The sequence below is a fragment of the Oncorhynchus mykiss genome, chromosome 21 (assembly GCF_013265735.2).
Source record: "Oncorhynchus mykiss isolate Arlee chromosome 21, USDA_OmykA_1.1, whole genome shotgun sequence".
NCBI lineage: Eukaryota > Metazoa > Chordata > Actinopteri > Salmoniformes > Salmonidae > Oncorhynchus > Oncorhynchus mykiss.
The window spans coordinates 50,076,237-50,201,469 of record NC_048585.1 but is presented as its reverse complement, the minus strand read 5'-3'; the positions used below and the strand labels follow the sequence as shown (position 1 = coordinate 50,201,469).

The following is a 125,233-nucleotide window of genomic DNA, read 5'->3' as shown; positions in this document are numbered from 1 at the left end:
CACCACATGATACCCCTTGACACCACATCATACCCCTTGACACCACATAATTTCCTAGTAAATAACAGGTAAGTACCGGTGCTGTAAAATACAATGCTCCCATAACGTGTGGAGTATGTTCTTCCCCAAGCCCTCCCTCTGCGTCAGTGGGCAGGTTGCTCTTGTACTTGTCCAGCACCGCAACCAGACCACTCAGAGCCAAGATAGAGAGATTCCCTGCACCATCGGACTGCCCCTGTTGCCACGAAGACACAGGTGTAGCACCGGATGACCATGACAACCGTAGCAGGACTGATCGCCCTCGTCAACCATACAGCTTGGCTATGGGCCAGTGCTCTTCCATCGTGTTGTATTAACCCACCTGGTTCAACTAATCAAGGGTTTGAAGGATGGCATTCGCCCAGTCTAGAATAGTCCCACTGTTTGGTTGAGACCAAATGTATAAACAATAGACAAACAACTGGTGAAATCACAAAGCATAATTGTAACGTTAATATCATTGCAAAAAGTTACATTGTGAATGCAAACATCTGAAACACAGTTTGAAATTCAATGGCAATGTCAATTACACAATGGCAGTGCCAAGGAGACAAACGGGGGACAGACTCACTTTGCCACAGATTTGACAACATCGGTCAGCTGTGTAGAGGGAGAGAGAGAGCAAGGGGATAGAGGGAGAGAGAGAGGGAGGGGATAGAGGGAGAGAGAGAGGGAGGGGATAGATGGAAGGGATAAAGGAAGAGAGAGGGAGGGGATAGAGGGAGGGGAGAGAGAGGGAATAGAGGGAGTAGATAATAGAGGGAGAGAGGGAGTGAGAGGAAGGGGATATAGGGAGATAAAGGGAGAGAAGGAGAGAGAGGGAGGGGATAGACGGAGAGAGAGGGATGGGATAGAGGGAGGGAGGGGATAGCGGGAGAGATGGAGGGAGGGGATAGAGGGAGAGAGAGAGGGGATATAGGGAGAAAAGAGGGGGCAGAAGACAAGGAGGATAGAGGAGGATAATTTAGAGTCTATTGCTGGATGGAGGGGGGGATGGGGGGACATTTCATCTCCTCATGCCTGATTTATGATCACACACACACACACACACACACACACACACACACACACACACACACACACACACACACACACACACACACACACACACACACTGTCTCTTTTCATCAGAGCACAGAACATCACTCACATGGCTGGGTGAAATGGCGGATGTCTGCCCCAGTGAGAGCATCCACTAACCCCGATGTTCCTGCTGGAATGTGTGTGTGTGTGTGTGTGTGTGTGTATGCATATACAGTGTATATGCACACATATCGTATAGGAATGAGCGTGTGTGTGTGTGTGCCCACACACATTCACATGCACACAGTAGATGGATGTGTTGCTTGGCACATGATGCACAGAGCCTTCCTGTCTCTACCATGCGCTGTGTCTTGGCCAGCCAGTCATTCAATCACCAGTCTAGAGAGCTTAGACAGTGGATCATCTGGGCTTGAGTTAAAGGGTGGGGCTCTACACCATGGGGTGAGGAGTGCAGGCCAGGGTTAGTACAGTGTGTGTGTCCCTGTGTGTCCATGTGCCCTGGTCAAAAATAGTGCACTATATAAGTTATCAGTTATCTTTCTGGAAGAATCTGCGCTGCACATTTTCCTCATATCACAGTGCCAGCCATAAATATTAAAAAAGTGGTCCTGGGTGACTCAGTTGGTAGCGTGTGGTGCTTGCAATGTCAGGATCGTGGGTTCAAGTCCCACCCATACGGAAAATGTATGCAAGCATTAATGTAAGTTGCTCTGGGTGAAACTGTATGCAACAACTATACAAACTATTGTCAATCTTGTAGTGTGATTCAGTGACAGAAACAAGTTTTTTTTATTTTTTTTATTTCACCTTTATTTAACCAGGTAGGCTAGTTGAGAACAAGTTCTCATTTGCAACTGCGACCTGGCCAAGATAAAGCATAGCAGTATGAGCAGACAACACAGAGTTACACATGGAGTAAACAATTAACAAGTCAATAACACAGTAGAAAAAAAAGGGGGAGTCTATATACAATGTGTGCAAAAGGCATGAGGAGGTAGGCGAATAATTACAATTTTGCAGATTAACACTGGAGTGATAAATGATCAGATGGTCATGTACAGGTAGAGATATTGGTGTGCAAAAGAGCAGAAAAATAAATAAATAAAAACAGTATGGGGATGAGGTAGGTGAAAATGGGTGGGCTATTTACCAATAGACTATGTACAGCTGCAGCGATCGGTTAGCTGCTCAGATAGCTGATGTTTGAAGTTGGTGAGGGAGATAAAAGTCTCCAACTTCAGCGATTTTTGCAATTCGTTCCAGTCACGTAAATATATTTTGACCAGGTATTTGTGTTTTCCCCAGCAGTAAAGGGCAGAGTAATCTATGTTAAGAGCTGAGATGTTTTTGATTATAGGGACAGGGATGAAATGACAAGGCTTTATGGTGGAGGCCACAGAGGAAGTGATTCAGAAAATGACCATCTCCACAAAGGTCAAGTCAGCCCCTGTTCTTCTGTAGTTTTAAATAGGTCACAGTCTGCTGCAGGGACCAATGAAATGTGCTCTGTTGGAAGATGGGCTACATTATAGTGGAATATAATGGCATGTTTAAAGACAGGTGTGTGTGTGTGTGTGGTTTCATGTGTGCTGTTCTTCTTTAGTTATCTCATTATATTACAGCTCAATGGGGAATACTGTAGGTATTATGGTCACTTGCTCCTAATCTTTCCCTGGATGGTTGTGTGTGTGTGTGTGTGTGTGTGTGTGTGTGTGTGTGTGTGTGTGTGTGTGTGTGTGTGTGTGTGTGTGTGTGTGTGTGTGTGTGTGTGTGTGTGTGTGTGTGTGTGTGTGTGTGTGTGTGTGCGTGTGTGTGTACCAGAGCCAGGCACAGTGTTGTTGGTACTGCAGCTCTGGACTCCCGTTCTGCTGCATCTCCAGCTCCGCCCGACTACCCTAATGAACACGGTCATAGCAACTATGACCACACAGCAACCACATACACACAACAAGCATAACCGCACAGCAAACATAGAATTAGGAATTAGAATGCAAGAATGGACATGAACCTTCTTATGATGGGATAAAGGCCAGCCATTTGGGTCAGGGGGTTGGTCAACCATGGTTTGCCAATGCTGTGATAAAATATTGTGTAAAATAATGAATTTGAAGAATTTATCTGCACTGTATGTTTTGTAGTTAGCTAGCCATGCAGTTTTAGAGGAATGGGTGGTAGGTAGACTAGCGGTTAAGAGCATAGGGCCAGTATCCTCGAGCTAACTAGGTGAAAAATATGCCGATGTGCCCTTGAGCAAGGCACTCAACCCTAATTGCTCCTGTAAGTCACCCTGGATAAGTGTGTCTGCTAAATGACTCAAATGTAAATAATTATATTTGCATGTGTAAAAGATGTCATGCTGTTTGCTTAGCAAGTACCACAATCGGCCGATACCCTGCGAGCACGTGACTCCTCCTCTGAGGCATCTCACCAGGTGGTGCCATGTGAAAAGAACATCTAGCTATTCACTGGCTCAAGAGGGGACACTTCGGGCTGGGGAGTAAGTATCACACATCCCCACGTGCTCCACATGTACACGTTAGATGTATGCATGTGATATGCCATACTGCCAGTATGTCAATCACAGGAGGTTGGTGGCACCTTAATTGGGGAGGACGGGCTCGTGGTAATGGCTGGAGCGGAATGGTACACCAAACACGGGGTTTCCGTGTGTCTGATACTATTCCATTCGCTCCGTTCCAGCCACTTATTATGAGCCGTCCTCCTTTCAGCAGCCTCCACTTATGCCAACATTCCATTCAAACAATGCAGTCAAGCCACAGCAGTACACTGGTTGAAATCAGTGGATGATGGGATTTAGACAAGTTGTAAATGCAACAAGTACTGATATTGTATCACATGATAGCACTCTCAGCTTTCCACAAAAACAAACATTTAGAAATGTATAGTCAGTTTACATGTATTATAGAAACTATTTATACAGAAGATTGATATAAAACATGTATAAACTGCTATATGACAATATTTTAGAATGACAATAATTCTATTACACAATTTCTGATATATATCACATGCCTTACTTTTATTTTCCTACATATGTAAAATCAGGATTATGCCTCTACTGCCATTCATTCCAATTAGACTGGTATAGATTTCTCTCTGACCAATATGGCTACCATTTTCACCCCATCCTGGAACGTTTAGGGTTGATGACATAGCCCCTCTAGTAATTTAATAGGATCTGTATGAGAGCAACATGATCGCAAATCAACCGTACTCATACTGCAACCATGACCATAAACTGAACAGCAAACTCAGATAAACAGAAAGACATGCAAGCATTCATACGACACACACACACACACACACACATCTGTAGGATGGCGTGATTAGCTCGCCTCCTGACCCCTCGCCAGGCCGGTGATAGGAGACGGGCACGATGCCACTCTGAAGGCTGAATGGTCAGGAGACTGACAGTCTATGTGCATACATCAACATGTGTTTCAGCACAGTATGTGTACAAATGAACAGAAACATGCGACGTAGGTCGTCCATCTTTGAACATGTTCATATGAACATAACTGAACATGTTCCAAAGATCGAAGATCATCCCACACAAAAACACTCTTTGGTGTAGAGTTTTTATGGAAGGCGTTTTGCCTGGCAGGTGGAAGCCTGTATGTACACAAACTCATTAAGAAAATAAACTCTCATATAGAAAACACTTGGGATGAATGGACTGCTAAAATAAACCGTGTGTGGAGCATGTTGAGGATGCCTTAGACTGTTACTGTAGCGTACAACCAACTGTCAATTTGAAACATGGCTGTTGTGTGCATCACAGGTGGTCACCAGATGAAACCTCTGGAAGTGTGTACAGATGTAGGATCTACATTTGAACACCCTGTTGCAGGATAACTTTCCTGCAGTGCAGGACATTTAAAACCTGTGGTGTGCTTGAGATTTAAAAAGGATTATGAAGTTTGTCATTTCTACTTTGAAAATTCAGACTTGATGTCCCCTTACAAAAATGTATCAACCCCTACAAACATGTCCCTTAATTACAATCCACGGAATAATTATATTCCTGTTGCTGCAGGATTATTTTCCTGCTGTAGCAAACTGGCTCAAATTAAGATAATACATCTGAAGAAATGAAGAAATGGTCAGGTTACTTTCCTCAAGAGAACCAAATATCTCAGGCATGGACATGACAGACAGCCACTGATGATTGCAGAGGGATGGAAAGAAAGAGAGACAAGAGACAAATACAAACTGAAAAAGTAAGGGCAGCAGAAAAAGAAGAAAGATTGAATGTGAGTAGACAGAGAGAGCATGAGCGAAGGAAAGAGAGAAGAAATATGAGCTGGATGGGGAAAAATTGAAAGGTGTCTACACAGAGAGAGAGAGAGAGAGGGACAGAGCTCACATCGTGAAAGATAGTGGCTAACACAGCGTTCCCCAAACTCGGTCCTGGGGACCCCAAGGCATGCACATTTTTTGCCCTAGCACTACACAGGTGATTCAAATACTCAGATGGTTATTTGAATCAGATGTGTAGCGCTAGGGCAAAAAAACTAAACGTGAGGGCCTCCTGGGTGGCGCAGTGGTTAAGGGCGCTGTACTGCAGCGCCAGCTGTGCCACCAGAGGCTCTGGGTTCGCACCCAGGCTCTGTCGTAACCGGCCGCGACCGGTTGGTCTAGCGTCGTCTGGGTTGGCTGGTAGGGATATCCTTGTCTCATCGCGTACCAGCGACTCCTGTGGCAGGCCGGGCGCAGTGCACGCTAACCAAGGTTGCCCAGTGCACGGTGTTTCCTCCGACACATTGGTGCGGCTGGCCGGGTTGGATGCGCGCTGTTGGGTTGTGTATCGGAGGACGCATGACTTTAAACCTGAAGTTGTAGCGATGAGACAAGACAGTAGCTACTAAAAACAATTGGATACCATGAAAACGGGTAAAAAAAAAAATGTAAACAAGGACCGAGTTTGGAAAACCATGGGCTAACATCTGCTGGTAGCTCCTCCCCCTGCTGAGGAGGAAGCAGTTGATTGGTTGTCGGTCTGGACAGGCAGGTCATAGGAGAGAAGGAGGCCGGCTGGAACATACAAACATTAATCACATAAACCTTAATTTACAGAAAACCTAGCTAACCTGGTCAAATAAATATTCATTTGAGAAATGTTACCTTTATTTTCATGAACAGTATACTAAATGCATAGTAAATCATGCAGTCAATAATAGTTTATTTTGCATACATTTAACTGACTCAACTGATTCACAATCCTTATATTTCAATTCAGGTGACTTCATTGAGATCTTATCGAACCTCTCTCTTTGCGGGTGTACGTGTGTTCCTTCCTACCTGCCAGGCTTGAGACCAGGCTGTTTGTTTTTTTCATAGGTTTTCAGCATGAAGCCTGGGATCCCCGCTACGGTTTTCCCCTGGTCTGACCGGAGGCTGCCCCCTGTCAGGGCAGAGCGGTACCCCCTGCGGAGCACCTGGCCCATTCACCAGGTATGTCAGGATGAGCTCAAGTGCGCGAGCTGGAAGCCTCAATCAAATACTATTTACACTCAGGCCTATATAATGGATGTCATAATGGATGTCCCCAGCCAGTGTAAAACCAGGGAAGAGTGTTCACAGTTTCACACGCAATGGGAGACTATGGTGTAAACAAACACACTTTATTTTAATGAGGCAGAGAAGGGAAGAGATGGGAAAGAGTGGCCGGGGGCATATGTGGACAAAGCAAGTCGGCAGAAGGACATTGAGTGTTGGTTTACTTTTCAGAATTCCTTATTGTTTAATATAAATGACACGCTTCATTAAATTACATTGGAGCAGGCAACTGGAGATGGGGTAGAATTTGGCAAAAGCGTCTGTCTCGAAGGATCGGGACGAATTTCTGATTTATTTGAGTCAACTGCTCTGTGGTGTTGCGTTTCAGTACAGAGACCGTCCTTGGTGAGTATTGCTGAATAGTTTCACACAGAATACTTTAAATACCGTATTGAATCGAGTTCCCGAAACCCCGAAAGTTGGCACGGTGCTCGATACTGCCGCTGTAGCGTGTATTACAGGACTGACATCAGCTATCTTACTTCAGCTATACAGGTTGCCTAGCGGTTAGTGCGTTGGGCCAGTAACTGAAAGGTCACCAGTTCAAATATCCGAGCCGACAAGATAAAACATCTGTCGATGTGCCATTGAGCAAGGCACTTAACCCTAATTTGCTCCAGGGGTGCTGTAATACTTTGGCTGACCCAGTAAAACAACACATTTCATGGCACCTACCAGGTGTATTTTTAGTTATTTTTTTTCATCTTTCCTTTTTCATTATATGACTTTATCTGCTTATTGACTTGTTTTTAAACTTGAAAGGAGAAAGAACCAAGGTAGTAAGAGATGTGGGATATATTGGACAGGTACAGGTACTACCAGATACTTCTACCTGGTAGGACTCAGAGGGATGTTAGGCCAAGGAGACCCAGACTTGTTCCACGCTGTGCTCTACTCGCTGCCAAGCCTTGGGACCCACAAGGTACTTCGTCGTATGTTAGGCCAAGAAGACAAAACAGCATAGCAAGACTCGATGGGCAAAATATTTGACATGTTCTTTTGGCTAAATTCCTATCTATCGAGACTTGGAAGGAAGCAGAACGTCAACACTATAACGTTGCTGGATGGTTGAATGTGTTGTCTCACTTGCTTGGGGAGGTGAAGGAGTGTGTGTGCTGCCTCTGGGAACTCTGAAGTCTTGTAGGCTACCTTAGAGCCCTGGAACACACACAAATGTGTCAATGTTGTGTGTCTGTAACATGAGTGTAGTGAAAAAACTGTGTATGAAAAATGTATGCTGATTTCTCTGGTTTCACCAACCTTGTTGAGAGCAAAGCCCCGGAGAAAGCTAACCACCTGTCTTTGAGTTTCTGTAGGGTGACAAACCAATGAGTATGGTTACATGCACACAATAATGCGATTACTGTGCATAGTCAGTTCGATTAAAAGGTTTACAAGCTTTGCAAGAAGAACGATTCCCCTAATAACCCTTTTTACATGGACACATCTGACATCAGATTACCTGATGGCACTCTGATAAATGCCAAAAAATTGCCAATCAAAATAAACGTTCCACCACAGCGAACATACTATTTTTGGGAAGCATATTTGATTCTGATTTCGGGAAATATAAAGTTTGTATGTGAGGCCTACATTGACTACGCTACACTCAGTTGTTCCGAACTCACTTCCCTTTGTATTAAGAGGGAGGCTCTCGGCTGGTGCTAGCATATGCCCAGATCAAATACACCGCTGGAACACCGATTAAGGTGTTTACATGTCCTAAAAATTCAAAAGACAGCTCAGAAAACCAGGTGTTTTAATCGGTGTATGCTTACTTCAATTTTCACTTTACTCCGATTAAGATAAGCAGACGCATGCATAATCTGCCTACTGCAATAATCCGTTTAATATCAAATTATTAATGTGCATGAAAAAGTCTTGATCTGAGGTTCGGGTGTCAAATGCACTACATTCATAAGAAACCATTTTGACCATTTAGAGTGGTACTGTACCTCATACTCTGAGGAGACAGTGGAGGGTTTAGGGAGAACACTAAGGAGACAGTGGAGGGTTTAGGGAGAACACTAAGGAGACAGTGGAGGGTTTAGGGAGAACACTAAGGAGACAGTGGAGGGTTTAGGGAGAACACTGAGGGTACAGTGGAGGGTTTAGGGAGAACACTAAGGAGACAGTGGAGGGTTTAGGGTGAACACTGAAGAGACAGTGGAGGGTTTAGGGAGAACACTGAGGGTACAGTGGATGGTTTAGGGAGAACACTGAGGAGACAGTGGAGGGTTTAGGGAGAACACTGAGGGTACAGTGGAGGGTTTAGGGAGAACACTGAGGATACAGTGGAGGGTTTAGGGTGAACACTGAAGAGACAGTGGAGGGTTTAGGGAGAACACTGAGTGGAGGGTTTAGGGAGAACACAGAGGGGACAGTGGAGGGAACACACAACTGACACAGCCACACACACGTCAGAGGAGAATACCACACACACAAACACACCCACACACACACACACACACACACACACACACACACACACACACACACACACACACACACACACACACACACACACACACACACACACACACACACACACACACACGCACACACACACACACACACACACACGACAACCATGACACTTTTCAAAGACACTCATGCATGAATTAGTATACATGAAAGCAGGCTCTCTTGGCAGGCTTTGCATCTTATTCAATGAAAGACAATGATGCAAACCTGAGTAATCTATTCCTCAGCACGTTTACACACTCAAACTCAGTCTCTCTTTCACACACACTCACATTTTTCTTTACCTCGCATTATGTTTTTACACTTTAGCATTTGTGCTAAACTGATAATGGAGCCAAATTGAGTGTTTGATCAGAATATATGTCAATTGACCACAGTACTAACATGTCATTTCCAGCATGAGACATTCAAAACCCCATCATTTCTTTAGCTGGAGGTCTTCTATAAAACTGAGGGCTGTCTTTTGACGTACTAGTTATATCAGATAAAAGTATGTCATTTCCCACTGCGTTGAGGATATCCCCCTGTGTCTGGGGATACGACGAAGTACCTTGTGGGTCCCAAGGTTTGGCAGCGAGTACAGCACAGCGTGGAACAAGTCTGGGTCTCACTCCTTCCCCAGCTTAAACAACAGAATAGGAAGGAGGGATGGGACCTGCAGAGGGAGAGGGGGGGGGGGGGCAGACAGAGAGAGAGAGACACAGAGAGAGAGAGAGATAGAGAGAGAGAGAGAGAGAGAGAGAGAGAGAGAGAGAAAGAGAGAGAGAGAGAGAGAGAGAGAGAGAGAGAGAGAGAGGGAGAGGGAGAGGGAGAGAGAGAGAGAGAGAGAGAAAGCAAAAGAGAGAAAGATGGGAAAGAGGAAGAGAAAGAACGTGAGTGAGACAGACATACAGACAGGAGGGCATGCCAACCTGAAATACTTTTTTATTGTATGGGGGAGAGAGGGAGTAAATGGGGGGTAACATTTCTACTTTCTTGCCGAGGTCTTCGCACATCATTACGGGCCGCACTAAGCTGCACACTGTCACACCCGATCCATCTGGCCCGCCGCCCCCGCACAGGGAAAGGAAGTGGCGAAGGAATCGTCAGGCTTTGAACTTCGAAAGTTGTGTTCCAGCACTGGTGTAACCCCGCCCCCCCCCCCCCCCCCTCTCTCTCTCTCTCTCTCTCTCTCAAGGAGCTCCCTGTTCTTTCCTTTCTGAGTTACTCTCTTTCTGTTTTCCTGTCTCTCACTCTTTCTCTCTCTCAAGGAGCTTCTTAATCCTTACTTCCTTTCTATCTCACTCACTCACTTTTTGTCTCTCTCACCCTTCTCCCTCCCTCTCTCTCTGTTTCTCTCTCCCACTCTCTCTCTCATTCCTCCCTTCAAACCTATCACAGACAGACAGACAGACAGACAGACAGACAGACAGACAGACAGACAGACAGACAGACAGACAGACAGACAGACAGACAGACAGACAGACAGACAGGCAGGCAGGCAGACAGGCAGGCAGACAGGCAGGCAGACAGACAGAGAGTTGTACTATAGCAGAGTCTTTCCCTGGAGGCTCTTGCCATTCCAAGACTCCTAACTAAGCTCTCTCTCTCTCCCTCCCACAAATCCTGACAGACGTGTAGGGCCTTGGGGGCAGAACAGACAACCCAAGCCAAATTAGTGTCAGTTCTAGTGGAGGTATCATCCTCCCATGCCAAGACAAGAGAATATGGAAAGGAAACTAAAGGAAAATGAAGCCGTTTGTCATAGAACACAAACAGGATTTACAACTTGAACTTGTATAACTGCTTTTGTTTCATATCCTTCAATAATATATACAGTACCAGTCAAAAGTTTGGACACAACATATATTTTATATTTTACATTCTTCAAAGTAGCCACCCTTTGCCTTGATGACAGCTTTGAAGATTCTTGGCATTCTCTCAACCAGCTTTGTGAGGAATGCTTTTCCAACAGTCTTGAAGTTCCCACATTTGCTAAGCACTTGTTGGCTGCTTTTTCTTTACTCCAACTCATCCCAAACCATCTCAATTGTGATGAGGTCGGGTGATTATTGAGGCCAGGTCCTCTGATGCAGCACTCCATCACTCTCCTTCTTGGTCAAATAGCCCAGATGGGATGGTGTATCACTGCAGAATGCTGGGATATCTATTGCTGGTTAAGTGCTTTGAATTATAAATAAATCACTGACAGTGTCACCAGCAAAGCACCCCCACACCATCACACCTCCTACTCCATGCTTCATGGTGGGAACTACACATGTGGACATCATCCATTCACCTACTCTGCGTCTCACACAGACACGATGGTTGGAACCAAAAATCTAAAATCTGGACTCATCAGACCATAGGACAGATTTCCACCGGTTTAATTTCCATTGATAATGTTTCTTGGTCCAAGCAAGTCTCTTCTTCTTATTGATGTCCTTTAGTAGTGGTTTCTTTGCAGCAATTTGACCATGAAGGCCTTATTCACAATTGGCCATTATATGGACTTGGTCTTTTACCAAACAGGGCTATCTTCTGTATACCCCCTACCTTGTCACAACACAACTGATTGGCTCAAATGCATTAAGAAGGAAAGAAATTCCACAAATTAACTTTTAACAAGGCACACCTGTTAACTGAAATGCATTCCAGGTGACTATCTCATGACGCCAATTGAAAGAATGCCAAGAATGTGCAAAGCTGTCATCAAGGCAAAGGGTGGCTACTTTGAAGAATCTCAAATCTAAAAATGTTTAACACTTTTTTGATTACCACATGATTCCATATGTGCTATTTCATAGTTTTGATGTCTTCACTATTATTCTACAATGTAGAACAATCCTGGAATGAGTAGGTGTGTCCAAACCATTGACTGGTACTATATATATCAAATAATACAATCAGGACAAATGAGGTAATGCACACATGTCCAACATACAGCCATACAGTAACGTGCAGGGCTGCCAAACAGCAGTCCCTAGGGTCAAATGTGGCCAGACAGAAACTGTGGCCAGATAGAATGTACACAACTCAAAAAGCAATGAGCTATGCCAAACTGGCGGCGGCGAGTTACAAAAATACGCTGCACATATTTGCGTGTTTTTGCTACGTTGAACGTGGAACGTCCTTGCCTTCTTGTGTTGCGTACGTAAGGTATATATTAGGCTTAATACCAACCTCTGGAATGGGATTGCTCAGTGGTTCTCTCCTAAAATCATATAACCCCTCCTACCCCCAACAGCTGTTCTAACCTCTGAACTGAGACAGTGCAGGATTAACTCCTTGAGTTATGTGTAACCCTCACCCCTCCCTGTGCCCCCCATTAACAGGGTTGTAACCTCTGACCACTCCCCATGGATCGCAGGGCTCCTTCTTTTGAACCATTCATGATTTGACCAATTAACATGGTCTTATGGACACCATGGTGTGATGAAGAATACCCCTTACCACTTAGCACAAATTGGATGTATTGGATTGATAGTATTCTGCATTACTCTCAGTGTGCCTACCATTCTTCACTTTCATCACTACTACAATACATGTTTTTATGTCATGTCTCCACCTAACTCTGTTGGCCCCTGGTTTGGGAGAAGTTTTGTTAAATTGGTTTCATCTGCGCTAGTGAGGAAGCCATGGAGTAGATCACGTTTTTCCGAGCTCCTGCTGAAATTGCATTTATCTAAAACTTTCTTTGCACTTTGACCCAAAAATAACTAGGAAACACAGCCTTTGAATGACGTGCTTTACTTTGTTCAACTTTTATTTTTGTTTTAATGCTTAAATGGCACATAACCTGCAAAAGTTTAAATTCAGCGGAGTCACTGGCAAAAGAGAAAACACTAGGCCCAAGACGAAGAGCTCGAGTTCTTCAACAAGTGGGAGCAGCGGCTCCTCCCCTCGGGGCTCAGTGAAAAAATGAACACCGAGGATGAACATTTAATCTATGCTCAAGTCGGAACTCAAGGAGGCACTCAGTGAGGACTTTAATTTTATTAAGTCGGAGTTACAAGCAGTCAAGAATAAACTTGCAAAGCATACAGCAATAGTTCGTACTGAACTGGATACAGTTAAGAAAAGTGTCTCCGACATGGAACAATCAGTCAGCATGCTCGGACGACACGACTACGCTACATACCACGGTTAAGAAGCTTGAAACTGATGTGGCTAACCTTAAGGAACAATGCATACATTTACAAGGTCATATGCGAAGATCCAATATCAGGATCATGGGGGGTAGCAGAGGACCCGGGCTCAAGTTCCACTTCATCAGTCTCAAAGTTAATGAAGGAAGCCCTTCAATTTGGATAAAGACATCCTTGTAGACCGCTCACATCGGGGCTCTCAAGCAAGAAAGCCAGGCAGAAAATCTTGCGTCATTGTGGCTAAACTACACTGCTATCAAGATTGTATTGATGTTTTTCGTGGTGCCAGAGAATTTGGCCCACTTCGATGCAATGGAGCATCCATCTCTATTTCCCAGACGATGTCCCCAGCGTTGCTCGTGACCGTGCTGCTTTCAATGATGTCAAGAGTCTGCTCTGTGGAAGAACAAATGTTCGGTATGGTGTAGCCTTTCCTGCACGGCGTCCGTATAATATACAACGGCACCGAGAAAAGTTCCAAGACATAAGGCAATGACCTTCGTAAAGGCGAACATTCTACTGAGGTCGGACGAAGCAAATGGCTGAATGTTCACCTGGACGAATGTGTCTACCACTGCAGACTCAGTCTCTCTTTTGTAGATACGGTATAGCTTTGCCAGTGGCATCAGTTGATATTGTTATTATTAAGTAATGTTAGTGCCTTAGTTCTGGTGAGTCATTCTCCTTTTGTTTTAATGTTTTATTTCATTACCATGAAGCTGCTCATTTCTATTTATGGACGGTACCAGTATCCAGGGTAGATAAAGCACGGTTCTATTATTAGGTTTCATCATTTCTTTAAAGACGTTGCCGCTAATTTAGTGGTATTTGGAGCAAAGGGAGGCTATGGAACATGGCGTTTTCAAAATAGAAGCCACTTCCTGTTTTGATTTTCCTCAGGGTTTCGCCTGCAATATCAGTTCTGTTATACTCACAGACAATATTTTGACCGTTTTGGAAACTTTAGAGTGTTTTCTATCCAATACTAATAATAATATGCATATATTAGCAACTGAGACTGAGGAGCTGGCCGTTTACAATGGGCACCTTTTCATCCAAGCTACTCAATACTGCCCCTGCAGCCATAAAAAGTTAATTAAAAATCATCATTCTTTTTTCAACATCAGACGTCTTTATAATATACTTTATAATCCCTCTTCATCTGACACTCCAGATATATTGTTATTACTTGATGCTGTGAAGACATTTGATCAGGTGGAATGGGATTATCCATTTTATACTCTCAAACAATTTGGATTCGGTCCCAATTTTATGTACTTGATCAAAGTCCTTTACTTCTCCCCTATGGCTGCAGTGCGCACAAATAACCTTTCATCCTATTTCCAGCTTCAACGTGGGACAAGACAGGGTTGTCCTCTATCCCCTAAGCTGTTGGCCATCGCAATTTAGCCTTTAGCCATTCAATACATAATAACACCACTATCAAAGGTATTCGAAGAGGGGCTTAGAGCAGAAAGTTTCACTCTATGCGGATAACATGCTATTATATATGTCTGACCCTTTAACTTCCAGAGATCCAGGTTCTACTAAAGACAGTTGGTAAATATCCAGGTATAAGGATAATCTACAAAAAAAGGTAATTGATGCTTATCAACCTTTCTGCCATGCAAATTTATTTTTGTCATATTCCCTTCAGAATGACTCCACAGAAATTGAAATATTTGGGAATTTGGATCACACACAATTTCAAAGATCTCTATAAAGCCAATTTCCCTCCCTTGATACTCTGTCTGAAACAGGATATTGAATGCTGGGATTTACTTTCTATTTCCTTGGGCAGAATAATTAACACTATTATTAAAATGAATGTATTACGTAATGTTTGATACTTATTTCAATGCATTCCAATCTTTCTGACAATTTTTTTTAAAAATCTACACAGAAGCCATAAACTGATATCTGATTTTATCTGGAACAAGAAAAACCCTTGGATACGTAAGAGCGTATTGCAGAGATCTCATACCCAGGGTGGTCTAGCACTTCTGAACTTTCGATATTATTACTGGGAAGCTAATATATTAATCATTCTATATTGGATGACAGAAATCCCTGATGTTATAGGTCCGAAATTGTTGACCTTGGAGATATCATCCTGCGGCCCCACCTCATTAGCTGCCTTACTCTGTTCAAAACTTGCATTAGTTGAGCCTGTTTCCAAATGCACAAAAAACAACAACTGTGAAACATTCTCCAAAAACCTGGAAACAGTTCAGGTGATTGTTTGGTCTCAGTGAATTTTCAACTTCTGCCCCATTATCAAAGAACCATACATTCTCTCCATCATTATTAGACCGGGCGTTTCATATCTGGTGTGGAAAAAGGATCTCCTCACTGAATGACTTGTGCATTGATATGGATTTTGCATCTTTTGAACAGTTAGTACAAAAGTTCAATATTCCTAGATCCCATGTCTTTAGACACCTGTAATTGTGTAGTTTTGTATCTTCATACTCTAGCCACTTCCCATCACTCCCACCTACCTCCCTTCTAGATTCTATTTTTAAAGTGAACCCTTTAAAATGGGCTCCTAAGTGGCGCAGTGGTCTAAGGCACTGCATCTCAGAGCAAGAGGTGTCACTACAGTCCCTGGTTTGAATCCAGGCTCTATCACATCCGGCCTCCGTGTCTGGGAGTCCCATAGGGCGGCATACAATTGGCCCAGTGTCGTCCAGGTTTGGCCGGGGTAGGCTGTCATTGTAAATAAAAATGTGTTCTTAACTGACTTGCCTAGTTAAATAAAGGTTACATTTTTAAAAATCTAAGGGGGCATAAATTTGATCTATGCGTTATTAAACTTGCACAACCTGGATTCCCTGAACTCTCTTAAGAGCCAATGGGAAGAGGATTTAGGTGAGCAACTTTCAGACAAAGCGTGGCAGAGTGTGCTTCAGAGAATACATTCTTCATCTATATGTCTAAGACATGCTGTAATTCAATTTAAAGTAGTTCATTAGCTGCATTGTTCAAAGGCTAAATCATCCCAGATTAGACCATAAATAGATCCCACTTGTGACCGATGTAAGCAGGTTCCTGATACTTTATTACATGTTTTGGACATGCCTGAAATGGACAGATATCTGGATATCAATTTGAGACGTCTTCTAAGATACTGGAGAGACCTACAGAACCTTCTGGCTTTATTGCATTATCCAGAGGGGCACCACAGGAGGCCCGTCTAAACAGATCCATGGGCAACATGCCGGTACTTACTACTCTTCTAGCTAGACGTCTTATACTATTCAAGTGGAAGGATCAGTTTCCTCCTACTTTTAACCATTGGATGAAGGAAGTTATGCAACATCTCAAGCTAGAGAAAATACGCTACTCCGTTAGGGGATCTGCAATTTTATAATACCTGGCAACCTTTCCTATCCTTTGTAGAAGACATGGACCCAGCTAACTCCATAAACCAACCCAAATTAGAATGTGGATCATTATTTTTACTCTTTTAACATTTTGTTTTATAGTATCTTTGTAATTTTTAAAATTATTTGATTATATTACTCACTGTATATCATGCCTGCTTTAAATCTGGTTTTGGGGTGGTGCTCTGTTAGAGCATAGGGGGTTGGGGTGGGTTTGATTTGATTTGGTAGGGGATCAGTGTGTGTTCTGTTAGAGCATGGGGGGGTTGGGGTGGGTTTGATTTGGTAGGGAATCAGTGTGTGTTCTGCCGTCTACCTATTCTGTCTGTTATCTGTGGAATCATAAAAAAATGCCAAATAAAAAAACCTCTGGTTTCATCCCAGAATGTTGGCATTAGAGGCTGTGGACTTACGTTTAGTGCTCTGTGAAAGTGCTATTTTCAGTTAATTATATTTTGGGGGAATCCTCTTAAACGCACCAATGGAAGTGTGCCAGGGTGCCAAATTCATAATATGAAGGCAGGAATGTTCGTGCCAGAGCAAAGAGGTTAAAAGCACTCCTCTGCTCCTTCTCTTCACCTTTCTTTCTTTCTTCCTTCCTCCGTTCCTTCCTGCCTTTCTAATTTCCTTCCTTCAGGGGTAGAAGAAGGAGAAAAGGGGTCTTTCTCTGAGCCCTCGGCTCCATGAGAGCGCCGGCTCTGCCACTGCTACGCCTAAATTAACATAACGCACATATCGCTCCCTGTTCGCCTGGACCTTGCCCTGTTGCCTAGCAACCCAAACATCTGCATGGCTGATCGTGGGGGGGTTAGAGGACAGTGAGAGGGGGGGACATTTTCTCTCCTTTTAGAGGTAATGGCCACCTGTTTTCTCCAACACGATAATCAACCATCTGATCCTTCCTTCACTTGTAGCACTTCAGTGCCTGAAGATACTACTAGTTAGCATTGTAGTGACAAGACTGAGACTTGAATACAGGGACATGAATACTGTAGGTACTAGCCTAGTGCGTTTATGTTTCTGGCTTGTAAAATCTTGTGTTTGCAGCACCCTGGTTTCAGCATGCTGCAGCAGCCACGGTGGTGTCGTGATTTAGCCTCAAAGTTACTGAGAGATATGGGGGTCAGAGGGTCAGGGGGTGTTCAGTCTACGAGCCAATGGTGTAAAAATAAATTCATCTGCCCATAAAAACTGTATATGGGGAAACAAAACACAGCATGTACAAACACAAACACAGGCTATAATGACACAAACACACTATACTGTACTCACACATGCACACACACACACACACACACACACACACACACACACACACACACACACACACACACACACACACACACACACACACACATACACATTGCTACAAGGAAATGGAAATACAATGGATATAAAAGGTATCAATAACCTACTGGTCCCTGTTAACTAGCAGAACCACAGGTATCAATAACCTAGTTGAACTTGTTATTTTTGTTGAACAGTCAAATTCAATAACTGTGGTTCCAATATGCAGTTTCCAGTAGCTACCTGTGCAGGGTCTGCCTGGGGGGGGATAAAGGGGATAAAGATACACTATATATGCAAAAGTATGTGGACACCCCTTCAAATTAGAGGATTCTGATATTTCAGCCACACCTATTGCTGACAGGTGCATCAAATCGAGTACACAGCCATGCAATCTCATTAGACAAACATTGTCAAAAGAATGGCCTTCCTGAAGAGCTCAGTGACTTTCAACATGGCACTGTGTGACAACCCTCCCACTCGGTCTGCCAAATTCTTTCTCTTTGCACTTGTTTTCCTTAATAGGATGTCGGTGGGAGAAGCTGGGAGGGTCATCAGTGGAATGGGACACACCTGGATTTAGGTGTGTCCCGGGGATAAACACACCTTTCCCCCCCATAGTCTGAGGAGACTCTCTCAATGCAGAAATACTGTTGTTTTTGGTTGCGGTATTTTGGGGGTTCTTTGTGTTAATTTGTGTTGGCACCTCTCAACACCCCTCATTATCACCATCTATGCACGCATCCACTTACATACACTACTGACTACACACATGCCATTGTTACTTGGATATAGTTTACTTTATTAAATAAATCTGTTTATTATTTCTTTATTTCTGCGTTGTCTCCCTCTTTGTTACGGGCTACGAGCCGGTTCATAACACACTGTCATAGGATGCCACCTATCCAACAAGTCAAAGCAAATTTCTGCCCCGCTAGATCTGCCCCGGTCAACTGTAAGTGCTGTTACTGTGAAGTGGAAACTTCTAGTAGCAACAATGGCTAAGGCGCGAAGTGATAGGCCACACAAGGCCACTGAACAGGACCACCGAGTGCTGAAGCGCGTAACGCATAAAACTGCCTCTGGAAGCAACGTCAGCACAATAACTGCTCGTCAGGAGCTTCATGAAATGGGGTTCCATGGCCGAGGAGCCGCACAAAACCCTAAGATCACCATGCGCAGTGCCAAGTGTTGAGTGGTGTAAAGCTCGCCGCTACTAGACTCTGGAGCAGTGGAAACGCGTTCTCTGGAGATGATGCATCACGCTTCACCATCTGGCAGTCCGACGGACTAATCTGGGTTTGGTGGATGCCAGGAGAATGCTTCCTGGCCCAATTCATAGTGCCAACTGTAAAGTTTGGTGGATGATAAATAATGGTCTGGGTCTGTTTTTCATGGTTCGGGCAAGGCCCCTTAGTTCCAGTGAAGGGAAATCTTAACATTACAGCATAAAATGACATTCTAGACGTTTCTATGTCCAACTTTGTGGCAACAGTTTGTGGAATGCCCTTTCCTGTTTCAGCATGACAATACCCCCCGTGCACAAAGCAATGTCCATACAGAAGTGGTTAGTCGAGATCGGTGGGAAGAACTTGAGTGGCCTGCACAGAGCCCTGACCTCAACCCCATCGAACACCTTTGGGATGAATTGGAACGCCGACTGAGAGCCAGGCCTAATCGCCCAACATTAGTCCCCGACCTCACTAATGCTCTTGTGGCTGAATGGAAGCAAGTCCCCACAGCAATGTTCCAACATCTAGTGGAAAGCCTTCCCAGAAGAGTGGAGGCTGTTATATTAGCAAAGGGGCAATGGTGGAAAAAGTACTCAATTGTCATACTTGAGTAAAAGTAAAGATAACTTAACAGAAAATAACTCCTTTAAAAGTGTTTCACCTAGTAAAATACTACTTGAGTAAAAGTCTAAAATAATTTGTTTTTAAGTATACTTAAGTATCAAAAGTAAAAGTATAAATAATTTCAAATTCCTTATATTACAGTTTTTCTCAATTGCTAAACCACAATTTCTGAAACCTTGCTCCATTTCCTGATTTCCTTAAAGGTAAAAAAATAAAATAAAATAAAAAACATTAAACACAAAACCTCATCTTCAAGCACTATTTACAGTACATAACCTCTGACTCCGCTTGCAAAATGAAACATTCGCCTCAAAACAGTTTTACCTGTGTTCAAAATCAAACACTGCTCTCAAATCATAAACAATGTGATCAAAATGATATACACTCTCAAGCAGTCAGTAAACAATACACCGAAAAATAGAAAACACATTGTTCAAAACATACTATTCTCAGGGAGAAGTACATTTTTACTAAAAAAAAATATTCATATTTTTCCTTCATTGTCTTTTGATGAACGAAAACAGGTTCTATCATAGTAGCTCAAAATTGATCAGAAATTACTACTCTGCTTTGCTCTTTGCAATTTAGTTTTCTGTTCTTCCTCCTCCTTGTACCCCTATTTTTACAGTACTGTACCCTGCATCTCACAAACTTGTCCTTGTGATACTTTAATTATTGTTCTTTGTTGATATGAACCTGCAACCAGTCAAAATCTATTGAGCAGTCAGTACTGTTAATAAATGGAAAGCACAATGTTCAGGGCCATACAATTTGTCCATTGTACAGTATACAGTCTACAATGCACTGGACTACAGTATCCATTCTCAGACTTTCTCCTTCCACCTTCAACAACCTGTTTGCTCTCTGAACTGGCTTATATTGGTTGTGTTGCATCATTTGAAACAGGTTAAATCAATTTTGAGTGGTTGTGTTCAATCAATGACATGTCTTCTCTATTTGTATTTGATTGTTGCCACTTGTGTTTACCAGTATGGATGACATGTGCATTAGAGTGCAGAATGTGTTTTGAGAATGAGAATGTGTTTAGAGTTTTGCTGAAAAGTCTAAGTGAAATCTGCAAATTGTGTTTTACCATGTGAAATGGTTTGAGGTATTGACAACAGACTGCATAATTAGCTAAATGAGTCCAGGCAACTGAGAACTTTGTTCAGCCAATGGGTTTTAGTGTTTTAGCAATTGAGAAAAACTGTAAAACCACTACATGATTGGTGGGTCTCCCTCGGGATGGTTGAGCTAACGTAGGCTAATGCGATTAGCATGATATTGGCAGAAAGCTTAAATTCTTGTTAATCTAACTGCACTGTCTAATTTACTGTAGCTATTGCAGTGAATTAATACCATGCTATTGTTTGAGGAGAGTGCACAGTTATGAACTTGAAAAGTTATTAGTAAACCAATTAGGCACTTTTGGGCAGTCTTGATACAAAATGTTGAACAGAAATGCAATGGTTCATTGGTTCAGTCTTAAACTGTGCAGATACACTGCTGCCATCTAGTGGCCAAAATATAAACAGTGCTTGGGCTGGAATAATACATTATGGCCTTTCTCTTGCATTTCAAAAATACCAAACAACACATGTTTTTTTCTTTGTATTATCTTCTACCAGAGCTAATGTGTTCTATTCTCCTACATTCACTTCACATTTCCACAGATTTCAAAGTGTTTCCTTTCAAATGTAATCAAGAATATGCATATCCTTGCTTCAGATCCTGAGCTACCGGAAGTTAGATTTGGGTATGTCATTTTAGACGAAAATTGAAAAAATAGGGTCCGATCAAGCAAACCAGATGATGGCACATTTATTTGAGATGTTTTTAAATGTATAGATAGCAAAACAAAGCATTTTTGTTCCGTGAGTTCGCCAGATCAGAGGCAATAGGGATGACCAGGGATGTTCTCTTGATAAGCGCATGAATTGGACCATTTTCCTGTCAAAATGTAACAAGTACTTTTGGGTGTCAGGGAAAATGTATGGAGTAAAAAGTACAGTACAGCTACCCAAAATAACGACTTAAGTAGTACTTAAGTATTTTTACTTAAGAGAGAGAGAGGTGAGTGAAAGAGAGAGTGAGAGAGGATTGAAAGAGAAACAGAGAGGTGAGTGAAAGACAGAGAGAGAGAGAGAGAGAGGTGAGTGAAAGACAGAGAGAGAGAGGTGAGTGAAAGAGTGAGTGAGAGAGGTGAGTGAAAGAGAGAGTGGTGAGTGAAAGACAGAGAGGGGTGAGGGAAAGAGAGAGTGAGAAAGGTGATTGAAAGAGAGAGAGGTGAGTGAAAGAGAGAGAGAGCTGAGTGAAATACAGAGAGAGAGATGAGTGAAAGACAGAGAGAGAGAGGTGAATAAAAACAGAGAAAGGTGAGTGAAAGAGAGAGAGAGAGAGGTGAGTGAAAGACAGACAGAGAGAGGTGAGTGAAATACAGAGAAAGGTGAGTGAAATACAGAGAGAGAGAGAGAGAGAGAGAGAGAGGTGAGTGAAATACAGAGAGAGGTGAGTGAAATACAGAGAGAGAGAGAGAGGTGAGTGAGAGAGAGAGAGTGGTGTGTGGTAGAAGTAATTGTAGATAAGAGACAGGGACAAAGCGAGGTAACAGTGTGTGTAAGGAGAGGAGGCTGAGAGAGTGATATAGCATTGGGTCATTACCCAGTGTGAGAAGCCCTGTCTGCTGGGACAGATCAGAGCCAAACCCACTGTCATCTCCTCTACCGGGAACTCCTAGAGACACACACAGAGTCAGACGCACGCACGCACACACACACACACACACACACACACACACACACACACACACACACACACACACACACACACACACACACACACACACACACACACACACACACACACACACACACACACACACACACACACACACACACACACACACACACACACACACACACACACACACACACACACACACACTTTAGAGGAAGTGGGACTACAAACAGATCCTTAAGGGGTCTTGACAATGCAGGGATCGTAAGCGCACTGAGCTCAAAAGATTCCATCTCAGTCTCTGACAACAAGAGGAATCTTTGGAGCTGTGTGCGCTCCCCATCCAATGCTTTGAAGAGATTAGGATCACACAGGGAGTCGGATCTGGATACACTGGCAGGGCAATGTAGACAGAACCTTAACAAAACTCCCACAGCTGCAGGCAGAAAAACAAGCTAAAGAGCTGCTGTGCTTTGCGTCTGTCTGTGCGGAAACGGTTTGCTGGGGGTTCTTCATTTTATACCGAGAGTCAGCAGTATGACATGACCATAAACAGCGGTGCAACATCGAAAAGCAAGAGGCTGATCTCATTAGAACTCACACAAACTGTTTTCTGATCTGCGCATATGAAGGAGAGGAGGTGGGTTAAGACTAGTGAGATGCAGCCCTGGTCTACTTCGTCTTGTGTGACTGGCACACCTCTGTATGGGCTGGGAGAAGCTGGTGCAGTAGTTGGAGTAGCAGTCTGCAGTCCCCGCTGAACTGACAGGCACGCAGCAGCTGAAGGGCCAGATGGGCCCTCTGAGTACTCCAGCCATCCCTCAGGGAACCCTCCAGGGCCGGGCTCAGGGCCGGGCTCAGGACCTCCACGAAAAGCCCCGCAGCTCCAACACTACATTCACACAGTCCACCTAGAGATAAAGACATAACACAGGTTGCGTCAATGGTCCCACCATACCTGCTATATGTTTTGTCTTTCACCTATTTTGCCATGTACTGTGTTGTGCCGTGCTACATTATGCTCACAGGTCCATGTCTACACTGTAAGGGGTGTGTTGCCTCAAAATAATAAAAAGGAAATCAATCTTGTCTCACTTGCATGTAAGGTACCAGCTCATAGAGACAGCAAACCATTCTGTGGCGTACCACAGGGCTCTGTCCCAGGTCCTCTTCCTTTTCCTGGTCTTCTTTCTTTTCTTGGTTCTGGTTCTGGGTGTGGTCCTCTTGCTGGAGGGGCCCTGAGGAGGCTGTGTGTGAGCAGGGTTTACTCAGGCAGCCGCTGGAGCTCACAGTACAGGTAGAGCAGGAAGGGAGCCAATATGGTCACGTGCGCAGGCTCACCCCTGCAAGCACGCACGCACACACACACACACACACACACACACACACACACACACACACACACACACACACACACACACACACACACACACACACACACAAACTGACAGGAGAATTCAATGTTAAACACACACCTGCACATCCATGTCGTAAAATGTAACTTTAAAGCATATTTCAAGTAGATAATATCATGCCTCCAAGAAAAACAAACATCACACAGGTTAGCCAGCTGACAGTCATGAGTTATGGAGGACGCTCCAGCTGTACAACCAGATTACTTTGAAATGTTAGAAGGGAGAGCAGTCTGGCCTCTCTTCTAGTTGGTTCCTGTGGAGGTTTTATCGGCCACTCAAGGCCCCTGGCCCAGGTCTGGCCAAGGCCGGAAACCCTTTAGCTAACCTGTCAGCGGCCCACTGGATGAAGTCATCAATCTCCAGCAGCAGAACGGGCCAGCAGTCGGGCGGTTTTCCAGCACGGTGATGTGTGGATGGGGGCTGCTCCTGTAACACATTAATTTGTTAATTTGGCTATGCTTTCGGTTACCAGCAGGTACGCAATCTCTATGGATATGTGAAGATGAGTTACGTTTGCTCGCATGCTGTAAATAACCAGTAAACTATTCCCTATATATCGCACTACTTTTGAATACAGCACTATGGGCCCTGTTCATAAGTAGTGCACTAAATCAGGAACAGGGTGACATTTGGGACTGTCTGAGTATATTATCAGCCCATATGTCTGGGCTTAGACATTTAAACAATAACTCATAATCAGTTATCTGTCCTGTTTCATCTCATTGAGGACAATGCAACACAGTCAGGATTTCAGGTTTCACATCCATGGGAAAAGTGCTGGTCTGCTAGTGTTTAGCTTGAAAGCTAATGTGACACATATGCTTTGATAAATAAAACATACATGTGGAAACAGGAAGAACCATCATCCATTGCATCCAACGAAGACATATGGATAAATGGTTTCATGTGTTCTGTTTTTCTTTAGTTATATCATTATATTACAGCACATTGGGTACTACTGTATGTATTATGGTCACTTGTTGGGCTCCTAATCTTTCCCTGGGTGGTTGTGTGGGTGTGTGTGTGTGTGTGTGTGTGTGTGTGTGTGTGTGTGTGTGTGTGTGTGTGTGTGTGTGTGTGTGTGTGTGTGTGTGTGTGTGTGTGTGGGTATGTGTGTGTGTGTGTGTGTGTGTGTGTGTGTGTGTGTGTGTGTGTGTGTGTGTGTGTGTGTGTGTGTGTGTGCGCGCGTTCATGCCTGTGTGTGTGTAAGAAAATGCTGGAATATGACGTGCTAGCAGACGCCTGGCCTTGAAGACATGTGTGTGACTGACTGAGGCTTCTGGGCTTCATCGGCTAAGAGTTTGTCAGACAGATGTTCTTCTGGATAACTTATTTTGAGGCCTAAGGTAGACTATCACTTTTGATTCTTTAAACAGTAAGCTAGGAGTTTTTTGTCATGCTGATTAGCCTTAAGAACATGCACAACCAAAGGCTTTAACGTTTCTTCGGTCTACAAATCTATGTGTAACTTGATCTGTCCAAAATGTACAGAAATTCCTCCGGGACAATGGATCCACTTCTGACCACCAAGCTTCAGAACTTTGAATGTATGTAGGTGCTAAGCCTCAAGCATAGGCTAATGGAGTTTAGGTTTTACAAGAAACCAGTTAACATAGGAAGCCTTTCTAACCAACAAAGTCCCTGTCAACGCCTACAAATGGCCTGGCTATCATTGTAACAGGATCTTGCCTTGTCTGCTGTGAGACTGGACGGCAAAACAAAGAGGCAAAAAAACATTACCAGGAAGAGCGCCAAAGCCAAATAACCCTCTCTGAGGCTAATGCCTGCCCTCGCCCCTCACCCCCGTCTTCCCCCTACCTCTCCCTGCCACCTGGGGTTTGGGGAAGGGCTGGCGTCAGGCAGACTGTACCCGGGCTAAGATCTGGCCACGGGCCCACTGGCAAACAGAGGGCCTGTGGTGTTTCCAGTCACAACAATCCACAATGATGTTCAATTAGGTCAGAAGAGGAGCTCCTGGGAAAAAAAAGAATGTCTAGTGGTTGAAGAAAAGTGGATCAACTCCAAACCCCTGGTGGAGCCGAAGCCCCAAAGAACCTTTCATGAAAAGTGATTCATGGATTACATTAACAAGGAATCCCACTCTTTAGAATCATACATCTGAATGTCAAGAGAGATTGGATATGACCTTTGAACCAACCAAAGGTTGAGGTTAAAACAACACACTTGAAGTGTGGCAAGGAGAAACTGCCTGCAGACAGACAGGCATGATCTTGACCACTGCCCCACCTCAATCATTGCACGCATCACTGCTCCCGAAACACCGGGGGAAGGAAGTCTGTCTCTCGCTCTGTTAACTGAGAGCGTGACTGACCAGCTTGCCTGCCACAGACTCTTAGGGACAAAGCGTCCCCCTTCCCTTTACCTCCCCCCTCCCTCTGCGTCCCATGGCTTAATCTGTCTGACCATCTCTCTATCCCTGTCCTCAGGTTCCCTGTGGCTTGTCTCGGCCTCCAGTTCAATGCGGCTCATCCATCAGGCCTTCTTCTTTCTCTCTAGACAGGCCAGACAGACCCACCGTTACCTGCTTTCACAGCCAGACAATGGAGGGAGCGAAACTGACAAGACTGACCTTGCCGTTGTTGAACTGCAAGTTCACTGGCAGTGGCAGAATAGAGAGCGCTGGGTTGGAGGGTAAGGGGGCGTTAAAGGGACTGTTTGCTCCAAAACCAAAGTTTGTCAGATGTTTTCAGATATCAAAGTGATCTAATGTCGAGATGAGTCTACATCCGATGGCAATGGTGGTGTAGAAAGTCTATATGAGTTATATAGCTTAAATCCTAATGAATCAAAAATGTAAGTACTGAATAGAATTAGGAAGATAGTGCTTATCTTTTCCATCCATTTGTGATTGAGGCATACAGCTGGATCTAGCCTGATGGCGTGCAACATGAACACATCTCCACATTAGACAAGTTATGAGGTCAGTAAACCTTGGACAAAAAAAACTGTCCCTTTAACTGTCCCATTAACTTTAGACTGTACGTTTAAGAACACACCTGTCTGGCAATGTGTGCTGCTTACACTGACTCCCAGATGAACCCAACAGCTTTGGGGTGAGGGAGACCCAACAGCTTTAGTGCCACACCAAGTCTGAATCGGAAATCGGTCAGATGCACGGGAGAAGCCTGTCTGGTTGCGAGGGACCAAGGAGGTTAATGGGACAGACAGACATACCCAGGACGTAATCCTGGGAGAATGCGGCCCACCTGAACCACCCTATCCCCATCCTCCTGGTCCCGCTGGGTAGTTAAGTGGCTTAGTGTCTCTGTGGCAGATTGCGCGGGGGCAGCGGCGGGCAGACAGTCAACAATGGGCACCTAGTGGGTATCCTTCATAAATCCTGCAGCATTTAAACCGGCATTTAAACGAGGCTGGTCCACCAATGACGGGCCTGCTGCGCCACCCTGGTGCCCCCAGCATATTAATCTTCTCACCAGGGAATGACAGGGAGCGAGACGGAGAGGAAAGGTAAAGAAGGGAAAGGAGGGAAAGGAGGAGGAATATAGAGAAAGGGAGGGATGGAAAGAAAGACAAGGGGATGCTGTGAGAAAATGAAAGGGAGGGAGAAATAAATAAATAAAAGGATAGGCCTAACTCAGTTTATTTTCCCACCACTCTGTGACTGATTACAGGGGCAAAGGTGTATATCAAAGACCAGGGGACGGAAATTAGGGTTCTCTCTGCAAACTCTGAGAAAAGCATCCATTTGTGTTCTGGGTATAGCTAAGAGATTTTTTTTCATCATGCCTAGTAATGACGGACCTCCAGATTCCTCTACCCCTGGTGGTTGATATCCATTCATTCTCAAAACCAGAATCCCCATGTCTGTCTTGGAGAGTTGTATGCTGGTTAGATGGCTCAAGGTGCACACCTACTTACTCTATGGCTGTATGTATCAAGCGTCTCACAGTAGGAATACTGATCTAGGATCAGTTTAGCCTTTTAGATCATATGTAATATTATCACATGGACAGGGGGACCTGATCCTAGATCAGCAGTCCTACTCTGAGACATCTTGATACATACGGCCCCAGATCACTAGTGGAGGAGTAGATGCTGGCCTTTTGTACCCCAATGACGCAATTCGACCCTACCCCCAATTCATGCTCCTTATTCCTGACACCTATGGTGACGCCTGAGGGGGTCATGATTCATGGTAAATTGCTCCACTATGAAATTAAATCAGAGCTGGGCCTTAACAGCCCATCAGAGTAGGTTGATGTTACCCAAATGAGATATTAATCACTATCAACAGGATGGGTCGGCCAGAGAACAATCCTATGGAGGGGGTCGGTATGCTAACTTACTAGCATCGCTCCGAAGGGAAAAAATTCTATACTTCACATAGGAAACCCTATTCCCTATAACAACTACTGTTGACCAGCCTTGGTTAAAAGTAGTGCACTAGGGAATAGGGTGCCATTTGGAACACAAGCATGATCTATAGTCACATAATTGCAGTATCAGTGCAGCATTTCCATGACTTCACAAAGGACTAACTCAAATATTACTACTCAGAAACAGAATTATTATGACCTCATAGTAGTATTTTCATGAAAACCCAGTAAGAAAATACTAATGTACTACATCAGTAGTATTTTCATGAAAACCCAGTAAGACTACTTACAACAAGTTATGACATAATATTTTGACTATCATGGCTACTAAATGTTATTATGACATCATGATAATATTACCACTACAGAAAGATGTTATTAAGACAAAATTGTCCATGGTAGGCCGTCATTGTAAATAAGGATTTGTTCTTAACTGACCTAGGGACAAGTGAAGTGGACTGACCTGATGGAGTAGGGACAAGTGAAGTGGACTGACCTGATGGAGTAGGGACAAGTGAAGTGGACTGACCTGATGGAGTAGGGACAAGTGAAGTGGACTGACCTGATGGAGTAGGGACAAGTGAAGTGGACTGACCTGATGGAGTAGGGACATGTAAAGTGGACTGACCTGATGGAGTAGAGACAAGTGAAGTGGACTGACCTGATGGAGTAGGGACATGTAAAGTGGACTGACCTGATGGAGTAGAGACAAGTGAAATGGACTGACCTGATGGAGTAGGGACATGTGAAGTGGACTGACCTGATGGAGTAGGGACAAGTGAAGTGGACTGACCTGATGGAGTAGGGACATGTAAAGTGGACTGACCTGATGGAGTAGAGACAAGTGAAGTGGACTGACCTGATGGAGTAGGGACATGTGAAGTGGACTGACCTGATGGAGTAGGGACAAGTGAAGTGGACTGACCTGATGGAGTAGGGACAAGTGAAGTGGACTGACCTGATGGAGTAGGGACAAGTGAAGTGGACTGACCTGATGGAGTAGGGACAAGTGAAGTGGACTGACCTGATGGAGTAGGGACATGTAAAGTGGACTGACCTGATGGAGTAGAGACAAGTGAAGTGGACTGACCTGATGGAGTAGGGACAAGTGAAGTGGACTGACCTGATGGAGTAGGGACAAGTGAAGTGGACTGACCTGATGGAGTAGGGACAAGTGAAGTGGACTGACCTGATGGAGTAGAGACAAGTGAGGTGGACTGACCTGATGGAGTAGGGACAAGTGAAAGCTTGCTCCATTGTCTCTCTTGTCCACTTGCATTTGGAGAAGCCTTCCTATCACTTTTATCAACCTCTGCACATTTCTGTCCACAATAAACAGAAGAAAAAAAGTATCAGGTCAGGGACATAACTAGCAATTTACAGAAAACCAACCTATACTTGCCCTATCCACAGGGGCTACTTGAGAAGACTCATGAGACAGTAGGCCTACTGGTAAAATGCACATGAGGAGGTACTTCAGGGGTTCTCTGGGCAGAGATAAATTCAGTTAGTGGAACAGTAACTGAAAAAGGTTGGGAACCACTTACTTACAGTATACTGTGTCGAGGACCTTCATGATATTGGTGAGTGAGAGCACATGGGGAAGAAACAGCTCCAATCTTAATTTTGAAAAACATTTCAACACTGGCCCACAGAGCACTATACAAACACTGCATCTCTGTTACGTTTTAATTTGACCCAAAAATAAACTATTTTACATTGAGGACTGACAGTCCGAGTCAGTCTGACAAACACTCAGACACATCCCTCTTCATCTGGGATGTTAAATACCAACCAGTCCCTCTCAGTCTCAACGCACGCTTCATGACTGACTCAGTAATAGAAGAACACTGTACATTTGATGTTGATGATAGACGGCGCATGCCATAATATCCGAGGCTGGAAAGGTCACAAGCTGATTGACGTTCCATTTCCTGCTGTGAAGGCCATTACCTAAGCAAGATCAATAGTCAGCAGCAGCAGCAGCCTGGGGAGTAGCAAGGACAGCGTGTCCCTTCCTCAGTGAAATGACTGTCATCACCTTGTTTACAGCGAGAATGCCCATGGTGTGTCCGAACAATGTAAAGAGACCAGGGCAAGGTGCCCAGACTCAAGTAAATGACCATCGTTAAATGTTGGTGACCATGGTGACAGACCTTAATGAAAGTGGTGTAAAAAAAGAATACAAATAAAATAAACAACAACATGTGCATCAGTGTCATACAGTGAATCATAGTAACCATAGTGATGATTCTACACGGATATGACCACTAGGCCTATACACGTGGAGTGTACTGTGTTTTCTTTTCTTCCTATAGTGAATAATATAGCATGATTTATATAAGGCTTAATAAGAGGCTTATAGGAGAGCTAGGTTGAGTTTCATAATGACTTTCAGTATAACGTGATCAGCTGCTCTACAGTATGACGTGACAATGCTGTGTAGCAGGATGTCCTTATCAGTGTTGCACCACAGAGAGATAGAGGAGGGACATGTCTGACAGTGTGGATAAGATCTGTTAAGACCTCTACAGGGTGGGGCAGGGAGGCTGTCGTAGCAAGAGAACAACATTTTAATAATTATGTGTTTTGACAGTGTGTGTGTGTGTGTGTGTGTGTGTGTGTGTGTGTGTGTGTGTGTGTGTGTGTGTCTGTAGTACCTGGTGGAGAGCAGGAGGTTGAGGATGCTGTTGAGTACGTAGTGCAGGTCGGCGTGGCCTGCTCTACCAGGAGCACCACGGCATCACAGGGCCTCTGGCCATGCCTGCTTGTAAGGGAGGGAGGGAGGGAGAGAGAATGATTAGGCCTAGAAGATAAATATTCCTGTTTTTGTGCTTTCAAATAACTTAAAACTCAAATAGAATGGAGCTCTCCTGTTGGAAACAAAAGTACACAACACAACAAAACAAAGATTATTGATTATTGTGTGGAAAACCAAACTTTCTGGCCATGTTTCAAAGATATATTTTACACTACATTTTTACTCCTAGCTCCCAGCGGACTGACATGACAACCTATGAAACAGTAGTGATGGCCAAACTCTAGCCATCTGCTGTGCCATATACAACTAACCTAATGCAGGTACCCCTAGCAGGTACTGTACCTGCATCCATTTGAAAGATGACCCCTGCAGTGTAAACTAACGCTCTGACAGATGACACTGGCCTACAGCCACTGACATAATTTTGAATGAATTTAATGCATTGTTCTCGAGACTCCTTGACCTTCCCAAATACAGAAAGATGACATGCTCCTAAGCAGTTTGCTAGTTGCTACATTGAATGCATTGCAACTTTGACCATCTCAGGTTGACTTCCCATTTTAGAAGGACAATGAGGCAGAGAGGACAGACGAGTGGAGTGGACTGACCACCAGATGGTTACTCTCAGGGCCTAACCCTGGCTGCCTGGCTGGCTGATAGCCAGAGGGAGATCTGTATGTTATCTGAACAGAGGGGGAAACAATGTAGCGACGCCCCCCCACCCACTGCACCCTACCCCACACCAGCCCCACCCGTTCCCCCTATATTAAAGTACTGATAAGTGACAGGCCGACAGTGTGCAACAGCCAATTCACAGCCTCTGACGCAGCTATAACATTCACTCCCAACGACTTAACAAAGCAGCCACAGCAGCATCCACACGACTGCAGCCCAAGCTTATGACCCGGTAAGGTCCTCATATTCAATGCTAAAAGTAGACTTCTGACAACTGTCTTCTACAAGTTGGTGTTTATGGTTGAACCTGATCATAGGCCTTTCTTTGTTAAGTGACTTTGACTTTGTGTTAAAAAGAGGATAGAATCCACCACACTGTTATTGCACTGCACAAGGTGTTCCGTTCCATAAAATTACATTTTGTTGTGAAGGGATTGAAATGTAGAACAAAATTGTGTGCGGTGTGTAGTTAAATGTGGACTACGAGACAATTAGAGGAATAAACTAACATTCATATTCTTTGAGTAGAAAACCACGTTTGTGGTTGTTGAATTAGGCCTAAGACAGATGGTGTTCAAGTATTTATGGATTGAAATGACGACATTCAAACATTCACCTTGCTAGTCTAGTCTAGCTTAGTGGCAGGCAGCCTAGTGCTAAAGAGCGTTGGGCTAGTAACTGAAATGGCACTGGCTCAAATCCTGAGCCGACTAGGTGAAAAATCTGTTGGATGTGCCCTTGAGCAAATCACTTAACCCTAATTGCTCCTGTAAGTCGATATGGATAAGAGTTTCTACTAAAATGTTAAATGTAATGTCTATGTCGAGCTTTGACCCCCAGATAGTACAAAAATCTATGTTATTTCACTTGTGCTGCATAGCACATTTTCCAAACTCAAAGAGGGATAATACTCAGCAAAACACATGTAAATGAAACTATTCCAGGGGCTTCTAGACTGCCTTTAACTTGTTCACTAACAATGTAGACAGGTCTGTACTGCTAGCTCGGCATTGCTAGTGTAAACAATGTTACATTGTTTAAATGGTCAATCCTGTGCCTTTGAAAGTGACAGTCCTGCCGCTTGTGGACAGCAGAATAATCCATGGCTTGTTGCTTGTCCTCCAAAACGATTTAGTTACTGGTTAAGGCAGGCAGAACACATAGGACATTCTCTTTACATTTTCAATGGGGTACATTTGATAGAATCACCACAAACTCTACCAACAGTGTAGCATTGACTGTATAGTGGCCTAATTTAGCTATCTGTCTAACTGCTGCGCTTCGGGTTACTAGAGACACAATAGATTTCAGTGGAGGCTGCTGAGGGGAGGAAGGCTCATAATAATGGCTGGAATGGAACGGTGTCAAACACAGGCATAATACTCCATTCCAGACATTATTATGAGCCGTCCTCCCCTCAGCAGCCTCCACAGATGTATATATACAGCGCCTTTGGAAAGTATTCACACCTGTGGACTTTTCCACATTTTGTTACATTATAGCCTTATTCTAAAATGGATTAAATAAAAAAAATCCTCAGCATTCTACACACAATACCCCATAATGACTAAGTTAAAACAGTTTTTAGAAATGTTTGCTTATGTATTAAAAAAAGAAAAAATAAGAAATATCATATTTACATAACTATTCAGACCCTTTGATATGAGACTTGAAATTGAACTCAGGTGCATCCTGTTTCCATTGCTCATCCTTGAGATGTTTGTACAACTTGATGTGAATTCAATTGATTGGACATGATTTGGAAATAAACACACCTGTCTATATAAGGTCCCACAGTTGCCGGTTCATATCGGAGCAAAAATAAGGCCATGAGGTCGAAGGAATTGTTCATAGATGTCCGAGATAGGATAGCGTTGAGGCACAGATCTGGGGAAGGGTACCAAAACATTTCTGCAGCATTGAAGGTCTCCAAGAATACAGTGGCCTCCATCATTCTCAAATGGAAGAAGTTTGGAACCACACTTCTTAGAGCTGGCCGCCTGGCCAAGCTGAGCAATCGGGGGAGAAGGGCCTTGGTCAGGTAGTCGTTCAAGAAACCGATGTTCCCTCTGATAGAGCAGTTCCTCTGTGTAGATAGGAACACCTTCCAGAAGGACAACCATCTCTGCAGCACTCCACCAATCAGGCCTTTATGGTAGAGTGGCAAGACGGAAGCCACTCCTCAGTTAAGGCACATGACAGCCCGCTTGGAGTTTGCAAAAAGGCACCGAAACACTCTTAGACCATGAGAAACAAGATTCTCTGGTCTGATGAAAGCAAGATTGAACTCTTTGGCCTGAATGCAAAGACCCACGTCTGGAGGAAACCTGGCATCATCCCTATGGTGAAACATTGTGGTGGCAGCATCGTGCTGTTGGGATATTTTTCAGCGGCAGGGACTGGGAGACAAGTCAGGATTAAGGCATAGATGAACAGAGCAATGTACAGAGAGATCCTTGATGAAAACCTGCTCCAGAGCGCTCAGGACCTCAGACTGGTGCGAAGGTTCACCTTCCAACAGGACAACGATCCTAAGCATACAGCCAAGACAACGCAGGAGTGGCTTCGGGACATGTCTCTGAATGTCTTTGAGTGGCCCAGCCAGAGCCTGGATTTGAACCCGATCGAACATCTCTGGAGACCTGAAAATAGCTGTGCAGCAACACGCCCCATCCAATTTGACAGAGCTTAGGATGATATGCAGAGAAGAATGAGATAAACTCCCCAAATACAGGTGTGCCAAGCTTGTAGCGACATACCCATGAAGACTCGAGGCTGTAATCGCTGCTAATGGTGCTTCAACAAAGTACTGAGTAAAGGGTCATTTGCGTTTTTTAAATGTTCTAAAAAAATGTTTTTGCTTCGTCATTATGGGATATTGTGTGAAGTTTGATGAGGAAAAATAACTATTTAATAGAATAAAGCTGTAACGTAACAAAATGTGGAAAAAGTCAAGGGGTCTGAAAACGTTCCGAATGTACTGTATATCTATCTATAACATCATGATGAGTTTCCTGGAACAGAGCTAAGTTCCCATATGCCAAAGATAGTCTATTATATTGACCAGATATTTAAATGACCCTTTAACAACGGAAATACATGTCCTCAAAGATGGAAGGCAGGCGTTAAGAGCTGAGATCAGGTGGGACCATTGATGGATAACTGTGTGAACAACAGGCCATAGAGCTAGGTAGAGGACTTTGTATCTGTGCCATTTACATCTGGGACAGCATGGGGCATTGAGTCTATATCCATTTTAAAGTGGTCAATTTTCTTCTTCATTGGCTGATTGCTCCCAACTCATAGGAATCCCCACCCAGTTGACTAATTTAAAATGGTGGAAGCCCCCAATTGCAATGGCCACGCTAAAATGGGTGATTTGGGTAAGTTGCCGAAATGCCTTGTGTGTCCACTTATATCAGTCCATTCATAACAACCTAACAATTATAAAACTTCTGTCCAATCAAATAAGCCTCATGTAGCAAATGAGCTATTACATTATTTATTTACCAAATTCGACACTCTCATTCACCTCCATTAGAAATAAATCCTCACCTAGTGGGCATATTTTCGTGAACAGATGTCGGGCGGAGTAAAACCTCTCGCTTCGCCTCTTCCTCTGTTGATGCTTGTAAATACAAAATATATGTAGCTGAGCTAGCTAGCTATTAAGCTACAGCTAACTTTATGACGTAGGTCACTTTCACTTTCAGCTAGGTTAATAATTTTGAGGACTTGATAACTTGCAAAGAACACGCACAGTTGTCAGTACAAACTAACAGATCATATGTGTAAATTATAATTACATTTTATGCATTTGTCAAGCTTGCTAAATTAGCTAGCTGGCCACTTTTAAATAATGTTAGCTAGATTGTAGAACTTCTGCAACATCACTGGTGCACACGAAAACATATTCCAGTTGAATTTAACACAAAACATACAGTATCTATAACTTATATAATTTTACATTACAGATTTAAACTTTCAAGCTAAAAAAGTTAAAACAATATCATAGAGATAGATCGAAGACATCTGGACATCTGACTACAACAGGGTCACCAGGAGGGATCAGCCAATGAAGATGTAAGTACCACCCAGTTGACTACAGTAAAATGATGGAAGCCCTCAATGGCGCTGCCCATGCTAAAATATATTTTTTTGGCCACCAGAGATCTCTATCATTCTCTATGACCAATATCTATATTTTCAGACTGGACCTCTGTTTCAAATCTGCCAAAAACACAGTTACGGTATGCAGTAAGGGTCAAATGGGTATGGGAAACTAATTGACAGTTCCATGCTATGTCATGAAATCTTATTTGAATAAAGAATGAAGTTAAAATTAAATAAAAAAAAGTTTCCTATATTTCTGACATTCATTATTATTGCATACATATATTTAAATGTGCATTGATTTGGATCTAGCTTTTACTGATGATGATGATGAGGAGATGGAGGAGGATGATGATGAGGAGGAGTTCAGTATGTCAAATCGGAGGATCTGTTGTCCGGATCTGTTGTCCGGACCTCTCTATGGGGGTGCCACAGGGTTCAATCCTCAGGCCGACTCTCTTTTCTGTATACATCAATGATGTTGCTCTTGCTGCTGGTGATTCTCTGATCCACCTCTACACGGACGACACCATTCTGTATACTTCTGGCCCTTCTTTGGACTCTGTGTTAACTGACCTCCAGACGAGCTTCAATGCCATACAACTCTCCTTCCGTGGCCTCCAACTGCTCTTCAATGCAAGCAAAACTAAATGCATGCTTTTCAACCAATCGCTGCCCACACCTAGCCACCGGTCCAGCATCACTACTCTAGACGGTTCTGACTTAGAATATGTGGACAATTACAAATACCTAGGTGTCTGGTTAGACTGTAAACTCTCCTTCCAGACTCACATTAAGCATCTCCAATCCAAAATTAAATCTAGAATCGGTTTCCTATTTCGCAACAAAGAATCTTTCACTCATGCTGCCATATATACCCTCGTAAAACTGACTATCCTACCGATCCTTGACTCGGCGATGTCATTTACAAAATAGCCTCAAACACTCTACTCAGCAAATTGGATGCAGTCTATCACAGTGCCATCTGTTTTGTCACCAAAGCCCCATATACTACCCACCACTGCGACCTGTATGCTCTCGTTGGCTGACCCTCGCTTCATATCCTTCGCCAAACCCACTGGCTCCAGGTCATATATAAGTCGTTGCTAGGTAAAGCCCCACCTCATCTCAGCTCACTGGTCACCATAGCATCACCCACCCGCAGCACGTGCTCCAGCAGGTATATTTCACTGGTCACCCCAAAGCCAATTCCTCCTTTGGCCACCTTTCCTTCCAGTTCTCTGCTGCCAATGACTGGAACGAACTGCAAAAATCACTGAAGCTGGAGACTCTTATCTCCCTCTCTAGCTTTAAGCACCAGCTGTCAGAGCAGCTCACAGATCACTGCACCTGTACATAGCCAATCTGTAAATAGCCCATCCAACTACCTCATCACCATATTGTTATTTTTATTTTGCTCCTTAAAAGGTGAAGTAAATAAATACAAAAGGTAAAGGTGAAGTAAATAAATACAAAATGTAACTTTTATATAAAGCAGTCACATACCAATAATATATTGCCAAACATAAGCTCTTTGATCCCAACCCTGTCACGGTCGTCCTCCTCTTCGTCTGAAGAGGAGAGGCGAGAAGGATCAGAGGACCAATATGCGGCGTGGTAAGTGTCCATGGTGAATCTTTAATAAAGAAAGACTGAACACTATGCAAAAGAGTAACGAAAACAATAAACCAAATACGACCGTGAAGCTACAAAATGAGACCTGTGCAGACACAAGCCACTAACATAGACAATCACCCACAAACAAACAGTGCAACCCAGGCTACCTAAGTATGATTCTCAATCAGAGACAACTAATGACACCTGCCTCTGATTGAGAACCATACTAGGCCGAAAACATAGAAATGCCCCAAAACATAGAAAAACAAACATAGACTGCCCACCCAACTCACGCCCTGACCATACTAAATAAATACAAAACAACGGAAATAAAGGTCAGAACGTGACAAACCCTCAGCCACTCTCAGACCATCCCACCTATCACCATAGACCACCCTCGTTTGGTTTCCATGTGCCATATATTTTTAATTGTGCTGTGATGTTTTACAAAATGTTGGAACCTTTCTAATCTTATGTTATCCAAAGATTGTGAGCTAAAGATGAAAACCTTTCCTATGAGTATTAGTATATTATTTATTGACTGACTATGGCTTTCAAATCACCCAACACTGCTATTTGTAAGGTTCATTTTAGGTGCATGTTATGATTGTTTTAACCATTCCTGAACCTGTGGCCAGAAACAAGCTACAGATGGGAAATAGCAGAATAAATGAACTATTGATTTTGTCTCTTCGCAGCAAAATCTACAGAGCTGAGATTGTTGTATGCCCCAAAATAAATGTAGGATTCTGTTGGTGGCAAGAATTGTATATGATCATTTACATTGAAAAACTCAAAATGTTGAATCAAGTGTAGTTTTTTGTATCAGTTCATAAACCATATGCCACGGAATTGGTACATCGAAAATCTCCTCCCATTTATTTGTAACCTGTGTGGCGCAGCTGTCAACATTTATTTTTTAATTGTTTTTATTTTACCCCTTTTTCTCCCCAATTTCGTGGTATCCAATTGTTTTAGTAGCTACTATCTTGTCTCATCGCTACAACTCCCGTACGGGCTCGGAGAGACGAAGGTTGAAAGTCATATGTCCTCCGATACACAACCCAACCAAGCCGCACTGCTTCTTAACACAACGCCATCCAACCCGGAAGCCAGCCGCACCAATGTGTCGGAGGAAACACCGTGCACCTGGCAACCTTGGTTAGCGCGCACTGCCCTCGGCCAGCCACAGGAGTCGCTGGTGTGCGATGAGACGAGGATTTCCCTACCGGCCAAACCCTCCCTAACCCGGACAACGCTAGGCCAATTGTGCATCGCCCCACGGTCCTCCCGGTCGCGGCCGCGGACGGTTACGACAGAGCCTGGGCGCGAACCCAGAGTCTCTGGTGGCATTACAGCGCCCTTAACCACTGCGCCACCCGGGAGGCCAGCTGTCAACATTTTTGCTCTAAACTGGTATATTTTCTATTTTTGCTAGTTCCTTTTAGCCAATTTATATCTTTAATATATGGCAGGCAAACAAGTTCCCCACTTCTCCCTTTTCCACTTGCCTCCTCCATTTTGGTGGTAATACTGCAATCAGTTGGTTCTAAATTTGGATTGAGCAGATATTCCCATACATTTTCGATAACTGCATATGTTACATAACACCTCGGTTGCTACTCATAATGTCATTAATATATATATATATATATATATATTTAAATCCATAAAGAATGTTTTTTTTAAAGGAATCAGTATATCTGAGTTTAACCATAACATTTGTTGTAATAGCTTTGTAGTAGCTTTAATATTTAATAATTTTAGGCCCCCAAACTCATATTCATTATATAAATAGGCATGTTTAATTTTGTCTGGTTTAGCATTCCACATAAAATGAAATATTTTTTGTTCATATGATTTCAAAAAATAATAATCTGAATTAGACAGTGCCATTAGTAAGCAAGTAAACTTTGATGGGACCAAATAGTTAATCAATGTGATTTTTCCATAAATAGACAAGTATTTACCTCTCCATGGTTGCAGAATCAGATCTATTTTTGATAACTTTCTATTGAAATGAATTGTGGTAAGTTCATTTATATTTTTTGAGATGTGAATACCAAGTATGTCTACTTCACCATCCACCCATTTTATTGGTTAACTACAAGGTAGTGTAAACGCTGCATTTTTTAACGATCCAATACGTAATATGGAATACTTGTAATAATTAGGTTTTAATCCAGAGAGGCTAGAAAAGTGATCAAGATCTTCATTGAGACTGTACAGGGATCCATATTGCAAACTTAAGAAAACTGGAGTCATCAGCATACATTAACACTTTTGTTTTTTTCTAACCCCTTGATGTTCTGGATGGATCTAATTTTGATAGCTAGCATTTTAAAGGCCATAATAAATATATATGGAGACAACAGACAGCCTTGTTTTACTCCTCTTAAAAGCTCAATACTTTCTGAGAAGTAACCATTATTTACATCTGGGGTTGCTGTACATAACTTTAAACCATTGTACAAGAGATTCACCAAAATTAAAGTAATCCAGGTAGGTAGATGGTAATGGAAAATATTTTGCTTCCTCTTTCAAAATATAATTTGGTGAATCATGGATAACTCATTTGTAACAAGTTCTTGTTAACAAACTATAGTTTTGGCAAGTCGGTTAGGACATCTACTTTGTGCATGACGCAAGTAATTTTTCCAACAATTGTGTACAGACAGATTATTTCACTTATAATTCACTGCATCACAATTTCAGTGGGTCAGAAGTTTACATACGCTAAGTTGACTGTGCCTTCAAACAGCATGGAAAATTCCAGAAATTATGTCATGGCTTTAGAAGCTTCTGATAGGCTAATTGACATCCTTTGAGTCAAGTGGAGGTATACCTGTGGATGTATTTCAAGGCCTACCTTCAAACTCTTTACTTGATATCATGGGAAAATCAAAAGAAATCAGCCAAGACGTCAGAAAAATATTTGTAGACCTCCCCAAGTCTGATTCATCCTTGTGAGCAAATTCCAAATGCCTGAAGGTACCACGTTCATCTGTACAAACAACAGTATGCAAGGGATCACGCAACCATGGGATCACGCAGCCGTCATACTGCTCAGGAAGGAGACGTGTTCTGTCACGTACTTTGGTGCTAAAAGTGCAAATCAATCCCAGAACAACAGCGAAGGACCTTGTGAAGATGCTGAAGGAAACAAGTACAAAAGTATCTATATCCACAGTAAATCCACAGTAAAACAAGTCCTATATCGACATAACCTGAAAGCTTTGCTGCAGGAGGGACTGGTGCACTTCACAAAATTAGATGGCATCATGAGGTAGGAAAATTATGTGGATATAGTGAAGCAACATCTCAAGGCATCAGTCAGGAAGTTAAAGCTTGATCGCAAATGGGTCTTCCAAATGGACAATGACCCCAAGCATACTTCCAAAGTTGTGACAAAATTGCTTAAGGACAACAAAGTCAAGGTATTGGAGTGGCCATCACAAAGCCCTGACCTCAATCCTATAGAACATTTGTGGGCAGAACTGGAAAAGCGTGTGCGAGCAAGGAGGCCTACAAACATGACTCAGTTACACCAGCTCTATCAGGAGGAATGGGTCAAAATTCACCCAACTTATTGTGGGAAGGTTGTGGAAGGCTACCCCAAACGTTTGACCTGAGTTAAACAATTTAAAGGCAATGCTACCAAATACTAATTGAGTGTATGTAAACTTCTGACCCACTGGGAATGTGATGAAAGAAATAAAAGCTTAAATAAATAATTCTCTCTACTACTTTTCTGACATTTCACATTCTTAAAATAAAGTGGGGATCCTAACTGACATAAAACAATGAATTTTTACTAGGATTAAATGTCAGGAATTGTGTAAAACTGAATTTAAATGTATTTGGCTAAGGTGTATGTAAACTTCCGACTTCAACTGTATGTTCTACAAAAAAAAGTCATTTATCTTTTTTTTGTCTTAGTTAAGAACAAATTGTCATCCAATAGGCTTTGATTAAATTTCTAACAGTCCTGTCCACGTGGAAATTCTTTAAGAGTTAAATAGAGGCCATTTAGATGGTGGTCCGTTCACATTCGGACTCCTATCAATACTTTTTAAAAAACTTTTGATGCAAGCCAGAACGAAACTAGGAAGTAATCAAGATGGCTAGTTTGATGAAGCCTCCATGTATATCTCACTAGGTCAGAGTTTTTCAACCTCCATATATCCACTATTTTTATTGTATCCATGATCTTTGTGATCTCCTTGTGTGCGTGAGCGTGGTAGTTTGTAGAATGATTTCCTTTACGATCCATTGAGGTACTTAAAACCGTATTATAATCTCCCACCATATTAATAGATTATTTTGTTGCTTGTGATCTCAATAGATTATTATATATATTTTCGAAAAAGTGTGGATCATCATTATTTGGCCCATATAGATGAATTAGCCAGATCTGTTTTTAGTCCAATAGTATACTTAAAATATTCCATCAAATATTTTACTTTACTTGATTTAATGTGTTTTGGATAGGTATATTGTAAAGTCAGTCTGGCCAAAGATGGCTTGGTTCGGTTTGGCTTTTCTCTGGACTTCCTGTATTGAGGGACCAATGAGGAGTTGATGCTAATTCATGGAGCTTTATTTTGGCACCATGACCTCTGCCCCCTGCAATTGGTCACCTTTTTGTCCTCGCCTCCATTCTAGTGAAATTAAGAGCTTTCAGACCTGATCTGATCTTCAATAAAGTAGTTGTTACCACTTGAACAGTAATCAATGTGTTCAAGCAGAAGCAACATCAAGTTGCCACAGCAATGAGAGTAAAAACAATCGTTTTTCAACGGGGGAATGATGAACAGTTGGCTAGTTGTCAAATCCAACACGTCTTAGGTCCATATGGTGAGGTCTTTATTTTGCTGCTGGCACAACTGAAGAGCACACACCTATTGAAAGAAAGTGGAAACTGACACCTTGCATTCATTGATTTCTCAGTCAGAAATTGTATTTAACTCATTCAGATCATAGGTATGATAAGAATTTGTGGGCTATTTGGAGGATGGTTCAAAATCAAGGTGTTTATTTACTTGGTTGTCACATTCTGGGGGGAGATGATGGAATGGGCGTTATGGGAGGGGATGCTCAAATAAAACATGAATAGTTATCTATTTTGGGGCTCATAATATGTTGTTCGATTTGATAAGAATGGTGTATGAATCATCATGTTGACTCAATTACTATTTGGGGTAATGTTTAAATAAATTGACATCCAGTTGTAGGCTAATTGATACTTAAAAAAAACCATCTAATAGCAGACTGTTTATCATGTTGGATATATTGGATAATGTTACAGTATTACTCCACTCAAGTAAATGTATGCTGACTGTTCATGCTGGTAGCTGGGTCTAGTCATCAATGGTTTGAAGGCATGGGGTAATTATCCCTTGCCTATGTGGGGAAGTTGTGAGGTGGTTTTACTCGAGTCCATGCATTGGTTCTCTGCGCGTGTGCGTTGTCTCATTGGTTCTCTTCCCTCTGCTATGTCTGTCTCTTGTCAGTGCACAAAACAGCGCATGCGTCTTACTTTGCTCCTCAGTCTGAAACTCGGGGGTTGAGTTCAATTAGGAGAGACCATGTCCGCCATCAGCCATTTGCACTCCTATATCTTCTCATTTAGAACAAATTCTCGATGAAATAGCGGTTGCACGCGGCCTCAAGAATGGCCACGTCGGTGAGTACACTGCTCGCGACCATGCTTAGGCAGGGTGTGTTCTAACGTATTGTTTTCTTTGCTCGAAGAAGGCGGTATTGCCCGGTGCGTCTGAGCCGAAGATGTCCAGCCATATTTATATTGATATTCAAGTACAGTAGAACTAACGTTAGTTGAGTAGCGAGGCGCGTCTACAATGTAGCATATCTCACGTATAAAGTATGTTTGTGAAAGTGATGCTTGGATAGTAAAATCCTGAAAAAGTCTACCCTGGCAAATTACAGTCTCCTTGTAATAGTTTTTCGGCGTTGTTCAAAATTATTTGCGGTTTGTAGCCTAGGCTTCTTCATGAACATAAATACATGACTGTCTTTATAGTGTAGGGGAGGCTATAGACACCTTGCTTTCTTAGCTGAAATGCAAAGCAGGATAGAGTGCAAGTGATTATGAGTAGACCTATCAAATCGAAACATGTTAACGTGTGATTGTTTTATTTAACTTATTCCGCGCATTGAGGCTGGTACGGGTGTCTATTGAGACAATGTATGGTTTTACTCGTGGATAGATTTAGGTAGGTTGTACAGCATGCAATGATGCCAGCCTCCGATTGGCAACAATATGTGATATGATTTTGGATGTTCTAGGGTGCTGTTCAGGTGAAACTAGAACTCGGACATCGTGCCCAGGTCAGAAAGAAACCCACCGTGGAAGGCTTTACGCACGACTGGATGGTGTTTGTCCGAGGACCAGAGCACAGCAACATTCAGCACTTTGTGGAAAAAGTCGTTTTTCACCTGCACGAAAGCTTCCCAAGACCAAAACGAGGTAGGCATATAATTTACCCTGCTTTTTGAGTTTTACTGTCATAAAATAATAGACTGCTTGATTTGTAAAGCAAAGCTTATAGCAATAGCCTACCACTCCGGACAAATTAAGCCTATTGAATTGTGTGCGCGACCATCCTTGGCGGTTCATTGAAAGTACTTTTTTTTTGTAATAGCCTTCACTTTGCAAGGTTTGTAAATGGACCCCCCCCCAAAAAAATAAACTTGTTTAATTCATGTGAACATGCCCACCTGTAGCGCATGCACAATTAATTAGATGCGCTATTGGATAAGTTATACTGTAAACATCTTTGATGGTCATAGGATAGAGTTCCCCTTATGTGTATCTCTACAATTAAAACTTAACCCGAGAGGTTAGATTAAAGTATTATTATTTTGTTTTTTTTGTAAACCAGCTTTAGTAGAATAGTTTACTAATTCCACCCCACGAGTTTTATAAAAGATTGGGCAACCCAAATGAAGGTGAGCTAAACTGCAAACCGTAACAACGTTGCTAGGTGTGGCATTAAGAACTAGAAAGGCTAAATGTGACCACTACCCAGCATTTGGTGATGGTAAACATAAGAGGGCTTGTTCAAACAGTGGAGAGCATAGTGGTTGTGTAAACTTCTGGCATGGCTGGAAGGGATCAATTATAGTATTTGTTGGTTTGGTAGTTTTACCTTCTTTCCTGCTGGTGTGTTTGAGTGTTGTTTGGTGTGACAAATGCAGGGAAATGTGCCAAAGTCGATGCCTTGGAGAGACCCTGTCATATTAATTACATGCGACTCAGATTACCAGGGAACATTTGCACTTTATTGGGAACAGTTGTAAGATCATGCTGTTGTTTAACCATTCATTATTTACACTCCTTTTTAAAACGATAACCCCAAACTACTCTCAACAGTCTGAAGAATAGTCATTGCATCAAGAAAAATATGCAATGTACAAAATGGGTCTAATACCAATGAGTTCATAGTCCACTGAGGTGCAGGAGAACCACTATCTTTTACTATATAAATAAAGTATTTTGAGTAGGCTATTCTTTTTTTAAAACTCTTATAGTTTTATGCTTTCACCCCTATATAGTATAAATATTAGTGACTTGATTGTCCATTTTTGTAGGCTGTTAAACATAACCTGCCAATGTCTTCTAGTATCACACAGTGATGTTGTTGCATGGGCAGTTGGACTAGATAGCCATCTCATAGGCTACACATCCACATACCTGTTGCGTTATCCAGGGAGTTTTACAGTTCACAACATGGTGTCATTGTGATGTTTACCAGTATCACCTGTTAGTGTCCGACGCGTTCCGTTGACAGCTGGCCCCTGTGTGCTTTCATGATGTTACCAATACCCTATAGAAGCATAGTGGTCTGATTTTCACTCCTATTTCTAAAATTAAAAAATGTCACAGGAATTGTCAGTTTGACTGGATGAATGACAGCCTATTACAATATTCAATAAAAGGCTGGTAGATTTGAAAACAAGACAACCATAGAACCAGCCAGCTACCACCATAAGGTTGTTTTGCTGGTGCTGCATATGCTTGGTCTCTGTTCACTGGTGCAGGTAGGCTACAGTCTGTCGTACATGGTTGACTGTACAAACCCCTCTGCCCCCCCCCCCCCCCCCCCCCCCCTCCACACACACACAACCCACCAAAGGCTGCTTTTGAGTCTGCTCTTTGTGGTGCAAAGAGACAGAACAGCCTGCCAGACTAGTGCCAAGGAATGATGTTGAAATCGGTTAAAAGAGAGAAGCTTTGTTTCTTTCACTGCGTTAATACTGAAAAAACAATGTAATTGTAAGTTGTCTTGCTACTGGACTTTTGAATACGAAGATAAACAGTTGCTGGTAAATGTTGACTTATTTTGTCATAACACCAATGTCATGTACTGTTTCATCTGTAATAGCTGAGCTACAGAGCTTCATTTGACCATGGGGGCAAGTGAAATAGAAATGTGTGATGTACTTCATATGATGTATTTGGTTACGAATCCACCTTGACCATCAGTTTCCTGCTAAGTCATTTAGCAAATCCGTGTTCTGTCAATAAACTGGAAAGTCTGTCCATTTACATGCGTGTTGAAAAGATAATGTATTTTTCCCATTTCAACAGGCATAAATCTATAGTGTGTAAATAGAGGAGAGGGGGTCAAGGCAAGGGCTAGTATACAAAGTGTTGCTTGTACTTGACGCTCCAAAGTGCTGCTGCTTGCATGCTTCAATGCATGCAGTGAATTCTTGAGGCGTATGCAACGGATCTCTTCCCTAGTCTGAACACCTGACTGGAGAGGAGAGTTTGTGGTTAGCGAAAGTACTTATCATCCACTACTCTGATTTATAGCATAGGAATAGATGCATTTCAAAGTTCAAAGCTCATGAGAACAGATGAGGTGTTTATTTCTACAGGTGTGTGTGAACTTCAAGCTAAACGCATTCCTGATATGGAAACGGCGCTGCGTGAGTGGTATGTTCTAGAGGTCGACCGATTAATTGGAATATCCGTATAATTATTTTTGGACACCGATTTTTGCCGTCTAAAATTATTATTATTTTTGTTACACCTTTATTTAATCTGTATTTAACTAGGCAAGTCAGTTAAGAACACATTCTTATTTTCAATGACGGCCTAGGAACGGTGGTTTAACTGCCTCGTTCAGGGGCAGAAGGACATATTTTCACCTTGTCAGCTCGGGGGATTCAGTCTTGCAACCTTACAGTTAACTAGTCCAACACAATAACGACCTGCCTCTTGTTGCACTCCACAAGGAGACTGACTGCCTGTTACGCGAATGCAGTAAGCCAAGGTAAGTTGCTAGCTAGCATTAAACTTATCTTATAAAAAACAATCAATCATAATCACTAGTTAACTACACATGGTTGATGATATTACTAGATATTATCTAGCGTGTCATGCGTTGCGTATAATTTGACTGCGCATACAAGTATCTGACTGAGCGGTGGTAGGCAGAAGCAGGTGCGTAAACATTCATTCAAACAGCACTTTCCTGCGTTTTGCCAGCAACTCTTCGTTGTGTGTCAAGCATTGCGCTGTTTATGACTTCAAGCATTGCAACTCCCGAGATGAGGCTGGTGTAACCGAAGTGAAATGGCTGGCTAGTTAGCGCGCGCTTGCTCTGAGCCTTGGAGTGGTTGTTTCCCTTGCTCTGCATGGGTAACGCTGCTTCGAGGGTGGCTGTTGTCATTGTGTTCCCGGTTGGAGCCCAGGGAGGAGCGAGGAGAGTTCTTCCAGCCTGGCTTAAACTTGTGTTAAAATGAAAGCACATTTGGATGTTGTTTGCAAGGATGATGTATTTGCAGCTTATCACTGAATTTGACCAATTGGCACTCTCCTTTTAGGCTGAAACCTGCCTTGGCAAGTTCATGCTGTATCATGGTTAGCAAACTACCGTCTCACAGATCTTGTTCTGAAACTTGGTGGTATCTACCTGTTTGGGGAGTTTACCTGTGTTTTAATAGTACACCTACATTTGACAACAGTAGAAAGATACTCTTATGTTATGACAGGATACATTTAGCATATGTAGAATTGAATGAATCGAGCTTGAAGACTCTTCAGGAGCAGTGTGGCATCGTCACCCTCTCTCTGTTCTGTTGGGTACAAGAGACGTCCACAAGCCGTCTTCAGCCTGGCTGAAGCCCCCCACCCCTACCCCTCCTGTACCTTTGATCAACATTGGGCCCCTGACGGGAGAAGCCAAAGAAATTGAGGGGAAACCTTGTAGCATAGACAAGCATGTGTTTGACAGTTTTAATACTAACAGTCTCGCAGAGTGGTCTCATAAGGGCGCAGCTGCCTGCCCCTACTCCTGCAGAGACGCACAGACACTCCTTCCAAGGAGGTGCAGCTCGGCATTAGGTCAAGAATGTGCAGCTCTGCATTAGGTCACTCTTTCTTCCCTCTTTCTTTCTCACTTCTCTCTTTTCTTGTGAGGCGGCTAAACGCTGTCTGTACTGTTTTAATATAGTCCGTCTTGCAGCTGTTGTGGATTACACCGGTGCCTTCTCACTTGAAAGGGAATCTTTTCACTCACCTTGCTTTGAAAAATGTATTGTGGAAGGTTATACTTTTTAGCCATCCTAAATGTGAAAAATGTGGCAAAAATGTAGAGTAAGGCAGGCTATATGTGAATTAGGAAGAAAAATAAAATGGCTAACATTTGTCACAACAGGAGTGGTCAGTTACTGTCCCCATTCTCCACTGTGCTGCTTTCCCGGTTAAAGCTTCCAATTTGGACTTTTATGGCCAGCAAGACATTTAAACGGACCTGAAGAAAATGGCTATGATTGGCTGCCATGCTGTGTAGCCTTGGAAACCTGATATTCGGTGCTGTGAGAAGGAGTGTAAGACCAACCCCCCCCCCCCCCCCCCCATAATAAATGGACTGGAACATGGTTTGGTCGGCCATTTTTACATTGGGCTTCACCTGTCAAAGCATACATGACTTGATTCTGTCATTTGTATACTTCTCTGAACAAAATGTATTTGTATCATGGTAAAGTAGTCTATTTTTGCATAAAGAATGATAGGTCTGTGCGTCATGTAGGCATATTCATGATATTCATATTTACCGATATTCAGAATGACGAGGGATTCATTTCTTTCACTGGCCATTTTGCCTGTCATTTCAGGTTCTGAAATGAGCACTTACTCATATGCAGTGTTTGCTGTAAGGGTGCTCTCACCTGCTTCAAAGCCAGTGGGGAATAGCTGGCCTTTCCCCATTACTCCTCAGTCATAATCGTAATTCAAAACCCCAGTGACAGTTTTAAGGCCTGATAGTAATATATCATGACTGTTGGCTCTATGAAAAGTTTGATTTATTGATTTTAGGGAGCTGAGCGGGTCACATTTGTGTCACTCTCTAAATATATTTCCCTGTGAAAAGATTCCAGTGAACTGATGGCAGAGACGTCAACAAGGTATTGGTCAAAACAGGCTCTCGGAGAGTTGTTCCGAATCTTAAATCTTATCCTCTGTTCCTATTTTTTTGTTTCACCAGCCTTTCATTTTCTACTTGTTTGGACGGTTCTAGCTCACATCACTTTTACTCCCCTGGCCATGATGGGGTGCTTAGGAAGCGAACTGGAGACTTTGCTGTAGCTCTCCTCTCACGTTCCCCCACAGCTGTACTGATTTTCAGTTTCAGTCCAGGAGGGGAAGCTGCGTCTTCTCAACACATTAAAATTAATGATGCAACAGTCTGTAAAGTCACAGTGCCGCTTCATTATCGCCGGCAGTTGGGTCCTGGCGTTCAGGGGTTGCCGTGGCGACGGCCGCTGCGAATGGCATCGCTGTCGTCTCGGTGGAGCTCACCAACCTCGAAGTTGGGTCTGGACTGGAACCGAGAATGGGCTATTTTTGTATTGCGATCCAATGGCACTCTATTTGGCACTAGCACTCTATTTTGTGCCATTTAATCAAATAAATTTAGTCATATACTTTGTAAAAAAACAGGTTTTGACTAACAGTGACATGATTATTTACCGGTCCTTTTTCAACAATTCAGAGTTAAAGATGAGAGAAAATACACAGTGAATAACAATAACAAGTAAAAATAGCATGGCTATATACAGAGTGTACCAGTACCGAGTCGATGTGCAGTGGTATGAGGTAGGTGTGTGTGTGTGTGTATATATGTATATAATATATTTGATTTGGTACAATAATGGGTCAATGCAATTTTATTGTGTTTTGAGATCATAAGATGTGCAGGTAATATTTAATGAATAGTGTCACTTAAAAGTGATACTTTGGGATTATGAAAATGAGGCCCTTCCTCAGAATCAGATGAACTTTTGGATACCATTTATTATGTCTCCGTCAAGTATGCAGGAAGTTAGAGGTGGTTTCACAAGCCAATTCTAACTAGCGTTACCCATAGACTTCCAGTCAGAATGCTCACGCCAGTTTGCAATTGCGCTAGAGCTAGTTAGCAACTTGCTTCAAACTGCATGCAGAGGCATAAAAATGGTATCCACGAGTTCATCTGACTCTGGGGAAGAAGATAAAAGGCCTTTCGGCATTACGGGGGCAGAATGGGGAAGTTGACAGAAGCGTTAATGGGTCTCTCTGTGGAAACAGACTGACAGTGAAGGGCTCTTTTCAGGCTCTTTGTTATTATCCTGTAAAAGAAGCTCTCCGATAACCAGATTAAATAAACTAAGTGCACACACCTGCCCTATTCCCTCCATAGTGGTGGCTTAGCTTAATGATTGGGTCAGTATGTTGGCCCCTTGGGCCTCTCCTGAGCCCCTGAAGTTGTAGCATGAAGCCTTCACTTTCCACATCCTCTCTTTGTGTTTCCCCATCATTCTTTTGTGGCTTGTGTGTGTGCACATACCACAAGTCAAGTCTCTGGAGTAACCCATACATGATCTCCTCAGACTAAAACATGTCTTAGATGTTGCGTTCCTTTCCTCTCTTTGCTGTGGGTTCCCGAATGTGATCTTGTCTGGCTTTGATATTGATGGCCATATTGTCTTTGTCTGCAACGTAGAACATTCTGATTCGTTTAGGGGAGTCTGGCTTTGGAGATTGTGGTAGCCTAGATGTATGGTTCAATTTGTAGTCAAATTTAAATGTTCAAGTTTGTTAGGATATTGGGAGTGAGGGTGAATGTGTGCGTGACTATGCCTGTGTTTTACTAGTGGTAATGACTTTCTGAAGGGGTATTACGAGACAAATGACTTTCAAAAGTGTTAATGGATGTTAATCCTCTAGAGTCTAAGCCGGGTGTTCAGTGGTCTACTAAGCTAACATATGGAATTGTTTTAAGATGGTCATACCAAGGATAATTTAGATTAGATTTTTTTTACCGCTTAAGGTATGAAATATATATAATTATTTGATGAAACATTGAATTTGGCCTTACTGCTATTAGCCCATAAATGCATTGAATAACCAATTCATACATGGATATGCAGATGGTAAAAAAAAAATATATATAAAAATAAGTTTGTTTTGAAGAGTCTGTCCTCTATCTGAGAGAGATGAGTTCAGTAAACAATTTATTTTTGACACCTGATTTAACCCCCTTTTTTTTAGGCGTTAAACAACTTCCATATACTTTTTACTCATACCGGGTTACCTTCAGGCGAGGCTTGTGGGCATCCATGTATGTGTTCGAGAGAGACTTCCCTTTCCATAGAGGGGTCATATGTAACCGAGCGGCTCGATTCGGTCTTATGTAGCAACATTTTTAAAAAAAAATCACATTGGATGAAAGCTAGGAAATTGTATATCATACACAATAGTTGAGGAATAATGGGAAAGTAATTCTGCTTAGAAAGTTGATAACCTCACTTTTGAGAAAATGGTCCTTGGTACACCTACTGGAGAGCTCTTCTTTGTCTACAGTACACCCATTCAGCATCGTTCACACCCTCTTAAGCCTTAGCCCCACCCATCTCTTTAACTTCTTACAGCTGAAATCAGCCAGTGAAAGTGCAGGGCGCCAAATTCAAACAACAGAAATCTCATAATGAAAATTCCTCAAACATACAAGTATTTTACACCATTTTAAAGATAAACTTGTTGTTAATCCCACCACAGTGTCCGATTTTCAAGAAGGCTTTACGACGAAAGCATACCAAACGATTATGTCAGGTCAGTACCTAGTCACAGAAAAACACAGCCATTTTTCCAGCCAAAGAGAGGAGTCACAAAAAGCAGAAATAGTGATTAATTTTCTCTAACCTTTGATCTTCATCAGATGACACTCACAGGACTTCATGTTACACAATACATGTATGTTTTGTTCGGTAAAGTTCAAATTTACATCCACAAATCTCAGTTTACATTGGCGTGGTATGTTCAGTAATGTTTTGCTTCCAAAACATCCGGTGATTTTGCAGAGAGCCACATCAATGTATAGAAATACTCATAATAAACATTGATAAAAGATACAAGTGTTATGCATGGAATTACAGCTCCTTAATGCAACCTCTTTGTCAGATTTAAAAAAAACTTTATGGAAAAAGCATACCATGCAATAATCTTGAGTACGGCGCTCAGACACACAGATACCCACCATGTTGTAAAGTCTACAGAAGTCAGAAATAGCATTGATCTTCACCAGAATGCACTCCCAGGAATCCCAATTCGACAATAAATGTTTGTTTTGTTCGATAAAGTCCATTTATGTCCAAATACCTCCTTTTGTTCGCGTGTTTAGTTCACAAATCCAAATTCATGACGCGCAGGCCAGACGAAAAGTAAAAAAGTTCCGTTACAGTTTGTAGAAACATGACAAACGATGTATAGAATCAATCTTTAGGTTGTTTTTAACATAAATCTTCAATAATGTTTCAACCAGAGAATTCCTTTGTCTTTAGAAATGCAATGGAACGCAGCTACCTCTCGGGCGCTCGCCTGACTGAGCTCATGGCACTCTGCCAGACCTCTGGTTGAAACAGCTCTCATTCTCTCCCCCTTCACAGTAGAAGCCTCAAACAAGGTTCTAAAGACTGTTGACATCTAGTGGAAGCCGTAGGAAGTGCAATCGGACCAAATTTACACTCTTGGATCGGCAAAGAGTTGAAAAACTACACACCTCAGATTTCCTACTTCCTGGTTGGATTTTTTCTCAGGTTTTTGCCTGCCATATGAGTTCTGTTATACTCAGACATCATTCAAACAGTTTTAGAAACTTCAGTGTTTTCTATCCAAATCTACTAATAATATGCATATATTAGCTTCGGGGCCTGAGCAGAAGGCAGTTTACTCTGGGCACCACCTGAAGGGGGCCAGCCAGCTAGCGAGCCAGCCAGCTAACGTTAGTTTGGTAGTTAACAGTATGCTTTAACTTGAAATGAAAATGACTTTCTGACAAACAAAACGTGTAATATCTGCAAATGTAGCTAGCTAGACTACCTTACCCATATACATGCAAGGATGCTCTTCTCTCTCACAGATGCCATGGTTGCCCTTAGTTTGAAGATGTAATCTGGAGATGGGTGTTTTATACCACAGCCTTTGTTCTCTTTTATTTTTTACCCCTTTTTCTCCCCAATTTCGTGGTATCCAATTGTTTTAGTAGCTACTATCTTGTCTCATTGCTACAACTCCCGTACGGGCTCGGGAGAAACGAAGGTTGAAAGTCATGCGTCCTCCGATACACAACCCAACCAAGCCGCACTGCTTCTTAACACAACGCCATCCAACCCGGAAGCCAGCCGCACCAATGTGTCGGAGGAAACACCGTGCACCTGGCAGCCTTGGTTAGCGCGCACTGCGCCCGGCCCGCCACAGGAGTTGCTGGTGCGCGATGAGACAAGGATTTCCCTTCCTCCCATAAAGTGGAGAGCAACACTTTTGCAGTTCTACAACGAGAGATCTTTCAAAATAGCCACGTTAGAAAGGATTACCTACACATTTTTATTTTTATTTTTTTTATTTTACCTTTATTTAACCAGGCAAGTCAGTTAAGAACAAATTCTTATTTTCAATGACGGCCTGGGAACAGTGGGTTAACTGCCTGTTCAGGGGCAGAACGACAGATTTGTACCTTGTCAGCTCGGGGGTTTGAACTCACAACCTTCCGGTTACTAGTCCAACGCTCTAACCACTAGGCTACCCTGCCGCCCCATAGGCTACCCTGCCGCCCGCTACTGACCAGCTCATGTTAGACAGAAGCGGCTATTATCTCAGTCAGTCATGGCTTGCGGGAAGATTCCTGTCTTTATCTGTGGCTAAACCAAGTAGGCTCGTAATTAAAAAAAAAAATAATAATATTTGCATATGGCATACAAGTTTGTTATTAAGGCACGTGAAAGTTCATATGTTCCAGACAGCATTTCTGCCAAGAAACACATTTTGACAAAACAAGGTTACATTTAAATGGCTCTCCTGTGAAGAAGTGATGCGCAACAAAGACCTAGTTTCCTGAAACGAGACACATATAAGTGGTTGGACGCTACAGACCGAAGTTGGCAGATTGGCGGTACCGACTTCAGACCAGTCCCGTGACTTGTGGGAGTCGTAGAGCGAAACCACTGACATATACTACCGTTCAAAACTTTTAACACCTACTCATTCAAGGATTTTTCTTTATTTTCTACATTGTAGAATAAAAGTGAAGCCATCAACACTGAAATAATACATGGAATCATGTAGTAACCAAAAAGTGTTAAACAAATCAAAATATATTTTATGTTTGAGGTTCTTCAAATAGCCACCATTTGCCTTGACAGCTTTGCACGGCATTCTCTCAACCAGCTTCATGAGGTAGTCACCTGGAATGCATTTCAATTAACAGGTGTGCCTTGTTAAAAGTTAATTTGTAGAATTTCTTTCCTTAATGTGTTTTGAGGCAATCCGTTGTTACACACAAGATGGCCCTTTTTGACCAAGCCCATATTATGGCAAGAACAGCTCAAATAAGCAAAAAGAAACGACAGTCCATCATTACTTTAAGATATTTAGGTCAATTAATACGGGAAATGTCAAGTACTTTGAAAGTTTCTTCAAGTGCAGTCGCAAAAACCATCAAGCGCTATGATGAATCTGGCTTTCATGAGGACCTCCACAGGAATGAAAGACCAAGAGTTATCTCTAATGCAGAGGATAAGTTCATTAGATACCAGCCCAAATAAATGCTTCAGAGTTCAACAGACACACCCCAACATCAACTGTTCAGAGGAGTGAGGAGGAGAATCAGGCCTTCATGGTCGAATTGCTGCTAAGAAACCACTAAAGGACACCAATAAGAAGAATAGACTTGCTTAGGCCAAGAAACATGAGCAATGGACATTAGACCGGTGGAAATGTGTCCTTTGCTTTGGAGTCCAAATTGGAGATTTTTGGTCCAGTGTCTTTGTGACGCGGTGTGGGTGAACGGATGGTCTCTGCATGTGTATTTCCCACCGTGAAGCAATGGAGGTGTTATGGTGTGGGAGTGCTTTACTGATGACACTGTCAGTGATTTTATTTAGAATTCAAGACACACTTAACCAGCATGGTTACCACAGCATTCAGCAGCGATACACCATCTCATCTGGTTTGCGCTTGGTGGGACTATCATTTGGGAAACTCCTTCAAGACTGTTGGAAAAGCATTCCAGGTGAAGCTGGTTGAGAGAATGCAAAATAGTGTGCAAAGCTGTCATCATGGCAAAAGGTGGCTATTTGAAGAATCTCAAATATAAAATGTATTTTGATTTAACACATTCTGGTTACTACATGATTCCATACGTGTTATTTCATAGTTTTGATATCTTCGCTATTATTCTACAAAGTAGAAAAGAAGTAAAAAAATAAAGAAAACACCTACTCATTCAATGGTTTAACTTTAGTCCGGTAGTGTACGTGTTCGTAAAATTCACCTTTCCATAGAGGTGTGACAATAGTTCATAGGCCAAACCGTTGGGACGCTACAGACGTTTTCGTGATAAGATCGATTTTCGAAATGTCTCATGGTCTGACAAACACCACTGTAGCTCCGCCATCTTGTCCCACCGATGTGGAAAGCCGACATCGGGGTATGCAGTGGAATGAGACTCAGGCCATGCAACAAAAAAAACAGATTTCTAGCTTAAAACCACAGATTTTTATGGTGATTTAAAAAAAAAAAAGTGTTTCGTTATCTGCGGGTCCAGTATGAGCTGAATCAGGAAGAAGTGTTAATCACTCAGCAAGCAGCGTGATGTCTTTTAAGCTAGTCTTTCCCATACAGGTATGGGATGCACACGCACACGAAGTATTCAGACCCCTCGACTTTTTCCACGTTTTATGTTACAACCTTATTTCAAAATTGATGAGGAAAAACTATTTAATCCATCTACACGCAATACCCCATAATGACAAAGCAAAGACAGGTTTTTAGAAATTTTGACATCAGTGTTTTTTTTATTTACGTAAGTATTCAGACCCTTTACTCTGTCGAAGCACCTTTGGCAGCGATTACAGCTTCGTCTTCTTGGGTATGACGTTACAAGCTTGGCACACCTATATTTGGGGAGTTTCTCACATTCTTCTCTGCAGATCCTCTCAAGCTCTGTCAGGTTGGATAGCTGCACAGCTATTTTCAGATCTCCAGAGATGTTCGATCGGGTTCAAGTCTGGGCTCTGGCTGAGCCACTCAAGGACATTCAGAGACATGTCCTGAAGACGCTCCTGCGTTGTTTTGGTTGTGTGCTTAGGGTCTTTGTTCTTTTCGAAGGTGAACCTTCACACCAGTCTGAAGTCCTGAGCACTCTGGAGCAGGTTTTCATCAACAATCTCTCAGTACTTTGCCTCTGTACTGACTAGTCTCCCAGTTTCTGCTGCTGAAAAACATCCCCACAGCATAATGCTGCCACCACCATGCTTCATTGTAGGGATGGTGCCAGGTTTCCTCCAGACGTGACACTTTCTTGGTTTCATCAGACCAGAGAATCTCATGGTCTGAGAGGCATTTAGATGCATTTTTAGAATAAGGTGCCTTTTTAGAATTTTAGAATAAGGATGTAATGTAACAAAATGTGGGGACGGGGTTTGAATACTTTTCGAATGCACTGTACACACCAACATTGCGTGTGCGCGCACACACTTTGCACACTATTTCTACACACACAATTCTACACACAACACATCTCAGCTGAGGTAATTGGGTCTCCAGCCCTGGGGCTTGACATGACATTCTTGGCCTCAGACTGATTATTTCCTATTTCCTATTGGAGATGTGCAGAGTGTAAACCATTGCGCTCCTCCCGGTTTCCCCCTCATGATTTGGGAGGTCTGTCAGCAACACCCTCCCCTGCCAAAGCCTGTTTTGGTTTTCCCCTTTTCTCTGCCTGTATCCTTACCTCAGCGTCACCCCAAGACCACAGTCATGCCAGAAAGGCATACATTCTTCCCTCCTGCCAGCTAGCTGAATTTTGGCTCCACAGATTTGAGTTCATTTAGTCTAAGGGGGCACGAAGTTGTGATATGAGAGACAGGCTTTTGGCGAAGTTGAGAAACCGCAGAGAATACAGTGCTGTCAGCTGTAGTTTGACATCGGTCCTTCTTGGGTTTCGAGTGTCAACTGTTTGGATTTGAGGCAATTTACCTTTTTTGGCATTGAACCCCTCTTTACTTTTTAAAAAGGTTGTATACATTTTACAATCCAAGAATGTTTCATAGTAAAGGTGTTTTATTAATCGGCGAGAGACAGGAAGTTGGTCAGCGGTACTGGGCATTTGAAGACGGCTAGAGGTTAGCAACTGCTCATGTTTTGTTGGGACCTTCAGTTCATTCTAGAGGTCGACCGATTAATCGGAATGGCCGATTTTAATTAGGGCCGATTTCAAGTTTTCATAACAATCGGAAATCTGTATTTTTGGGCACAATTTTTTAAAACATTTATTTTTAAAAATGTATATTTTTTTTTATACCTTTTATTTAACTAGGCAAGTCAGTTAAGAACACATTCTTATTTTCAATGACGGCCTAGGAACGGTGGGTTAACTGCCTCGTTCAGGGGCAGAACGACAGATTTTCGCCTTGTCAGCTCGGGGGATTCAATCTTGCAACCTTACAGTTAACTAGTCCAACGCAATAACAACCTGCCCTCTCTCATTGCACTCCACAAGGAGACTGCCTGTTAGGCGAATGCAGTAAGCCAAGGTAAGTTGCTAGCTAGCATTAAACTTATCTTATAAAAAAACAATCAATCATAATCACTAGTTAACTACACATGGTTGATGATATTACTAGATATTATCACGTGTCCTGCGTTGCATATAATCTGACTGAGTATACAAGCATACAAGTATCTGACTGAGCGGTGGTAGGCAGAAGCAGGCGCGTAAGCATTCATTCAAACGGCACTTTCCTGCATTTTGCCAGCAGCTCTTCGTTGTGCGTCAAGCATTGCGCTGTTTCTGACTTCAAGCTTATCAACTCCCGAGATGAGGCTGGTGTGACCGAAGTGAAATGGCTAGCTAGTTAGCGCGCGCTAATAGCGTTTCTAACGTCACTCGCTCTGAGCCTTGGAGTGGTTGTTCCCCTTGCTCTGCATGGATAACGCTGCTTCGAGGGTGGCTGTTGTCGTTGTGTTGCTGGTTCGAGCCCAGGGAGGAGCGAGGAGAGGGACAGAAGCTATACTGTTACACTGGCAATACTAAAGTGCCTATAAGAACATCCAATAGTCAAAGGTTAATGAAATACAAATGGTATAGAGGGAAATAGTCCTATAATTCCTATAATAACTACAACCTAAAACTTCTTACCTGGGAATATTGAAGACTCATGTTAAAAGGAACCACCAGCTTTCATATACTCATGTTCTGAGCAAGGAACTGAAACGTTAGCTTTCTTACATGGCAAATATTGCACTTTTACTTCTCCAACACTTTGTTTTTGCATTATTTAAATCAAATTGAACATGTTTCATGATTTACTTGAGGCTAAATTGATTTTGATTTATTATATTAATTTCAAATAAGTTCATTCAGTATTGTTGTAATTGTCATTATTACCAATACATTTTTTATTTTTTTTAAATCGGCAGATTTTAGATCTGTATCGGCTTTTCTGCTCCTCCAATCGGTATCGGCATTGAAAAATCATAATCGGTCGACCTCTAGTTCATTTTACTGTTTCCTAATGACCATGGGATCTGCACTGTCACAAAGATCCAGTATTCCTTGATGTTCCCAGCGCTGGACAAAGCCCCCTCTGCCGCTACTTCCTTGAGCCCCCCCGACCCTTACTGTATAGCAGAGGTACCGTCAGCCGCCCCATGGCCCTTCCTCCTCCTCTTCGCCCCCTCCAGCCTCTGGCCAGAAATCAAAGAGCTGCAGGAATTTGCCAGTAATTGTTTTACGACTCGGCAGAAATCATACCTACTTGTATAGGTGGAGCACAAAGGTCCCGGGCCGTGAAACTGCAGGCTGCCTGCCGCTGCTGCTGTTCTTGCTGGCATGAAAGGATTGGGAAAGGGGAGGAGGAGGTGGGGATGGAGAGGGGGGCAGCCGCCTGAAAAACAGGAACTGAGCCGTAAATGCTCACTCTCCCCTGGTTTTGTCAATGAAAGCGAGGGTGGCGGAAGTGCTTTATGGAAGCACGGTTTATAAGGGCTGTCTGTTGGCAGGTCTTTCACTCTTGCTCCCTGCTCATGCTCACCATACATTTTTATTTTTTTATTTTTTACAGCACCTCCAGAAACTAAAGCTGGAACATTTTAGTCCAGACTTGCTGCTGTTAGTGATTGCTTCTCATTTTCAATAATGAGCCAAATTGCTTGGCTGAACTGGGATATGAGCACAAGGAGTAATTTTAATTAGTGTGAGATTAATACACTCCTGCCATACTCTTATGGCAATTTGTTATTCTTGGGTACTGTCTTGATTGACTAAACTGATTCATTGTTTTGAGAGTGGGGTCTAAACAAGTTTCCTCACGAGAAACGTTGATATGAAAATGGTTTCGGTTCCATTTTGGCTTCCAGGTTTCCATCAAAGACGAGGTTTTCACAAGATGATTTCAAAGGCGTGCAATGTATAATAATCAAGAGGGGTGAGGGACTTGATATGTGGTGGGCACAGCAAGGGCAGAAATCCGACCCGCTGCTTCAACAACGGGGAATCCTTCAGTGGCCGTTGTCAGTTTGGCAAGCAGTGAGAAGCTTAACTCTAAACATGGCTGGGAACTCAACTCCACTCAAATTGTCATAAATCCCACAAACTGCAGGCTCAATAATGTCAGAGGAAAAATAAATAAGATGTTTCTTTTAGTTTAACAGTTGGGAATTTTTGGCCAGAAAAGGGGTTTTCCCTCTATCATATTTTTTTGCAATCGGTGACTTTTTCAAAGACCGGCCTGTCACTGCCTTTTTAAAATAGGAATTATAAATGATTAGTCTGGGTGTTTTTTGCCAGTCCATAATTTAAGTCATCTTTTGTCATGCTCCTTTTTTCCATTCAGAATGGTTGGAAAGACTGTTTTTACTTGTAAAATATTAGAAGTGTACAAGTTGTCAGTTGGAAGTGTTTTCACACAGCAACTTGTGCCTAATTTATGACGCTTTAATAATGAGTAGCCTTTTTTATAAAGGCATGTATTGTTCGACTAGGTCTATCATGAGTAGGGCTGAGATAATTAATACCAGTATCGCGATACTCGTTAGTATCGTGGCCAAGAAAAAAAACACAAAGCGGATTTTACTTCTTTCGGAAAACAGACCTAATGTTATAAACAAACATTGTTGTCATCCAGAGTCACACTTATTTTCCAAGCTATAGCACACTATTGTACACACAGGAGGTTTTTAAACGAACAAAGAGTTTGGTCTGCTTCGTGATTTATTTTTTTGGCATCAAAAAAGATTGCGATACTGGTATAGTCCCAGCCCTAATCATGAGCATGACCACCTTGTAATTTGCTTTAATCAATCCCCATATGTATGCAGTGTAGGCCAATTAATCTTCCCTACCTGCACCACAGGGGCCTTTTCTCAATTAGCTCAACTCCTTTGTCTTCTCTGAAAAAAGTCCAAGGTAATCGAGGAGAGCAATGAAAATTAGCTTGAATGAAATGGGACTTTCCTTCGCCACTTGCGCGTCATCAGGCAAATTACTTGTTACAGGGGTGGTTCCCAAAATAAATGTGATAAAAACAAAGTTAGTTGTGCAAGGTATTTTCTAGATAAAACAATAAGTAGCATAGTTTTTTTTAACGTGTGCATGCTTTTCTCAGAGGAAAAAACAAAGCTGATTTCAAAACTCTTCGGTGAAGGACTCAGGTAGGACACATGACTATCCTCAATGAAAGGTGACTATTGAGGCGGGGATGACACTTCCGTTCGCCTACTAACCAATTGTCATCTCCGCGACCACTTATCGGTTTCTGGGTCACTGAGGAGGAGAGCGGGTGGAGGACGGACTTTTATCCAAATGAGGAAAGGCCAGGGAGTTGAAGGTGAGTGGGAAATACTTCCTGGTCCAGAGAAGTTTGGGGGTAATCCTAAGGCAGGGTCCCCCAGAGAGCAGGCCTGAATGGAGGCAGCGATGATAAACAGGTGATGCAACACCGGCTTTGTTCCATTTCACACGCTACATCCGGATGATTCGGACAGGGTGCGCAAAAAATGCTAATATCGGTCCAATGACAAATGCTAAAATGTAAGCATTTGGAAACTGCCAGAGAAATAAAACGAAAGCATGTATTGCTGTCAGTGTAAAGAAACCGATGTGTCATTTTGTAATTTGGGTGAACTATACCTTTAACCTCGATGCCAATTTAGCCTTCAAAGAGGTTGCAGAATGGATGGCTATTTTAGAGGAAAATTGTAACATTCAAAAGCAGATTTTATGAGAATCCCCAAAAAATTGAAGATATTTATGAAATCTCCCATCATACCTTGGTTATTCCAGTGGGACCATACAGGACCAAGGTCAGTGGTTGTATAAAACCCACTGCATTTGAAGAAACCGGACACATGTGGAAGTCAATGGGACGGTGAAACAGAGGGCCAGAGGTTGAAGAAAGAAACATCCTTGTCTGAGAGTGCTTTGAAGGCTGGGGGAGCAGATTGAACTTGGAGAGTGATGGAGCGACCACCAACAGCCTTGCTGACTGATGGCCAGCTGGTGCGCTGACAGTAAAGCTCCCTGGGTAAAATATGGCAGAGGGGGGATTTGGTGTTCTTAAACCTTTTACAAGCTGGGGAGCTCAGTGAGTTGCACTGAAAACAATCCTGTACAGGAAATTAAATCACCTTGTAAGGAAGTGAGGCTGGTCAACGCGGCCGCCATTAATGGCCTTTTAATTAGAACCATAATGGAATTCTACCCAGCAACTGATCACCCTAGTATGGTGCCAATTACAGGATGTGAGTGCCCTGTTCCTAATAAATATCTTGCTGTCATTTGTTGATTGGGGATGGGGTTGGTGTTGGGGGTTTTGCGAAAAAGGAATGTGTCTCCTTACCATCTCCGCTCCTAATGGTCAGTGATCTGGGATGGCTGCTGGCATCGGGGAGAGATCACAAATCGAAGAGGTGCTTGGTGAAGCTATACCTAATTCAGTCCAGGTCCCATGCAGACTGACTAACTCAATCTGTTGGCCCAGTAACATGCCATTGTTAGCGCAACGACGTGCTGGTGGTGTTGCACAAAAAATGCATTGTCTTGCTGTGAATGGAAGTTAAGTGATTTTGAAAACATTTGAGAAATAATAATTGTAGTTTTTAATGATTGTAGTCTTTCCAATATTGATAGAAAACAAAAAAAAAAGCTATTTTTGGGGGGGGCTTACTTTGATAAGATCAGCCATGGACTGTTAAGCTTAGTTTTAGGAGAGCGTTTTTGCCCAGTGCTCGGCTGTGGTTGGTGGATGAGGATATGTGTTCACTGTTCATCCCTCTACATCAGCATTGGCCTGGCCGCTGAATCGTCATTCAGTACGCTCACATTCAGTGGTTTTGGATCAGTAGAGGGGTGTATGGGACTAGAAGTTGAACCTTCAAGATCTAGGCTAGAGATCAGTGGTCTATTTCTGAACCGAGGGGTCGGGGTATAGGTGAAGGAGCCATGGGGAAACAGAAAGGCAGGAGGGGGAACTTTTTATTGCTGTAGTCATGGAGTAGGCCAGCCTATTCTCATGAGAGATCCAACCATCATGCCCCTAAAATACTCTCCTCACACCGTGCCCTTACTATAATCAGGTAGAATAGTGACATGTGATTTTGTAGCGCTCGGGCTGTAAACCGAAAAATGATCGACATTGATCACTTATCGCAGGCATATTGCTGATTTCGCTCATTACGATGAGTAGCCTATAGGTCTACTACAGAAATTAGACGTTTTTAAATTAATGGGTTTTCTAAATAGGTGATTGTTAATGGGACAATTGATGGGTACAACTATGAAAGTAGTAGTATAAAGGCTAATTTTAAAAACAATGGCGGTGCACATTGATGATAAACGTATCATTATCGCATAAATTCAGGCGATTTTTATATTTATCGCGATATGGATTTTTGTCCAAATCAACAAACTCTGATGCTGTAAGGGATGCTTGGGGAAGTCGTCCAGTGAATCTGAGTGGCAGATGTTTATGATTTGGTTAAGAGGTTTGTATTGTTCATGTACTCCCCCTGAGGGCTGCTGCCATGACACCCTGTAGCTTCAGGGAGCTCACCCTGTCTTTGGTGTCTTCCCATGTGGTAGGCAGATTTACACCTTTGTGTTAGAGTTCCCACCCCCCATATGGTGAGGTGTGCTTTGTGGAAGGAAGTGCTCTCTTCCCTGGATCTCCCCCTCTTTCTTGTTTTCCCTCCTCTCCTCATTGCTTGTTTGTCTGAGGAGTGTGCCATTTGAGTGTCTCTCCACTAATCCAAACGTCCACATTGGCAAATAGGAGCAAATTGCCTATACAAAGATTTGGGCACCGATGGGAGTCAGGAAGGAAACTGGGATGACTGGCTGAAATTGCTTTGATTAGCACATGAGTTGCCAGGTCAGGATTGGTGGTGGTAGTATTTTTATACAGCGCTTTTCATTACAAACTATAGTCCCAAAGTCACTTGGTAGTAGAGGTCAAAACTACAAGTAGTAGTCAATCAAGTGGTTGAAAGAGTGGACAAAACTACAATAAACAGTTCTGGCTTAAACTAGAAGGTAAACTTGACAAGGGTTGGCATGCTGATGATGACTGTCAGATATTTGTGTAGCCACCTGCTTGAGGAATTACACTGGTGTTTGATCCAAGCATAGATGATGATGATAGATCTAGTCCTAGATTAATGTTAATGCCTATTCTTTTCAGATCACAATAGCGATATTCTACTTCCCTCGTCTTTTTTGATTGGATAGACAAATAGGTTGTGGCCATGAAGTCCTATTGAAAATGCTTAGATTTTCCTGTAATCAGTCTTGGGCTGCTCGTGGGCTTGTACAGCAGTCTGCAGTGCAGCCAGTCATATAGGTCAATAGTGCAAAAGAAAAAAGGCTGGAGCGAGAGCGAACGGGGAGAGGAGAGCGTTGGGGCTGTGGTAATTAAGTAGTCCATGCCTGGGACCAATTATCGGCAAACCGATTTTGTAAATGGCTTGTTATTTCAGGTTGGCCACAGCTCGGCCAAATGAAAATGAATGAGCAGATTTGAAGGCCTGACCACACTCCCCCGATGCACTTGAGCGTTGGACAATTCTGTCTGCACTCTTCAGTCAACTCCTTTGAGGCCATAACCTTCCACCTTCGGATGTTTGTCCCCGTGGCCCTTGCTTGATGAGGGGGATATCCTGGATGACACCTTTTTTGCAGTGTGTGCTGATCCTAAGCGCTTAGCGTATGGCCCCCTGCGTATTGAGTCCCTTGCTAACTCGATTAGTCCAAAGAGGAGCAGGTGACCTCTCCTCGGGGGGCCCCACTGGATCCTGTTTGGGGCACCATGACCCCTGTGTTCATTAGCGGATTGAGGTCTCACCCCTGCGGAGCGTCTAATCATTACTCTCCATAGGTTGAGCAACTCGCAACACTACTAAATCGTCTCGATGGAAGCAGACTCGCTGTTCCGCCACTGAAGTTTGTTTTTAGGAGATAAGCTGTGTTCTTTTTCACAACTTGTCTCTGTCGTGGGAGTTCACCATTTGGCATACAACCATTTGGACTCTTTGAGCAAAACATAACTTGTAGCCACGTGAAACACAGCTTTTGTCAACACTTGTTGTAAGTATTGTTTCTTGTAGCAAGTTCAAAAAGACCTATAGGAATGACAACCTGAAAGTTGACTTGGAGGCATCTAAAACAAGTATTCTGTGCTATCCCTTCCAGTTGGGAAGACGCTTGACCTTTCAGCATACATACATTGCAATGTAATATTGTGGTATTATACACTTTTGTATTGTAAATGTGTAGTGATGTAATTGTTTAAATCTTGTTTGGACCCCAGGAAGAGTAGCTACTGCCAATGGCGATCCAAATAAGTACAGCACGGTCTGTCATTCAAGACCTCGCAGCTGGGTCTTTCAATTAAAAAAAATGGACATTGTTCACTGTGGCTTGATGGCCTTTTTCAGACACTAGAATCTAGATGTTCTACATAAACGATGCAGCACACAGTTAGTGCACCTATTATGTTTGTTTAAAGACGACGCTGCTGAGTCATGGATAATGCAGTGTTTCAGCTGAGTCACAGACCAAATGTCGTCGACTTGAAAGGGTCATACTGAAGACTAGCTTTAAAACGACTTGGGTTTTTAAACTGTTAGCTTTATTATTGTTGAATAAAGCTTGAAATTGAATTTTACCAGCATGTACCTGTTCCATCAGTGGAGGCTACTCCCTCTTCTATTGTTCCTTAGGTAGACGGAGGCCCTGTCTGAGCTAGAAGCTCTCCTTTACTGTATTATGTACCATATGGAGTTTGACAGCATGTTTATGACAGTGTTTTATTCAGCTGCTTTGACCGATCGACTTGACAGATTTTTAAAATAGATTTTCTCTTGAAAGAGCCTTAGGGTAAAGTCTTGCATAGTTTAAGTGGATAACTATTAGAATACAGTTGATCTTAAGATGTTAAGTGCACCTGTTAGAACTCAATTGCATGATGATTCTAATCCCAAGTACAATACAGTAAGGGCACGTTAAGTTAATAAACGCTCACCATTCAAAGTGAAGGGGCGCAAATAGGGGAGGGCAGGAGTTTATAGGGAAATCAAAGATTTCATGGGCGGAAGGAGCTGTTGGTGAAGTCGACGCAAGACGTTGTCTTGACGCTTTTATTTTTCCAACCTTTTTCTTTTACGGTTCAGTTCTGTGTCATCCAACTCTGGCTCATTACAACTCCGTCTCTGGGGAAAGGACAAATGCATTGTTCTTTGATTGGCATCTCAGCTTGATCTGCAGAGGGGAAAAAGTGAGTGCCTCGGGCTTGCTCAATGAAAAGGCTCTCCCTTCCAAAACTTTGCTGTAATCGTTGGCAACGTTCCTGTTACAGGTCAATGAGTGTATTGTGCACCTCGCTCTTCCAGTCGCTCCTTTGCATGTACAGTGACCTTTTCAACTTTGACTAGGGAAACGTAGCCAAGATGGTACCGCAAAGCCAACTCCCCCAGCCTTTCCTGTCTGATGTGACGCACACAGAGAGGGTAAGATAGCCAATACATTGGCTTTCTCATTAAATTGATGAGTTCCTTCTAGGGTCACTTGTGTCTAGTATGTTGTAGGAGCACACTGCTTATAATGGTGCTCTACATTGCACAGGTTGTTGTCCAGTTTAGTTGCCACATGAGACATACCATGCAACAAGGATCCTGCATTGAAATACTGATGTCTACTGATTTGGACTTCGAGAGCAAGTACACCATAACGGAAGGCCAAGTACACCATAACGGAAGGCCAAGTACACCATAACGGAAGGCCAAGTACACCATAACGGAAGGCCAAGTACACCATAACGGAAGGCCAAGTACACCATAACGGAAGGCCAAGTACACCATAACGGAAGGCCAAGTACATCAAGCGATAGGACGGCCACCTGCTGCTTTTAGCGGTTCGTCGTCGGGTGTTGGTGCCGTAATACTTTTTTAGTGGGTGATAAATGAGTTGATGAAATGGTTTCAAAACATTGGGGTTGTGGTGATTTCACAAAGCCTACAGAGTGAGTGGTTTGATTCGAAATGTTAGAAACCCCAACTGCTGCAATACAATAGGCAGGCTGTTCATTGGTTGATTGATCCATAAAATGTAAATTACAGCTTCCAATGGCTCTAGGGGATTTCAAGACTGGTGGATGGATTGTTGAGTTGTGCTGTGTTAAATGATTGGGGAGATCCTGCCTGGGCAATGAGGAGGGAGACACCAGGTGTTTGACGCTCGCTAACCCTCCGAGGAACCACCCTCCAGACGGTCTCGCAGGTCCACACACCTGCTTCTTCACTTGCTTCACACCCACACAGGAAAAGGAGCTAGAGGCTAAAAGAAGATAATTGCTCAACACTATCCTACAGTGTGTCTGGGTGGTGTAGCTGATCTTGTCAACCCAGGTTCTACATAAATAAGGCCAGTTGGTTACTGTGAATGGAATCTTTTGGCCGCATGTAATTGAATCTGACCTGACCGCACAATTAATCATAACCCACAATATTTGCTTAGTGTTATTTAGTTCTGGGGCAGCACGTACCCCAGCGGTGAGGTTGACCCCCGTACCCCAGCGGTGAGGTCGACCTCTGTCTAGCCATCCGAGCAGTCAGTCATTCGGAGCTGTTGTAATGTGAGCAACTGGCTTCCTGTCTGTCACTGCAGTTTGGCTCCTTAGCTTTCTGTTTCTAGGCTACTTCCAGCCAAGACTCTTTAGGGGACGAGTGCTGTTTTGACCATTATGACAATGTTTTTATATATACATTTTGTCTGGTTTTCTATGGGATTTGGCACATTTGAATGGTTGGCATACACTGGTGGAGAATGCAGTCATTTTTAAAAACCCTGTTTTGTTTATCCTTGTTGGTTGTCCATGTCATGCTGTGCCCTGCCATTTTACTGCCTTTAGTAGACTGTCTGACCTTGACAGTTTGACTGAGATGACAATGGCAAGCCCCAAATTGTTTATGTATTGAAAGAAGTTCATTATCCATATAATGGTGTACTAGAGGTCGACTGATTATGATTTTTCAATGTCGATACCGATTCAAAATATATATATTTTATTTGTAATAATGACAATTATAATACTGAATGAACACATATTTTAACTTAATATAATACATTAATAATCAATTTAGCCTCAAATAAATAATGAAACATGTTCAATGTGGTTTAAATAATGCAAAAACAAAGTGTTGGAGAAGAAAGTAGAAGTGCAATATGTGCCATGTAAGAAAGCTAACGTTTAAGTTCCTTGCTCAGAACATGAGAACATATGAAAGCTGGTGGTTCCTTTTAACATGAATCTTCAATATTCCCAGGTAAGAAGTTTTAGGTTGCAGCAGTATTTATAGGACTATTTCTCTTTCTACCATTTGTATTTCATATACCTTTGACTATTGGATGTTCTTATAGGCACTTTAGTATTGCCAGTGTAACAGTATAGCTTCCGTCCCTCTCCTCACCCCTACCTGGGCTCGAACCAAGAACACACCGACAACAGCCACCCTCAAAGCATCATTAACCATCGCTCCACAAAATCCGTGACCCTTGCAGAGCAAGGGGAACAACTACTCCAAGTCTCCGAGCGAGTGACGTTTGAAATGCTATTAGCGCGCATCCCGCTAACTAGCTAGCCATTTCACATCGGTTACACCAGCCTAGTCTCGGGAGTTGATAGGCTTGAAGTCATAAACAGCTCAATGCTTGAAGCACAGCAAAGAGCTGCTGGCAAAACGCATGACAGTGCTGTTTGAATGAATGCTTACGAGCCTGCTGCTGCCTACCACCGCTCAGTCAGACTGCTCTATCAAATCATAGACTTAATTATGACATAATAACACACAGAAATATGAGCCTTTGGTCATTTAATATGGTCAAATCTGGAAACTGTAATTTCAAAAACAAAACGTTTATTTCAGTGAAATACAAACCGTTCCGTATTTTATCTAACGGGTGGCATCCCTAAGTCTAAATATTGCTGTTTAAATTGCAAAACCTTCAATGTTATGTCATAATTACGTAAAATTCTGGCAAATTAGTTCGCAACGAGCCAGGCGGCCCAAACTGTTGCATATACCCTGACTTTGGTAACAATGAACGCAAGAGAAGTGGCACAATTTCACCTGGTTAATATTGCCTGCTAACCTGGATTTCTTTTAGCTAAATATGCAGGTTTAAAAATATTTACTTCTGTGTATTGATTTTAAGAAAGGCATTGGTGTTTATGGTTCGGTACATTCGTGCAACGATTGTGCTTTTTTTTTCTCGCAAATGTGCTTTTGTTAAATCATCCCCCGCTTGGCGAAGTTGGCTGTCTTTGTTAGGAAGAAATGGTCTTCACACAGTTCGCAACGAGCCAGGCGGCCCACACTGCTGCATATACCCTGACTCTGTTGCAAGAGAAGTGACACAATTTACCTATTTCAAAGAAATTCATGTTAGCAGGCAATATGAACTAAATATGCAGGTTTAAAAATATATACTTGTGTATTGATTTAAAAAAAAGCATTGATGTTTATGGTTAGGTACACGTTGGAGCAACGAGTCCTTTTTCGCGAATGCACACCGCATCGATTATATGCAACGCAGGACACGCCAAATAAACTAGTAATATCATCAACCATGTGTAGTTAACTAGTGATTATGATTGATTATAGTTTTTTCATAAGATAAGTTTAATGCTCGCTAGCTAGCTAGCAACTTACCTTGGCTTCTTACTGCATTCGCGTAACAGGCAGGCTCCTCGTGGATTGCAATGAGGCAGGTGGTTAGAGCGTTGGACTAGTTAACTGTAAGGTTGCAAGATTGAATCCCCGAGCTGACAAGGTAAAAAATCTGTTCTGCCCCTGAACAAGGCAGTTAACCCACGGTTCCTAGGCCGTCATTGAAAATAAGAATGTGTTCTTAACTGACTTGCCTAGTTAAATAAAGGTGTTTTAAAAAAAGAAAAAAACAATTGACCAAATCGGTGTCCAAAAATACAGATTTCCGACTGTTAACATGAAATCGGCCCTAATTAATCGGCCATTCCGATTAATCGGTCGACCTCTATGGTGTACATTATAAAACGAGGAAGAAAGACGAGATGGGGAGAGAGGGGTAGGAAAGAGGTAAGAACAGCGACAGACAGCATATGGTTCATGAATTAGTGCTACCCTAATATTCTCTCAGTTCATCACAATTGCGGTGTCTCCTAACCTTCGGGCCAACTGGGAACCCCGTTCCGCTAGCGGAACCCCTCGCCAACAGCCAATGAAATTGCAGGGCGCCAAATACAAATCCACAGAAATCTCATAAATCAAATTTCTCAAACATACAAGTATTAGGCACCGTTTTAAAGATAAAATTCTCGTTAATCCAGCCACAGTGTCTGATTTCAAAAATTCTTTACAGCGAAAGCTCCACAAACGATTGTTAGGTCACCACCAACTCACAGAAAAACCCTGCTATTTTTCCAGCCAAAGAGGAGTCACAAAAAGCACAAATGGAGATAAAATGTATCACTAACCTTTGATCTTCATCAGATGACACTCATAGGACTTCATGTTACACAATACATGTGTGTTTTTGTTCGGTAAAGTTCATATTACTTTCAGTAGTTCCAAAACATGCAGTGATATTGCAGAGAGCCACATGAATTCACAGAAATACACATTATACATGTTGATGGAAATTCAAGTGTTATTCATGGAACTTTAGATACACTTCTCCTTAATGCAACCGCTGTGTCAGATTTAAAAAAAACACTTTACGGAAAAAGCATAATCTGAGAACAGCGCTCCAAGCCCAAACCAGCCAGAGAAATATCCGCCATGTTGGGTAGTCAACATTATTCATAAATAGCATTATAAATATTCACTTACCTTTGATGATCATCAGAATGCACTCCCAGGAATCGCAGTTCCACAATAAATGCTTATTTTGTTCGATAATGTCCATTTATGTCCAATAGCTTCTTTTGTTAGGGTGATTGCTGAACAAATCCAAAATCGCGTTCAGGTCCAGTCGGACAAAAAGTTGTATTACAGGTCAAAGAAATTTGTCAAACTAAGTATAGAATCAATCTTTAGGATGTTTTTATCATAAATGTTCAATAATATTCCAACCAGAGAATTCCATTGTTTGGAGAAAAGCAATGGAATGAGATACCGCTCATGTGTGAGAGCGTGACTAAGAACGAGGCTGCTGGAAGACCCCTTAACCTTTCTGATCTCCCCATCCCGGATCCGGGATCGTGAATACAGACTCAAGCTCATTACCATAACGCAACGTTAACTATTCATGAAAATCGCAAATGAAATGAAATAAATATGCTAGCTCTCAAGCTTAGCCTTTTGTTAACAACACTGTCATCTCAGATTTTCAAAATATGCTTCTCAACCATTGCAAAACAAGCATTTGTGTAACAGTATTGATGGCTAACGTAGCATTTAGCATTAGCATTCAGCTGGCAACATTTACACAAAAAAACAGAAAAGCATTCAAAAAAATCATTTACCTTTGAAGAACTTCAGATGTTTTCAATGAGGAGACTCTCAGATAGCAAATGTTCAGTTTTTCCTGAAAGATTATTTGTTTAGGACAAATCGCTCCGTTTTCTGCGTCACGTTTAGCTATGAAAAAACCCCTGTATCCAGGATTGTGTAAATCTATCAGCAAGCTCATTAGCATAACACAACGTTAACTATTTATGAAAATCGCAAATGAAATGAAATAAATATGCCATCTCTCAAGCTTAGCCTTTTGTAAACAACACTGTCATCTCAGATTTTCAAAATATGCTTCTCAACCATAGGAAAACAATCATTTGTGTAAAAGTAGCTAGCTAGAGTTAGCATTTCGCGTTAGCATTTAGCATTAGCATTAGCGTTAGCATCCAGCACGCAACATTAACAAAAACATAAAAGCCTTCAAATAAAATCATTTACCTTTGAAGAACTTCTGATGTTTTCAATGAGGATACTCTCAGTTAGATAGCAGATGCTCAGTTTTTCCAAAAAGATTCCTTGTGTATTAGAAATAGCTCCGTTTTATACATCACATTTGGCTACCAAAAAAAATCCATAAATTCAGTCCTCAAAACGCAAACTTTTTTCCAAATTAACTCCATAATATCGACTGAAAACATGGCAAACGTTGTTTAGAATCAATCATCAAGGTGTTTTTCACATATCTCTTCATTGATACATCGTTCTTGGACACATGCTTTCTCCCCTGAATCAAATGGTAAAGTAGAAGCAGCTGGCAATTGCGCACCGAATTCGACGCAGGACACCAGGCGGACACTTGGAAAATGTAGTCTCTTATGGTCAATCTTCCAATGATATGCCTACAAATACGTCACAATGCTGCTAAGACCTTGGGCGAACGACAGAAAGTGTAGGCTCATTCGTTGCGCAATCACAGCCATATAAGGAGAGAATGGAAAACAGAGCTTCAGAAATTCTGCTAATTCCTGGGTGATGCATCATCTTGGTTTCGCCTGTAGAATGAGTTCTGGGGCACTTACAGACAAAATCTTTGCAGATTCTGAAACTTCAGTGTTTTCTTTCCAAAACTGTCAAGAATATGCATAGTCGAGCATCTTTTCGTGACAAAATATCGCGCTTAAAACGGGAACGTTTTTTATCCAAAAATGAAATAGCGCCCCTAGAGCTCTAACAGGTTAATCAAACAGCTCCCATCTGGCCCCCCTTCACAGGAGCAGCCTGAAACAACTTTCTAAAGACGGTTGACATCTAGTGGAAGCATTAAGAAGTGCAAAATATCCCAAATCCCACTGTGTATTCGATAGGGGTGAGTTCAAAACTACAAACCTCAGATTTCCCACTTCCTGTTTGGATTTTTTTCTCAGGTTTTTGCCTGCCATATGAGTTCTGTTATACTCAGACATCATTCAAACAGTTTTAGAAACTTCAGTGTTTTCTATCCCAATACTAATAATAATATGCATATATTAGCATCGGGAACTGAGTAGGAGGCAGTTCACTCTGGCCACGCTATTCATCCAAAAGTGAAAATGCTGCCCCCTATCCCAAAGAAGTTGAGCGGCTGAGGTGGCGATGACGGGACTGGCTTCCTCTCTCTCACACCAAAACATACCTGCAGACGAGAGAGAGCATGATTATGCCCTGTTTTTTTTTTATTGTAACATGGTTAGTCATCTTAAATCAGGAGGTGAAATGCAAAACTGACCTTGGATCATTAACTCTGGGACAACTACATCGGTCTGTATTTCATTGTAAAGCATCTCTTTAGTAATACTTCCTGTTGACCCGACCAAGTGACATCTCACCTATGATCAGCCAGTTCAGATGTGGGAGGGGTTCACCAAAACAGCTGATAAAATCTAGAGGATTTAGGGAGAAGGGGGAGAGGGATGAAGTGAAGAGAGACTGAGTGTGGACACCAGGTGAGACCACACACACAAAGTGGCTACATAGTACTTTATGCTGAAAAACAGACACTTGAGGACAAACAATAGAAGATAATGTCAATAGAAGATACTGTATGTGACGCAGACACCTATCGGAGTGTACCTGAAACACTTAAATATAGAGGGCTATGTGTCTCACCACTTGGTTATTGCAAGGCTAACCCCCAGGGAAATCATGACTTGGCAGCAACAGATAGACCAGTGAAAATGGCTGTGTTTATGTGGTGTAAATCTGAAAATTAGCAGCTGACATTTTAAGGGTTTTTTAATTAATGCATGTGAGACAGGTTCCATGTACAACAAGATAGGCAGAGATGGAGAAAAATAACACAGTTACTTCTGCTTATGGACACTTGCTAGCAATAAAGCTTCCACGGCCTGTTCCTCGGACAGTGAACATCTGGCAATGTCTACATTTTCGACCCCTTGGTCAGTTCGCTCTCTGAAAGTAAAGAAAACAGCTTTTTTTTTATTTTTATTGATTTGAAAACAATAACTGCGAGATGACCGTTCAATCTAAAGCAGCAGATGTCATTTTCAGGATACGTCAGTACAGCCCAGTGCTGCTTACCAGAGTCCTTCTTCGTAAGTGTCTGCTATGACTTCCTTTGTCGGAAAACAGTTGCTTTCAGAACAATTAGTTTTGATTGACAATAAAAAAGCTTTTGCTCTCGATAAAAAGACACAAATGTACCTCCATAGCATATAACAATTTGCCTGGAATAACCACACCTTCATACAAACGTGCTACTGTATGCAGAATTCTTGACGCACAACCAAAGATGCTGCCGTATCCTGCCAGCACGCCCACAAGCAAGCCAGTCAGCAGCAGAATAATGACTCGTGGAAAAGGGAAATTAGATTTGTTGCAAGTTGGGGAGAATAGCTAATAGCTGAACTATAGACTATAGACTGGGTTGCTACTCAATGTAATAAAGTAATGACTTTTCAAATAAGTTACCTTAAACGTTATGTTGGCTGACAATTTGTTAGCTACGCTGTCCTTACGAACCACATACCGGTACATACTGCTGTAATGATATGCTACCTAACGTTAGCAGTTATACCTCAAACTTACCAGTATATTAGCCTATAGTTATCTAACTATCCAATGTTTATTGACTTGATTATTCTTGTCAGTCTTAGCTGAATGGTATAGTCGTTGTGCTTTCTCAATGGACATTTGGGTGCTTTTGTAAATTCACTCTGGCTATCTATAGCGCTGAACACTAGCGCGAGCCCATAGCAAATTAATGGAATCAAACGTTCGCATAGCCTGTTTTGACTGAAGTGATGCTTAGAATTCCATTAAAAATATATCCCTTTTTATTTTACCACTGCAATCTGTTTATCGGGCGAAACTGGGGAAAAAATACTTGTTTAGAAAGTAAACATCCGCACCTCCTGGTGTCAGCTGTGCTTATGTCTGCGTAATAGAAAAGTAGGGAAAAAAATTAACTTGTGACTATTTCTGGTCTACCGATCGATAAAAAACAAGCTCGCTGTCCAGACTTACATAATTACAAAGAGGAGATTCTCTTGATTTAAAATGGTGCCCATGTAACAGTTTTGCTTCTGTTCTTCCTCACCCCTACCTGGGCTCGAACCAGGGACCCTCTGCACATATAGACAACAGCCACCCTCGACGCATCGTTACCCATCGCTCCCCAAAAGCCATGCAGAGCATGGGGAACAACCATCGCTCCCCAAAAGCCATGCAGAGCATGGGGAACAACTACTTCAAGGTCTCAGAGCGAGTGACGTCACCGACTTGAAAATAATATTAATCAAATGAATTAAGCCAAATTTCTTAATCAATCCCGTTTACTATGTCCCGTATACTACAAAAAAGGTTTTAAATTCTCTGGTAATGACCATTCGGAATACCATCAAATGCTTCTCAAAGATGCCCTCTGGTGCACGGTGGCTAGGAAAAACTCCCTAGAAAGGCCAAAACCTAGGAAGAAACCTAGAGAGGAACCAGTCTATGAGGGGTGGCCAGTCCTCTTCTGGCTGTGCCGGGTGGAGATTATAACAGAACATGGCCAAGATGTTCAAATGTTCATAAATTACCAGCATGGTCAAATAATAATAATCACAGGCAGAACAGTTGAAACTGGAGCAGCAGCACGGCCAGGTGGACTGGGGACAGCAAGGAGTCATCATGTCAGGTAGTCCTGAGACATGGTCCTAGGGCTCAGGTCCTCAGAGAGAGAGAGAGAGAATTAGAGAGCATACTTATGCCGCAGTATGACGCAACTTTTTAAAAGGAGGATCCACTGTATATATTTTTTTTCTTGTGCATTTTGCTATTTGCCTCATGACTCCTGCATGCTTTGCTGACTATGAACTTTCTTGTTTACGCAACCGTGGGACAGACTTTGTTCCCACACTCGGGACTCTGACTCTATTGGTTACAGACTTTTGGCCTCCCATCCTAATCTAACCAGCTCTCGTCGGCTTTGTATTCATGTTACCTGATGAAATTGCTGTACAATATGATCTTGTCGCCATCTAATGCACATTCAAATGTAACAAATCAACACTGCAGAGCTCTCCCTGTCCTCTGATGTCCCTTGATTGTATTACTGCTGATGATATCTGGAAATGTTCATGTTTACCCTGGCCCATCTATCGTTGCTATCTCCAATTCTGACTTGTGCTCGATCTGCTTCACTGATTTCTGCTCTCGTAAAAGCCTGGATTTTCTCCACGTTAAAACTAGAAGCTTATTACCTAAAATGGATCAAATTAAGTGTTGGTTCACAGCTCCAATCCAGATGTGTTGGTCATTACTGAGACGTGGTTAAGGAAGAGCCTTTTGAATACTGATGTTAACCCTTTCAGCTTATAACCTTTTTCGGCAAGACAGATCTTCCAAAGGTGGGAGAGTGGCACTTTACCAAGGAACTTCAGTGCTCGGTTGTCTCCACAAAGTCTTTCCCCAAACAATTTGATTTGCTGGTTTTAACCTCTTTATCCTACCCCCTCCTTTTTCGAACATTCTGTTAAAAATCGCGCAACATTTCAGCGTCCTGCTACTCATGCCAGGAATATAGTATATGCATATGATTAGTATGTGTGGATAGAAAACACTCTGAAGTTTCTAAAACTGGTTAAATCACGGCTGTGACTATAACAGAGCGTGTGTTTCATCGAAAAGCGCAAGAAAAACTGGTCACTGAAATCTGAAAAAAGTATCCATGCACCCCTTTCATGGATTGTTTAAAGGAAACCAAATTTAATATGGAGACGGATGCAATTCCTACAGCTTCCACACGATGTCGCCAAAAACGTCATTTTCATTGACAAAAATCATTTGAGACATTACCAATAGATCCGTCATTCCATCCAGCCTACCTCAATCGATTTTGGAAGATTGAAAAATGGACACTGTTTTCTTGTGTAGCTGCTATTGAATACAGATCGCCCAGTGATCAATTTGATCGCTTATTAACGTTTACAAATACCTAAAGTTGGGTTATAAAAGTAGGTTGAAGTGTTTTGTCAAAGAATATAGGCAACTTATATAATTTTTAAACATGACGTTGCGTGTTGGAAGAGATCTTTTTTCCTGATGCAGACAGGCTATACAAATGGATATTTTGGGCATTCGTGGACGGATTTAATCGGGAAAAAGACCAATTTGTGATGTTTATGGGACATATAGGAGTGCCAACAAAGAATATCATCAAAGGTAATGAATGTTTTATATTTTATTTCTGCGTTTTTGTGTAGCGCCGGCTACGCTAATTATTTTGTTTACGTCGCCTTCAGGCATTTTGGGGTGTTGCATGCTATCAGATAATAGCTTCTCATGCTTTCGCCGAAAAGCATTTTAAAAATCTGACTTGTTGGCTAGATTCACAACGAGTGTAGCTTTAATTCAATACCCTGCATGTGTATTTTAATGAACGTTTGAGTTTTAACGAGTACATTTAGCATTTAGCGTAGCGCATTTGCATTTCCAGGTGCCTACTTGAGACGTCTGCGTCTCAAGTAGGAGCCAGAAGTTTAAGCATTAAACTTTCAAATAGCTCTTTGTTGACTGTTGCTGGCTGCTATCGTCCTCAATCAGCACCGGCCTGTACCCTACCTTCCCTAAGCTCTCTCCTGGCCCCTTACACGAAGTCTGAATTTGTCCTGCTAGGTGACCTAAACTGAAACATTCTTAAACCACCTGACCAAGTCCTAAAGCAATGGGACACCCTAAATATTTTTTTCTCAGATTATTACCAATCCCACAAGGTATGGCTCCAAACACCCAGAAAAGACTACTCTCCTCAACGTTATATCCTGATGGGTAATCCTGATGCGTAATAGTCTGTTTCCTGTAATGACCTTAGTGATCACTGTTTTACAGCCTGTGTTCGTAATGGCTGCTCAGTGAAACTTCCTGTCCTGATTTTGTCATAGACATGTGCTAAAAAACTTTAATGAGCAAGCCTTCTTTCATGAACTGACCTCTGTAAAATGGTATAGAATCAGCATGATGAAGATGCTTGGACCTTCTTTTTTGATATTTTCAGTGGTTTTGTTAACAAACATGCCACCATAAAGAAAATGAGAATTAAAAACAGGTTCAGCCCCTGGTTCGACTGTGATCTTGCAGAGTTACTCCATCTGAATAATTGTTTTTGGCAAAAGGCTCGGCACACGCATACTCACACGCGCATACTGACTGGTTCTCGTTCAGGCAAATGAGAAATAAGTGCACTCAGGCTATCCGTTACTTTTAGGAGCAGTTCTCTTTCTGTGGGTCTAACCCCAAGAAGTTCTGGAAAACCCTTAAAGACCTGGAGAATAAACCCTCACAGCTGCCCATGTCCCTTAATGTTGATGATGTGATTGTCACTTACAATAAGCACATGGCTGAGCTCTTTAATCACAACTTCATTAAGTCAGGATTCCTATTTGACTCAGCCTTGCCTGTCCAACATTTCCTCATCTCCAACCCCTTCTAATGCAATTAGCCCCGATTCCTCTCTTTTCCCCCTGCCCCTCTACAAAGTTTCTCCTTGCAGGCGGTCACTGAGTCCGAGGTGCTAAAGGAGCTCCTTAAACTTTAACCCTAAAAAACATCTGGGCTCTTTAGGCTCTTAAAGTTGCTGACCCTATCATCACCAAGACTATCTCTGACTGTTTTTAACCTGTCTCTCCTCTTTGGGGAGGTTCCCATTGCTTGGAAGGCAGCCATGGATCATCCTTTATTTTGAAGGGGAGATCAACCTGATCCTAACTGTTATAGGCTTATTTTTTATTTTTGCCCAGTTTATCAAACGTGTTGAAAAAATAATCAACTGACTGGTTTTCTTGATGTCTATAATATTCTCTCTGGTATGCAATCTGGTTTCCGCTCAGGTTATGGATGTCACTGCAACCTTAATGGTCCTCAATGATGTCACCATTGCCCTTGATTCTAAGCAATGTTGTGCTGTTATTTTTATTAACTTGGCCAAAGCTTTTGAGACGGTAGACCATTCCATTCTTGTGGGCAGGCTAAGGAGTATTGATGTCTCTGTCTCTTTGGCCTGGTTTGATAACTATCGCTCTCAACGAGTGCAGTGTATGAAGTCAGAACATCTGCTGTCTCAGCCACTGCCTGTCACCAAGGGCGTACCCCAATCCTAGGCCCCATGCTCTTGTCAATTTACTTCAACATTTCTCAGGCAATAGGAATCCATTTATATGCAGAGGATAGTCTTGTACTCAGCTGGTCCCTCCCCGGATGATTAAACTCGACAAAAAATATTTCCTAGTGTCCAACAAGCTTTCTCTGCCCTTAACCTTGTTCTGAACACCTCCAAAACAAAGGTCATGTGGTTTGTTAAGAAGAATGCCCCTCAACCCACAGGTGTGATTTACTACCTCTGAGGGTTTAGAGCTTGAGGTAGTCACCTAATACAAGTACTAGGGAGTATGGCTAGACAGTACACTGTCCTTCTCTCAGCACATATCAAAGCTGCAGGCTAAAGTTAAATCTAGAGTAGGTTTCCTCTATTGTAATCGCTCCAGCTGCCAAACTAACCCTGATTCAGATGACCATCCTACCCATGCTAGATTACAGAGACGTAATTTATAGATTGGCAGGTATGGTTGCTCTCGAGCAGTTAGATGTTCTTTACCATTCGGCCATCAGATTTGCCACAAATTATCCTTATAGGACACATCACTGCACTCTATACTCCTCTGTAAACTGGTCATCTCTGTATACACGTCGCACTGGTTGATGCTTATTTATAAATACCCTTTTAGGCTTCACTCCCCCTTATCTGAGAGATCTACTGCATCCCTCATCCTCCACTTACAGCACCCGTTCTGCCAGTCACATTCTGTTAAAGGTCCCCAAAGTGCACACATCCCTGGGTCGCTCCTCTTTTCAGTTCGCTATAGCTAGCAACTGGAACGAGCTGTAACAAACACTCAATCTGGACAGTTTGATCTCAATCTCTTCATTCAAAGACTCAATCATAGACACTCTCTTACTGACAGTGGCTGCTTTGTGGGATTTATCATTATCTCGACCTTCTTGCCCTTTGCTGTTGTGTGTGCCCAATAATGTTTGTACCATGTTGTCATTTTGTGTTGCTACCATGTTGTTGTGTTGCTACCATGCTGTGTTGTCTTCGGTCTCTCTTTATGCAGTGTTGTCGTGTTGTGTGTGTGTGTTGTCCTATATTATTATTATTATTATTATTTATTATTATTATTATTATTATTATTATTATATTTTTTTATTTTTTTTATAAATGTCCCAGCCCCGTCCCCGCAGGAGGCCTTTTGGTAGGCTGGACATTGTAAATAAGAATTTGTTCTTAACTGACTAGCCTATTTAAATAAAATAGTGTACTTACCCCTCCAAATGAGATGAAATGTGCAATTGGACATTTACTTTGTGCTTTATCAATCTGTACTGGCTATGGTTATGCTGCTCATACTAATCCGTAAAGACTAACAAAAGCTAAAAATGTAAATTAAGTTAGTAAAGCAGCTGAAAGGCGAATTGAAGAGAAACTACTATCAGTAAATACATATTGACTGCACATGCAGACTAGCTGGCAGTCTTGCTGCAATGTCCCCTGAGACCCCCTCAAACAGGTGTCTGAGGGGGTCACCTGACCTGAAGCGCAGGTTGTTTGTCCTGATCAGCCTGATGGGAACTAAGTGTGTCGTGGTGTGCTGCTGGGTGGATCCAAGTCTTTGGGATGTGTATTTGTATCTAATATAAGTCCAGGGTTTCTGGTATCGACGTTGCGTCAGATTATTGGCGGAAATTGTCTTCATGTTTTATAATGAGATCCCATGAGAGAGCGCTGCATTTCATGTAGTGTCTTGGCATTGGCAGTGTTGAGTTATATTCAAGTGCTGTTGGCTGGCAGCAACAGATTCCAATTCCCATTAGTGCCAATGTCTTGCACACACACACACACACAAAGGGCTTTCTGTTTGTAATCTTAAGGTAGCCTTGATGAATATGCATGGTAAAATACCTATTATATTAGAGCCATGCTAGCAAATGAACTGCTACCTTGAGACTTGGTGCTGTTGTCACATTCACATTACCTTTTTTTATTAAAGGAGAGGGGAGAATCACTCCCTTTCTTATTCAAGGCTTTATTGACAGACGCATTAGAAACAGTGGAAGATCGGTGAGAAGCACACGGAGACACACAACTCCCCAGATATTTTCTATATCCTTGAGGGACTCTGTGCACACACTGGCATTTGTTACATAGGACACGTCACACCTTTACAAGTGACGCCTGCGTTGAGTGAAAAGCTGATTTTTCTCCCCTTCGTTTCAGTGTGTAAGGATCCACCCTATAAAGTGGAGGAGTCTGGATACGCAGGCTTCATCTTGCCCATTGAAGTTTACTTCAGAAATAAGGTACATTTTTAACAAGGTTTCGACGCGTATTTGCTTACTAACGATCCCAAGCTGTGAACATGCGGTTTAACCAGATTTATGTGCCATTGGTGACCATGATCATCCCACATTGGTCGTTTTTAAATAATCTATGTTGAGCATTTGAAAAAATGTCACACATTTTAATGTGGTCAGTGCCGATGTTGATCTTTATGAATTCCATATGGGTAACAACTTTGCCTTTGTATGAATGTTTATCATTTTGGGCTTTAGTACGCAACTGACTTCTCTCCTTTCTTTTGTTCCTACGGATGTCCCACTGCACCTCTCAGGAAGAACCTAAGAAAGTGCGCTTCGACTACGACCTGTTCCTACACCTGGACGGCCACCCGCCTGTCAATCACCTGCGCTGCGAGAAGCTCACCTTCAACAACCCCACGGAGGAGTTCCGCAGGAAGCTGCTCAAAGCCGGCGGGGTACGACAAGACTGGAGGGGGGGTGGACACACACATATCTCAATAGCAGGTGTTTGTCCTGTTAGCCTTAAGCATGGGTAGCCATACTGGATATACAGGCTTGCTCCATCCCTGCTTGAACACCTGATTGAGGTAATCATCAGGACCCGGGCTGGAGCAAAGCCATGAACATCCAGTATGGCCATCCATGCTTAACGCTATTGAGCTAAACGCCACCTGGAAAGGTAAACGATTTAAATGTCAATTCAGAAGTTGAATGGAACTTAGACCAATGAGTAGCTCTTTTAAAAAACAACCTTGACCTTGCTGGCAACTAGGTATCATCCATGTCGGTCACACATCAGACCTGCCATTGGCAGGAAACTGGGCTTATCAGGTCAGCCGTTGGCAGGCAAACCACTCTGTCATGTTTTATGACTGGAATGAAATACTTTTTTGTTCATACACACGTTTATTCTATCTTCCCTGTGCCCTCCAGAAAGCCTTGTGTGCCCACATAGGAATGTCCATTTTGGAATATATTTCTTATTTCAGTGGACAATATCTTCAGGAATTTATGGACTTTACATGATCAGGGGTGTGTGTTTATTTTTAGCAGGCCCTCCTGCCATGCTCATTCCAGTAACACACCGATGCTTTATGGCTGTGCACACAACACCGTGCACCTTAACGTAGATTGGATGCCTTTTCAGAGGAAATGAATAAGATTGGCAACAGATGTACACTGAATGTGATGTGGTTTAATTGAGAGACTGGTTTGTCAGTCACATTTCTTCAGCCCACTGGATGTTTTGAGGCCTTCTCCAATACAACTGATTGCTGTGTGTATACTGAAATGCTTTTTGTGTGTCCACAGCAACGGGATCCTAGCAAAAGAAGTTTGGAAGACTCTAAAGTAAGACTTATGTGAACTAGTGTTCTCTTCAAATTGAAACATTTACTTATTAGGAATGTGTTGATATTGTAGCTTCCCCAATGCTATGACTCTCTCACTATGGCAATATAGACTTCTAAGCGTGACCCACAGTCAAATTTGGGACCCGTGTCCAATACGCACAGTTGGATGAGCATCTATTATTTCTGAGACTTTCCGCATGTTGTTGACCCAGTGTTTCCTCTGCCATTGTAAAGGCGGAACCCACCCCCGTGCCTTGCTCTATTGTCCCCCTCTTCTATTGGAGAAAGGGTAATGGAAAGACCGGAAGGTGGGGAAAGTTGTATGAAAGGAAATGCTTACTAAGTTGTTTTGGTGCTGACTCACAGCAGCTCATTTCAACAGCAGGGCACTGGAGCTTCTGAGAAACAGGCCGCGTGTTCTCAGTGGCGTTTTAACCCTTTGTTAACCTCTTGCTGCTAGGCAAGACATGAAGCATTCATTCTTCACTCGGCTGCTATGTTGAAGTGACACCACAAACAAATGCACCCTCAAATTTAGACCCACAGTGAAGCAGCTGTGTTGTCTTTTCTTCGCGTGCTCACTGTCATTCCATGCAAAGCAATGACTGTCTGTGAGGGATTCCAGGAATAACGTGCAGTGTTAAGTGCTCGAATGTTAAGTTTGCTGCTCTTGGCATCGACAAGACCACTACGATAATACGTGAGCCTTGCTTAAGTTTTTGTCCAAACAAAAGCGGTTTTAAGTTTCACACAGAATCCACTATTATAAGCAGGAATTAAGAAACTGTCCAATTGATGCAGTACTTTCAATTAAAAATAGATTCATAAAGCTCTTCACTCCCAGACTGAGCGCACAAAAAGATACAAAACTCAGTTTTGCACATGCTGATCAGGACAATATAATTCTGTGAATGTCTTTTTTTTTATTGTAGTGGTTTATTGTCTTTACTGTTATGTTGCTTCTGTTGTTGGTTTGATTCCCATATTATATATTAAAATGGGTGTCACCTGTGATCTATGAGTCACTTCGGATGAAGGCATCGGTTTTAATGACCCCATTTTTACTTCCAGGTGATGGTAATGCAGGAGGGCTCCACATCTCTGTTCGGCCAGCATCTCAAGCTGCCTACCCTCCCCAGCAGCTCCCTGACATTGACATTGTCTGATGCTAAGAAGAGCAAGGTCTTCCCGGGGTCAAAGGTCAGTGGCGGTCTCCAGGGACAGCCCGGGGCTAGACGGTCTCCCCTTCCTCCCTCTCTTCCCCAGAAATTCCCACTTCTTCGAAGTCTCCCCCAGCTTAATCTCTGCATAGTTGGCTAGGTTCAAAGATGCTGAGAGTATTTGAAGTCTGTGGATTTACAAGAGACGCTCGACTTGGGCTTATGCACGGTATGCTACTGATAGCGGTTATAGCAACGGCCATAATGTATCCATTAGGCAGTATAAAGAAGTCACTAGTTTTAAAGCCTGTTGAAATTTGGTACGTATCAGTGTTTCATTGTGATGCAATTGTTCTCTAGCAGTCTCAGAGAACCATTTTTAGAATCATGGATGGAAACGACATGTATATGGGGTCTAACTGGCATGTTGCTTCCATTAAGAGTTATTTTTAGTCCCGTTTAAATGGTATCATTTACCACGGCCCGTCAGAGCCCACTCCTGCAAGGGCTGGGTTACGAGAGGCCCGGTGCACATGGAAACGGTTTCCAATCCAAACAGACTGTGTGATGGATTACTGATGGAGCAGAGGGGTCACACACACACACACTTCCACTAACGTCCAATGGCAACCCACCTACTGTTGTCTCCTCTCCTTCCGGTTCACTTGTACCCCATATGGCTTTTTTAAGTGTTACTGAATGCTATGGCAGTCTGCCTTTTTACTGTAAGTGCATTTTTATATGCTAAACAAAACTGCTGAAACGCCGTTATTGCACATAACTCCAAAACAGCTCAACGAGTGTGTTTTATTAATCTAAGCAGAACTGTTATGTACAGCATTGTAATATTCTCTGTACATAGTGCTGAGTGGCAGGTCATTATTACAAGGAGACTAGTGAAAGTACATAATGCACACACCCATATACTCAATTTAAAATGTTACCATCTTAAGTAACATGGAATGTATTTGCTGGTGCTTGGCATGAAAAGTTCTTTAGAACAGTGAAATGCCTGAAGATCGTATTAACTTGCAAAGAATCCTGTGATACTCTTAGGACTGTAGCCGTTTGACATTCAGCAAACGTTGACATGTGCATTTACGGGGTACCTTCGATTTTGCTCAGTTCATTCACTTTCATGGCCTCTTATAGGTTTACATGTTCTGGGAGCATCTACTAACGTGCCAGTCTTTTGGTATCGGGGGGGGGGGGGGCGGGGCTGTTATTGATAGAGCATCACTTTATCTCCACCTTTTACTGGTCTTAAACAGTTTTGTGTGAGCGGGTTAGCAGCTAGATGTCCAAAAGGTCAAGGAGTCAGGAGCAGATAGACAAAATCAAAGGGTTTGGGCAGGTCGTAACACACCCCTACCGTCTAGACGTGCTTAATGGCTTTAAGACATCTATGAAATATTGACTGGGGGCCAGAAGGTGTGACCCCGGGACACACAGGTCACGTCGTTTAGTTGGAGAAAAGGAAATGCACTCCGCTTCCACCTCCAGGTTTTTTTTCACCGTCTGCGCACATTTTTAAGGTCGCGCTTACAGCTGTTGAGTCTTCCCTCCCTTCCCCCACATTCTTGACAAAACAAGTTCCCAGGTCTCTTCTCAAGCAAACGGAATCCCTTTTTCAAACTTTTATCTTGTTGTTCTAGAATAGACTCTTCATTGACACAGCAGTACAAGAGCCCCAGGGTGGCACAAGGGCTTTCTCTAAAATGAATGAACACTGATTATTAGGATTCCTTTGATATGCTATGGCCAGACTTAACATTGTCTTTGCTCATTTAGTTGTCAGGGGTGTATAGATTTGAGCATTGTAATCAAGCCCCCCCCCCCCCCCCATGTAGGAGGCAAGTAAATTGTCCCCAGTAGAGTGTTTTTGTTGTTTTGATTTTGACCCCAATAAATCTTACTGTGACGTGGCAAACCTCTAATTTCATTATCCCTACACATTTCCCTGGAATATCTAGTCAACAGTCTAGACTCTAGACTAATTTCAGTATTCATACCCCTTGACTTATTCCACATTTTGTTGTTACATCCTGAATTCAAAATTAATTTAAAAAAAAAATCTCATCTACACACACACAATGACAGGGAAAACCATGTTTTTAGAAATGTTTGCACATTTATTGAAAATGAAATACAGATATCTAATTTACATGTGTATCCACGAGTCAATACATGTTAGAATCCCCTTTGGCAGCGATTTTACAGCTGTTAGTCTTTCTGGGTAAATCTGAAGGCATTCCACACCTGGATTGTACAATACTCCCAGTGTCTGTTGGAAAGCAGATTGAACTAGGTTTCCCTCTAGGATTTGCCTGTTTAGCGCTATTCAGTTTATTTTTATGCTAAAATAAATCCGTAGTCCTTGACGATGACAAGCATACACATAAAATGATGCAGCCACCACCCCAAACACGACCATTTGTATCTAGGACACAGTTAATTTCTTTGACACATTTGTTTCCAGTTTTACTTTAGTGCCTTATTGCAAACAGGATGCATGTTTTGAAATATTGTCATTCTGCACAGGCTTCCTCTTCACATTTGTTTTTGAGAAGTAACTACAATGTTGTTGATACATCCTCAGTTTTCTCTTATCACAGCCACTAAACTCTGTTTTTAAAGTCATTATTGGCCTCATGGTGAAATCCCTGAGTGGTTTCTTTCTTCTCCGGCAACTGAGTTAGGAAGGACGCATGTATCTTAGCAGTGATTGGGTGTATTCATATACCATCCAAAGTGTAATTTAATAACTTCACCATGCTCAAAGGGATATTCAATGTCTGCTTTAAAAATGTTATCCATTACCAATAGGTGCCCTTCTTTTATTAGGCATTGGAAAACTTCTCTGGTCTTTGTGGTTGATTCTGGGTTTGAAATTCACTGATTGACAGAGGGACATTACAATTATCTGTATGTGTGGGGTACAAATATGTGGTAGTCGTTCAAAAATCATGTTAAACACCTATTGCACACAGTAAGTCCACACAACTTATGTGACTTGTTAATAATGCAGAGTTTTACTCCTGAACTGATTTAGGCTTGCTGTAACACAGGGGTTGAATACTTATTGACTCAAGACATTTCAGCTTTTTATTCATTCAGTAAAAATGTATAAACAAGTCCAATTTGACATTGTGGGGTTATTGTGTGTTAGCCATTGATATCTTAATTGAATCCATTTTAAATTCAGGCTGTAACAACACAACAAGATGTGGAAAAAGTCAAGGGGTGTGAATACTTTCTGAAGGCACTGTATGTACAGAAGGCCTTGAGGTCAAGAAGTTAGTTTTTGGCCCCTACCATCTGCTTAGGATCCCGGGAGTTACTATTAGCCAAGCTTTTTGACCCATGTTGTTGCTAATCGCCAGCGTGTCAAACAGACTAATTAGGTGTTTGCCCTGTCGTGTCCACTGACCCTGAAGTGGGATTTCTCCATTCATCAACTTCCCTCTTGCCTGTGCGTAATCCTTGGAGCATTAGTTAGGGCTGAACTAACCTTTTGTTATTTACAAAGCGTATGTAATGTTATATGTAATCCAAATGGTTTAAGATGTTTCACTAACTATCAATAAAATGTTAAACTATCTACTAAACTTAAAGGTAGCGCAAAACCGAACTCAAGCAAGTTGTTGCAAATCAAGAGTCAAAGTTATAGGATCCTATAACTTAATGATAGACCATCTATCTAAATAAATTGAGACCTAATCTTTGGCCTGTGCTTTTTGCCGCAGGACAGCTCCAAAGGAACTGGCGCCCTCCTCACCACCACCACCACTACCACTACTAATAGTAGCAGCTCATCCAAGCTACTCAAACCCTCACAGGACCACAAAGACAAGCCTTCAAAAGAGACCAAAAGTGCCTTCCGAGACAGTGGCAGGGAACCCAGCAAAGCCTCCAAAGATTTCGCCAAGAAACCCAAAGAGAACCAGCCTCTTCTTCGTGACAACCCCCCCATCCCCAAGATGGGCTTCAAGGAGCCCAAGACCATGTCCAAGGAGCACCGGCAGGACGGGGGCTACTTGCATGGGGCCGGGTCTGGGGCGGGGACTAACAAGCGACTGTCTGTCACTGACTGCGAGGACCACGTGGCCAAAAAGAAAAAGAAAAACTTAGCGGAATTGTCGTTAAAACCGACAGGGGGCTCGTCCCTGTCGCACGCCCAGTCCCACCACTCGGATAAGAAACTGCTGAAGGACAAATCCCAGGTGCACCCCGCTAAACTGCGGGTGGACGGCCGCGAGGTGCTGGGGGAGCGCAGAAAGGCGTTTCCGGAGCTGATGGACGCCAACTACTCTGACATGGAGGACAATATGTCCACCAAATCAGTGGTGAGTGAAGGCTTTTTGTACTTGGTGTTTTTGTTGGTTGGTGTGGTCTGTCTTTTTGTACTTGGTGTTTTTGTTGGTTGGTGTGGTCTGTCTTTTTGTACTTGGTGTTTTTGTTGGTTGGTGTGGTCTGTCTTTTTGTACTTGGTGTTTTTGTTGGTTGGTGTGGTCTGTCTTTTTGTACTTGGTGTTTTTGTTGGTTGGTGTGGTCTGTCTTTTTGTACTTGGTGTTTTTGTTGGTTGGTGTGGTCTGTCTTTTTGTACTTGGTGTTTTTGTTGGTTGGTGTGGTCTGTCTTTTTGTACTTGGTGTTTTTGTTGGTTGGTGTGGTCTGTCTTTTTGTACTTGGTGTTTTTGTTGGTTGGTGTGATCTGTCTTGACCACATTGGAAGTAAGTGTTGAATTATAGTTTCATGTCTTCTGGGCTCTACTCTGTAGCTCCTACAATTATTTTAGTTTTAAAAAAGGATTGATTCAGGGATGAGTAATTCCGGTCCTCGTGGCCAGTGTCTGATGGGTTTTCATCTCTTCCTTCGAATCAGTGAATGGTGAAAACCAGATGTAGATCTTGGAAACCATGTGTACCTTTTTGAGCAATCCATGACATTAACGGATCAATGAATTGTTCCATTGCTTTCTGCTACTGTTACGGCTTCACATGCAGGAACAACAGAGAGGAGGCAATCATAAACATGGTGGGTATTAAGCTGCATATGGGCTGCTTTTGTTTGGATGATGGTAACAATAAATGGATGCCTCCTAAACCACCACCCCATCTCCATGAATTTCTCACCCGGTGCTCCATTTTGACAAAGCCCAAAAAGCTCTCCATGCCAAGCGACTATAATGTTGACAATTTGCTACTCTACGCAAAGACTTAGAGTTCTGGGAATGCTTTTTTTTGTACTGCATTCTAGTTTCTTTGGAAACATCATGTTGCTGATGGAGTCAAGATGGGAAACAAATCTGAAATACCCCCCCCCCCCCCCCCTCTCTCTCACATTGGCCATGTCCCAATACCTGTACTTGCATTCTAAACTACAGGCATTTTGGGTATGCACATATTTTTATATAGTATGTGAAATTTTGAAAAGGTTTGCTTTTAAATGCCAGGATGTCATATTCATTTCGGCTTTTCATCTAGTAGAATTCGCTGCACACTTGAGAACGAGAATAGTTTTTCGAGAGCGACGTGATAGACAACTGCTGATAATCAACTCTACCAAAATGAATGAATGGCGGCAATCAATGCAATTGTGCATTAATGACACGTTCTCAGTAGGATGATACTAGTATAACTGATATTTGTTGCTTACTGCATTTGTTTTTACTTAACAGTACGTTCTAAACCGTATGTAGTATGATTTACTACACAGTATGCAGTTCGAGTAGTAGGCAAGCCTAGATTTCGGACACGACTCCTGCCTCTAAATTTTAAACTTGAAATGAATCCGTAGGTCTTTCAGAGGGTTGCCAGCTCCTCACGTGTTCCGTGAAGAAACTCAACACAAAGCAGGGACTGTTTTATTAGCAGAAAAGCAAGCTGGGTTTTACGACACCCAAGGAGAATGGGAAAAGGACGCCATGAATAGCCAAGAGTTCCTCTTTAATCTTTTGCCTTTAGAAAGGAGGGAAAAGGGGCCAAACATTCTGCATTTATGGCAGAAAGCATCTCATTGTCTTTCTCTGTTTGCTTTCAACTGTTCTCTTTCATGCCCATGGCGTGTTCACTGGCCCCACTCCAAGTACATTACACACACACACACACACACACACACACACACACACACACACACACACACGCTAATCTCCCTTAACCATTTCCCTGCCAGAACCAGCAGAGGCATTGCAACCTCAAGCCAAACGTGTCCACGGGGTGGTGTTGGTGGGAGATGTAGGAGTTGTGTGTGATGGTGGGGATTTACCCTACAGTACTGGTCTTAAATGGCAAGTTGGGTGGGTGCAGGGTGAGTGGAGACAAATGCCAGGTGCTCAGTCCTCTCCACAGGCTGCCGTGACGACCCTGGTGGCCCAGTCCTGGCTAGCCCTACTCGCGTCCTTTTGATCTGGGCTTCCGCCATGCTGTGTAGGCCTGGGGTAAACAAGGAACCACCAAAGTGGAGGGAGAAAGTAGTAAGGAGAGTGGAAAGCCTCAAGGCCCCACCAGTACACATGGCTAGATCATATGAACGGACTCGTAGGTCAGGCTAACTTCCCTGTCATGTAATTGAGACACAGGCTCTGCATCATGGATGGCGCTGCGCTCGCTTTCTCTCTCTCTCTCTCTGGCGCCGCGCTCGCTTTCTCTCTCTCTCTGGCGCCGCGCTCGCTTTCTCTCTCTCTCTGGCGCCGCGCTCGCTTTCTCTCTCTCGCTGGCGCCGCGCTCGCTCGCTTTCTCTCTCTCGCTGGCGCCGCGCTCGCTCGCTTTCTCTCTCTCGCTGGCGCCGCGCTCGCTTTTTCTCTCTCGCTGGCGCCGCGCTCGCTCGCTTTCTCTCTCTCGCTGGCGCCGCGCTCGCTCGCTTTCTCGCTGGCGCCGCGCTCGCTCGCTTTCTCTCTCTCGCTGGTGCCGCGCGCGCTCGCTTTCTCTCTCTCGCTGGCGCCGCGCGCGCTCGCTTTCTCTCTCTCGCTGGCGCGCGCTCGCTTTCTCTCTCTCGCTGGCGCGCGCTCGCTTTCTCTCGCTGGCGCGCGCTCGCTTTCTCTCTCTCGCTGGCGCGCGCTCGCTTTCTCTCTCTCGCTGGCGCGCGCTCGCTTTCTCTCTCTCGCTGGCGCGCGCTCGCTTTCTCTCTCTCGCTGGCGCGCGCTCGCTTTCTCTCTCTCGCTGGCGCGCGCTCGCTTTCTCTCTCTCGCTGGCGCGCGCTCGCTTTCTCTCTCTCGCTGGCGCGCGCTCGCTTTCTCTCTCTCGCTGGCGCGCGCTCGCTTTCTCTCTCACACCAACCAACAAAAACACCAAGTACAAAAAGACAGACCACACCAACCAACAAAAACACCAAGTACAAAAAGACAGACCACACCAACCAACAAAAACACCAAGTACAAAAAGACAGACCACACCAACCAACAAAAACACCAAGTACAAAAAGACAGACCACACCAACCAACAAAAACACCAAGTACAAAAAGACAGACCACACCAACCAACAAAAACACCAAGTACAAAAAGACAGACCGCTCGCTTTCTCTCTCTCGCTGGCGCGCGCTCGCTTTCTCTCTCTCGCTGGCGCGCGCTCGCTTTCTCTCTCTCGCTGGCGCCGCGCGCGCTCGCTTTCTCTCTCTCGCTGGCGCCGCGCGCGCTCGCTTTCTCTCTCTCGCTGGCGCCGCGCGCGCTCGCTTTCTCTCTCTCGCTGGCGCCGCGCGCGCTCGCTTTCTCTCTCTCGCTGGCGCCGCGCGCGCTCGCTTTCTCTCTCTCGCTGGCGCCGCGCGCGCTCGCTTTCTCTCTCTCGCTGGCGCCGCGCGCGCTCGCTTTCTCTCTCTCGCTGGCGCCGCGCGCGCTCGCTTTCTCTCTCTCTATGGCGCCGCGCTCGCTTTCTCTCTCTCTCTGGCGCCGCGCTAGCTTTCTCTCTCTCTCTGGCGCCGCGCTAGCTTTCTCTCTCTCTCTGGCGCCGCGCTCGCTTTCTCTCTCTCGCTGGCGCCGCGCTCGCTTTCTCTCTCTCGCTGGCGCCGCGCTCGCTTTCTCTCTCTCGCTGGCGCCGCGCTCGCTTTCTCTCTCTCTCTCGCTGGCCATCCATTCTCGCTCTCTCTCTCTGGCGCCGCGCTCGCGTTCTCTCGCTGGCGCCGCGCTCGCTTTCTCTCGCTGGCGCCGCGCTCGCTTTCTCTCTCTCGCTTTCTCTCTCTCGCTGGCCCCGCGCTCGCTTTCTCTCTCTCGCTGGCGCCGCGCTCGCTTTCTTTCTCTCTCTCGCTGGCCCCGCTCTCGCTTTCTCTCTCTCTCTCTCTCTCGCTGGCCCCGCGCTCGCTTTCTTTCTCTCTCTCTCGCTGGCCCCGCGCTCGCTTTCTTTCTCTCTCTCTCGCTGGCGCCGCGCTCGCTTTCTTTCTCTCTCTCTCTCGCTGGCGCCGCGCTCGCTTTCTTTCTCTCTCTCGCTGGCCCCGCGCTCGCTTTCTTTCTCTCTCTCGCTGGCGCCGCGCGCGCTCGCTTTCTCTCTCTCGCTGGCGCCGCGCGCGCTCGCTTTCTCTCTCTCGCTGGCGCCGCGCGCGCTCGCTTTCTCTCTCTCGCTGGCGCCGCGCGCGCTCGCTTTCTCTCTCTCGCTGGCGCCGCGCGCGCTCGCTTTCTCTCTCTCGCTGGCGCCGCGCGCTTTCTCTCTCTCGCTGGCGCCGCGCGCTTTCTCTCTCTCGCTGGCGCCGCGCGCTTTCTCTCTCTCGCTGGCGCCGCGCGCTTTCTCTCTCTCGCTGGCGCCGCGCGCTTTCTCTCTCTCGCTGGCGCCGCGCGCGCTCGCTTTCTCTCTCTCGCTGGCGCCGCGCGCGCTCGCTTTCTCTCTCTCGCTGGCGCCGCGCGCGCTCGCTTTCTCTCTCTCGCTGGCGCCGCGCGCGCTCGCTTTCTCTCTCTCGCTGGCGCCGCGCGCGCTCGCTTTCTCTCTCTCGCTGGCGCCGCGCGCGCTCGCTTTCTCTCTCTCGCTGGCGCCGCGCGCGCTCGCTTTCTCTCTCTCGCTGGCGCCGCGCGCGCTCGCTTTCTCTCTCTCGCTGGCGCCGCGCGCGCTCGCTTTCTCTCTCTCGCTGGCGCCGCGCTCGCTTTCTCTCTCTCGCTGGCGCCGCGCTCGCTTTCTCTCTCTCTCTGGCGCCGCGCTCGCTTTCTCTCTCTCGCTGGCGCCGCGCTCGCTTTCTCTCTCTCGCTGGCGCCGCGCTCGCTTTCTCTCTCTCTCTCGCTGGCCATCCATTCTCGCTCTCTCTCTCTGGCGCCGCGCTCGCGTTCTCTCGCTGGCGCCGCGCTCGCTTTCTCTCGCTGGCGCCGCGCTCGCTTTCTCTCTCTCGCTTTCTCTCTCTCGCTGGCCCCGCGCTCGCTTTCTCTCTCTCGCTGGCGCCGCGCTCGCTTTCTTTCTCTCTCTCGCTGGCCCCGCGCTCGCTTTCTTTCTCTCTCTCTCGCTGGCCCCGCGCTCGCTTTCTTTCTCTCTCTCTCGCTGGCGCCGCGCTCGCTTTCTTTCTCTCTCTCTCTCGCTGGCGCCGCGCTCGCTTTCTTTCTTTCTCTCGCTGGCCCCGCGCTCGCTTTCTTTCTCTCTCTCGCTGGCGCCGCGACGCGCTCGCTTTCTTTCTCCCTCTCTCGCTGGCGCCGCGCTCGCTTTCTTTCTTTCTTTCTCTCTCTCTCTGGCCCCGCGCTCGCGTTCTCTCTCTCGCTGGCGCTGCGCTCGCTTTCTTTCTCCCTCTCTCGCTGGCGCCGCGCTCGCTTTCTTTCTTTCTTTCTTTCTCTCTCTCGCTGGCGCCGCGCTCGCTTTCTTTCTCTCTCTCTTGCGCCGCGCCCGCTTGTTCGCTCGCTCTCTGGCGCCACGCTCGCTTTCTCGCTCACTCTCTCGCTGGCGCCGCGCTCGCTTTCATGCTCGCTCTGGCGCTGCTCTCGCTCGCTTATGACAGCGATGTTATTGGAACACAAAATAAAGCGCACGTTTTGATCACGCAAAGAAAGTGCACGTTTGGAACAGACAGCTGGTGCTGGCTGTACTCTCTCTCGCTGGCGCCGCGCCCTCGCTGGCGCCGCGCCCGCTTTCTCGCTCTCGCTGGCGCCGCGCTCGCTTTCTCTCTCTCGCTGGCGCCGCGCTCGCTCTCTCTCGCTGGCGCCGCGCTCGCTCTCGCTGGCGCCGCGCTCGCTTTCTCGCTCTCTCTCGCTGCTCTCGCTGGCGCCGCGCCCTCCCTCCCTCTCTCTCTCGCTGGCGCCGCGCCCTCTCTCTCTCGCTGGCGCCGCGCCCTCTCTCTCTCGCTGGCGCCGCGCCCTCTCTCTCGCTCTCGCTGGCCCTGCGCTCGCTTTCTCGCTGGCGCCGCGCTCGCTCTCTCTCGCTGGCGCCGCGCTCGCTTTCTCGCTCTCTCTCGCTGCTCTCGCTGGCGCCGCGCCCGCTCTCTCGCTGGCGCGGCGCCCTCCCTCTCTCTCGCTGGCGCCGCGCCCTCGCTCTCGCTGGCCCTGCGCTCGCTTTCTCGCTCTCGCTGGCGCCGCGCTCGCTGGCGCCGCCCTCGCTCGCTCTCGCTGGCGCCGCGCTCGCTCTCTCTCGCTGGCGCCGCGCTCGCTCTCTCTCGCTGGCGCCACACTCACTTACTCGCTGGCGCCTCGCTCGCTTTCTCGCTCTCTCTCTCTGGCGCCGCGCTCGCTCTCTCGCATCATGGATGTGTCTGTTAGCACTGTTTGTTAGCGTTTGCCTAATTTTGCGCAACAGTAAACAAGCTGGTCCCTCATCTATATGAAATGTGTAGGCTGTGTGCATGTCACCTTCCATGCTGTCCTGATCCTTTCTCAGAGAAACAGTAGTAGCTTGTGGCTGGTTTTGTGTTTTTTGGAGTGCCTGAGAGTTAAATGTAGTTTGTGTTAAATTGACCTACTACGCGACCAACTGAGAGCTCACAGAACCTTAATTCACAGCGAAACTAACTTGTTTGCTCAACCTCCTGCTGAATCGAGAGCAAATTAACAGACGTTTTGGCTAAGTCCAGCGACGTTCATCTTGTGCCTGTCTCGCACTTTGGGACCTTCTGAAAGAGAAGCGAGGATAGATTGATTGGAGCAACCTAATACTAAAGTCATGTTTATTGTCCTTTAAGAGGGCTGCTTTGGTGGCTTTGAGCAAGGCAAGACAAAAGCCCCTAAAGCAGAGTGGCGGTGAGACTTACTGAAGAAGCCTGGACCAATAAACCAATTGACCAGCTGCATGTTTGTTGTCTAAGTTGACAGCCATTGAAGTTTCCATGCCTTTTGACCTCGCTCTGTGGCTCTGTACCTAGGAAGGAATTGTGGAAGTTTCTAAGGGGCCAACTGTCTATTGGAAGGCTCGCTCTCTCGAGCTCTCTCCTCTCTCGAGCGCTCTCCCTACTTGAGCGAGCGCTCTCCTCTCTCGAGCGAGCGCTCTCCTCTCTCGCTCCTTGCTCTCCTCTCTCGCTCCTTCTTCTCCTCTCTCGCTCCTCTCGCTCCTCTCTCGCTCCTCTCGCTCCTCTCTCGCTCCTCTCTCGCTCCTTGCTCTCCTCTCTCGCTCCTTGCTCTCCTCTCTCGCTCCTTGCTCTCCTCTCTCGCGCTCTCTCTCGCGCTCTCTCTCTCTCGCTCTCTCTCGCGCTCTCTCTCTCGCGCTCTCTCTCTCGCGCTCTCTCTCTCTCTCGCGCTCTCTCTCTCGCGCTCTCTCTCTCTCTCGCGCTCTCTCTCTCGCGCTCTCTCTCTCTCTCTCGCGCTCTCTCTCTCGCGCTCTCTCTTGCGCTCTCTCTCGCTCTCTCTTGCGCTCTCTCTCGCTCTCTCTTGCGCTCTCTCTCGCTCTCTCTCTCTCTTGCGCTCTCTCTCTCCCTCTCTCTCTCTCTCGCGCTCTCTCTCTCTCGCTTTTTACAAGTGTCTACTTTTTAGCCAGACAACGACAGGCAGAGAGAAAAGCCTCTTGATTTACAACAGAGGCCTCTGACCATGCATTTGATGTCGATGAGACACCCAGACAGACAAACAGGCTGTAAAACGCTCCAGAGGGAGGGAGGGAGAGAATCAAAGATTCTCGCATGACTCCCCAGGACCACACAGGGGGCTCGGTTTTAGTGCACCCCACTTGCCAGCCTGACACTTGGCAAGTTCGGGGGGGGGGGGGGGGGGGGGTGTAGTGTGTGTGTGTGGTAATGGACATTTGTTGATACTTCCACAATTGGAATGGAGATGCCTTGCTGCACACCTCACAAGCCAGACAGGAAACGGAAGCCATGCAGTGATCAACACCTGGAAAATGTCCAATCAAATTAATTACTTCCATTTGTGTCCTCTGGAAAATAGTTTTTCCTCTCCATTCAGGCTCTAAATCCACAATTTCTTTGTTTCAGCTGGTGTGTGTGTCTCTCTGTGTGTGTGTCTCTCTGTGTGTGTGTCTCTCTGTGTGTGTGTCTCTCTGTGTGTGTGTCTCTCTGTGTGTGTGTCTCTCTGTGTGTGTGTCTCTCTGTGTGTGTGTCTCTCTGTGTGTGTGTCTCTCTGTGTGTGTGTCTCTCTTGTGTGTGTGTCTCTCTTGTGTGTGTGTCTCTCTGTGTGTGTGTGTGTCTCTCTGTGTGTGTCTCTCTGTGTGTGTGTGTGTGTGTCTCTCTCTCTCTCTGTGTGTGTGTGTAAGACGGCCCTATCAAGCCCTTATCAGCTGAAAACATTTTGCACTAGCCATGTCCTGGCTGTAAATCACTGCTTTGTGCTGCCTTGGCTTGGTTTTTCCAAGGGGTCATCTGAGTGGAATGTAAACAAATTAATTCAGATTAACTTTAATGGCTCCTTCAAATGTCCTTTTGGGCCACCCTCCAAAGAGGATTAACTTAATGGTTAATTATTTTCTCTTTCTCCTGAAAGGAACCATCAGCTTTAGCCCCTTTTGCGCTGACTTAAAATAGCTGGCGAAATGTACAACTATTTGTTGTAGAGCAACTTGGATATAGAAGTTGGTGTATTCAGTGAACTTCTGGTGACATTTGGAGTGCAGTATTCTATGCACACATCTTCCTCCCTGTACTAAAATGAGTGTCAGTCAGGATATGACAAGGTGTGCTCTCATGATGATCTATATATAGTTGAAGTCGGATGTTTACATACACCTTAGCCAAATACATTTAAACTGATTTTTTTTTCACAATTCCTGACATTTAATCCTAGTAAAAATTCCCTGTCTTAGGTCAGTTAGGATCACCACATTATTTTAAGAATGTGAAATGTCAGAATAATAGTAGAGAATATTTTTTTCAGTGTTTATTTCTTTCATCACATTCCCAGTGGGTCATAAGTTTACATGCACTCAATTGGTATTTGGTAGCATTGCTTTTAAATTGTTTAACTTAGGTCAAACGTTTGGGGTAGCCTTCCACAAGCTTCCCACAATAAGCTGGGTGAATTTTGACCCATTCCTCCTGACAGAGCTGGTGTAACTGAATCCGGTTTGTAGGCCTCCTTGCTCGCACACACTTTTTCAGTTCTGCCAACAAATTTCTATAGGATTGAGGTCAGGGCTTTGTGATGGCCACTCCAATACCTTGACTTTGTTGTCCTTAAGCCATTTTGCCACAACTTTGGAAGTATGCTTGGGGTCATTGTCCATTTGGAAGACTCATTTGCGACCAAGCTTTAACTTCCTGACTGATGTCTTGAGATGTTGCTTCAATATATCCACATAATTTCCCTTCGGGATGGTGTTCTTCGGCTTGCAAGCCTCCCCCCTTTTCCTCCAAACACAACAATGGTCATTATGGCCAAACAGTTCTATTTTTGTTTCATCAGACCAGAGGATATTTTTCCAAAAAGTACGATCTTTGTCCCCATTTGCAGTTGCTAACCGTAGTCTGGCTTTTTTATGGCGGTTTTGGAGCAGTGGCTTCTTCCTTGCTGAGCGGCCTTTCAGGTTATGTCGATATAGGACTTGTTTTACTGTGGATATGGATACTTTTGTACCGGTTTCCTCCAGCATCTTCACAATGTCCTTTGCCGTTGTTCTTCATCTCTAGAAGACAGAACGCGTCTCCTTCTTGAGCGGTATGATGGCTGCGTGGTCCCATGGTGTTTATACTTGCGTACTATTGTTTGTACAGTTGAACGTGGTACCTTCAGGCGTTTGGAAATTTCTCCCAAGGATGAACCAGACTTGAGGTCTACAATTGTTTTTTTGAGGTCTTGGCTGATTTCATTTGATTTCCCCATGATGTCAACTCAAATTGACACACATGATGTCAATTAGCCTATCGGAAGCTTCTAAAGCCATGACATAATTTTCTGGAATTTTCCAAGCTGTTTAAAACTTCTTGCGACTAACAATCCCGTATCCGCGAGCGTAATCATAGCCTCAAGCGCATTACCATAACGCAACTTTTCCTATTCATGAAAATCGCAAATGAAATAAATATATTCAAACACAAGCTTAGCCTTTTGTTAACAACACTGTCATCTCAGATTTTCAAAATATGCGTTACAGCGAACGCTAGACAAGCATTTGTGTAAGTTTATCATGGCATAATGCTATGCTAGGCTCTGCTGGCAGCAGGCAACATTTTCACAAAAATAAGAAAAGCAACCAAATTAAATCATTCACCTTTGAAGAACTTCAGATGCTTTCACTCAGGAGACTCCCAGTTAGATAGCAAATGTTCCTTTTTTCCAAAAATAATATTTTTGTAGGCGAAAAAGCTTGGCTGAGAAATCGACCAAAAAATACTATAACGCCAAACTTTTTTCAAAATTTGCTCCATAATATCGGCAGAAACACGGCAAATGTTGTTTAGGATCCATCCTCAAGGTGTTTTTAACGTATGTATTCGATAATATATCCGTCGAGGCAATTGCTTTCTCATAAGAAGCGATTGGAATAATGGCTACCTCAGTATTTTACGCAAGATTTTCTCCGGGAGACACCATGTGACCACTCGCTATATATGGTCCCTTACAGCCATTCTCCAATAGAAATGCCTAAAAAGACATCACAATGCTGTAGACACCTTGGGGAATGCGTGGAAAACGTAAGCTCATTCGTAGCTCATTCACAGCCATATAAGGAGTCATTGGCATGAGGTGGTTTCAAAAAATGCGGCACTTCCTGATTGGATTTTTATCTGGGTTTCGCCTGTAACATCAGTTCTGTGGCACTCACAGACAATATCTTTGCAGTTTTGGAAACGTCAGTGTTTTCTTTCCAAAGCTGTCAATTATATGCATAGTCAAGCATCTTTTCATGACAAAATATCTTGTTTAAAACGGGAACGTTTTTCATCCAAAAATTAAAATAGCGCCCCCTATATCCAAGAGGCACAGTCAACTTAGTGTATTTAAACTTATGACCCACTGGAATTGTGATACAGTAAATTACATAATCTGTAAATAATTGTTGGAAAAATGACTTGTGTCATGCATAAAGTAGACGTCCTAACCGACTTTCCAAAACTAGTTTGTTAACAAGAAATATGTGGAGTGGTTGAAAAATGAGTTTTAATGATTCCAACCTAAGTGTATGTTAATTTCCGACTTAAACTGTAGCAGAGGTTCTCAAGCTGTGTGTCGTGGGATCAAAAGTCCTCTTTCCCAGTGGAGACCAGTGATCAATATATTTGAATTGGTTTGTATGAAACTCTGGTAGCATGATGACATTTAATCTGATGGACGATGGTCTGACTCCACACAGAGAACTTGAGTTGTTGATTAACGTAATGTGTCTGCGGCATCTCCATTAGGATTTGTTTAGACTGTACTTGTCTGGCCCCAGAAACGTATTGCCTTTGCATGTGGGAATGGAACAGAATCCCCTTTTTATTGTGAGCCTGCTGCACAGTCTACCTGTTGTTGGCTGCCTTCCTGCCCAACTGTGTTTGTGAGGTGTGAATACTGTTCTCAGCCGAAAGCATTGTAAATCTATCGTCATTATGGTTGTGTGTGTGTGTGACAAGCCCAGATTTACGGGGAGGAAAAGACTGTTAAGCCCATCAGGGACTAACTTTATTATCTCAAATCGCCTCACGTTGCAAAGTGGCACTCACTCAGTCAATTTCAATTCAATTTAAAGGGCTTTATTGGCCTGGGAATTTTTTTTACATTGCCAAAGCAAGTGAAATTGGATAATAAACAAAAGTGAAATAAACAAAACATTTACAGTAAACATTACACTTAAAGAATAAAGACATGTCAAATGTCATTGTCTATATACAGTGTTGTAATGATGTACAAATAGTTAAAAGTACGAAAGGGAAAACAATCAACATAAATATGGGTTGTATTTACAATGGTGTTTTGTTCTTTACTGGTTGCCCTTTTCTTGTGACAACAGGTCACAAATCTTGCTGCTGTTATGGCACACTGGTATTTCACCCAGTAGATATGGGAGTTTATCAAAATTGGATTTGTTTTCTAGTTCTTTGTGGATCTGTGTAATCTAAGGGAAATATATATCTCTGTGGTCATACATTTGGCAGGAGGTTAGGAAGTGCAGCTCAGTTTCCACCTCATTTTGTGGGCAGTGTGCGCATAGCCTGTCTTCTCTTCTCTTGAGAGCCAGGTCTGCCTTTGGTGGCCTTTCTCAATAGCAAGGCTATGCTCACTGAGTCTGTACATAGTCAAAGCTTTCCTTAATTTTGGGTCAGTCACAGTGGTCAGGTATTCTGCCACTGTGTACTCTCTGTTTAGGGCCAAATAGCATTCTAGTTTGCTCTGTTTTTTTGTTAATTCTTTACAATGTTTAAGTAATTATTTGAATTTTCTCTTGATTTGGTTGGGTTTAATTGTGTTGCTGTCCTGGGGCTCTGTGGGGTCTGTTTGTGAACAGAGCCCCTGGACCAGCTTGCTTAGGGGGCTCTTCTCCAGGTTCATCTCTCTGTAGGTGATGGCTTTGTTATGGAAGGTTTTCTGGATTTTGATAATTAGCGGGTATCGGCCTAATTCTGCTCTGCATGGATTATTGGATGTTTTACGCTGTACATGGAGGATATTTTTTGCAGAATTCTGCATGCAGAGTCCCATTTTGTGAATTCTTGGTTGGTAAGCGGACCCCAGACCTCACAACCATAAAGGGCAATGGGTTCTATAACTGATTCAAGTATTTTTAGCCAGATCCTAATTGGTATGTTGAATTTTATGTTCCTTTTGATGGCATAGAAGCTATGCCATCAGTAGACAGTAGACATTTGACTTCAGATTCTCTCCCTCTACACCTTTGTGGTAATTGTATGCTCCCCTAACTGGACTCATTGGCTGCTGATGGCATCACTGTCATCTTAGTGTTTTGTGCACACTGTGTTTGCACCCTACACAATGGGGTTTGTTCACTCTGCGATCGCTGGTGTTACCATGTAGTATATCTCTAATAGTTTATGGGTCTCTTATCTCTCTCCTTTTCCCAGTCGGAGCAGCCCAGTCCGGCCAGCTCCAGTTCCAGCTCCAGCTCAGGCTTTGCAGCCAGCCACAAACGGCAAGGTAACACCAGAACCTATGCATACACACTTTTCCCCAGATCACCCAGAAATAACTATACATTTTTGGGGGGATTGGTCACGACAAAAGGGGGTATTACATTTTGAATCACTTCCATGCATGTGTTTTTGTTCCATGGACACAGTGGCCGAGTTCGTCCGCAGGAAGGTAGGGGCCGTCCCTGGCACAGCCCACACAGGTATACTCTCACTTAACTACAGTCCTTGGATGGAATCACAAGACTAAGCATGATGAGTTGACAGTGAAATGTGTATATAAAGTTGTGAGCTCCTCTTCACTGACTCTCTCTCTCACACACACAGTGTTAGGTCCCCTTCGTTCGATAATCCATGACCTGCAGTCGGAAGACAATGAGGATGACTCGGAGGACGACGACGACATGGACTCTGACCTGGAGCGACCGGTGCACACGCACATGACACACCGCCATCGCCGGTAGTTAGCGTCTGGCCATTGTCATGGCCCTTCTGGCCCCTCCCGTTGTCGTGTTCAATAGGGCTGTAATGAACTGGCAACTCGGGTACCACCTGCTATCGTTGTGCCCTTGAGCAAGGCTCTTTATCTAAAAAATAGTTTCAGGGACACTGCTCTGACCTTGTGCTGCTCCTAGGTGTGTGTGGTTGTACGATTGGATGAAAAACAACCTCGGACTAATTTCTATTTTGTATTCTAATTCTTGTCATCCTCTTTGTCTGCAGGGTCAGCTTGAGTGACGGCAGTGAGAGCGAGAACAGCTCAGCCCCCTCTCCCCACTCTCGACACGAGCCCCCGCCTTTACTGAAGACCAGTAATAACCAGGTAAGACCGGGGGAAATGATAAGCAGTTGTCAGAGTATTGTTTCTTACATGTTATCAGTAAAATCAACTGGTATCCCTGATGTTAAATAGTTTCACATCCTAGAGTATCCAAACAATAGTTCCCAACCACAATTAGTCCAACGAAATTGACCGAATACGCCCCCCCCCCTTATGTAAATATGTTTATGTAAATACTGTATTAGCATAAACACTGCTGGGAGGAAACCCTTCTAATGTGTAGTTTGCCATTTTGCTCCTCATTATGGAAGTGAACACGGCTGTTATTGTTATCCAATGCTGCTCGTAGGGAAACATCTGTCGTATTAGCATCCCATAATTCCCACGATTCATTTCCCTCATACGCCAACCACACTGTTATGTAAATAATGACTGTTGTGTGAACAAATCAGCGGTTTTCCAGCGGGCACGTATGGTAATTCCTTATCTGGGTTGTATTCCTTATGAACAAAACGGAAGCAAACCGGTTGAAACTGGAATGGTCCTTCTTGAACTAGTCCAAAAGAAACACTTATTTGCCATTGCGAAATGTTTTGCTACGTTGTGTACTAATGAATACAACCCTGATGTCTCGCAGATACTGGAGGTGAAGCAAACAAAGCAGGATAAGAATAAAAACATTGACTGTGACAAGGTGAGTAGCTTCCTTGCAGGTGGGTCTTACGTAGATTAGGTCATACCAGTGGAGTTACATTGGGTGTAATCTTACACTGAAGAAGTCTTCATGTTCACCAAGGCTCATGTAAATGGACAGGAGAAAGACACTCTTCCTTGGCCATCCAAACTTTACTCTCTTTGTCATAGTCCCAGATGGTGTGACTAGTTAACAGGCCTGGGTCAAATACATACTTGAAGGTTTGCTTGATTTAGCTTGAGTTTGCACTTTTGGACCTATTCAAATGGTATCTCACTCACTCAGGCTTACCTGGATGAGCTGGTGGAGCTACACAGACGACTGATGACACTGAGAGAGAGGCACATACTACAACAGGTGAGGTTTAATACTGTGTGTGTGTGTAGTACATGTGTTTTCAGAAAACAACCTGTTTGCAGTTCATGTTTGCATAGATGTTACTTGCTAGGGTGGTTTTGTTTGGGCTTGTATGTCCAACTTCATACTGTATGTTACTCGCCACATTATAGTCGAGGACTTCATCTATGTGTGTCTGGAAACGATAGATTATTTGGTTAACCTTTTTTCCACTCCGCCTAAGAGCAAACGTCCTCTTGTTTATGTTCACAAGGCCTATCATATGACCGCATTAATGGCGATTCCCAGCCGCAGTTGCCAAGGAGTGGTCTCGCTCTTCCTCGTTCTCCTGAAGAAAAGTTTGGCTCCGAGCATCGGTGGAAAAACTCATCCCCAAACAACATTAGCAAGTGGCGCGCTGACTTGTGGCGTAATCAAGCTAATCCTCTGAGCGTTTAGAGCGTTTGGAGAGTTCGGAGCGGCGTTCCACGTCCTCAGAAAACGAGACATGGGAATGATTAACTTTCCAACCTCCCAACACTATTTTTCCTCCCCAGTCTCTCTGTTTAGGAAAACCACAAATGTAAAAATGGGCTTATGTCATTGTGGAGTCTTTTTAAAGTACATTGTCTGTCTGCCCATGGGAGATTTTAATTTTTTTGTCATTGTGATGAAAACCAAAAATGGGGACTGTGTTTATATCCAATAGAAATGAATCTGTCAAGGCAAATGGAAAATGGAAGTATCAGCCAAAATGCTGTCCTACATGACCAAAACCAGGTCTGAAAATCTTGGTGTGGTTCCATCTCTGCGGATACAAGCGGGGGGAGGGGGTTGTTGCGACTTGACTTGCAAGCATCTATCTGCTGTGTCATAACAATGGGTGGAGTCTCCCTGCACTCCTGAATCCGGCCTGCGCTCCGAGGGAGGAGGAGAAATGTGTTCCGTACTTTGTAGTGTGAAACGGATGAGTTTTGGGTCCCCATTACGTTACAACACTGCTGTTGCTTCATCAACAAATACACACGAGTGCCTGTAATTACCACGAGAAAGATGAATACACACACACACAGACACACACTCCTATCGGAGGAGAACTAGAACCAATAAGACACCAGCCAAGGAAAAAGCATCATTCCCATTTGGGTCTCTCCCTCTCTAATACAGGGTTCTGCATGCGAGGGATGGGATGGAGTGAATTAGGGGGGGTCCCCATTCCAAGTTCAACCGACACTAGCCCACCAACCTCTCAATGACATTTCCCACAAATGTGTTTTTAATAAGTATTGTGTGAGGTCAAACATTTGTCTATGACTAGGCCGCTCTCTAAGACAGTAGTGCACATAGAAACTAACTCAGCTGCTGGTCAATATAGTTTAATATCAGCTGCTTAGACATACTATATTATCCAAGCAACATTCCTCTTGTTTTAGGAAGAGGACGACATGCATGGAATATAATTGGTCTGTTTATGTTGAATGTGGAAGATACAACATAAAGAAATGTGTACACTTTCTCCATTCTTGCTGGGATTTGGGTTTACATACTGTAGTCTGAGTGTTAACTGACAGCTTTTCTTTTTGTGCCTTCTCTTGCCTCCCAGATCGTGAACCTCATCGAGGAGACTGGACACTTCCACATCACAAACACAACTTTTGACTTTGACCTCTGTTCCCTGGACAAAATCACGGTACGGAAGCTCCAGAGTTACCTGGAAACGTCTGGGACGTCATGAGGTCTGGAAGCAGCAAGCTGCCACGAGGAAGAACTTTGGATTCTTCCTCTTATTTGAACTTTCTCTGCGTTGCAAAAAAGACTACCGGCCGGCCCCTGCCCTGGGTCCTTGTGCCTGGCGGTTATGGTCGCGCCGCTCTACTCATTGGAACCTGGCTCTCCACACGACCAGGGTAGCCCGCGAGCAACACAGACCTGAACGGCGTGTCGCATCACCCTTGAGATGAGTCCTGTCGACCAGGAATATCACCCAGAAAGCCTTGAAAGAATTCCACAGTTAACAAAACAAACCGGGGGAAAGAAACGGAGACCTTGCTCTTAAAACGAATGTGCATATTATTATCATGTATGTGTGTAGAATTTTTTGTTCTTTGTGATGAATGATGCATGTTCAACACTGCCTTACCACATGTGTCAGTCTTTATTTATTGAGTTTGAGTTTCAGGTGTGCGTGTTAATAGTAGCAAAACAGAATTAGTCTTGTGCAAGCACTTCACAATATGCATCTCTCTGGCTCTGGAAGGATGGTGGAGCAACGTTGAGATTTCAATTATCTCATGTGACGGATCAGTCAATCGTCCCTCTCTCTCTATGAGGAATTCTGCCTTCTCAAACGATATGTTATCAGTGCCCAATTGTACAAGCTGAGACCAATCATGGACTCACAATTGTATTAATTGCATCAATTTATATTCTATTCTTGGTACCTAAACTTAAATTGATGTATTGGATGATGACTAGGCACATTTCAGAAGTGTGCTGCATGTCGTTTTTACAAGCTCTCGCTTGTATTCCGCAGCTCTTGCTGTCCACAAGTTGAAACCAAGTGTGTGTGTGTGTGTGTGTGTGTGTGTGTTTGACCAATCTATTGTCAGCAGGCCTGTGCTAAAAATGAACCATTTTGAATCCTGGAATTTTGATGGAAGAAATGTACTCAAAGACATTGAATCTTATTTATTTCACGGGGACCTTGGTTGCCAAATCAAAGTTGTGCATTAGAATTGAGAAAAAAATAGAACTGAGAAAACAACATGTTTTTGTTCACGTTGTTCTGGAGGACATTTTCCTTTTTGCTAATCTGAGGAATTAATGTTGATTTGGTTTAGTCTGCTGAGCGACGCCTCAATGGGAATACCAGTGGTCGTAGCTACTCACTGGGCCACACAAAGGCAGTATGTTGTGTTTTGCTTGACCCATGTCTGCCTTAAGTTCTTGTGTATTCTTAGGACATTCAATAAAATGTGTATTTTGTACAGATGAGGACATGTGCAACCTGTGGTGAAAGCAGTTATTGGCACGGTGTGACTTTTAAATGAGTCTTTTTGTATGTTGTTGCAATGTCCTGTTGATTGACTCGCATTTTCTCCCTAATTTCTCCAGTTTAATTTCTAAGCCCAAAGATGTATGTTTTGGTTGGGATGTCATGATGTAGTCTTTATTTGCATATAAACTGTATATGTGATAACAATGTCATCCTTCATTTTTTGGAAGGTTTGAAAGTATACCATTAGTTTTAAAATCCCAACAAATGTGTGCTTTAGTCAAAGTCAAACTGCCTTCTGGTGCATCCACATCATGCAGCGAATTATTTCCTACCAGTTAATTTCATCAAAACACTCAACTTTCTTTCTTAGATAAAGTAATACAGTTGAAATGCAGACCCCACTAACACTTATCCAGTTACATGTGGACCAATTTTTTGTTGTTGCTTTATTTGGGAGAGAAACAAGACTACCTAAGGAATATCCTGTAAAATACCTCCATTTGGTGAGAAGGGGTGTTAGGAATGGACATAAACACCAACCTTTTCAAAGGGCTATTTAATGCCTGGGTCTATTCAGGAGGGTAAAATGTTACAGAACATTAAGATGTAAATATATTGTGCAAAACAGATATCGGTCCTCAAGTATAGGGAGTCAGTTCAGCTCCATATACATTGCATTCCTATCGGCAACATTCTGAATGTACTCTGCTAAATACACCCCAGTTATCCTCTGCATCTAGCAGTCATCTCCATCAGTCTCCTATCTCTTACCTATTAAGATGAACAGGGTGAGGTTATTAGAACAGGACACTGGTTTTGTGTGATCCAAGGTTTCGCATTTGTGATGTTTCCTTCTAGTCACTGAATTCCAAGGACAACTTGGTAATTTGATGACAACCCCAGTTTTCTTCAACTAGCCACTGAATATAAATGTCACTATTCTTTTAAACCAAGTGTAGATGATTTCTGAGTGGGTGTTGATTCCCAGTGATTCATTATATTTTGATTCTTGGAGACCTAAAGTAAATAGGTAGCCTTGTCTGAGCCAGAATTGCCTTTTAGTGCAGGACTCCATCTCCTGTTTCTGTAGTCTACAAGTACACCCCCTTGCCTGGATGCTAGTCTATCGCTGAGACATATGAGCAATTGTACAAGGGGAAAAGTTCACAAACACAGTTTAATGATAACAGGTCTCGGGTCAGAATGTCAATCCCTTCTTCAATAAGATGACAGGAATTGTGTAGCATGTGGTTTTTAGGTTTGTTAATGTGGTGGTTGGACCTAAACGTTTGGAAGGCATCCAAACTCCCCATTTTTGGTGATGGGATGGGATGGGAAGGTGAAGGAAGTATCATGCTCAGGCCTTTCATGAAGGAGGATGGCATTTGTCTCCATCAAACAGATCAAAATGGTTGCTCGCCAAATCGAAAGCCTTCCAGGTCTCGCTGCCAAGATTCGTTGTACTGGGCCCTGTCCAGGAGTATGTAACGTCACTGAACGTTAAGATAGAAATGTATCGTTTCAGACATTCTGACATGTAGAATATGGAATCACATCAGCTCTATTCATTAGCCTATATTTCTATCTGCAACACAATATAAACATGTTGATTTCAATCGGTGTGGATGAGAGGAAAAGAAGTGAAAGGGGATACCACTTTAGACTATTAAGATGCACCCCCTAACAACCTTCCTTCCTGTTCTCTCTGGAATCAGGGTTTAGTCCAAAATGACGCCCTATTCCTTGTGTAGTGCACTGCTTTGGACCAGAGCCCTGCACTATAATGGTAGTAAGGGGTGCTGACGTGTTACGCCATGGCCACTAACGGACGTGTTACGCCCTGGCCGCTAACGGACGTGTTACGCCCTGGCCGCTAACGGACGTGTTACGCCCTGGCCGCTAACGGACGTGTTACGCCCTGGCCACTAACGGACGTGTTACGCCATGGCCGCTAACGGACGTGTTACGCCCTGGCCGCTAACGGACGTGCTAAGCCATGGCCGCTAACGGACGTGCTAAGCCATGGCCGCTAACGGACGTGCTAAGCCATGGCCGCTAACGGACGTGCTAAGCCATGGTCACTAACGGACGTGTTAAGCCATGGCCGCTAACGGACGTGCTAAGCCATGGCCGCTAACGGACGTGTTAAGCCATGGCCACTAACGGAAGTGCTAAGCCAGCCAACTTAACACAACATTTGGAGAAGCTGGACAGTGGGAATGATGGTGGTGCCAAGGTATTTTGAGAATGTGATACACTTCTAATCGCGTTAACACGGCTCCATCATACGCCGCAATTCTGATTTGTGTTAAGAGCCCGAGGCTATTCCCAATTGGCCATTCAATTATCACACTATTTGCAGGAGCGGAAAAAAGTCATTCCCAACAGGAATCTTAAAGACATTACTCGTTATAGAAATAATTTACTAATATCACTATTGTTGCTGTTTTTTGGGCCTTTGGGAAGTTACTTAATGCCAAGAATGAGACTGAGAAGGTTTAAATAACCAGAACATCTACTGCCTATGTATTTCCTTTTGTCACATTTTTTAAAGACAATTTCACACAAGCAATTTTGTCTCTATCACTCTGTGTGGAACTGGAAAGAAGGGGCTTGCATACACTTCACTTGTTTTGCTGACATAACTGTTTCAGTAATATCTGAGAGCATTATACTCTGTCACACCATTTAAGAAGAGGATCTTGTTTGATTGTGGTCTGTCTGAGCAATGCTGAGTGCTGGCAATTGCATCACTTCAAAGATATTCACGTCAGCTTATTTTCAATGGCCTGGTTTCTGTATCCGTGTACATACACATGATCGTGCAGGCTACGAGGCAACAGGGCTGAGCTTCAGAGCTTAACCAGCTGCTTTTTGTCACTTGATAATTATGGATTTGACATGGCTGGATCCTTCAATCGTTTCCCCCCTCCTTTCTTCATGACAGTGTGTTTATATTGTCCACAAGTTTGTTTTTTCCCCAGCCATGGTTCTTCTCAACTCTACACTCATTGGGATTCGCTGCAGCAGACACACTCCCGCGTCATCCGCAGCAACGACACCATCCGAGGACGAGATCCTAATCCTGAGAGAGACGGTGGGGAGGAGAGGAGGAGGAGGAGGATGAAGAGAAGTGTTTTCCATTAGTGTCTGCCTTGGGGATCCTGGATGACTTTAAGCCATTGCACAGTGTCCAGCCACAGAGCGAGGTCAGTTGAAGCAGTTCACAGTCATGGCCAGCAGCGGGACATCCTGTTTTTTTTGCTACCAAATACAATTCCTCAACAACAACAAAAAGATCAGGATGGGGAGAGACCTCTGAAATAAGCTCCCACAGAAGAGACATGGAGAGAGATCTCTCCCTCCCTTCCACCACCCCTCTGGAAGGCAGTCAAAAAGCACCTAAAGGAAGTAATTAAAGCTGAAGGTTGATGAAAAGTCTCCCCTCTGAACCCCCCTCCTTACCTCCCTAAAGGCATGCTCCAGACTGTTTGCGACAAAGGCCCCCTAAATGCTGACATCACAAAGAAAAGTGTTCCTTTGCATCCACAGGTTTACACTGGCTCCAGTGTTGTTCAGCAGGCAAGAAAAATGACTGACTGTTTTTAGGATGACCACCTGTAGGTGTCCAATGAGAAGGCTAATTTGTGTTTTCAGTTTGACAAGGTGACTTACAATAGGTTATCTGAATTATGCGTTGTGTGCTTTGGGCATGAAATCCATTTTATCGATTGCATTATACATTTAACAGTTGGACATCATCTGTAGACAAATGAATTAACATCTTCTAAAATCGACTCAATATTCAAGTTGCAATAGGCCTACTGTTCACCTAAACTGAACCTAATGTGTGAATAAGCCATGTCAAATGTAATTCCAGTGTACCATCTATTTTCAGGGAGGAAATTGATGGTGAATGGCGACCACCGAAGCATCCTCCCATTTGCCAAGAGATTTCATCCTCCCAGACTAATCTGCCATTGTCATTAAATTTGCCCCCAGTGACAATAATTCAAAGGCATTTATCATATGCTTTAGCTTAGTTGTGTCCCGGCTCTTTTTTTCTCTGTGTGGCCAATCGCGTTGACCTTGCTGTCAGCTCTCCTGTAGAATTATGGGTGGCAGCTCTGTTGCCCTGAAAGCGGCATACAAATTAGCTTTTTAAAAATCAGATCAAGTTATGTAAAAAACAAAAGCAAGCAGACATCAAAGAGGATGGGGAGGGGAGCGCTGCAGGGGGTGGGTGGGGGGGGATCCCCCTAGCTCTCCATACAGACAGGGAGACCAGACGAGGGCTGCATAAAAGGTTCCCAAACGGCCGAGTCCCCAGACGCCCTGGATTTGATTATTTATCCAGCCCCCCTGCCCACACCCTCCTCTTTCCACCCCCAAACCTTGTGCCATCCCTTCAAATGAGAACAGCTTTTTTGGAATGAGTTACTCCTAGATCTGGTTTTTGATTTCAGTGGCAGTGGGCTCCCCCCTCACCCCGACAGCCCACCACAGTCTGTGTGAGCCCGCAGACACTCCCTCACAAACGTGCCACAAAACCCACAGAAAAGGAGAGAGGGGGAACACAAGGGAGAAAAGTAGACAAATCTGTTGGAACCCCAACTTTCAATGGAATCTCATCCACTGAAGACAGATTCCAGACCTGTTCTCTCATACTGCTCTCTGTCTATTCTGGTGACTTGGCCATGCGTCGTGTGCTGCTGATATTAGGAAAGCTGAAACCAGCAGCACCTAGCCTGACCTGCTCAGCATTCAAATGCGACCAGCCAGCCAGCCACCTGCCACCAAACTGACCAAAGTGTTGAACTTGAAAGAGGAAGAGAAAACATCTCGAATTCAGTCACTATGCTTGTTGACCATCTTTCCCTTCCCTACTGTCTTGTCAAACCACACGTTTCTTTTTACTAATCAGTAAGCATATCCTCCTTCAAGATATATTGTGCTGGGAAGATATTATACTTAAGCAATAAGGCACGAGGAGGTGTAGTATATGGCCAATATATCACAGCTAAGGACTGTTCTCAGGCACGACGCAACGTGGAGTGCCTGGATACAGCTCTTAGCCGTGGTATATTGGCCATACACCACAACCCAACCCCCCTTGGGCCTTATTGTTATTATAAACTGGTTACCAACGTAATTAGAGCAGTAAAAATAAATGTTTTGTCATACCCGTCGTATACGGTCTACACCATGGCTTCAGCCAATCAGTATTCAGGGCTCTTACCACCCATTTTATAATATTGCATTACTATCATGTGAAGACAAAAATGTTTTGTGGGGAGTAATAACATATAATAATACAATTAACAATGAGCTTTAACACCAGGATGAGTAGTAACAACTGTCATAGCATAAAGAAGTGAACCTATTCAGTTACGCCAGAGCCATATAGTAATATACTGTATATTTAGATATTTATCTATCTAAATATATAGTTAGGCCTACTCCTGTTAGTAATGATCTCAGTTCTGTAACACTGGATTCAAAAGGTTCATAATAATAGTCAAAAGGAAATCCCTGTCTTGCACGGCAGCGTTTTCATCCAGTGACAGTAGTAAATTCCCATAATCTCGTGATGACACGCTGATATGCACGTTCCATTAAAACTTCATAAAGCTTAAATACTCCCTGTGCCTCTCTCTGAAGGCCCCAGATGTGGAGGATAGTTTCCAGCAGGATGTAGGGAAACTCCATGAATGCTTCCCAATGGCACCCTATTCCCTATATAGTGCACTATTTTTTTTTAAACAGAGCCATATGGACCCTGGTCAAAAGTAGTGCACTATGTAGGGAATAGAGTGCTATTTGGGATGCACAACAACTGTACAGCCTCAAGGTGTGCACTGCTTATTTCCTGCAATGTAATTGAAAACAAATGACCCTTTTCTTTCTCATCTTAATTAACTTAAAGCGACAATCAGCAGTTGAAACAATTGCTAAGTGTTTTGGTAAAAAGCTGAAGAATGGGGCTGGAGAAATGTAACCACTCATAAACGGAGTTATGGATTGGACTGACCATCCACAATATCACAATTATAGTTTGAACCATGTTTTCAGGCTACATTCTGTATTTAGATCTACTTTGTTTACAAACATTTGTGTAAAACAAGCTTATATTTTGGGTTCTGATGGGGTATGACAGTGGAATTAAGCTTATGTGGCATTTATAAGTTATATTCTACAAGCATCAATGGGTACATATCAATGTATATGTCCAAAAAATGGATGTAGCATCTACAGATTGGCCCTTTTAATGGTTCAATGCTGTGGTGCTTTGTTGGCCCGGTTCTCAGTTTGGGAACTGTATAGACTGAAATGGTCTTGATCTGGGAAAAAGGCTCATTAACCAACTGCTTTTCATCACCTTTGCAAAATAGGATTAATTGAAGAACAGCTATTTAAAGGAGTACATATTACCTTGATGTTCTTACAGTGGATATTAGAATGACCAAACATTGACTTGCCACAGTAAAATGCTTCACACTCAGTGTATGGGTAGTATGGGACTTGGTCTTCCATCATCCAATGAGATTGGGCGCTAACCTTATGAGCTGGCGAAGCCAATTAGCCCGTCCTCTCCATTTCTCCTACCAGGTTCCACTGGCAGGACAAGAGAATCAACCCCTCATCCACCTGCCTCACCAGGCTGAATCGGGCCATGCTGTAATGCCCACAGGCTGACAGACAGGCTGACAACATGCAGTCTTCCTGCCCTGACAGAAGAAAAGAGATGATCATATCACTGATGATCCCGGCAGTTTCTAGGCTGGCTGGCTCGCCCTTAAAGAAATGAGGTTGCCTGTCTGTGCTCATTCATGGTAATGAATCAGTTGAAATTCTGGAACCTTTAAAATTGGAGGCACTACATCTCAGTGCTAGAGGCTTCACTACAGAGACCCTGGTTCGAATCCAGGCTGTTTCACAACCGGCTGTGATTGAGAGTCCCATAGGGCGATGCACAATTGGCCCAGTGTCGTCCGGTGTAGGCCGTCTTTGTAAATAAGAATTTGTTCGTAACTGACGTGCAGAGTCATTAACAGAATTCCAATGCAGCGTTGTTTACAAGTTGGAACACTGGAATGTGAGATGGAATCTACACCTCCATTATGATGACAGAAACACTCATTATTTCCTTTAATAATTTTTCAATTTGAGTGTAATTATTTCTATATAGCCTACACTTTCTCGCTCTGAACTTCTAATGCGAGTGGGGCAGGTGTGGCTTCATGACAATGGACGCAAGAGCAAACTGCTCACCGATTTGACACTCCAACGCAGTTCCATCCGCTATGCGGGAGCCAGCTATCGTCGGTTAGCACTGATCTGATTGAATCTAGGCCCAAGTCATGTTTGTCAATAAAATGTATTTGAATGCCCCATTACCAAGAATGCAATGATTATTGTGAGTCAATCTGGTAATGAGCATACATCCCACTGCATGCCTTTAATTTGATTTCTGTTGACAAAGTTGCGTCAAATTAGATTTTCAGGACACATAGGATAAGGAGTTGTTTCCTTTTTCTAATGAATGGGGAAACTATAGCCCAGCTGTTAATTACTGCATGGAAATCTACTGAAGCATATCTTGGCAATATGTCACTCAGCATGTTATGTGGCTTCAAATGTCCGCTGTGATACCTTCCAGACAGTGTGGGAGAAAATACATTGGTGTATTCATTAGTCGCACAGTGTGGCAAAACATTTTTCACCATAGCAAAATCTTTGCAACGAAAACTGTTTCCTCTAGAAGGAAAACATTTTGCAACGAAAAAGTGTTTCTATTAGACAAATTCAGTTAGGGCCCTCCTGTTTTGTTCCATTTGCTTCCGTTTGTTTCCTAGTGAATACACACCTGGCATATCTTCATGCATCTCTTACATTATCAAGCACTGTCAATGATCAATGTTCATTCTAATGACCGAGTTCTCTCATGAATCAAGAACAATAGAATGTCAATGGACATTACTGTAACCACTAGCAAGTTATCTAGGGTGTATTCATTAGTGCACACCGTAGCAAAATGTTTTGCATCTAAAACTTGGATAAATTCAGGTAGGTCCCTCCCCATTTTGTTCCTAGTGAATACACCCGTGGTTTGCGAAAGAGGTAGTCAATATACACTGAATGTACAAAACATTAAGAACATCTTCCTAATATTGAGTTGCAAGAGCAGGTATTCTTAAAACTTATCTAGGGTAGGGGGCAGCATTTGGAATTTTGGATGAAAAGCGTGCCCAAATTAAACTGCCTTCTACTCAGGCCCAGAAGATAGGATATGCATATAATTGGTAGATTTGGATAGAAAACGCTCTATAGTTTCCAAAACTGTTAAAATAGTGTCTGTGGGTATAACAGATCTGATTTGGCAGGCGAAAACCTGAGAAAAATCAATTCAGGAAGTAGGATTCTTTGTTTGTTTGTAGTTTTCTATTCAATGCCATTACAGTATCCATCGACTTAGGACTCAAATTGCAGTTCCTATGCCTTCCACTAGATGTCAACAGTCTTTAGAAATTGTTTCAGGCTTGTATTCTGAAAAATGAGGGAGTAAGAGCAGTCTGAATGAGTGGACCCTGCCGTGTCACAGAGCTTTTTCATGCGAGCGACCGAGAGAGTGCCTTTCTTGTTAACCTTTCATATTGACAACGTTATTGTCCGGTTGAAATATTATCGATTATTTAGGCTAAAAACAACCTGAGGATTGAATATAAACATCGTTTGACATGTTAATATGAACTTTACGGATACATTTAGGATTTTTTGTCTGCCTGTTGTGACTGCATTTGAGCCTGTGGATTACTGAATAAAACACATGAACAAAACAGAGGTTTTCAGATATAAAGAGACTTTATCGAACAAAAGGAACATTTATTGAATAAATTAATGTCTTCTGAGTGCAACCATATGAAGATCATCAAAGGTAAGTGATTCATTTTATCTCTATTTCTGACTTGTGTAACTCTTCTACTTGGCTGGTTACTTTGTAATGATTTGTCTGCTGGGCGATGTTCTCAAATAATCGTAAGGTATGCTTTCGCCGTAAAGCATTTTTTAAATCTGACACCGTGGTTGGATTCACAAGAAGTTCATCTTTAAACCGGGGTTAAAATAGTTGTATCTTTTCTGAATTTTTATAATGAGTATTTCTGTATTTGAATTTGGCGCTCTGCAATCTCACTGGACGTTAGCCAGGTCGGACGCCCACATACCCTAGAGAGGTTAATGTTTTTTACACTCTGTGTATGGTTTAGTTTATATAGTTCTTGACATAGTGTATGGCAATGTGCCACCACATTTAAATCTACAAAATGTATAATCATTATGAAAAAGCTAAATTGAAACTTGAAATTATGGGGCGAAAACATTGATATTGTGCATTTTTATAACAAATTTATAACAATTATTCATCACCATATTACCCCGTTAAGATATCTCCCTAAATATCTCAGGCAAGTTACTTGGTGAGGAATAATGTCAACACTCAAGCCAGGGCCTGCCTTTGTCGTACCGCACACCTGTATAGTTAGTTCACTCCCAGCCCAGTCACAACAGCTATACATCTCTATTGTCATTCATGAAGTGTTACTCCTCAAAAGGAATTCAGACTTTTCCCACAACTTGGGTGGCTGTGGCTAAAAAGACACACGGTTAAATAAGATCTAGATGTTGGAAGATGGTATTGATCTTCAGCAGCAAGTCAAGAAGTGATCCCTTTCTTCAAACAAGCATATATTAAATAGATGCAAAGATCTAACCTGTGGTAACTGCTATAATCTTCATTTGTGCCAGAGATGGTCTTTGTTGCTAGTATCAAAAGACCAACATACACAGTGCTGCAATAGTGACGCCTAGTGGCCATTATAAAATAGATAATTTAGAATAATTTATATACCTGAACATGTCCATCATAGTTATCTAACAAGATAGAAAAGAGGCACTGTACATCTACTGACATCCATTAAAAAAAAATCTGATGTAGTTTGATACATTGTGTCAATGTACCACTCAGATCAAACTTGAGCTTTATGTAGATAGAAGACAATAATAGCCAAGCTGTGCTGTCTGTCTGAGCTGGAAATGTGTTGAGGAAATGCGAGAGCAGAACATTCCCACAAACATTTTATAGATATGAAAGTTTGCTTTCCTCAGGTTCTCTCTGGCTGTAGCATTCGTCACGCTCACTGCAGCAATTTCTCCTGTGCAATACAGGCTCACTGAGATAAAGCCTTCCCTGCATCTGAGAGAGTTTTAGGATTTTATTTCTGATGCAGTGACAATAGCCTGACTGACACGACTCACCTGGTACACAGTAATGGAATGCTGAAGACCTCAATTTTGGTGTCAGACTGACAGGCACCCCATACTGGCTGAAGCATTTTGTCACTGCACCCATATGATTTCTCCCCTGTGTATATGTATGCCTGGATAAAGAGGTAACACTTCCAACTAGGGGGTTGTCGTAAGCAAAAAGGCGTCCCCTAAATTGACAGAATGGGGCACCCCACTAATTGTACATTTTGGATAAAAGTGGCCAATATATTTCAATGCTATAGCGCATCATTGTCTTGTTCCAGGCAGGTATGCATCAGTCACATGAATCTATTGATGTCTTCAACTCACAATAGAACGAGAATAGTTTGTGACAGTTATCAATTAAAATGTTTAGTGACATGCTGATAGCAAGTTTTTGATTAACATAATTGGTGAAGCAAAGGGAAATTCTAAATTGATCTGGGAGAATCTAAAAAAGTTAACAGAAAGACTGTAACACAAAAAGATTAGCAATCATGGTGAATGACAATCCAACACAGGATGCAGTCGAAATAGCAACAGCCTTCAATTCCTACTTTGTTGACTCTGTCAGGGTACTGACACAGAACTCCTCCACTGGTTTCTTGGACTCAGTGCTAGTGAATGACACTCAACCTGCCTTAATCGTAAGGGAAGTTTCTGAGTCAGAGGTGAACAAGGTGATTAGCTCACTAAAGAACTCTAAAGCAAAATATGTGTTTGGGCTGTACTCTACCTTTCTTAAAATCTACAGAGTCACTTATTGGCCCCATTACTAAGGTCACCAACATATCTGTTGGTGAGGGGGTGTTTCCAAGGGTCTGGAAGTCAGCCAGAATAACAGCCATCTTTAAATCGGGTGACCCTACTGAAGTGAGTAACTACAGGCCCATTAGTACCTGTAGTGTCGAAGGTTGTTGAAAAGTGTGTAGTAGAGCAACTGATTGCCCACCTCAACAACAGCCCCTTCACATTACTCTCCATGCAGCTTGCCTTTAGAGCAAAACACTCCACAGAAACGTTCAACTGCTTTCTTCTGGAAAATGTAAAGTCCAAGAAGGACAACGGGGCATTGTTGGGGCTGTGTTTCTGGACCTAAGGAAGGCTTTCAATACTGTTAACCATGAGGTTATCACAATTGTTTCATTTCCCTCATGCCTTGAGCTGTCGCCCACTCTTAGCTATGATGTGGGTGTGCCCCAATGGTCAATACTGGGGGCCCTCCTGTTCAGCTTGTACATTAATGATCTGCCTTCTGTCTGTACTGGGTCTGAAATTCAAATGTATGCAGATGATACTGTGATATGGGCATGTAAGAGCAAACAAGCTGCACAGGATCTCACTACTGTAATGGTCCCGGTTAAAGTGTCTGACTCATGTTTATCTCAATGTAAAAAAAAAAAAAAACTCCTTCAAAGAGGGCAACTGATGCTACGGAGCCAGATGTGTCAGGGGAAAAGCTCCAGGTGGTATCTAATTAAGTACCCTGGCATCACTATTCCAACCTCTTAAAGCAGGTGAAGTGTAACTCATTCTAGCCAATTCCAGATTTATGCAAAATTGGTTGACTAGAGGTAGCAAAACTGTACTTCAAGTCTATGATACTCCCCCACTTAATTGGGTCCAAGCTTGCTGTAGATCAAAACACGCTCTCAAAATGTTTGATAGGAAGCCCAAAAGCATCACTGTTACACCCTCAGAGAGCATAACCTCCTGAGTTGGAAAAATATTGCGCAATAGACATCTGGTATTCAAGATCCTACATGGCCTGACGTCCCACTCCACTCAGTACTTTTGTTCAACAGAAAACCCAAACCTATGGCAGCAGATCCACAAGGTCTGCCATGAGATTGCTTCCCATGTCTGGAACACACTGCACCACCTATCACAAAAAAAAGACATGGCTGAAGGGCAAGCAGCCTTTGAACATAATCCCTAGTTCTGTATTGCAGCATGAGGTATACAAACACTTGCTTCTATGGATTTTGTTTTGTTAGTCCGCATACTACATTTTTTTTGTGGGGGGGGGAGGGGTTCTACATGTCCTGTTGCGCTGAGTGTGCTCACTGCTCATTATCTATTATTGTAATCGTTTTTAATAACCTGCCCAGGGACTAAGATTCAAAATTAGCCAGCTGGCTAAAACGTTGATTAATGTGCACTCACCTTGTGAAAAATAACCCAGAATGCTGCATAATGGATTTATAGGGCACAACACCCGCTAAAAGATGAATGCAAGTAAGGAACCATAGGTGCACAATACCTTGGAGCTTTATTCAAAGACAACTTCAAAACATGGAAATGCCACTGGTATGCAAAAATGTACACAATACAAACCAAACCACAGTTGTACCAAAAACATACAAGCCCAAAATAAAACAGCTTCTCTGAAGCCACTTTAAAAATACCATAGATGAGTAGATGCAAGTTCATACATAAAAAAATAAAAAGTCCTAAAACACTACCAAGAAAATTATTAAAAACAATTTAAGCAGGTCCTGAGATGACATGACCTAATGCCACTGTTTCCAGGGTTATACGGTCTTCTGCTGTCCCTTCTTTCCAATCAGTGACTTATGGATATGAGGGATGACACCTGAAACAAAACAAAGTAATTAGTGGATGCAAATAAATAAAAAACAGGGAAATTGGTACAAAGGCAATCCCAGTGGCAAAGACTACAAAATAACTTCTGCACTTACCACCACCAGCAATCGTAGCTTTAATGAGAGAATCCAACTCTTCGTCGCCTCTAATGGCCAGTTGCAAGTGACGTGGGGTGATACGCTTGACCTTCAGATCCTTTGACGCGTTTCCAGCCAGCTCCAGAACCTGAAGTTGAGGAGCGCGTGGGTAAATATTTGGTTACCGACTCTCGCACGAGCACATCAATTAACTTCGATTGCATGCACAGTACTGTATGGTTTTAGTGTCATGAACCGCCACAAAGTGTTGTAAACATACAATCACAGTCGCGATGTCTACCAACGTTACCTCAGCTGTCAGGTACTCAAGAATAGCCGCGCTGTACACAGCTGCAGTCGCCCCAACTCTGCCATGGCTTGTTGTTCTGGATTTCAGATGTCTGTGAATACGGCCCACTGGGAACTGGAAAGCAGAGCGGGAAACGTTAAGGCCAAGCCTGCACCCGTTCGTGCTATCCGTGATCCTTGATACGTCCCTACCCCACTGAAGTTGAAATGTTAAATCGTTAGGTAAGGATTGTCATCCCAAGGATGCCGAATAACACTGCCATGTGTTCAATCAAGTAGCTACCTAGCCAGCTAGTTAGCCATCAGTAAGTCAAAAAAAAGTCAAGAGCCAATTCAACAAAATTATTTTACGAAACACCCACCACCAAGTAACTCAACTAAATAGTATCGGTTTGCCAACATTTATACGTTCGCTACATAAGTTCCAAATTAACAAGTAACTGCGCTACCTTGCCACACGTTTACCAGAATTGTTGGCGCTAGCATTGTTAGCATGTCATGAATGACTGATGTACTCACCTGCAAACCGGCTCTCTGTGAGCGCGAAATGGCCTTCGTCTTAGTTTTCCCGGAGTCTTTTCCAGCCTTGCCACCAGCCTATAATAGAGACATTGATGAAGTATATTTATGTATTGAGAAATTGATGCAATATATATGTATTTTTAATTAGCCAGTTTATTCGGCAGCGCGTGCAATGGTTGATAGCCAGGCGACTCACATTGCTAAGGTTAGTTACCTAACGTAACTAGCTAACATTAGCTACAGAATAACTTTAGCGAATACATGTTTCTCGAATACAGGCTAATCCTCACGTAGCACTCGTTCAATAAAGTGATAGATTTAGCAACGAAGTATATATATATTTTTTAAATAATTAAAAATACCATTGTATAAGATGTCCCTGCTATTTTCAGTTACACAGATCTTCCACGACTATTTGTCTAGTTTGAACAAGTCCCGCCTTAGATTGCCATGTATTTATTGAGAGGACCTTGATCCGGGACTTTGCATGGAAGAAGCCAGCCAATCAACTCTCGAAAATCTTTTTGGGCCATGGCTCTTAGCCAATCACAATGTAAAAGTGCTCACTGTGCGGGAATTTGACACGTAATTTCTCATTGCATGTTGGATAAAGTAGTTTCTAATTTATTCTAAATTTATTTAGCAGACTTTATAGCAGAGAATAACATAACTTCTGTTTATGCTATGTGTGGACCTAACAGTTTTTTATTGAAATTAAATAGCCCAAAAATATATCTTATTAATAATCAACCAGTGTGAAAAAGTCTTTATGAAACATCAGTTGATAAATCAATTGATTCCTTGAGAAAAAAAACATGATTGATTACAATTCACAAACTGAAATAGGCCTACTGAGAGGATAACAAAAAAGTCTACAGAGTGCTGGATAGCCATCTCATTTAGATACAAACTCTCCGAACAATGTATATCTACAATAAAGGCAATGTTTATTAAAGTGCCCTTCCTTTCTATGAACAACTATACCATTGTCAAGTTGTATATAGGGTTTGGGGTTAAAATAGTGTTAGGAGCTAAGCTTAAAATATGCTGAACAAAAATATAAAAGCAACATGTAACAATTTTGAGGATTTTGATATTCATTAGGCCTTAATCTATGGATTTAATCTGGGTGGGCCTGGGTGGGCGTGGGCCTGGGAGGGCATAGGCCAACCCACTGGGGAGCCAGGTCCAGCCTATCAGAATTAGTTTTTCCACACAAAAGGGCTTTGTTACAGCCATAAATACTCCACAGCTTTTGATATCCCACACCTGTCAGGTGGATGGATTATCTTGGAAAATGAGAAGTGCTCACTAACAGGGATGTAAAGAATTTGTGCACAGCATTTCAGAGAAATAAGATTTGTGTGCATAAGGAACATTTCTGGGATCTTTTATTTCAGCTCACGAAACATGTACAACACTGTACATGTTTCGTTTATATTTTTGTTAAGCTGATTGAAGCTATGGTATACTAGAGATACCTAAAGTTTCTCATGCACTCTCCAACAATCAATAATTCAAGCATTCCTTCCTTTGTAATGCAGTAAAGCACCATTGTCCTAGACACATACCCTGCCCGTCTTATAAGAGGGAAGGGGACAGTTGATTCTCAATAAAGGTCAGTTAAATGCCTGCACACCTCTGAATAGGGTTTAAATGGCTACCCATTTTCAACAGTGACCCCATAATGGTTCTGATGCCAACAGCTGCCATCATTGGATAAGGAAGGTATTGTGTAGCCATGACCAAACCCATCCGCTCAACCATCTGCCTGTTTATTTCTGTTGGATAAAGCTCTCTGAACTGGCTCCATTGGGGCTGTGTAGCAAAGCGTCCTGGCACACTGAGTTCCCTATGGGAGGAAGGAAAGTGGAGCCACTTCCTTCCCACTTCCTGTCCACATTGGTCAAATTGCCTTAACATCAGACATGGGTGGAAACCATTTGGTGAAATAAGCAAAGCGTATTGGTCACCCTGCTAGACAAGCAACACCTTGAAATGTTTTGGGTTTTTTTAAAGAAAGAAAATGGCACATCAACATTGTTGATGACAGAACAAAAATAACTTTCCATTTATACAATCACCTTCTAATTCAGGGATGTAATTTCCGTCATGCAATAAAAATAGATTTTATGCATTTCTGTAATATTTCCGTTCCCCCACAAGATGGCAGTAGGTTAATAGTATTTCCATTGCTGAGAATGATATGTACTCTTTGCCTGTACTATCAATGGGAGGAGAATGCTTAGGGTCTTTACAGATAATTTGCCTTTACTGTCAATTGGAGGAGAATGCTTAGGGCCCTTGCAGATTGTTTGCCTTTACTGTCAATGGGAGGAATGTTTAGGGCCCTTACAGATAGTTTGTCTTTACTGTCAATTGGAGATGAATGCTTAGGGCCCTTACATATGGTTTGCCTTTACTGTCAATGGGGGGAGAATGCTTAGGGCCCTTATAGATAGATAGCCTTTACTGTCAATGGGAGGAGAATGGTTAGGGCCCTTACAAATAGTTTCTGTTCCATTACAGCACTAATACTGTAGTTTAAATAGTTTGTTGGAAACCCAATTCCGTATTTGAGATGTTTTTATTTCTATTCAGTTCTGGCTTCGTTCCACTCTGTCATGTATGGTCCAGTTGTGTAGTAACTGGGATATTGTTGGGATATTCCGATGACATTGAGAAATACACCACATCAGTCCCCACAGTGACTGTACGTACATACACGTACGTACATATCCCTGTACGTACGTACATACCCCAACCAGAAGCCATAGATTACAGGCAACATTCGCACTGAGCTAAAGGGTAGAGCTGCCGCTTTCAAGGTGCGGGACTCTAACCCGGAAGCTTACAAGAAATCCCGCTATGCCCTGCGACGAACCATCAAACAGGCAAAGCGTCAATACAGGGCTAAGATTGACTACACCGGCTCCGACACTCGTCGGATGTGGCAGGGCTTGCAAACTATTACAGACTACAAAGGGAAGCACAGCCGTGAGCTGCCCAGTGACACGAGCCTACCAGACGAGCTAAATCACTTCTATGCTCGCTTCGAGGCAAGCAACACTGAGGCATGCATGAGAGCATCAGCTGTCCCGGACGACTGTGTGATCACGCTCTCCGTAGTCGACGTGAGTAGGACGTTTAAACAGCTCAACATACACAAGGCTGCGGGGCCAGACGGATTACCAGGACGTGTGCTCCGGGCATGTGCTGACCAACTGCCAGGTGTCTTCACTGACATTTTCAACATGTCCCTGATTGAGTCTGTAATACCAACATGCCTCAAGCAGACCACCATAGTCCCTGTGCCCAAGAACACAAAGGCAGCCTGCCTAAATGATTACAGACCCGTGGCACTCACGTCCATAGCCATGAAGTGCTTTAAAAGGCTGGTAATGGCTCACATCAACACCATTATCCCAGAAACCCTAGACCCACTAGGGTCAAAAGGAACACCTATGTGAGAATGCTATTCATTGACTACAGATCAGCGTTCAACACCATAGTACCCTCAAAGCTCATCACTAAGCTAAGGAACCTGGGACTAAACACTTCCCTCTGCAACTGGATCCTGGACTTCCGGACGGGCTGCCCCCAGGTGGTAAGGGTAGGTAGCAACACATCTGCCACGCTGATCCTCAACACTGGAGCTCCCCAGGGGTGCATGCTCAGTCCCCTCCTGTACTCCCTGTTCACCCACGACTGCATGGCCAGGCACGACTCCAACACCATCATTAAGTTTGCTGACGACACAACAGTGGTAGGCCTATAGGGAGGAGTTCAGGGACCTGGCCGGGTGGTGCCAGAATAACAACCTATCCCTCAACGTAACCAAGACCAAGGAGATGATTGTGGACTACAGGAAAAGGAGCACCGAGCACGTCCCCATTCTCATCGACGGGGCTGTAGTAGAGCAGGTTGCGAGCTTCAAATTAGTGCGCACGGCCCAGTACATCACTGGGGCAAAGCTGCCTGCCATCCAGGACCTCTACACCAGGTGGTGTCACCGCATGGCAAGCAGTACCGGAGTGCCAAGTCTAGGGCAAAAATGCTTCTCAACAGTTTTTACCCCCAAGCCATAAGACTCCTGAACAGGTAACCAAATGGTTACCCAGGCTATTTACATTGTGTGCCCCCCCAACCCTCCTTTTACGCTGATGCTACTCTCTGTTTACTCTCTGTTTATCTTATATGCATAGTCAGTTTAACTATACATTCATGTACATACTACCTCAATTGGCCTGACCAACCAGTGCTCCCGCACATTGGCTATCTGCATTGCGCCCCACCATCCACCAACCCCTCTTTTTTACGCTACTGCTACTCTCTGTTCATCATATATACATAGTCAATTTAACCATACCCACATGTACAGACTAACCGGTGTCTGTATATAGCCTTGCAACTCTTATTTTCAAATGTCTTTTTACTGTTGTTTTAATTCTTTACTTACTTACCTACACAAGCACACATACTTTTTTTCTCCGCACTATTGGTTAGAGCCTGTAAGTAAGCATTTCACTGTAAGGTCTACACCTGTTGTATTCAGCACACGTGACAAATAAACTTTGATTTGATTTGTATGGCCCAGTTGTGTAGTAACTGGGATATTGTTGACCCATGGACAGTTTCCTCCCATCCCAACTTTTGACTTCTCAAAACATCCTGACCCATTTACCCATTGTGCCGTGGTTTTCAGCTCGTTACTTATTTACAATGGTTAAACATTATCCAGGAGTTGGGAAATTATTTTACCATTTTTATATGGCACCAATTGCGGTATGGGTTCAGGACGGCCTAGATTCATGTCCTCATTTTTTTTTCCAAAAGAGACCGTACTGTATGACTCAAAATAATTGTTGCATTTATCAAAAGAGCTTCAATGGTGTGACATCCTGCTTGGATTTAGAGAGTGCTGTGAAATTGACCTTTTGGCCTCCAAGCACAACACACCAACTTTAGGCATTTCAGGAAAGTAATGGGTTCAGAGGCAGAGATGTCATGCAGTGCAGTGCAGTATAAGTTTAAACCGTCCCCTCGCGCGAATCAGGGACCTTCTGCACACATCAACAACTGACACCCACCGCCCATCGCTCCACAAAAGCCACGGCCCTTGCAGAGCAAGGGGAACTACTACTTCAAGGTCTCAGAGCAAGTGACGTCACCGATTGAAACAATATTTAGCGCACACTGCTAACTAAACTAGCCATTTCACATCCGTTACACTCACCCCCTTTTTGACCTTCCTCCTTTTCCGCAGCAACCAGTGATCCGGGTCAACAGCATCAATGTAACAGTATAAATTTAGACCGTCCCCTCGCCCATACCCGGGCGCGAACTAGGGACCTTCTGCACACATCAACAACTGACACCCACGAAGCATCGTTACCAATTGCTCCACAAAAGCCGCGGCAACTAGTAATCCGGGTCACGGCACCAATGTAACAGTATAAGTTTAAACCGTCCCCTCGCCCATACCCGGGCGCGAACCAGGGACCTTCTGCACACATCAACAACTGACACCCACGAAGCATCGTTACCCATCGCTCCACAAAAGCCGCGGCCCTTGCAGAGCTAGGGGAACTACTACTTCAAGGTCTCAGAGCAAGTGACGTCGCCGATTGAAACGCTATTTAGCGCACACTGCTAACTAAACTAGCCATTTCACATCCGTTACACATGACACGCAAAAAATGTAGCACCCATTGCCAAATGTGATGTATTTGAATTGATTAATCATAAAATAAACAATATCTTTCTAAATGTGGAGCGCACAATTGGATAAAACTGAGGGGGCCTGCGCAGTTGCAATGAGCATGA

At 43.4% G+C, this 125,233-nt stretch overlaps 2 protein-coding genes across 3 annotated transcripts; one reads left to right on the top strand and one right to left on the bottom strand.

The window, feature by feature from the left end:
- The first annotated feature begins 31,872 nt into the window (after positions 1 to 31,872).
- Positions 31,873 to 105,788, top strand: LOC110500634 (protein AF-9). Of its 2 annotated transcripts, none has more exons than XM_036958097.1 (14): positions 31,873 to 31,980; positions 43,788 to 43,968; positions 80,789 to 80,871; positions 81,183 to 81,326; positions 82,183 to 82,221; positions 83,295 to 83,423; positions 87,130 to 87,729; positions 100,713 to 100,785; positions 100,928 to 100,981; positions 101,106 to 101,238; positions 101,502 to 101,601; positions 102,197 to 102,253; positions 102,539 to 102,610; positions 104,193 to 105,788. In XM_036958097.1, exons 2-14 carry the CDS (start codon positions 43,872 to 43,874, stop codon positions 104,322 to 104,324), a joined length of 1,713 nt encoding a protein of 570 aa, XP_036813992.1. In that variant the 5' UTR covers positions 31,873 to 31,980; positions 43,788 to 43,871; the 3' UTR covers positions 104,325 to 105,788. The 2 variants fall into 2 exon arrangements, with proteins under 2 accessions (XP_036813992.1, XP_021433790.2); XM_021578115.2 differs by lacking the exon at positions 31,873 to 31,980 and adding an exon at positions 42,992 to 43,164.
- Positions 105,789 to 118,145: 12,357 nt separating this feature from the next.
- Positions 118,146 to 119,916, bottom strand: LOC110500633 (histone H2A.Z). The gene is made up of 5 exons (XM_021578114.2): positions 119,770 to 119,916; positions 119,405 to 119,482; positions 118,887 to 119,000; positions 118,595 to 118,724; positions 118,146 to 118,488 (listed from the first exon to the last, which is right to left on the bottom strand). The coding sequence occupies exons 1-5, from the start codon at positions 119,770 to 119,772 to the stop codon at positions 118,427 to 118,429; spliced, it is 387 nt and encodes a 128-aa protein (XP_021433789.1). The 5' UTR covers positions 119,773 to 119,916; the 3' UTR covers positions 118,146 to 118,426.
- Positions 119,917 to 125,233: the final 5,317 nt, after the last annotated feature.

Bases quoted from the DNA above. Each gene is read 5' to 3' on its own strand.
- LOC110500634 (XM_021578115.2), top strand. The intron at 43,969-80,788 runs GTAGGCATATAA...CCTTCGTTTCAG, and splicing joins CTTCCCAAGACCAAAACGAG to TGTGTAAGGATCCACCCTAT. The intron at 80,872-81,182 runs GTACATTTTTAA...TGCACCTCTCAG, and splicing joins AAGTTTACTTCAGAAATAAG to GAAGAACCTAAGAAAGTGCG.
- LOC110500633 (XM_021578114.2), bottom strand. The intron at 118,725-118,886 runs GTAACGTTGGTA...CCTCAACTTCAG, and splicing joins TTGAGTACCTGACAGCTGAG to GTTCTGGAGCTGGCTGGAAA. The intron at 118,489-118,594 runs GTAAGTGCAGAA...GTTTTGTTTCAG, and splicing joins AGCTACGATTGCTGGTGGTG to GTGTCATCCCTCATATCCAT.